Source organism: Caenorhabditis remanei, chromosome X (assembly GCF_010183535.1).
Source record: "Caenorhabditis remanei strain PX506 chromosome X, whole genome shotgun sequence".
NCBI lineage: Eukaryota > Metazoa > Nematoda > Chromadorea > Rhabditida > Rhabditidae > Caenorhabditis > Caenorhabditis remanei.
This window is the reverse complement of record NC_071333.1, coordinates 14,210,958-14,336,495: the sequence shown is the minus strand read 5'-3', so window position 1 is coordinate 14,336,495 and position 125,538 is coordinate 14,210,958. Positions and strand designations below refer to the sequence as shown.

Genomic DNA, 125,538 nt, shown 5'->3' with positions numbered 1-125,538 from the left:
TACATGCTTTTTAACCCACTTCAAAGTTTCACCTTTTATTGTGAAATTTCTCACTCTAAAACAAACTTATTCAATCAATCTTTCCCAGTTTATTGCTGATACTCAATTTTTTGTATAACAAACAATTAGTATAATGAAACGGGATAAAACGACCTGAAACGGTCCGTTTTTTTTAAATTCGAATTACAGTTATCTGGAACCGCTCGACAAGAAGTGTTAAAGCTGTGGATTACAGCATCTTCCACGTCTAACCAATTTGGATTCCGAGTAAACTTGAATCGTACTTCATAAGAAGCCTTGGGATAATCCCTAGCTCAATCCCAGAAGAGTCAACGACACAGTTGAAAGTAGAAGTCAACTCGCAACTTCCTGTCTACTCATCAATTGTTCCATTCGAAAGGACAAATAGCATGAGCAGGCTTACCAACACAATACGGAAAGTCTGCAAATGGATTTGTCACATCATGGAAAAACGGAACCGTCGCCATCCAGAGAAGACAATAAACTTCACAGGATCAATGTTGAGAAAGTTCAATGAAGCTTTCAAGCAGTAACTCCGTCGAAGAGACGTCGTTAGCGAGAAAGTTCATTATTCAAGATCATTACATTGACGCTAAAGAAAGATTGAACGAAAATCGTTCTTTCTTAAACCCACTGAACCTCTTCTTGTCTTCACCGTCGTTCCTTCACCACCGATGACTATTTATCTCTGCTCTACCCGAAGAGGGGAGTCGGCGGGCATAAAATAGCCCGACTCCACAAAATGGCGTCGCCACAACATTAAACTTATCAAAATCAAACTTCATGCAATCATAATGATATCTTTCAGAATTCAATTCAACGTATATTTGTATCTTCCATTATCAAATTTAACAGCATTAAAGAACAGTGAGCGTCCCCCTCTTTTTGGGTTTCTAGGACTCCTGCAATCGGCATGAAAAAATGGCTGATGTCATTCGATTCAGTGTCTCTGAGCAGCTTTTCTGAAATTTTCAAATCATGTCCCCTAATCTGTCAGAGGTTTTCTGAAAATCAGCCGCGTCAAAAGTATGGCGTGTTTTTTGATTTTGTGGCTGGGAATGCTGGAAGAAGGATAAAAATATGGAATTTGATTATAATTAGTTGTTGCTGACATATTTCTGTTGTTTCCTATTAAAATTTATCCAAGAAACTAATTTTCTCCGGCTGAAACTGCTCAATTTAGCAAACTAACCTATTTGAGACATGTCCATGATTGTCATCGATTGGTAATCTTGTAGAATTTGAAATCGTATATTGAACATTTGTCAAAAATACACTTCTGGACTTTTTGGTTCATACTAGTGATCAATCAACTTTTTTGATCGCCATTCTCCATTTTCCCAGCTCGATCCGTGTGTTTCCTTGAGATCCGTTTAAGGCATCAGACGTGAACTTTGGCGTGGATACTGTCGCAATTTTTTTGTTATATCGACAATTTTCTCACAACTAGTTATTAGGTTGGTAAATAATTTTCTGCAATTTTCGAGTTTGCCGGTTGTCGTTTTGTTTTCTCGGCACAGGAGTAGTTTTTCGATGTGGTTGTTTTTGTGTTTGGTAGACCTACTCAAGTACTTGTTACAGTGTCAAAGTTTTACTCCTCGCTTTTTTTCTCGCCGAGAACGGAGCTTTGATTTACACGCAACTTTTTGCGTTTTTGAAACGTCTTTTTGTTTTCAATCGTTTCTGGTCTAAAAATTATTTCATTCAAAAGAAAGTTGCTGGTGTATGTTAACAGAGGTCTCTTTGTTTCAACGCAAATACATTTTAATTCCAAAGATTCGACAAAAGAAACTTGGTACTGACTGAAAAAATTCGTCTCTTTCAGCAGTCAGTGCTAGATTTGGAGTTATTGCAGGGAATCGTTGAAGCGGATCTGTATCAAACCACCCTTAGGTTGTCAACTTCTTTTAGGGTCACTCATGTAACTGTAGTTCATGGATGGAAACAAATTATCGGAATGAGAAAATTCGTCGTTACATACCACACGTTTTGAAACAACATGAGATGGCACATCACATGGACCTAAGTTGGTTCTTAGTACTTTTACACCCAACACAGGTATGGTCAAGCTGTTTATCTATTAGAAATAAGTAGTTGAGTTGTTACTCTAACGATGTGAGGAAAGTACAGTGTGTGGACTAAGATTTGCGCGTTCTGGATGTTCTCAAACCGAAAAAAGTGGTTTTTCAAATCTGGTACTCAGTACTCTGGGTGGAGTAGTGGGAACTCCTGAACGAAGACAGGGAAGTAGCATCAGATGTTTACGTTTCTTATTTTAATAAATTTAAAATCATGTGACTTCAGGACGGGGAGATATAACAAAACGGTGTTTTCAGTATGGCAAACCTTTTTCATGTGTTGGGAAAGTAACCCACAACAAATTTTTGCCATCTGGCTGGACAATAATTTTTTATTCATCGTATTAATCCAACCTTCTTCTCTTTAATTACAAACATTTTGCCTAACTTCAACGACATTTTAATGGGGAAGAATCCAAATAAAAAGGGGATATCAAAAAGAAGCAAGTTTCCTTTTCCAGTGATCTCGAATAGATGGTCTACGCAGAGAGAATCAGTAAGCTACCAAAATCTTGTCAGAAGACTACCAATTCTGATAAACAGGTTTTTGAATTTTAGAAATCTTTCTGGATTTGAAAAAATAAAATCAAAGTTTTATCGAAAAATTGCAGAAAATTATTTACCAACCTAATATTAATTTATTGTTTTCTTTGAAGTATGGGTTTAAGGAGTGTTGAGCCTAAAAGATGTGTCTCCATATCTATGCCAGTCGTATATCTCCTCAAAGATAAATAGAAGAATCAATCTCACGCCCCGCAAGTTGCATTGTAGCGTTCTTATGTCCTTGAACTTATACGATAATACACAATTGGTCTGTTGGAGAGTGTGAATGATATTCTCCTTCTATTCTTGACGTTTTTGAAAAATAAACTTACAACAACTTTTTGTTATGATGCATCACTGTTTCAGAAATACAAAACGTCTTTTCCAACGTTTACACACCCCAAAGAACATATATTCGTTCCTTGAATACAGAAAAAAACGCCGGGAAGTGGTGATAACCTTTAAACAAAAGAAAAATCCTTGACGCTTGATCTATAATTGTTCTTAAACTCAGCACCCTGGAAGTAGCGGATTCCTTGAAGCATAGACAAACAGAAGCTTGTTTGCATTTTTTCTAAAATTTTGAGCAAACTCCTGGACGTCTTTATTTTGAGATATGCACTATTTCTTAGATGCTGAGTCTGAGAAGAATGCCAAAGCAAGCTCTGTGGTCTTTTTGCTTTTGGGTAATCACTAGGTATCAAAGCCAGATCCTGATTTTTCAGTGTTCAAGAGACGTTTAAATGTTTTTGGGACGTCTAAATATTCAAAACCACATTTTAGAATTTGGAAAATATCTTGATATCTTATGAAACGTCTAAACGTTTTTTGGGACGTCTAAGCATTTCTTTACCCTTTTTCATATGTTTAGAGGGACGTCGCTGATACTTTCAACTTAAAAGTAATTTTTGATTAATCAGAGTTTCAGACTATCGAATTAATGATCAGGAAGTATGCGGTTCTTCATTATATCAATCATCACAATTGTGGTATCATTGAATTTCAAGAAGGTTTTAAATTGTTTTCCTACGCGTGTGAGTTGCCGGCTCTATTCCAGTTTAAATGTCCTTTAAAAAGATAAACGTCCCAAAAAACACTTATATGGGAATGACCCGGAGTGTCCCACCTGGAATTTTCCCATATTTTGTACACAAGTAGTGTCTGGCGTAACTAAGAAAAATCCAAAATTATAGAGGCGCTCTCTGAGGTTTCGGGGAGTTACACAACTTTTTTGGAAATTTTTGAAAATTTCGGTGCCTCCACTTTGAGGTCTCGTAACTTATTGAGTTTTCAAGCTACCGTAATGGTTTTAGGCTCATTCGATAGGTAATAACACCGACTTTAAAAACTTCTCTTTGAGTTAATGACAAAACACATAACCTGCTGAGCTGTAGTTGAAAGTATGAAAAAGTTGTCAGTGTGAGGTTTCGAAAAATGCCAAATTTCGACAATCGGGGAACTGGGGACTACCACCTCTGTACTCCTTACTCTGAGTTATGTCTGTATAAGTGTTCAAATATAGGTCGAGCCTTTGAGTTACGGGAGTTATTTCAGATTTTCAGAAAAATTTCAGCTTTTCCACGTATCCCTATACGTTCTGTTGTCAAAAACTGAGTCCCGTTTATATTGAAGTTACAGCACCAAAAACAACATTCATGGCTAGTTAATGCAAAACTTCATGCTATAGCCTCTTTTTCGTTACTTGGCCATTTTTTCAATTATTTGATAAAAATTGAACGTATAGGGATACGTGGAAAAGCTAAAATTTTTCTAAAAACTGAAATGACTCCCGTAACTCAAAGGCTCGACCTATATTTGAACACGTATACAGACATAACTCGGAGTAAGAAGTACACAGGTGGTAGTCCCCAGTTCCCCGATTGTCGAAATTTGGCATTTTTCGAAACCTCACACTGACAACTTTTTCATACTTTCAACTACAGCTCAGCAGGTTATGTGTTTTGTCAATAGCTCAAATAAAATTTTTTAAAGTCAGTGTTATTGCCTATCGAATGAGCCTAAAACCATTACGGTAGCTTAAAAACTCAATAAGTTACGAAACCTCAAAGTGGAGACACCGAAATTTTCAAAAATTTCCAAAAAAATTGTGTAACTCTCCGAAACCTCAGAGAGCGCCGCGATAATTTTCTATTTCTTTTAGTTACGCCAGACACTACTTGTGTACAAAATATGGGAAGATTCCAGGTGGGACACTCCGGGTCATTCCCATGTTAGACGTCCCTTAAAAACTTAGACGTCCTTTCAAGCCCTGATTTTTTTGCCAAAGATTAAAACGTCCATTCGAATGTTTAAACGTCCGAAAACACTTAGACGTTCCAAAAAATATTTAGACGTCCCATAAAATGTTTAGACGTCCCATAAAATGCCATAACGTCCTTTGAATACTGCACTTTTTTCCTAAATTTCCGGCAAGTTCCTTGATGTCTCTGTTTAAAGGTATCAGCTACTTCCATGATACTGAGCCTAAGAAAAATGCCAGTGCAATCTTAAAGGTCTCTTGGTTTGTAAGTAATCACTACTTCCAGGTGTCAGAGGAAGCTCTTGGTTTTTTTAAGTATTCAAAGGAAGTCTTATTGTTTTTTGGGGCGTCTAAACGTTTCTTAGCGTTTTTGGGACCCCAAAAGACGTTTAAATGTTTCAAGGGACGTCTTAGTGTTTTTTGAGACGTCTTAGTGTTTTTTTGGCGTTCGAGATTTCAAAGGACATCTAAACTGGAATAAAGCCGAGTTGCCTATGATTCAGATTGTTTAAATTTTTTTTGTTTAAGTTCTGCTTCAAAATGTCAGAGAATGTTGAGTGAACAAATTGTGTTGTTGAAAAATAATCAGAAAAAAAATCTGCACACAAACAGCTCAAAGTTTCAGTTTTGGTACAATCCACAACTTGAAATTTGAGTTTCTTGTCGGAATGCTTTTTTCAAACCATATTATATTTTTTTTAAGGGTGTTAACTAAAAAAAACAAAAAACACTGTGAACATTTATTGCCAAAAGCTATTTCAGAAAAAAAAAACGAACAACGTTTTTTGAATGAATAAATCGAATTTTTAGAAATTTCATCCTCCTTTTTTGTTTTTTTACGTTCTAAAGTTGATAATGATTTTTATGTAAAGTGACGCCATCTGGATAAAAAATGTCTAGTACAGATACTCTAAATACTGGGTAAAACAAGGTACAACTACTTTGCATAAAATGTTAATTATTTTTCAGAGATTCTTAGATTTTTAGGGATGTTTTCAGTATGAGAAAAGTTATTTTGAAATATTACAAGAACGTATTCACAAATTTCAGAACACTGATTCATCAACAGCTCCCATTGATAGATTTCCAGTCACTTGTTTGGAGAACGCACGGGTCTTCAATGTGTCGAAAATAATATACAATATAGGGGTGAGTGACAAAAGTGTACTTTTAGATACACAATTAACTTTGAGCACTAGTGTGACGGTAAAATTCATCCGCTCTGTGACAATTTTCAATGTGACAGTAACAAAAAACGTTAGAGAATTTCAAAAGTTTTCCTAATTGGTTTTTTGCTGTGCACCACAATGTTTAGTGATGTTGCGCATCAGAACCTAAAATGTCAAAAGTAAGTCGCCGCGTTTGTCTAAAAAAAGTCCCGATCAACTTTGAAGATATCATCATAAACTGGTTACATTCCTCATTAAACGCCTTCAATTCTTTGTTTTTTTTTTTGAACAAAAAGTTCGGTTTTTTGGTTCAACTCTTTTTGTGGGTTTTGATAAGAAATCAATATATAAAAAGTCTAGGTTCTGAGATACTGTGTTTTGAAAATTGTTATTCTATTGAACTTCAGGAAAATGACATGATGCTTCACGTTTTTTACATGTGAATACAATAATTTTGTAGATTAATTCTACGGCTCTATTACAGTTTAGATGTCCTTTAAAAACTCAAACGTCCCTTAAAACACTTAAACGTCCCTTAAAACTCTTAGACGTCCCTTGAAACACTTAAACGTCCTTTCAAACTCTAATTTTTTTTAAACGTCCTTTCAAAAGTTTAGACGTCCCAAAAAACGTTTAAACGTCCCAGAAAATGTTTAGACGTTCCTTGAAATCCCAGAATACAGCTTTGAAGATTTGAACGTCCCAAAAAACATTTAGACGTCCCAAAAAACATTTAGACGTCCCAAAAAATGTTTAGACGTCCCTTGAACACTTTCAGTGGCTTTTAGTGTTGAAGGGACGTCTAAACATTTTTTGGGACGTTTAAATGTTTTTTGGGACGTCTAAATGTTTTTTGGGACGTCTAATTACTTAAAACCAATTTTTCAGACTTCAAGGTACGTCTTAATATTTAATGGGACGTCTAAACATTTTTTGGGACGTCTAAATGTTTTTTGGGACGTTTAAACATTTTTGAACATATTTGGGATCCGAAAGGACGTTTAAATGTTTCAAAGGACGTCTAAGTGTTTCAAGGGCCTTCTAAGTGTTTTTTGGGACGTTCAAGTTTTCAAAGGACATCTAAACTGTAATAGAGCCAATTCTACTTTTAAATATATTTCTGAAGAATTTTTCCATCAAGTTCCGGTTTGCAAAATGTTGAAGACATTCATTTTGTTTCGAGATAGATTTTCGTAGCTTATAAATTTCAAATTGTAGTTTTTATTGAAAAAAACGTTTATGTTCAAAAAATTTTTAAAAAGACGAATAACAATTTTCTAAAGATTTAAAAAAACTAAAAACTTTCAAGAACAATGCTACTCAAAAAAGTAGCTTGTTGGTGAAGCATTCTACAAAAATATTCCTGTTGAAACAATTCTTTTAAAAGCCCTTCGAAGCGATTTCTCCATATCAGTTTTATGAATAATCTTGTTTTGTGTGATCACTTGTATGATAAAACTTTTACTCACGTAACAAAAAAAACGATTTTGACATCTCATTAGACAAATTTTCAGTTTAAAAAAGACTGTGAATTTTTGCTGAGCCATTGCTGCCACATTTGCTCCGACTGCTGCAAATTATGCGAAAACAACAAAACATTCAATTTAATCTATGTTCTTGATCTGGCAATATTTTGTATTGGATTTGTAACAATTTTATACATTCCCTTGTTTGGTATATTTTATTTTGTATCGATTTTGTGATATGGTTTCTAATCAGACTTCTACTGTTTTCTCAAACATAATTTTTATTGAATAAACGTATCAATTGTAACGAGTAGCAATAAGTGTACCAATTTTACATTCTAATCTCTCCAAACTTTCCTACTAATTTAACATCTTGAGAAAAATTATACATTATACATCCAGAAAAAAAGAGCTCCGAGACATTTCGCAACTGTGGCATTCCGCAACTGCGACATTTCGCAACTCACGTATGTTTTGCAACTACGACATTTTGCAACTGCGAAATTTCGCAACCAAATCGCATTTGCATATTTGGGTCAGTTAAAAATGTTGAGTGTACCGAAGGGCATGAGGACATATTTGAAAACAGTTAAATAAAAGAAAAAGTTGTCTAACCCATTTTTTGGCAAACTAGGTTAAACTATTGCTAATTTTATGGTTGCGAAACGTCGTATATGCGAAATGTCACAGTTGCGAAATAAACAGATGCGAAGTGTAGCAGTTGCAAAACGTCGCAGTTGGAAATTTGTAATTGGTCCGGTGCATACCGTAAAAACTGTAATAGAAGCGGCAGAGGATGGAAATGTTCAAACTTCTGTGACACCAGGTAAGTAGTTTTTGTACTTGGTAACTGGTCCGGTGCATAACTTGTTCTGTTATTGCATCCTGAGTAGAATGAAAAATCACAAGCTAGATTTCTACGAGATTGACAGTCATGCATTCAATGCTTCTTGGAAAAGCCAAATTTATGAAACGCTTTAAATGCATCATGATCCTTTAAAAATATTTTCACATTTTCCACATGGCTCACCCAACTCCGCAGCACCGTCGCAGGTTGCCAAGAAGCCCATATTTCTGAGCCCTGAAGAACTTCAGAATATGCCACTTGGGCCTATTCTGACGCAACCGATGAAATTTATCAAATTCAATGCTCCATTCGAGGATGAGAAGATCAACTACTTTAAAATAACGAATGCTTCCACCAATTGCATCGGTCTGAAAATAGATCTCAGTTGCACCGATCGAATTCAAACTGACGTCAAAGTTTGTTGCCTTGATGTTAACGGATCGATAAAAATCAGAATTGCTACCAAATGCTTCGATCTCGACAAAAACGCCCAGGACTGCATAGCAATCACCTGGATGAATGTCCAAAACGAAGGAGACATTGATGAGGAATTTTTTGAAGGGGATGGTCTCCGTAATAAAAAAAACTATTTTTGTTGATTACAACATATAGATGATATTAAAAAAAGCAATCATCAATTATTCTACTTTAATAGTAAGCAATTATTCTACTTTTATCTTTTTTTGTCAATTTTTTATGGTAACCGCAAAAATTTTCCTAACTTGAATTATAAAGCAACGTTTTTACGCAGATGTTCCCAATTAACGTTTTTCTGTTCACAAGTTGTTTTTCAAACTTTTTTAAATATCTTCACGTCAAATACAAATAATATATTGATGAATTCGTGATTTTCGAACTCTGCTATCCTAATTTCCGTTTTATTAATATTCTTCCATTTCCGCTGTGTTTGCAGCCCGAAGAGAGAGAAGAGGAGAATTTCTTGCAGAGAGCGGAAGAGAAAGGAGGAAATGAAATTGTTAAATATAGATGCAGAGAAACAGCCGGTGAGAGATTGGAGGGATACAACATACGCAGAGAAAACAAGGGAGAGAAAGAAACGAGGAAAAAGAAGGAAATGGAGCCGCGTTGGGTCTCGTTAGACGAAATTCCGCATAATATTAGTCGCTTTCGACATTTTTTTATTTTTGTCCACTGTGGTAACATATATTTATCTTAAACTATTTTTCTATGAAATCTTATTTGAACTCACAATTTGTATTCGTATTTGTTTTTCTTGAACATCGTTTTCCGCCGGAACCGGAACATTTTTCCGTTTTCTCCGGAATTTTTTTTACACATACAAAGATTTTCAGAATGGCCAAACGAAGCAAATATGATGCTTACTTTCAAAGAATTGAAGAATCGGCACACTGCCGATTGTGTACCGTAAAAGTTCCATGGACGAGAAACGGAGGGACCAATTGTCTTCGACTTCATTTGGCAACTCGACACCCTCAGGAAATGGAACAGGTATTTACATATTTTATTTACAGTAGTGGTCGTGGGTGAGTATACCTCTGTATTCTCGTGTATCATATCTGAAACATGTCCGTTTTGCATATCTGTTAATTTTGCTAATTATCAAATTCTCCTAACCTTGACTTGAAAGTACGGAAAAATTGTATTTTTGAATTGGACTTTATGATTTTCTGGGGCACAAACGTTGAACAACGTCTATAAAAACAAAATGTAATGTTTGAATGTTTCTGCGCATCTTGAACATCGTGCTGCAGCTCCAGAAGTCTAAAATTGTACATTTAGCAAAATTGTTATAACTCATAGTAAAATGGTCCGATTTAGCCTAATATCGCGATAAAAGATGCGTATGTTTATAAACAAAATTCTAGTTAAAAATCATAAAGTTGAGAGAAAATTTTTTGATTTTTGTTTTTTTTTTTACATTTCCATCTTTTTTGAGTATAAGAGAGTAACAACTGAAAAACAAAACTTCGGTGAGATACACATAAAAGTACAGACCGATACTCACCCATGACCGCTAATGTATTTATCCATTCTCATTTAAGACGAATATTTTTCACTTTGGATTTTTCAGTTCAATCAAATACAAACTAAACAAGCCAGAAGTTCCAATGAGAGTGGTATTTCACAAGACGATTCGGCACTATTTGGACATGAAGTTTGGGAAACTAGTGACTCTCCGGGAGGAAATCAAATTATTCAGCCACTGCCAAGAATCGAAATAAGTGAAAACGATATATCAGTTATTGCTATGATTTGTGAGGATCGGCTTCCTGTGACAATTTTGGATGGACCTGGATTCCGAAAGTTTTTGGAGAAATCGAGGCCAGACGTCCAGTGAGTTTTGATAAATAAAGATTTTGATTTTAAAATATAGTATTTCAGGCTAAAACACGTATCGTACTACACTCAAAACGTACTACCAATACTATGTGACAATTTGGAAGAGAAGGTTCGAAGGGATTTAACCTTTGCAACCAACGTGTCACTTGTCTTCGACACATACAAATCGGATTCTGATCGAGCTGAACACGTTTCTCTTTCAGGTGAGTTGGAAGATTTTCAACCTGATTAGTCCCATTTTTTTCAGTCTCATAAAAAATATTTCAAGTTTTTATTAACATTTTGAAAGTAATATTTTAATGAAAACGGAGAACTTATTTTTCGCACTTTCACTTTTTCCTGTTTTGCATTCGACTGCGAAACAAAAGTCAAGTTTGACTGACACTACTTCAACTTCGAAATATCAAGTTCGATCATTTTTCAGCATACTGGATGAACATTCAAACAATGGAACCACGACATGCACTGCTTTTCTATAAAACTATGCCGGAGTCTTCTGAAATCAGTTCACTTTTTATTCATTCGAAGCTTGCGAAATATGAAGTCCATCAGAAAACAATTGGTTACATCAGTGAAAGTCCGAGTATTTCGAATATCGATTGGCTCGAAAATATTTCGATGAAATTGCCGGACTTTGAGGCAATTTTAGACGAGGTTGGTTTGAGAATCCTAATATACATACTTTCTTCATTTTTTTTCAGATCTCCCGTTCAATCTACTCTAGCTGTCCCGACCTTCTTCGGAAAGTTGCTCATACTGTGATTGACTTCCAGAAAATGCAGAAGGATCAAGAAACGACTGCTTCAAAAATTCAGATTCTAGAAACCGCACTACCAAATGTCGTTTTGGAAAGGCCTGATTCTCTTTCACGGAGGGGACATCAAGAAATTCTGAGAATAGCCTTGAACATTTCTGCAATAAGAAATACTATAAATTCTTCTGGAAATGAAGATCAGAGGTGAGCATTTGGGTATACTGTACACACTGTTCTTACGTTCCGTTATTTTAGATATACTAAGCTAACCGAAGAAGAAATAAAAGTAACGAGTTTCATCTTCAGTATACTTGAACAAATTCAAGAGGCTCATAATCAAATCCGTCATCGTTACTATCAAACCGCTTCAGTTATCATTCCATCATTGAGAGTGTTGCTTCACAAACTGACAGATGTTGTTAAGAACGAGTAAGTCATTTAGTCACCTGACAAGTTTTTACAGTGAAATGTTTAGCCCATCATCCCCCGAACAGTCGATAGGACGTAATGTGCTGAATAAGTTGGAAACTGCTGCGAACGTCTCTCAGAAAAATATGGTTCTTAAAACTGCAACGTTTCTGGATCCTCGTTTCAAGGACGCGTTTTTCTTTGAATGTCATAAGGTTGGTGTAATGCCCATCAAGTGGAAAATGTTTAAAAAAAAATTTTTTCAGAGTTACATGATTCACAACTTCAAAGATCGATGCGGTAAAGTGATCAAGGAAGAAGTGTTGGTTGCTCCGAAAAATGAAGAAAAGAACCGGCAAATGTCAGTTTTCGATAGTTTCATTCAAGAGAAGAGCAACGGATCGTCTTCCGAACCAAAAACTGAACTAGAAACAGTAAGTTTCCAATAAGATCTGAAAATATGGCTATTTTGTTATCACTTTCAGGAAATCGAAAATTATCTCAAAGAAGAAACCACCTCACAAACAGATCCAACTGATTTCTGGCTGCAGAATCAATGCAAATTTCCAATCCTGAAGTCTCTAGCAACACAATACTTGGCGATTCCAGCATCTGCTTCTGGGGCTAAAAAGTTATATGAAGACGGAGAGAAAATGATCCCGACGGGTTTTAGTGACAATTCACGGGATAGTTTTGTTTTTTGTTCAGCCAACATTGATGTATATGGATATTGATATCATTTCATGTGCTTTATTGAAATGTTTTCCATATTTCTAACTTTTTGTATCAAGACACATCGTCCTTGATTCGTTCTACATGTTTTCTAACTCCACAATTTTTTTTGTTATTTTTCACTTTTAAATGTTTCATTCGTTGTCTATCATAAACAAATTTGATCAAAATTTCCCGTTTCAGTGATAATGTATAACCTCCGTATAACACGCGGTTCGTATATTGAAAAAAGATAAGACGCACGCTAACTGCCATTTGTCCCTCGATAATTCTGTGAAAAATCGATATGTCAACAGGAACAATTTACGATTTTCAAGTAAAAGATGCCGCTGGCGATTTGGTTTCACTCGACAAATACAGGTAAATTGATTTGAGCTGCTAAAAAACCGGATCCCATTTTCAGCGGCTTGGTGGTTATCATCGTCAATGTTGCGTCATATTGCGGGCTGACCAATTCGAACTACAATCAACTGAAAACACTCAACGACAAGTACTATAATCGTGGACTCCGTGTTGCAGCCTTTCCATGTAACCAGTTTGGATTCCAGGTGAGATTGGTTGCAAAGCACAAGATTTTTCATTAAAAAGTTTAGGTATCTATTAAATTTTTATTTCAGGAGCCCTATTGCGAAGCAGATGTGAGCAACTTTGTCAAGGAAAAATTCGAATTTGAACCGGATCTCTATGGAAAGGTTTTGGTGAATGGAGGGCCCATCATTGGCAAAGAAGATCCATTGTGGGAGTTTTTGAAGAAAGAACAAGGAGGGACGCTTTTCGATGCTATCAAATGGAATTTCACAAAGTTTCTTGTTAATCGAAAAGGAAAAGTAGTGGCGAGGTATAAAATTTTTCTTGAATTACTCTTGTTGAACCTTGGATGCATTTCAGATACGGCCCATCGACAAATCCAAAGAGTTTCGAAGATGAAATCGAGAAGCTTTTAGATGAAAAACCCTGAAAGACGAGTATTTCACGCTTTCAAACATATTGAGCCCTTTTTTTTCTCTAATCTGGTATTATTGGTTGGAAATAGTGCTGATAAGCATCACTTCTCACTGTTTTCTATTTGTCTGTCAATTTTCTGATTATAACATGTAGCTAACAACAGAAAACATCATTGATCTATGTCCTCATTGTGTAGCTAGATGAATTATCAATAAATTATACTTTCCGTTGCATATGTATGATTTATTGTTCAAAAAAATCACCAATTAACAGAAGAAGTCTATACATTAATTTTTTCCGCAGCAGGTTCGGCTATTTTTGTTTCACGGCAAGATTCATAACATCTATAACGGTAAGTCATTGCTTCACAAATTTCTGTTCATAGTTTTCCCCTCAAAAACGTGAAAATACAATTTTTTCAACGGTCATCCAACTTCTGACGGTGATTTCTTGCTCCAGAACTGCGAAATCTGAAAATTTTTGGATCCGAATAAGAAGCAAAATTTATTTTTTATTTTTTTAAGCGTTATTTTTCCATAAATTCTTCCTCTAAACACTGTAAAATCATTTATAATCGGTGTTAACACATCGAGAAATAAAATAAATGACTTGTCCACGAGGACTACACGGCCGCGTGGACGAGAGGGACGCCTCTTTTTTTTCTCGTCCATCTCATTTTTCGCCTGTTGAAAATTGTTTTGGTACTCATTTCTTAGTGAGTAATCACATTTGTTGAATTTTTATTGTTACTAAAAAGAGAAAAATAATACTTGTTCAATTTTTCGTAAAATTTTTCTATTTTTCTCCTTTTAATATCGATTTTCGCGTCTTCCCGTTTATGATTCATTATTTTCATTTCAGGTAACACCATATGAAGATACATTACACATATATACTCACTTTTCTAGCAATAGGATTTTCGCAGAGCGGTTTGTTCATTTTCCGCTATGATTTTCTTTGAAAAATAAAGTTACAGATGCCTTCAATACACGAGTAAAACGACATGCACCGGTGACATTCCAAAAGAGTATGCGGCAATCGATTATTTATTTTGACTTTCTCGGTGAGGAAACACTATCGATTCCTGCTCCTGAACACAGTTAACAAAACTAATTGCAGGACAGGAATATGTGGTGGATTTGGAACCGAATCACGCCGCTTTCCATCAGAATTTCAAGGTTTTCACACAAGATGGTCCTCAATTGATTCCACGTGAAGAGTATATTGGGACAGTCAGAGGTAAAAAATGCACCATGCCGTGCACCATGTGTTGCACCATATGATGCACCATTTTGATGCACCACTAAAACTAAAAATTACAGAACCTCGAGTCGGGAAAGGAGTGTTGACGCATTTGGAGGATAACTTATACATCGGGATAATTTATTTCAACAACGACACTCTACATTTGGAACCATCGTATCCACATGGTCTGCCAGAAGATGTGGGGTCTATTGTTGGATATTTTGGATCGGATGTCGACTCCAACCTGGATCTCTCAGCTCTCCCAGTCCGCAATCAGGTATGAATAGGAAATAGTCTAGATGACTTATTAAGAAAGCAGACTGAGGCTGTTTTGCGAGAACTTGCGCAGTCCTTGATACAGCGCCTTGGTGCAGTGATAACATGGAACAAAAAACAATGAAAAATGACTCTAATCCAACTCAAATATTGTTCGGATATTGTGGGCTAAACTCTTTTGGCGCTCTAACTAAACAAGTTTTCAAAAAAGAACCAAAATACTGCATAGTGGGAGCAAAATGCACAAATTATTTGCAAACTAATGAAAAAACTTAAAAAACAAGAACCTAACCGACTCCATTTTTCAGGTTTCCTTCCGTCCGCTCAATCCACTCCTGAAACGAAAGCGAGCAGTCACTATTCCAGTCCAAACACGAACCAACATTCCAAACGAGAAAAGAAACCGATGTTCCTTGAAATTAGTCGCCGATTATTCATTTTACTCGATTTTCGGAAAAAACAATACTGGAATCGTCACCAAATTTTTGGTTAACATGATCGCCAGAGTAAACGAAATCTATACACCAATCAACTGGGACGGTGGTAGAGAAGAAGGCATTTACGGCAGGGGAAAGTGAGTACTATACTATGGTTGATTAGTTGTTTGTACTCAATAAACTTTCAGATTTCAAAACATGGGATTCTCCATTAAGGAAATCAAAGTGCTCGACCGAGCGAATGTCTCAGATTCTCACTATAACTCGTATACGCGCATATGGGAGTCCGAAAAGCTGTTGAAGGTACTGAACACCAAGTTTTCAAAAGAAACGTTCATCATTTTCAGGAATTTGCGTTTGCTGAGGGATCCAAAGAGTTCTGTCTTGTGCATCTTGTCACCGCCAGGACTTTCAAAGAGACTTCAACACTTGGACTCGCCTACTTGAGCTACAAAACATGGGATGACACCGCCGGAGGGATTTGTTCGAAAAAAGAGACATTCAATGGAAGAGTTGCCTATATCAATGTGCTCCTGTCGACTTGTTTTGCCAACTCGGAAGCCTCAACTTATCCGCTGATCACAAAAGAGATTGATATTGTAGTTGCTCATGGTAAGTTAACAGAAATAGACGGAAAACCAAGAATTGTTGCAGAATATGGACACGCGTGGGGTGCAAACCATGATTCAACCATTGACAGTTCTGACCCAGACGTTGAGGATTGCAATCCCAATAATCAAAACGGAGGGAGTTACATAATGAGTCAGTTCGCTCAAACTGGATACGAACCGAACAATGTGGTTAGTCGATTCTTTTTAAAATGATGTACAATATTACAGTCAAACTCATTTTCAGCTGTTCTCACCATGCTCCATGAAAGCGATTCGTGAAGTACTCACAAACAAATGGCACGGTTGCTTCCAAGAAGAGATGACGTCATTCTGTGGAAACGGAATTGTGGAAGATGGCGAGGAGTGTGATAATGGTGTGGAAACAGATGAACAAGGTATGCCATAGATTAGACTACTTGAAAACTGAAATATTTTTTAGATGTGAGCTGCTGTGACAAGTTCTGTCGTCTAGCTGTCGGTGCGAAATGCTCTCCACTCAACCATATCTGCTGTACTACAACCTGTCACTTCCATAACTCATCTCACGTCTGTTTACCTGGAGACCCGTTGCTCTGTAAAGCTGATGCCGTTTGCAAGTAAATATTTGCTAAGCAGAAATAAATAAATAACATATGTATTTTCAGTGGCGCCACTGGAGAATGTCCGCCAGCACCACCAGTGGAAGATGAGCAAGAATGTATTGAAGGCGGAGAGTGTTCAAACGGAATATGCCTTCCATATTGTGAGAAGAAGAGTATTGGAAAGAAGAGTTGCATTTGTGAAGATTGTGAGTTCCCAATTGAAATTATCCTGTCCCAACTATGTTTTCAGTGGATCTATCTTGTCGCCGATGCTGTCGTGATCAGAACGGTACTTGCTCTCCAGTATCCGATCATGTCTACCTTCGAGATGGTCTCAAATGTGCGAAAGGAACTTGTCGAAATGTATGAAATCATTAGAGTCTGCAAAATCATTAGAGAATACAAAAATTAGAGAATACAAAATAAATGTTTTCAGAAGAAATGCGTTAACGAAGTGGTCGACAACGTGCGGAACTACTTCTTGTCACCATTTCAAAGCACCAGTGGCCTGTGTAAGTTCCTAACCTGTCAAATTCAATAAATTTATTTATTATTTTAGTTGTATTCCTCAAAACCCACATCGTCGGCATTGCCATCATCTTCATCTCAATATTGTTTGGTGCAATATATTGGATAGTTTGGTGTAATGTAAGTTTCAAAATGCTCAAATTCCCACAAATGTAAACTATTTCAGGAAAACGGCTTGTTGGAGCAACAAAAAAAAGAAGACCGTGCCCTTCCACTCCGTCAAATCCACGTCAGCGCAGATGGTGCAAACCAAGTTTTCAGTCAATAGTTCATATTATTGTTTTGTTTTGTTATCTTCCCATTTTCTCTAATTTATCACGTTCTCTTCTCTGTGTTGTTTTAATTTCATATCGCTTTAATTTACGTTTCGATTTTTTTCATTCGCGGGTAATTCTTTCTAGTTATTTTTTATTTTCAACTTATTTTTTAAATCACTTACAAACTGCTCAATATGTCTTATAGGTCATTCTTCACTCTCAATCTGTGTTTTACCTCAATTTACCGGTTATTATGGTTTTAATTCTTTGTGCCTATAAAACTTTCACTTTCAATTCCGAGTTGCCGCAGATTGCTTTTTTATTTCAAAAAATGTGTTCTTTATTTCTTCTCCGTGAAGATTTAACAAATTTTTCACTCTTCTGCCAAGCAAAGATGATAGATTCAACCTTCAATATCCGTTCCATTGGAAAACTTATTGAAAAAGCGGAAAACATGACAATTTGCACTAAGTTGTTGTTCCTCGTAATCTCTGGTCCTTCTTTGTTGTCTGGTCATTGAACCCTTACTTTCTGTGTTTTCACTACCCATGGGCATGACAGAGTAGGGAAATACGCCATCCTCTCTACACAGTTCTGAAGTTTCTAGAATCGCTCCAAGTTTGAAGAATGAATTTTATTACGTTTCGTTGTTTCATAACTTTTTTCTTTTTTCGAATCAATTTTCCTTTTTCAAACATTACATGGTTTTTTTTGGTTCTAGCAACATTTTCTTGAAAAAGTAAATAACAACTACTCACTTGGAAACTTTCATTTCAATTTTCCTGTTCTAAATTGAATCAACTACTGTTGGCAAATCAATAAGAGGACACATGCTGTCGAAGTGCCTTCTCGAAGTGTCTGCGTCTCTTTTAACGTTTTGTATCTCTTTGGCATTTTTCACTTTTCGCTTCCCGACCGATTTCAATCCATTTTATTTTCGCTCATGGTCATTCCTGATGGTTTTTGATTCACCGCTTTTTACTTTAAAGTTATGCAACATTTTTAATTTTCTGTATGGTGAACTTTCTAGTAATGGAATAAACTTGTAAAAGCCAAATGGAACGATTAAAAGATCACGCCACTCTTAATCAAATAAAATCCGTGAATTTATCTCAAGAAATTCCAATGAACAAGTCAATTCCATCAATATTATTCTCGAGTTTCAGTGTCTGACTCAACGATTTCGCAAGAAGGCGCAGAGAGAGCACACGGCTCATAGGCTCTCTCTCCTCAACACAACAAATACTCCGTTCAACTGGTATTGAAACAGACTCATGGTTTCAAATTTGTTGATTCTCGCCCTTATAGGTAAGCGATCATTTTATCAATTCTAGAAGTACCGATAATCACATAAATGAATTTTCAGGGTTTGTTCCAGCAGCTTCTGCAGCATCAGATTCTTTAGCATCAGCTTCTACATCATTGGCCGAATTCAACAATGAAGCTGGGAAATCATCCATTTCAGGTTAGACTTTGCTTCTAAATACTATCTGGAGATTTTCCGATTCTGTGAATTTTAACTAGTTAATTAGCTAACAGAACCTCCCCAAATGCTCAAATTCATTTTATTACTTCGCTTACTTTCAGGAATGTGGGTCACTTGCCATACTTCTCTCGAAAACTGCCTGGAAGCTTGCTACATGAGTTGCTATATCACCGATTTGTGCAATGATGAACCTGATATGGCTGCATGCGCTCCCGGACTCACTCAGTAAGTTAAATTGGTTAATTATTTCAGAATAGCTTTATTTCGAAATAACCCGATTGTTTCGAAAAAGACGACTTTTATTCGTGGATAGTTCCAGAAAACAAAAATAATTGAAATGACAATCCGCACTTACTGTAAATAAATACACACAAAAAACCAAAAGTAAATAGTGATGACTAACGGAGCCGACACTAAGTTCGTGTCTCTTCATTCTTTATTCCAACACCTCTCGTTGGTAGCTACTATTCGTCAATCATGGATGATCCAACTATAGATAAAGTAACTGATAAATTATTCCTATCTGGTATTGACTGTTTACTCCAACGTATGGGAACAGCTCGAAAAATCTATGAATGGTCAACCGATCACCAGGATTTGTGTACGGATGTAGATTGGACGTAAGGCTGTTTTTGTTTTCCGTTTTTTGCCATTCCCCTATTCTGAGAAATAGAAAAAAAAGAGGGTGAATCTAAATATTTCGCAATAGGGAAAAGAGTGGCACGTTAACTCTGGTCGTCTGACAAAACGGCAGTGGGCTCCGAGAGCACATGGCATGACTCACCCTCTTCTTGGAATATAATGTCAGACAAAACTCCGCCCATTGTCAAAGAGGGAGATGAAGGGGAAAGAGAGCTGAATTTGGTAGTATTACTAGTTGAATTCAATCGAACTCACTATTTTTTGTTATGTCCTTGAAGTTGCCATACAACCTAACCACTTAGAAAAACTAGGGAAACATAGTGAGTGGTAGGATAAAAAAGAGACAGTTCCTGAGTCCTAGTGTGTTGAAATATTGGAAATACAAAGAGTCCACTCCAAACTTTTTATATCACTAGACTCTAGTAGTTGAGTTTTAAAATATCATTATTTTTTTATTAGAGCCATATTTTTTTTGTTTCAGTGTAGATACCTTTAGTAATTTTCATTCATTTCAACACTCTTCTTCTCGCGTATAAGCTCTAGCTTCCTCTTCCAAATCGATAGATTTCCCTGGCGCCCTGCCTCCTCAAATGGCTCCCGTCGTCGTCGTGAAAACATTGAGTGGCAGTGAGCCCTCATTTTTCTCGTTCTCTTCTTCAATTCTCTCTTTTTTTTGCACTAAACTGCTTCTTATCAGAGTCTAACATGTCTGAAGATCCGGCAATATGGGAATCCATTTTGGCATTTGATATCTGGGCAATCATAGTTTGGGTCTACGGTCATCTTCCATTCGAGATAAAATCTTACATATGGTAATAACAAACGAAATTTACAAATTGAAATTAAACATCAGACAAAATACATAACAAAAACAAGAAAACAAAGTTTTTATTATGGCACAACTTAATTAAAACAATTTCAGGATGGTAATTCTGACTCTCCTCTTCGTTGTCTTCTTGACAACATGCTGCGGCATCCTCTGTTTCTTTGCTCCATGTTGCTGCTGTGCCATCATGTACAAAGGATACCGTGCCCGCCGCGCCGGTAGGAGACGCAGACAAGAAGATGACAACATCGCTTATCCGTCGGCTCCTCCACTTCTGGCAAAAGTTTAACACGACTCTCAACTTGAATTGTAATACATATGATCATCCAATCAAAACTTTGGCTTCTTTTCTAATCTCTTCTTTAAAATGTCCTGTTCTCTGGTTTTTGTAACAGTACAATCTGTTCTCCCCCAATGCTCCTAGTTTGTTAGTCACCTCCTATACCAAATACGCACCACTCTCAGTTTTTTTTGTTGCCACTCCACGGGTAAATCCCGCCATTGTACAGATTCCAACTTTGTCACATAATAAAGCACAATTACTACATGTTGAGTTTTCGAATTTTGAAAACCTTGAATTCTAAGTTTTCAAAACAAACATATTAGGATGAAAAAAAAGTTTACTGCGTTCGGGGGGAATCGAACCCCCGTCGAATGCTTGGAAGGCATCCATGCTGACCATTACACCACGAACGCACATTAACATTTCTCGTCGAATGGATAAGAAATGAGATGAGATTTGAAGACAAGATGCGTGGAGACAAGGAGGTGATATGCATCCACACTTTCCATTGTATTGTCTTCTGTTAGAAAAGTCATCGATATCTCCACAGTCGACGTTGTCTAGCGTTCGTGGTGTAATGGTCAGCATGGATGCCTTCCAAGCATTCGACGGGGGTTCGATTCCCCCCGAACGCAGTAAACTTTTTTTGTTTTACAATTTTTATTGAAACAAGTTCATCTTGTTTTGTTTTTTGATCAGGTTTAATAAGATATTTTGAATACTTGGTAAAAGCAAATCTTGATAGCCTTGTATGTTTTCATTGAAATCTTTGCATGTTATACAACGTGTGGACACTGTCCCCCATTGCTATGAGTACGGGAAGACGTCCTACTGCGCAAATGAAGGACGGACCCTATTGATTTTGGTTGTTCTGGTGTTTCTGTTACTCAGTCTTCTCAGTCACCGCAACTGCATTTTCACTGTTATAACTGAGAAATCCTTTCGCAGATTTTGACCTTATAGTGGAGACAGGCACCGTTTCCAAGTTATTCACACTGTTTTAGTTATTTGACTGGTTGGAAGTGAAAAAAGAAAAACAACCAGTGAATCTTCCTCCCTTCCTCTAGTGTGTTGCCCCCGCTATTTCCCAACCGTCCTTCCCGGTCGTTTCTGTCTGTCTAAGTCTCTTATTTCCTCGTTATATTTCTATGTGGTCTTTTTCTGCTGTAAACATTGCCCCAACTCGCCGTTTCCCCTTTCATCGTAGAAAATAATGAGAGGACATAAACGCGCTCTGTTGAGACCCGCGAGAACAGGATCGATATTCTCTTTCCCGCCTGCTCGTATTGACATTTTTTAATGTTTATTTGATAAACTGATTTTTTCCAGATACCTAATAATGCATTTTTAGAGATAATAATGATCAATGCAACGCCAGAAAGTGTTCGGAAGTCGTTGAGAGTGAGCCAAAAAAGCACCACAGGAGAACAGTTTGGTGAACCTAGAATAACTCGTCAACGAAGGCACATCATGGGAAAATTTGTGGACAATGTAAGTACTTTTATTCTTATAAAAACAGTCTAACCGAAACATATTTTAGTATGTCTCCAAAAGTCCCGAGCCCAACGACTTGTCTGTAGAACAATCTTTAGAAACATCGCCAGAGAAAACCCAACCAGTAAGCGTTCAATATACATATTTTACAGAATTATCAAAAATCGGCCCCGCCGGTTGGCCCGGATCAAAAATGGGCGCCCATTTTTTGACAAAATTTCTAAAAAATTTTCGAAAATTTTTTTTTTTAATTTCAAAACATGTTTAAAAACGGGCGAAGCGGGCCGGGCCGAGAATTTTTTTTGATTGGCCCGTGACAAGTCTGAGATTTTTATGGTGAAATGTGTTTATTTTCAGAAAGTGGAGGAATGCCCGGAGCCTCCGGACCCATTAGAAAACGTTCCTGTATGCTCAACAACTGTACCTAATCATATTGCTGCTCAAGGGACGGATAAACTTGTAAAAAAGTCCAAAATTGTACCCAAAGAACGAAAGCTGAATGCTAAATTGGAAGCTATCAACAATAAACTCTCGGACTGTGTGACAGCACCTTTTTCAACACCTTCAAATCAAGGCCAACCCCAGACACCGCCAGACGAAACCAAACCAGTAAGCGTTTAATATACATATTTTACAGACTTGTCAAAAATCGAGCCGGCCCGGTTGGCCCGGATTCAAAAATGGGTGCTCATTTTTTAACGAAACATTTTGAAAATTTTCAAAAAATTTAGAGTAAAAATTGTATTAAATTATCATAGTTGTACACCTTTGGATTGAACTTTGAATTTTTTGTCGAAAACTATACTTTTTCCAAAAAAACCAAAGAAAATTCAAAAAAAAGTTCTCAATTTCCATTTTTTTTCAAAACATGTTTCAAAACGGGCGGAGCGGGCCGGGGCAAGAATATTTCTAATTTCGGCCCGGCCCGTGACAAGTCTGATATTTTATATGGTGAAATGTGTTTAATTTCAGAAAGTGGAGGAATGCCCTGAACCTCTGGATCCATTAGAAAATGTTCCTGTATGTTCAACAACTGTACTTAATCATATTGGTGCTCAAGTGACGGATAAACTTGTAAAAAAGTCCACAATCGTACCCAAAAGACAAAAGCTAAATGAAAAACTGGAAGCACTCAACAATAAACTCTCGGAATGTGTGGCAGCACCTTTTTCAACACCAGATGGGTTACCAATAAAACGGATGCCGGTATCTACGGACAATGAAGTCGCGCCTCCATTACTTCCTGTTTGTTCAACAACAGTACTCAATCACATTGCTGCTCAAGTAACGGATAAATTTGTAAAAAAGTCACTTGTGAACAGAGAACGAAATCTGAATGAAAAACTGGAAGCTCTCCAATATAAACTCTCGGAATGTGTGGCAACATCTTCAGCAACACCTCCAAATCAAGAGCAATCCCAGAACGGCAACGGAGAAATAAAGAAAGAATCCATAGAGACTGGGAAGCAAGGTCATATTGCTGCTCAAGTGACGGATACATTTATGAAAAAATCCAATAATGTGAACAAAGAACCAAAGCTGAGTGCAAAATTGGAAGCTCTCCAAAATAAACTTTCGAAATGTGTGGCAACATCTTTGACAGCACCTCCAAATCAAGAGCAACCCCAGAACGGCAACGAAGAAATAAAGAAAGAGACTGTGGAGAGTGGGAAGCAAAGTTCAGCAAGCAAAACAATACTTGAGAAATTTTCTGTAAGTTACTGTCATTTTATTGTAAAATTTGAACAAAAAGAAATTTCAGCCGGCACCTGGAATCGCAATTGCTGACTCTGCCGTAAGGAATAGTTTGCTATGGGTCCAAGAACAAAATACTCAGAGAGTTATTGAAGAACAAAACCGTTTGCTAGAATATATAAATAGTGAGTGTCAACACTGAGATATGTATACCCTGCATTACTAATAATTTTGATTACAGTTCCACTGGATCCAGATGCCGAACCGCCTCGGTATAAAAAGTTCAAGAAAGATAATGATGAAATAGAAGAAGAAGAGCGGAGACTAGACGAGGAAGCCGCCATGACAGTCGCTAAAATTCGAGAAGCAGCGGTTAAAAGGATCATTCAGACACGTACCTCCGGGAAAACGCCCACTTGCGTTCAAGTGGCTGCGCAAGACGCTGAAATCGCCCACTATATTACTGCGACATCCGACGTTTCAATATTGAACGAGATGCCAGAACCTACTACAAAGGCTCTACCTACAAAGGCATTAAAGAAGCGAGCTGACATTTCCAGTTCAGAAGACCCTATTTCTGATTCTATAACTGATGTAGTCCGTAAAAATATGTTACCAGTAAAACAGGCGCCGGTACATACTAACAATGTAGTCGCACCTCCATTGTTACCTCATCGACCAATCGGTCTTCCCAACCGCCAACTTCCCCGTTCATTGGGACCATGTTCTCAAAGCGGACAAACTCTTCGACTTCCTATACCACAGTTTCGTCCACGTGTACCAACGATATATCAAGGTTCTGCACATGCCCGGCCAATGCTTCCTGTTAAAGTAGTAATGAGACCTTCCGCTGCTGCTCCGACTCCATCCACCAGTGCAGTTGCACTGAAGACACCCAAAGAAGAACCAGTGGAGCCGACCACTATGCTTAAAGAAACAAAAGAGGTATTGGTGACACCGAAAAGTGAGATCAACGCACTAAGTGGTCTTAAAAAACCAAAGGAAGAGCCAGTTGAAGAGGAAGAAGTAACAGCACCGAAAACTCTTCCAAGCCACATCATCTCATCTGATAGAAAACGATTGATACCTAATCATTATAATATCCCTACTGCACCAATGGGAGCAAACCAACGTGTTGTAACTAATGGAACTCACATCCCAAGTGGAACAACTACGGAGAAAATATTTGTCACTCGTGGACCAGATGGAAAAATTGTTCCGACTCGAAGAATTCTGATAAGAAGAGTACCTCCTCAAATCCAGAAAGTGATTCTTGCACCACCTCCTGGTTTGAATCCACGTCCTCACCTGCCGGTAAATCAATTTCAAACGCGGAACGGTTTTGACGTGCATCATAGGAATCAAGGAGCTAACAACTCGCACTACACCTTGCCCCACGTGGGAAATGGGAATCGAGATTTGGCATCTGCAAATCAACCAAATTGTGAGACGACTCTGGTTAAAAAAGAGCCAATAGACGTGAAAGAAGAACCGATGGAAGACTATCAGCAATCCTACAACTTATACGATAACACTGTGAACCCTTATAGAACAGTAAGTTACAAAATCGAAAAAGTACCTAATTAACTTGACTAATCATTATTTCAGGTTCAAACCGGCTTGTTTCCAGTGTCAGTCATCCCGAGGCCTGAAACTAATACGTCAGCAATGCACCCCAGAATGCCGAAAGCATTTCCCCCAATAATCATGCCTTGTCGTCTTGATCAAGAAACAGGGAAATACAGAAGTGTGTTTGAGCCCGCTGCGCTGCAACGGGGCACCTCACCGACTAGAGTTTTTCTCGGGGCGGAAGAACCTATAAAAGATCTTCCGGATGACACAAAGAAGTTCAGTTGGTTTACGCAGAGGACTGTGAGAAATTTCAATGATGCTCAATTGATGCCATTTAGAAAGCGTCCTGCTGCAAATTATATCGAGGAGATTTGTACCAATAATAATGCTAGAGAAGCTAGTGCGGTTTTGATTGAAGAAGTGGAGCCGGAAAAGGATGAAGAAGAAAAAGACCAAGAAAAAAAAGAAGAAGAAGAAGAAGTGAACATGGAAATAGATGAAGGCGATAAAGAAGAAATTCAAAGAATGGTGGAGCTCAAAAAAGCTAGAAACCAAGAATTCATGCGACAGAAACAGGCGTTGGCTCAGAAACTGATCTTGAATGAATACGAAATTTGCGAGTACATGCAGTCAGAAACATTCAAAAATTTGATCAAGCCAGCTGAAGATTCATCCACATTTCAAAAAATCGTACAGGCGCCCGCACCGCTGGCGAAGTTTCCAGAATTCTGTGAATCTTTGTCATGTTCTTATCCAGCTTTGTTCAGAAATTTGACACGCATTCACCATATGCATAACAATGATCTGAGCAAGTTTGTAAAGGATTTTGGTGAAGTCAATGAAAGAAGGGTGAGGGAGTGAATTATTCGAGTATAATTTAAATCTTTTTTGAATTTCAGAAAAGAGTTGCGTTCGGTCCGGTGCAATTGACACATGGTGTATCAGAAATGAAGAAAAAAGATCGACTGAGAAATCTTTCAACTGGTATAATCGCAATGCTGGAAGTTGTTTGGTGTGGTGTCACCACAAAAGTGCCAGAATTCATCCAATGTACTTTGTGTGGTGACATAATGCGTTTGTGCATGAGAAAATGTTACTATCGTGGAGTGTTAAGAGAATACCCGGCATACAGGTACGTGTGAAAAAATAATTATGATTTGGGTAGTCGAAATAATCGATTATTTGCAGATGCCTACGCAAAGGTTGCCAAACATTCCATTCCATCAAGAAGCAATTCAATTTGAACATGCAAAATAAGATTTCTCACTGGTACGCGATTCCTGTTCCTCCAAATCCATCATCAAAAAAGAAAAAGAAGGGAGCCTATGCTGGTCCAACCAAATTCCTTATCAAGGCTGTCGAGTGGAAGAATGATTTGGCATCGACACCAAACCCGGAGCCTGTTGAAAATATTAAAGCAGAAACTCCTGAAGAAGATATTGAGATTCCAAAGGAAGAAAGTCCGGAAAGATTTGAAGAAAAGCCTGTGGTCGGAACCAACCTGACTTCCAGCCCACGTGAAAAACGTATTCGCAAGAACAAGTTGGACACGTTGTCAAAGGATTTCCTTTGTGGATCCTCTGCTGCTGAAATCGCACGTCTTGATAATGAAAAAGAAATGGAAGAAAAAGAAGAAGAAGATGAAGAGGACGAAGACATGGACGCAGCAGAGACCGTCGGGTTCAGGTTCATCACCGACAACTCAAATCTTTCTGGAGAATTGGAAGAGCAAAAAGATGAAGATGATGAGGATAATGAGGGTGAGGATGACGATGAAGAAGAAGACAGCGACTATAAAGATTCGAGTGACAAAGAAGACGACGACAAGGAAATAGTTGTATCACCAACAAAAGCCCTTAAAGAAAAACCTTCTCCGAGCCCTAAGAAAGTCGAAACTCCACCATCCAGACCTGTAACAAATTCTCGGTATAGTACACGGTCAAGCACTCGGTCAAGCACACGCGAGCTCCGTAAAAACTCAAAATAATCCAAAGGTGAGTGAAATTTTTCACAAGATATCTGATTTTTCATTTCGTTGTCATTTACAGATATCTGCTACTCTCAACTCCATACGCCTATCGTCTTCACATGTTTTTCGGCGATCGTCATTTATTCGTTACTCGGTGTTAATGGTATAAACCCCTTTCATGTTACCATATTTGCTGTATATATAACAATCGTGTTTTCTTTTCAATATTCATTTTGTTTACATGGTTTTGTTCTTCTAGGATTTGTTTTTCAACTTTTCAACATATAATGTTTGGCATATTTATTTGCTCACTATTCAATAAATCTGTTTTTATTCAATCACGGTTTCTGGAAATTATTAGAACCAAATCGTACAATATTGAGGGCAACAAAAAAAAAACCATCCCGGTGCTCCTACATAGCGGAAAACTTTTTCAAAACAATAATTAGAACATTCTGTACATAAAATGTATTAAAAGTTCAAATAATTGAGACTGAACAACTAACTTATCACCAAAATTTTGAAATTCTATAAATATAGACTTTCACGCTCCCAATGCCAATAATGTTTCTGCAAACTAGGCAAACTAGGTATTCCGTATTTTTGGGACAAATTCTTTTTCTACCCAATCTCTGTCATTTTTCTGAATATCACAGGTTTAAAGTGCGATAAGATATACACAATGCTCTTTGGAAAACGCATATCACGAGATGAATTACCTTTCTTCTCTTCCCCTGTCTCGTCTTCTCACCATCTGCACCCGTCGCTCAATTCTCTTTTATAACAAGTACACACTGGTTGCGGACAATGCGCACCAATTGACGACAATGTCTGCGTCTCTTGTTTAATACACACATCTCGCCGCTTTTTGTGTTGGTGCCGCTGCTTTTTTTGGGAAGAGAGAGTTCTTGTGTGCAGCCTCTCACCGTTTTCCACAATATTTATCGTTTCCATTTACGCTTCTTCTCCTCTTCTATTTTCTATGGAGTAGATACAATCTATGCGAGTTTAGATGGCAATCGTTCGGGCATTATACGTGTCAGCGATGCGTCTCCTTCAATTGATTATTTCTTTTTTCCGCAATTTGTGCAATGGAAATCGCACCAAGAAGCGAATGGAAATGGACGATTTACCATTTGAAGGTTGGTTATTTTTGAAAAATGATTTGATCCTTATCCACCGCAGATCGGATAAAAGTCACGTGTTTTCGAAAAAATCTTTGAAAACACAAAGAAATGGTTTTTGAAGTAGGAAAAACACATTTTTCAAGAATTACCTCAGAAATATAGTAAATCTTCCAAAAATAGATAGAAATAAAATAAAAAACTTTAATTTCAGTCGTCGTCGACAACATCCGAACGGAGAGAAAAGGTGAAGAACGAGCATCGCTACTCCAAAATGAAGTAAACGACTCGTGGGGAGACGAAGATTGGGATAAAAAGGAAGAAGTCAACGACAAGATTGAGCAGTGGAGGAATAATAATGCCCAGGTGAGCTGATATAAGTCAGACAAGATTTTGTCAACCGTGAAGTCAAACTTTCCACAAGACACGCCCAGTGGAGAGAGCTCGTAAAGATAAGAAACCTAGTGTTTACAATCTTTGAGTTTTTCACTTGGTGACGATAGTGGAGTCTTGAAATCTGAATAAAATATTTTGGTTACTTAAATAAAATTTAAAATCTTATTCAGAAGCCGGATACACATGCCAAGCCAGAAGACGACTTGTTCAGCACCCTCGAACCAACAATAACCAGTGCCAGAAAGGTGAGAAATATTCGTACCTAGTAAACTCTAAAAAGGGAGGTCTTTGGAGACGCGGCTTTCAAACCATTTAAAATATTGGGCATTGGTACTTTCGACTACGGGAAGTTCATTTCCGCCATCAAAACCGGCTAAATGTCTCTTTGAACCAAGTTATGAACTCTCAAACTTTTCATATGGTTTTGTTTTTTCACATTGAATGGACTCCTCGTGGTCGAAAGTACCAATTTGCAAATTTGTAGAATGTTTGAAAGCAGCGTCTCCAAAGACTTGCCTTGTAAGGATGTGATCATCAAAAGAATTTTCATATGCTTTTTCCAAATATGAATTTGATTCCATAATTTGTCACCATTCTTGAATCACTCCAGAGAATCCGTCCGATTTCTGTCACAATCATTCGTTTTTTTTCTTTTAGGTCGTCATAGCCCCACGTGGCGGATTCCGTGACACCGCCCCAAAGAAAAGCAGATTCGAGTTCAACGAAGCAAGCGTGGTAAGCAAAAACCCCAAAAATAGATTTTCATCTTTATTAGTTCATGCGAGACAGAGAGGGAAAGAAATTTATACATAATTATGAGGTACGATGTTTTGTGTTCTGAGATAACTAGTTAGTTGCGGAGCTTCTTGTTAAGGAAATCGTCCTCGTTCTTGACCTCCGTTGGCGCCGTCGTTGTGGCGATATGCGAATTAGCCTTATCAAGCTTTCCCTTGATAACATCAAACCGCTTCTTCTCAAATTCGCTCATCTCCTGAAAAGGAAAACAATATAGTTGGTATGATAGTCGTTTCTGATCTGATCTCACTTCAACTTTGCAATGATCTCTTTCGGATTGGTACTGACAAACTTCGATGGTGACGTCAACACGGGAACTTCCATCTCTCTCCATTTTCACATCACTGAAAATACATAGATTGGAAATTGGTGTTAATTAAAATCCGACTATAGTCTAGCATACCGAATGTAGTGGTTTGGTGCCAACACTGGATTAGTTCTGATGGATGGGCCAAGGACCGAAATGGATTCGGTGTCTCTCCAGATACACTTTTCACGACCGGTGCTGTCTGCAAATGCAACATTTTAGTCGCGTTAATCCAATAAGCAGCTAGTTTTTTCTTTCATCGTTCCGTTTCATCTTAGTCACTTCACTTCTCACCTGTCTCCACTCGAGTAGCCAATGAAGCGCAACACAAAACCATCAAAGATTTCGAATTGAGAAGAAGGCCAGAGACGAAAGTACGACGTCCGCGGAAAGCGGAAAATGACGTGTGTTCACTGCATTGCTTACGCCATTCGCATTGGACGGCACACGTGTATGGAATGAATTTGGCACAGATTGCCTGAATAGTTAGGAATTTGAGATTCAAGGTTTTTGATGTGGGTAGCTGGCTATGTTTTACCCAGTCCAACTCACATTTGTGGATTCGTAGGAAAACAGTTTCTGACCAACGTAGCACTGAACTGCCGAATATGCAAGGGTTGGAAGGAGACACGCTATCACCAGCTTCAACATAGTCGATTGTATTCTGCAAAATCGGAAAGATGAACAAGCCGAATTGAATACTTTTTCAAGTGAAGGACATTCTCAAAAAATGCAAACAAAGTGAAAAGAATGGGACGGGTTTGTAAATGAAATGGAGAGAAGGCGGAGAAGAAGCTGATCCATTTCAATTTACGCAAAAGATTTGAATCTGTGTATCACAAAAGGTGAATTCGCAAATTCAAGGCATGAATGATAGTGAAAAGTGATAGTTATCCCGGTTTGGGTGTCTGGCCGGACGGCTATTCTTCAAACATTCAGCGATAAGAGACTAGTTTTTAGATTCTATGTATTAGAATTGATATGGAACACTGAGATAGTACATCACTGAAGCATAGTGATACTGAATGCTGAATGCCGTGATTCATCAGAGAATAGGATATTCTAAACTTATTTATTTGGAAAGAATGGCAAAAAGTACGTGGCACCTAAGCAGACAGTTCGTTAAGAATGCCGTTGCCCATTGAGAATAAAAGTCGGAGGTGACAGATATGTGGTGGGCTTCTCGGTAATACCTTAGAACCTGTTTCCGATGGCCGCGAGTTTTCTCCGCCTTCTTTCTCCCTTTTCACGTCTGAATTTAACCTTTCTACGTCTTCCGCACCGTAAACGTAAACAAGTGCGGTAAAAGAGAGATAGCCGAAAAGAAAGTGAAGAGATTCAAAATTGAGAAATCGAATGGCAAATCGAATATCGTATAGTAAATTGTTTAACAAGGAACTAATGACCATAAAAAAGCGGTATTTTTTCTATTTTACGCTTGCTGGGGGTAAGAAACGTCACGGTTTTTATGCGCTAACATGTGAGTTGCTAGATGAGGAGATAATTTTGGGAAATGACGTCAGAACGATCTGGAACTTGAAAATCTTTAGTTTTTTTCATGGTTCCAGTTTTGACTAGAGTTTAATTTGGAACTTCACAAGCTCATTATGCAAGCATCTCTAAAAGGTTTTAGTAATTGATTGACACTATTTGAACCGAAAAAAACTTTAATGCTTTCCGTTTTCAAAGAAACCACATCCAATCAAAGAGAAAAAAGACAATGACAACCAAATGATTTAGCTTGAATGATGTGCGGCCAAACGAGTAAACAGAATAACGAAGGAAGATCAAATGACGATATACTTGTTCTGCTAATCAGTGAACACGGTATTCGATTGTTCTCCTCCCACTTACCCCGGCGAGTCCTGTTGAGAATAGATTCTCTAGCTTCAACAGCTTCTTCTTCTTCTATTTCATCGACGTCTTCTTTGCCTTGTCTTGTCGTTTTTCTATTCCTCTATCTGGTTGTCCGTCAACTTTTTATGGAAAGCCCGCCGATCGGTCGGGACGGCGGCGCAAATTGCGGGAAGACGATGCCGGGAGACGCGGCGCTTGACTCTTTTTTTTTGGCTGCGGGTTTTTGCATAGGTAGAAAGAGACAAGAAACAAAATGACAAAAGGTGTCGTCGAAAAGTGTGATGAGAAAGAATGAAGCAAACCTGATTCGGTTCTTTTTTCAGGGAGCTACGACGACACTTGGAGAGATTGACGATGATCTTCTCGGATGGGGTGATGATGACCTGGACACCACTTTGAAAGAAGTCAGTTTGATATTTATGGGATATATCTTCAAGAGTTTATTTTCAGCACCGCGAGGAGCAACACCGACAACTCCAGCAAGAACATGAACGACGTCTGCAACAGAAAAAAATGCAAAATGCCGGAACTCACCATATGCTCTAATAAATTGCCATTCCCATCAAAATTGTGACTCTCACTTGTGATATGATAAACAAGAAATCTCTTCTGCTGCTGACAGTAAATGGCAAAAGAGCTTCATAATTATTTTTTCTAACGTTCCGCACATTTCACCTTTTCATTCAGATATTACTTTGTACACTATACTTTGTCGTATTTATCAACGCTGACTTTTGAACTAATCTCTATTTAGAATTGTTCGGGTGTTTCGGAATGAAACGTTTTGTATAAAGATATTTGATATAAGAAAGGCAGCTAGTATCATCCTCAATGCATTAAGTGCACTCATTGTGATGACAAGACGCCCCACCAACCCCTCACCACCAGTTGTCCGCTCACAAATTCATGGCACAATTCAAAAATGGCTTTGTCTTGGATCTTGATCTCGTCTCTTCCTCTCGTTTCTTGGCCACTCATTATTCGAATGCCATGCATTTGTTGATGATGCGCCATACTGGACACAGCCAACAACAGATATGATGGCGGTTGTGCGTGGTGCAGAGCTCATGAATAAATTATGTGCGCACAGAAGGAAGCTCCACCCCCCTTACTCTTCTCTGTGGACCCCATCTTCAGTCGCTGCCCCCGTTGTCAGTCGAGTCTCAAGACAGCCGTTCCGCCAGTGATCGTCTGTAAAGAAAAGTGTTAGGCAACGAGGAAGACACACCGGGTCGGAACTTGGAATCATGCGTGAGATTGTTCACATTCAAGCCGGCCAATGTGGTAATCAAATTGGATCGAAGGTGAGTCACATGTCTAGACGCTTTCTTCTTGCCCAGTATATTAAAAAATTCTTATGGTTTATGTTTTCAGTTCTGGGAAGTAATATCTGACGAGCATGGCATTGACCCAACCGGACAATATGTTGGAGACTCTGATCTTCAACTCGAGAGAATCAACGTCTACTACAACGAAGCTGGAGGCAACAAATATGTTCCAAGGTATCTTATGCCAAAAATATTGTTGGTTTTATCCTTAATACGTTCAGAGCTGTCCTAGTAGATTTGGAGCCTGGAACCATGGACTCCGTGCGTTCCGGACCATTCGGTCAACTTTTCCGTCCAGATAACTTTGTTTTCGGACAAAGTGGAGCAGGAAACAACTGGGCTAAGGGACATTACACTGAAGGAGCTGAACTAGTTGACAATGTGTTGGATGTTGTGAGAAAAGAGGCTGAGAGCACTGACTGTCTTCAAGGATTCCAACTGACTCATTCACTTGGAGGAGGTACCGGATCTGGAATGGGAACCCTCCTCATCTCCAAAATCCGTGAAGAATATCCTGATAGAATCATGAACACCTTCTCTGTTGTTCCTAGTCCAAAAGTGTCAGATACGGTCGTCGAACCATATAACGCGACCCTCTCCGTCCACCAGCTTGTCGAGAACACAGACGAGACATTCTGCATTGACAACGAGGCATTGTACGACATCTGCTTCCGCACTCTGAAACTAACTACCCCAACATACGGAGACCTCAACCATCTGGTCAGTGCCACAATGAGTGGTGTCACCACTTGCCTTCGTTTCCCCGGTCAACTCAATGCGGATCTCCGTAAGTTGGCAGTCAACATGGTTCCATTCCCTCGTCTTCATTTCTTCATGCCTGGATTTGCTCCGTTGACCAGCAGAAGTAACCAACAGGTATTTTAAAATACACTTACCTGATTCAATAAAATTTAATTTTAGTACCGCGCGATCACTGTTCCGGAACTCACCCAACAATGTTTCGATGCTAAGAACATGATGGCCGCCTGTGATCCAAGACATGGACGTTATTTGACCGCCGCCGCTATCTTCCGTGGAAGAATGAGCATGAAGGAGGTTGATGAACAAATGCTCAATATCCAGAACAAGAACTCCTCCTATTTCGTTGACTGGATCCCGAACAATGTCAAGACCGCAGTCTGTGACATTCCACCAAGAGGACTCAAGATGTCTGCCACCTTCATCGGAAACTCAACTGCCATCCAAGAGTTGTTCAAGAGAATCAGCGAGCAGTTCACTGGTAGTTATTCTAATTAGTTTATTGTCACAAACATATTATCTTTTAGCCATGTTCCGCCGTAAGGCCTTCCTTCATTGGTACACTGGTGAAGGTATGGATGAGATGGAGTTCACTGAGGCTGAAAGCAACATGAACGACTTGGTATCCGAGTACCAGCAATACCAGGAGGCTGCCGCCGATGAGGATGCCGCCGAAGCTTTCGATGGAGAGTAACAAACACATTTAACCAAGTTTATCGATCGATTGTTATATCATTTTATTCTGCATTTTTTTCGCGCTTTGCTTTTTTATGGGGAATTCACATTTAATAAATTTTGGTTAGCTACACATTATTTTCATTTCAGACAGATAACATTCATTGGAGTGACTAGTTCAGATAAAAGCTCAACTATATACACAAGAGATCTGCAGAAAATAAGGGAAAGTTGAAAAGTGTAATACATTAGCACAAGACACCCTAAATAGTGGGGGAACCCAGAAAAGAAATGGAGAAAATAAAATAAGTTCGTGGTTATTCGTGTTAAATGGATACGAGAGCATCAGATTTCTGTCCAGAGCCAATAGTAATCTGTCGTTTGTCTTCCGGAATATTTTGTCTTCTGGTACTCTCTCGCCGAAGTTTCTCCTCGTGCCGACTTTTGAAGAACAACGAAACCATGTCCACCAACAAAACACACACTTCCATAACAGTGATAACGGAGAATCCTGAACACATAATAATATTCTCGTTTCTCTTTTCTATGGGTACATACCTAGCCACAATCCCAAATGTCCTCCAAAATCTGCAATAAGATTGACCAAACCGTACGCCTCTGATTCTTGCAACAATTCATAGTTCAGTTGTTCGTAGAATACCTGCAAAAACGTAAACTATAATATTTGCTTCCGCATTTTTGAGATAGCATAGTTAGTTTTCGTTTTCACTAGGTGCGGTAAACATCAGATCATCTTTTGACGATTTCGCTGAAGACTTTCATCGCCACTGACCATTCATCAGAATTGCAATTCTCGTTCATAATGATCACGATAGAAGCAGTTCGAGGTCATCTACGCCTTTTCTACTATCTTTTATTTCAATGCAAACACTCTCAATATCTCTCCTTTTTTCAATTTCCCCCCTCTTAAGTTCCGTCCGCTGCGGTCAACAACTTGACAAAGAGTGAAACAATGTTGTGCATCTGCTTCCGTGGCGCAATAGGCAGCGCGTTCGGCTGTTAACCGAAAGGTTGGTGGTTCGAGCCCACCCGGGAGCGAAATCTTTTTCTTTCTTCATGATTTAAAAAGTTTACTAATGCATGCAAAGTATATTTTTCTGAAAACGATATAGGTCCCAATCACATTGGCTAACAATAAAAAATTTCGCTCCCGGGTGGGCTCGAACCACCAACCTTTCGGTTAACAGCCGAACGCGCTGCCTATTGCGCCACGGAAGCTGCTGGCCCTAACCACTCCAACGAGAAACAAAAACTAGTCGGATGGACGGAAGAGAACGAAAAACGCTCACCTCAATCATTGCGGCATTCAAACGATAGTACTGCTCGCATTCGTTTTCTGTCATTCCTTCGCAGTCGCCAAGCTGAAAATTTCATATTTGATTTATTACAAGTGCATATTTCTTCAAAACTAAAGGTTGTGTGCTTGTGTGAAAATGAATTGCAATTGTATCTGATGTGAATAGGAAAGTGATGTGAAGTTAAAATAGGAAATAATGAATCATTGTGGAAAACACAATATCTACATAAAATTCACTCTCGTGAAATCAACAGAGGTATAGACAACACGGCTAAAGGGGAAATCTAATGAGTAATAGAACATAGGGTTAGAATAATCAGAACATGTCAATGAACCGACTCTTTTTTATATATGTGTACTCCAACTGTGCCAACTTACACGTTCCGCCTAAAAGGTATTTGATTAGTTTAATAAAAAAAAGTAAAAGGAATAAATGTTTTGATATTGTATTCAAACATACGTCGGTGGCACCAGATGGCCACTTTGAGCAGGAGAAGGTGACTTCGTGGATGATTTCTTCACAGGATTGTTTGCAAACACATTTATCCATTTTTTCGGTTATATGATGGAAATCTCCAACTGATCCAATATTTTTCTCAAGGCAGGACCCTTCAAACATAATTATTTAACGTTTTCCGCTTTCATTATACAATTATCTCACGAGCTGTTGCATTAAACGCAGAACAATGCTTGGAACCTTCTGGCACTGGGAATCTTGGATCTCCACAAGAGCAATCATCAATCAATCCTTTTTGGAAACAACTTCTATGACACCCTTCCGGATGATAATCATATCCTGTGTAGATATAATTCTTGTCAGTCACTTTCTTTGATTCTATACATTCCCCATACGGTGCAGGCAATCTTTGCATCACTTTCTGCAAAAAATTCAAAAATTGTGTTTCAATTCTACGTCATCAAATAAATTTCCACCTTTTTGATTCCAAAACTGCTCGCAAAACCAACTGGGGCAGAATAACCGAACGTATCCGGGAACGGATACTCAGTTGGTGGATGGATGGCAAGACGAACTCCGGATGACTCAGAAGTTGACATATAATCGGAAGTGTTCACAAAGAGAAGTACGCGGATTCCGTACATTGGTCCGGCACGGCTACTGGTGTAGTTGTTGTTAACATCGTAGTTAAACGTGAAGCAGTTTCCAAACTCTGGATCAACATGTAGACGGAAATCTCTGAAAATAAAATTATGTTTATTACTAAATCAGTGTTACTGTTAAACATACTCATCAATATCACATTCCTTTCCATTAAACGAACACATTTCAATAAATTCATGTTTCGATTGACTCAATGCGATTCTCTGTTTGTCGGATAACGCAGCCATTGTGAACATCAAATTCTCTTTAGCCCGAGTTAACATAGCAACACCGTCAGTCATTCCCTACAACCATTTATTTTTAGTGTCATATCAAAGTATAACAGAATTACCTGGAAACCCATGGCCTTTATAGTTTCTGGGTTGCTGACTCTAGCGCTTTGGTTCGGGCGCACTGAAAGTTAATCGTTTAGTGAGAAAATTTAAAAAGATGAGCACTACACTCTAGAACTCTATAAACCAAACTCACTGCAAATTTTCAAACCTGAAAAATGAAGGAAACTCAGAAAAAATGGTTTCAGAAGTGCAAAACTGAACGTTTCAAACAAAACCATGCAATTAACTCAAAAATCACATAAACCTCTAGTCAAAACTGAAAAATAAAACATAATAATCGAAACTGTACTTGGATACGGAGTGGAAGTAGTAGTAGGTGCCGGAGTTGTCGTGGTAGTAGTAGTCGAGGTACTAGTGGTGGTAGGTTCTGGAGTAGTAGTTGTAGTCGTTGACGTCGTGGTCGTTGGTGGTGGGGTAGTTGTTGTCGTAGTGGTAGAAGTAGTGGTAGAAGTAGAAGTGGTAGTAGTAGAAGCTGGTAAAGTTATAGAAGTAAAAAATTTTGTGCGAAAAAATTGTACGACTGTGCGGTGTTTAGCTGTATTTGTTTGGATTCTTTTGAAACTTACTCGTAGTAGGTTCTGGAGTTGTAGTGGTTGTGGTGGTTGTAGAAGTGGTTGCTGAAAGAAGTAGTAGCAAAACCTTTTTAAAACATGCGGCTTTGAGTATGAGAATGAATGAAGTTGTTAAACATGTGAACATGCAGTATCAATGTGATCAAAATTTGAAAATAATTGATGAGAAGGTCTAATAGATAATCTAATATAGAATTTAAACTAACTTGGTGGGGGAGTGGTTGTTGTAGTCGTTGTTGTGGTTGTGGTCATATTATTCTCCAACCAGAGCTTTCTGATTTCAGTTTTTCCAACTCCAACTTCTCCAGCTTTTCCGATACAGTAGGGGGTCTGAAAACGTCATATCGAAACTGTCTCATAACCAAAAACCTTTCATCTAGAATAGCGTGTTGAAACTAAAACTTCGGGAGAAGTTTAGTACAAGTTTCAAGTAACAAAATGGTGATGGAATAAATGAAATTAAAAATCTATGCTGAAAAATGAACACCAACTGAAAAATGAACAAAATGTTTTCAGAAAACCCAAACTAAATTGTTTGTGTCTATATAATGATAATTTAAATCATATTTTCAAAATCTGCAATTTTCTCTCTATACCTTCCGATATCCGTAAATAAGTTCAAGTGGCTGAAACTATATTAGTTGAAATTTGAAAATGGTACTACGACACTGAAAGAAAAAAAAACTTACGTCTTCCCGCTCTGACGTATCTCCACGATTTCTACACATACAGGGCCATTTATCAGATGAAGTGGTTCCATATGGAAGAGAGGATTCACAGTAACCGTCATCATGACAAAGTGGGCATTCATGGTCATACCAGACACTGAAACCATTTCACAATGTATTTCAGAATAATAACGGTACTGTATTCACCTGATGTTGAAACACGGCCATGCTACTTCCATGTCCCTATCGTAGGTACAAATACATTTGGATGACTGAAAATATGTACATAACAAAAATACTGCAATGTTATTCTACTTACAGGATCTCTTGGTGGTGATTCGAAACGTATACACTCCATTCCAATGTTTCCGACACATTTGCAATGTGCCTCAATTGCTTCGTATCTTCTATTCTCAACCTGAATTTCAAATTGTGTACACCAAAAACAGAGATCGTTGACTATACCGATCGTTGGGATCTTCGCCTTGCACTAATATTTCTTGCAGCCTGATTGGTCATTTGAAGGGTCAAGTTGGACTTTTTCAATTCTACCATTCCCTCCTCAATTTCTTTTGCAAACAGCTGGCGGACCATCTGCTGGCTCGCATCTGAGTGTTGTTTACGTGAAATTTTGGGTTTTTTCTTTTCTCCTTCTGTTTTGCTATGCGATTTCGCGTTATCGTAAACGTCCATCTGGAAAAAACAAATATGAGTAGGTTGTTTTATTGAAAAGTGTTCCGGGATGAGATAATGGGCTACTTCCTGCTTATTACTTTTTGTTTTAATAGTGTTTGTTAGTTAGTGAAGCGTAAAATATCCTGCAAACTTACCGTATCCCGAATTGAGGGAACCATCATAACAAGACTTTTCTTATAAGGGTTCAAATTGCAGAAAGTGATAGCTGGGAACTCCACGTCGTCGAATTTCAGCTGAAAAAAGCTGTATTACTAATTTCTGTTTCTATTTCCAGAATCTCAACCGAAATATCCGTGATTTTTTCATGTGCATTAAATTTGAGTATCAACTTGCTGGCTTGATAGGCAAACATCAGCAAAAACGAGAAAATGATCATTCCCCACATTAGTTTCGAAAAACTGTTTCTCGCTATCAGAACCCGTTTCGCTCCGTGAGCCGTTGTTTTGTCGCAGAAATCCATCATTTTGGCTTTCATGGTTTCATCGTCTTCGTTTATGTGGTCGTTGTGTTTTGAAGCACCATTGAGTTTTTCGTTTTTTTCCTTGTTCGGAATTTCATGGCTATAAATGTAATCTTCTCGTCCCGGCAGCATAGATGACTTTTTCGTTTTACTGTGGTGGTGGTTCGACATAGCCCGCCTAACTAAAGTTTTTATTTATTTAGATGAGACTATCAATTTGAAGAGCAGCAAAAAATCAGGTGGTCAATAAAAACGTATGGAAAAGAAGTTTTTACAAAAAAGTATGAGTTGGACATTCTTATCGAGTTGTCAGGTACAGTACCTATGCATATAAGTATTTCTGGTTTATGTAGATCAGATTATCACTACATGTCTTATACCACCTCAACTACCTACATACCTGCTCGCATCCTTTACTAGCCTTTGAGCAATATTCAGACAGAACAGCATATCTTAAAGAGGCTGGAAGTAGGAATGTGCGTCGGGTACTAGGAACAAGTTAGGATTGACTAGAAAAACAATTTTTTGGGTGATTGCTTCTTGCTTCACAAATAAACCCTAATTTTTGAGTGGACGGCAGAAAAGTTGGCTCGTTTAGAGAAGAAGACATTAGAAATTGATGAATACAAATGTGGAACCAGGAAGGGACACAATTTGAGAATAGAACTGGAATCAATGCATGAAAAAAACGAAAAAAAGAGAGTGTAGTTTATATTTGGATCTTTGGACCAGATTAATAGGAAGTAAAATGAAAGTAAGATGAAAAATGAAGAAAAATGAAGAAAAATAAAAACAACTTCTGAGAGTACCGAATCATCAAGAATTGATAAATGATAGCGGCTGGTTGAAAAGGCACCTGAGAGCACTTGTCCCCAGATAAAAGCATTCCTAAAGAACTCAAAAAAAACCTCCGCTTTTTGATGAGTCAGAGACAAACGACAAAATGTTTCGGTGAAGCCAAAAGGTTCAAAAACCGAGGTGAGCAAGAGAAAAGAACGGATTTCTGTGTTGTACATGCCGTGTGGGAGGAGTAAGAAAGGGACTTTCTTTTTCATTTTGTGCAAGAAACACGATGACATTTGATATGATAACGTCACGAAACGCACCAACAATCTATTCCGAATGTATGGTTTAGTGTGTTGCATTTTTAATTCAAGTCTGGAGAGAAGAAGGGCACGTGTATTTGTTTTTGGTTTGAAGAAATTCAGAGAAAAAAATTCAGCGTATCCACCAGCTTAGCAAAAAAAATCTTAAAAGATGAGAGTTCCAAAAAAAATCTTTCGAAAAAAGAGTCGAACACCATTTTTAACGTTTCAAAGTAGAAGTTTTTCTTTCTTACTGCAACTCACTGATCCTAGAATTAACATCTCAAAATTTTGAGCTACTTTTTCTTTTTTCAAAAACCAGAAATAGAAGAAAAACAGGAAAGAAAAATGAGGTTTTTGCACTTCAAGTTATGAACACTCGAAAGTAAATGGTTTGCTATTGAAGGAACTTTTAAATGTAAAACTTCAGACGCGTGAGTGTCAAATATAAAGAAATACAAGAGAGGTTTTCATCATCATTTAACACTATTTTAATAAAATTGTTGAGAAAAACATCATCACTTCACATCAGACAAGTTTTATGCGCTATATCTCAATACAATGTGTAAAACCTAAACTGACTAGTGGTTTGCACTTCTTATTACAACATAATCTATTTTCTCTAAAAGTTCATATCATCAAATAGCAGCTGATGATGTTTGTCCTCTATCCGTCAGTACCTTCAAAACTAAAAGTGACACCTTCGTTCTTTTTATCTTTTCAAAGTTAGAAAAAACCAGTGAAAAAAGTGTCAGATTCCTAACTAAAGTGCCGAGCACCCGGTCGTAAAACAGGCGCGAGCATTTATTCGCAGCCAATAAAATGTCTGACAAGGGAATGACCCTGAGTGTCCTCCGAGTTTCTCAACGATGTTTTCACCAAAGATAGGTCTCACCGAGACTAGAACAACACTATATGTTTTAGGTGCAACAAACTTGTTTCCAGCGAATGGCAAACATTTTTCATTTTTTTCAAAATTTTTTGGTCGAGTCACTTTGAGACACTGTAACTTTGTTCATTTTGAAGTTTTTCATAAAATTCAAAGTGTTATAAAAAGCTGAAGGTGTCAGCTACAAAAAAGCCAACTGGAACGTTTTACCGAAACTGAAACCTGAAAAGATACAAATCAAAACGTAAAAATTGACAGTACTTTTGAAATCAGAAAATGCCCATTTTCGAAAAAAAGGTCTCGGGGGACAATGTCTATTCGATTCCTCGTGTTGAGTGAGGTACACATACATGTACAAATATATGGCTCACCTTTCATTTTGGAGACTTATTTTCAATTTTTCAACTTTCAAGTCGATTTCTACGTATCCCTATACGTTCGAGTTTTCAACTGAAAACGCAAAAACACAGTTCATGGCGGAATGTTGTTGAAACATGCTAAAACGCGGTTTTTGAGAACCAATATCATGTTCTGATAACTCTGTGATCGCAGATAAAACGAATTCAACCATTAATTTTTACGATATTCGTGTATAGGGATACGTAGAAATCGACTTGAAAGTTGAAAAATTGAAAATAAGTCTCCAAAATGAAAGGTGAGCCATATATTTGTACATGTATGTGTACCTCACTCAACACGAGGAATCGAATAGACATGGTCCCCCGAGACCTTTTTTTCGAAAATGGGCATTTTCTGATTTCAAAAGTACTGTCAATTTTTACGTTTTGATTTGTATCTTTTCAGGTTTCAGTTTCGGTAAAACGTTCCAGTTGGCTTTTTTGTAGCTGACACCTTCAGCTTTTTATAACACTTTGAATTTTATGAAAAACTTCAAAATGAACAAAGTTACAGTGTCTCAAAGTGACTCGACCAAAAAATTTTGAAAAAAATGAAAAATGTTTGCCATTCGCTGGAAACAAGTTTGTTGCACCTAAAACATATAGTTTTGTTCTAGTCTCGGTGAGACCTATCTTTGGTGAAAACATCGTTGAGAAACTCGGAGGACACTCAGGGTCATTCCGTTGTGAGAGAAGAATCATTCACTACCACAAACACTCGTTTTTATCCTGGGTAATCGACCAATGAATTATCATTGCAAGGGTATCCTAGGTGGGCATCAGCTGCTTGTCAAAACACCCAACAATTGAATCGAGAGATAGATAAAGGAGCAGAAAGAAGATATATCACTATCAACAGCTCAAAAAACATTTAATTGAAAGATCAAAAAGTCATGTTACCTACTGTACCCAGATTTTCAAAGATGAAAGAGGAAGGAAGCAAAAGAATGTGAAGACATGCGAGAAGGAACGGAAACGAGCAAAAGTTTGCATCTCAAGTGTCGAATGGAACATTAGAACATGCATCGTGAAGCAGGTTTATTGGAATGTAATAGCAAAAAACCAATCTCTGTTTTTCAAAGAAAGAGGGTCCGCCTAAATGTCAAAAAGTGTAGAATGAGAGAAATATATAGATAAATTTCAATTATTGTTTTTATTATTATGGATGCTAAAATTATTATGGATGCTAAAAATGCAATTTGTTGAAGAAGCACGGGAAGAATTCATCTTTTCGAAAACACGATGATAGATTGTCAACAAAAAATAAATTTGGAAAATGAATTATAGAATTTTTTACAAACATGGTTTGTATTATAACCAAAAGACGTTCATTATGCGTCACCGAATTATCAGAACTAACACGTAAACTTTTAAAAACTATATTTCTGTTAGAATAACGCTTGATCATTGTGTTTCGAGAGTTCAAAAAAATAAAAAAGGCCAAATGCACTCTGTGACAAAGAGCTGGGAGGTGGTAAGTAAACGGCAAGAGGTTAAGACACGTATCAGACTCACTTCAAAAACCAAATCCATAACAAATGAGCGCGGACCCCTTCATTTCTCGGAATATGCTACATTTCGATCGAACAGGTGACCGAAATGACCCGAAGAAATATCGAATTTGTGATTTATGAGAGGTCCAATAGAACAGAGTGACGGCTAGAAAGGGTCTTATTGTTTCAGAAAACGGAGAGATGAACTTTGACTGCTGGCTGCTGGCTCTTATGTTAAAATCACTTTTTAGGTACCCAGTGTGGATTAGAAACCAACGAGAGGGATTAGTGGTTTCAAAAATTGAAGAAAAAGAAACATTTAGTGGTTCCCTTCAAAAGGTTCCCAAAAAAGTTCCTAGAAAAATGAACTGGACCCGGTGAGCCTCACTCAGTACAGCGGGTTTCTTGGGGACCAACACCTACAATTGAAAAAGAAAAATGAGAATTGGAATGGGAATTGAGAAAATGGACGGGAAAGTGGTCAAGATTTATGACTGGGACTTGAAAGTGTTGTACCATATCATTAGATGTCTTGAGTGATTGGTTTGTGAAACTTTAGCGGTGAAGAAAAGAAAAAATAGAACGGATCTTTCTCTGCAAGAAATATGACTACTGCTAGGTTTACACCATGTAATAGTTTCAAACGGAAATGAATCAATTGTACTTTTGAGCCACGAAATGAGTAGTTAATCAAATTGAAACGGAAAAAAGAAAAGAAAATGAAGAGTTGCAACATTGTCTCCAATTTTCTTACGAGTTTCTTCCAGGAAATCATCTCTGTCTTGTTTCTTCTTTTTTCTTTTACTCATTCGGGTAATGGGATACTTTGTCTGCGGGGACCGGGATAGATAAGAACAATTACCTTTTGCGTCACTCTCTTTTAGACGAAACAACAAAACTCAATTTGGGAAATGGAACCCTTTTTCTCAATCCCTTGTATCACAGATATTTCGGTCGATGACATTATTTACTTGTCTGGAACTGGAACTAACCTTGACATTTGTAGACGGGTGTTTTTGAACGAATTTTGAGTAAAGTTGAGCAGCCTGGAAAAAATAAGTAATTGTTTTGACTTGCACTCGTTTTGAACTCATATTGACCTTTAGTGAAAAGCTCATTAGGTTGCAAAAAGAGTGCTCCAGAAAAAAATGACTAAGTAATGAGTTGCTAAAATTCCCAATCAAAAATAATAATATCTCTGGTAGGTTTGATAATTTTGATAATTTTAACAAGATCCCAAAAATATCCTTGACTCAAATAGGTTTACAGTATGTGTAGGTTTTGTAGTTTTCAATATTCAATCCAATAATGCATTTCGTTCGATTTTTCAGGATTATCGTTTCTAACGCTTTCTCCTCATAAATTAGGTCTCCCTTTTTATCTACCTGATAACAAAAAACCGAGAAGAACATCAACCATACCGCTACCCAGAACCCTCTCCCCATCTGATTTCTCGCTTTCGAAATCCGTGGTAATCCGTGTGCTGTCGTGTTGTTGAGAAACCGTTGAATGGCACCCATTGTCTGAAATGAACTGCTTAATAAGAGTGGGAGGACGTGAGCACTGAACCAGAAACAATGCAGTCAAAAAGAAATAAATGTTCCTGAGGATTTATGTTTTTTTGCTCAGAGTTATGGATGAGGTTTAGTTAATGAAAACATAAATAAACTTTTACACGTTTTGATATAAAGTCACTATCTAAATAAAATGAGACTGATTATCGCATGACAGTTAGGAAAAAATCACTCACGGACTTGGGACCTTGATTGTCTTGCCCCATTTCGATGTCTTCTTCCAAATTGGTTCCTTCTTCTGCTTCTACTGAAAATTTAGTTTTTATAAGTTTTTCTTAGCTGTTCGACACTATCAAAATAATTACATTATTTCATTAAAATTCAATTCATCGGAGAACAGCTTAACTGCAATTTGAGTAAAAAAAGAAGAGTAAAAACTAAAAAGAGGAGCTACAGACAAAACAAAAACTTCAAAAGACTAAAAGTAAAATGAAGTCTGGAACAAAAATACAAATGAAAATGAGAACGAAAACCGAAGAACCTAAAACCTTCTGGGCGAAAAAAGGTTAATGAAGTTGCTCCCTAGTGGGCAGTTTGTGCCTACTATTCTATTCGACTCTCTCACTCTTGCCTCCAAGCCTATTTCCGTTTTTAGCACTCAACAATAGAGAGTTGTGAACCTAAGACAAATCTAAATACAAAAAAACTAGTCAAATTCATGGAAACCTTCTGAAAATGTAAACTGTTAGAAGGGAAAAGACAAAAAAATAATTATTCAATCGAAAAAAATGGTGTTCGGAAACCAAATAAAGAGACGTGTGTTGGAGATGTACGAATTTTAAATTTTATACATACTGAATCGCCAAAAGCTTTGATCTTTCATACACAAAAAAAGTACTCACGTATGGGTCTTCCACGGTTGCTCGGCGTGCGCGACTTCATCTCTGTGCAGGTGTTAACCGAAGACCGGACCAATTAACTCGAGGTGTGGGGGTGAGCCAAAACAAAAAGAAATCAAATTAGTGGTTAGCAATTGCGACCACACAAAACGGTTTATCTGTTTGACAGGTTTTGTTATTCCAAAGGGAGTTAAGCTTGTAAACCATAAGCTGTGCACCACATTCGAAAATGGGTATGCGCTTACTGGAAAAGGTTATGGAGTTAGTTTAAAGCTATGGAACGTGACATATATCAATTGAAAGCTGAGAAAACGCAGATTCCAAATATATAATCATCAGTTTTTGTCCACTTGGTCTGGGATTCCAGAAAAACAAGGTCAACGTTTGGAAAAATGACAAAAACAAGGTCAAAGTTTGGAAAAATCTGACACGCAAAAAACTGTGTGAAATATTTTCTGGAGTTTTTGCGTGCTAAAAAGGTAATAATTCACTTTTTTTCTGAACTGTTATCTTGTTGTTCTCGAATACAAGACTTCGAAGACAAAAACTGAATATATATTTGGAGTTAACTTTTTTTCAGCTTTCCAATAAAATTGGTAACATCTCATAGCTTCAAACTGGTTCTATGACCTTCCCTAGTTAAAGGGGGAAAAAATTAGAAAATATTCATTTCCAATCAAATCTCTTCATTTTGCTATTTATCAGCGCTGAAAAGTAAATTTGCGTTCTTGCACCGTTGAAATCCTGACAACAATTACACGGTTCCTGTTTTCAATTTTTGAAATGCGTTTGATCGATGTCTTACCCGAACTCCGTATATAATTTCCTCTATTTTCCACACTTCTCCGAAACGTCAAAAAGTGTTCTATTCAATTTCAATCTTCATGTTTTGTCCAAACCTCATGATTAATGTGACACCTCGTTCCCATGGAAGGGAGTGAAAATCGACCCGATGGAATTGTCGGACACGCGCTAAAATAATAAATCGACGGGAGAGACGCGGACTGTTTCTTACTTGAACAATGTGGGAAACTGAGTCACTTTGAAAACTTGAATGAAGTTAAAATAGAGTAATGAATAAAATATTGTTTTAGATGTGTAGTTGATGTCATGTGTTTAAAATTATAGAAAATCAACTTTTATTTTATTGAGCCACAAACAATTAAAAATATTTGTTGGTGATTACACTTTATATGGGAGACAGTAATATATAATTTTCAATTCTCTTCAGGACAATATTAGTTCAAGTTCAAGTCTATTTCCTGTTATGTGAAAACAAAGTCATTTTGATGATCTGTTTCAAATAACACATTTATTTTATGTCTACATTATAGTACACTTAGCTGAATTTTTCTGAACACCTCATCTGTACAAAGAAAAATTCAAAACCTGGTCATTTTCCAACTAGAATTGAAAACTAGAACAAGACAGTAAGCAATCATGTAGGTGGCGGTGTCTTTGAAGCGGTCGCGTGCCTCCTTTAAGATAATTAATTGAACATGTTGCGGGCGATCTTATTTTTCTTCATTCCCTCCCAAACCTTCACCTCTTTTTTTCGCCGCCCGGAAATCCGATTGAATTGACTGACACCTTGCACTTTTTATTTCAAAATTTTCAAAAATACCTACTCATCCAAGCATACATAGTAATTCTCTAATTCTTCCTGTCTATTCCTGTGTGGAAGTGTTTGCCAACAAAGTAGCATATGCAACACAGGGCTAACACGTAACAATAGTGATTTTCAATTGGTCGGCAAATATAAGGCACATCATAGAATAAACTTGTGGATGTGCACTATTGTTATGCAATTGATGACCCAGAAGTCACCTCTGTACCCATAATTAGCTTAAGAGTCACTACGATGTTAACATACAGTATGCCAAAACAAAATAATTTATTTTTCAACGAATTTGAAAGAAGTATAAACAAATTATAAGTGATATTTCAGTGAGATTGATACCACGCAATGAGATTTGAAAGGCAAATAGAAATATGTCAATTTTGAGTGTAGACCCCACAATATGGTAAAGATCACATGGAAAATTTAGATAAAAGACAACATTCCGATCCCGCAATATTTTGAATTTGAAAGTGACAAAGCATGTAGAGTAGAGAAGGGAGCAATTAGAGAAACCAACGTCGTTTTGCTTATTGAAGGTGTCAAGAAGGAATTCAACAAAAGCAGTGCCTATTGAAAAGATAATGGGCGGATGTTGAAGGAGCAAGGAAAAGGTGAACAAAATGAGAGATGTGTACCCGAAAACAGACACAATGCGTTTGGAAGAGAAGTGAAAATGGAAAGGAAAATTTAAAATTTAAAACAGAATAGATATAATAAAATCACGGGACTATTTAGAAAGGGATCTGATATACACCTACTCTGGAGCATTGCACGACACAATCATGGGTGGAACGGGAAGAAAAAAAAGTTATAAAGCTATGAAAGTGACTTAGAGGACTAAATTCTAGTACTCAAGTACTTTTGGAACAAACATTGGGTAGTGGGGATTGACAAACTGATTCTGGTACATTTGCATGAATGGATTTGGTCGATCCATGAATGCATGCATCGTGTGTTGTTGATCTCTTTTCAGATTTTCCGGTGAAAATGTTGAACTCTCATCTGTTGTCGGTGTTCCGATCGACGCGTTTCCAGAATCACTGCTCTCGTCGTGTTCCGGAGTCATTTGTCCCTTCTTTTCATTTTCATGAACCTACAAATTATTCTTTTTCAATCGTTTTTGGAAGACTAGGAAATTTGAATCAGAGTACTGTAAGACGATTTTATCTTAAGACGAGTCCACCTCTTTTTCTATTCAAAAGAGAGAGAAAAAGAAAGAAAAATGTCTCATTCGAAACGCCATAAATGCAAATCAAATTCGCGCACGGTCTGCTAAGAAGTGCTAGGCAGTGACTAAGACTGGAAGGAAGAAACTCGTTTGTTTAGTTGAAAAGTTCTATTTTGAAATTTTACAAATGATCTTGTTTTAAGTTTCATACAGAAGAGTTATTCCTTCGTGCACCTAATCTGTCACAGTTTATGCACAGATAAGATCTTTCCTTCTCCCAACCAGTAAGTGCGAACCCTTGCACACCATTGTCTCCCTTCTCCTTCTAATCCCTATAAAGACAATAAACGCATGCCTTACCTTCATATGCTTGCGTAGAGAACTCGGATGAGTGTACTGTTTTCCACAGTCGTGATGCTGCAAATTACAAATTATAACTATTAGCGAATATTCTTAACCTACCAAACAGCAATATGGCTTGTGACTCGAATGTACATGCATATGTTTCTTACGATCCGATGAATTGGCGAACAGTTTCGTGCATCCGTGGTGTGTACATTGGAATGGTTTCTCGCCTGAAATTAATTTTCCCATTATTGTAGGTGTCGAGAACACTTGCCCAGGTGTTGTCTTTTCCTCTCACACTAGATGGATAACTTTTCTGTTGGGAAAACGAGGAGGGTGTTAAGGTTGGTGCGAAGGTTCGATCGGGGGCAACCGGGGTTCTAAGTGGTAATCCTCGTAAATCAAGAACCCATGAGACAGCTGAGGTGTGCAAAGATATTTAAATAAGGCGTTTTACTGAGAATGATGAAAAATGAAAAATCTGTTGCATCTGCTTGGAATGCAAATTTTTGCTCATCACATTAAAATTTTGATTTCATTAAGATTCGAAAATGCAAATATTGTCATATGGATGTTAAGGAGTGTAACATTACGTCACGGATACCGTTCTACAAGTGGGAAATGGCGGTGAGGATGAAAAGGGCGGAAGCCAAATCTTTAGGCTAAACATTATGTAATTCGAAGCATCACTAGGGATAATCATCGGCTTGTATTCAAAGGTTTTCATCACATAATTAGATGAGATGGCGTCAGAAAGTCAAATATTTTGTAGAATACTACAAGCTTGCTTAATCTTGAAAACAAAAACATGTTTAGTTTAAAATCCATATTTTGTTTCTTGATTCAATCCCGAAAGTCCCGAAACCCACTTGTCTTCATTGTGACTGCTTTGCCCGTAAACGGATTACGGTAGATGGCGAACGTGAATAATAAACAGGCGAGACTATCACAAAAGCGAAACCCTAAGCACGAAATAGGATCGTATCGAGATTTGCTTGACAATAGGAGTAACTGACATCGTAAATCTTGCAATCCTCAAAAGTTGCGGATCAAATGCAAAGAATAACCCCCTTTTCTCTTTTCAATGGAATTCATGATGATGAATGTTTGGTTTGGTTATGAAAAGACCCCTGGTCACCTCACTGAATCATTATTGCCTTTTCGATAGTGAATCATAGCTAGCTCAAGAGCTGCTCAACGATGAGGCAAAAATATCTATCACCTGGCGTTCTGGGTACTTGACATAAGAATACCATGTATCATTTCATTAAGAGGGATACCTATACTAATCCCTTATTACACCTTCTACAAAAACAACCACCCACTCATTATCCTCCTTCTCCTAATATAGAAATATTCTACATACCTGAGTGGATTCGTTTGTGAATCTTCAAATTCTCGGATCTCGCGAACACTTTGTTACACGTTTCACAGAGAAACGGTCTTTCTCCAGTGTGCACTCGCATGTGGTTGACCAGTTTATACTTTGCCTGCAAAAAGTATAATATATTGCTAGGTGTTCAAATTACGTAAGGGTGCAAATGAGCATAATTGTAGGGAATAAGGGACAGTTTAATACCGTGTTCAGCGAAGAATAGAAATCGGAGACAATTGAAAACTTATGACGCAACATAGTTGCAGGATAGTGTTTTGTCCGAGCACGGGTCACTTGGAATAGTGGAAAACGGATGGTTCCAAAAAGTTATTACGTTTTGACTTTCGGGCTGGAGGTCTCTCTTCAGAAGACAAATAATTTATGAGTATGTGTTAACAAAGTGTGTGGCAGATTCTTGTGGAGTTTTGTGGATCTTACCTTGAACAGCTTGAACTCTCGATCACATCCCTTCCACAGACACACAAACTTGCTGTCATGAGTGATATGAGTGGAACTGATATGAGCTGATAATTCACCGGAATCTTGAAACAATTGCATACAACACTGTCCATTGGTCTCCCATAAGCATTGCACTTGTTTGTCACCAACGTAGGTTCCGAGATTTCTGAAAAACGGGCAGATGATTGACCTTGAATCAAAAAACGGGTGAATTGTGGTTTTTGTGGGAGATGAGATGAGGGAGAAAGAAACAAATTCAAACAGACCCTCCCTCAGATATACGAAGAAAGAAATGAAAATTGAAAAAAAAGCAAAAAACCTACGTTGGATACATGAAAGGGTCCACTGGGGCTGGAATGAAATGTTGGACTTGTGGAATGTTCATGAAATAACTGGGTGAGTAGGCGTGAGGGTCTGTAATTCAAACATTTTAGGGTACGGTGTGATTCAATAAAGGTGATACCTGAATAGATGGGTGCAGACGCCTGCCATTCTGGTTGTGCCTCCGTGGTAGAACTCTGTGTCGTTGTATAATACTCACTGTGCATTTCTGATATAGCTGAAATGAAAATGATGAAAAAAACGTGATGAAGAAAAGGGAAAGAGAAGGATGGACGATAATTAAGAGAACGGAAGAACAGAAAAATCTTGACTGTGCTAAATAGAGTTCCAGTCAAACTTTGGTTATACTGTGTGATAGTAAGATACTAGCTTAAGAAAATAGACCATCTGCCTGGTAAGCTAATGTATTCCCAGTTAGTAGAGCGTGTCTCAATGTAAACGACCACGCCTACGGCACGGATTGGTCTGAATCGAGGCAAGAGGAGGCGGAGCGATGCGACAACAATGAGAATGGGAAAAAGGGTGGGAAGCGAAATAGGATGTCACAAAAATACAAATATTGAAAGCTAGGTCACTATTCCTCATTGAAAATCTAGTTTGATGTGAGTTACAAGTTAAACTCAAAACGGTACATTACGGGAACTGTTTGAGTGGTGGTTCAATTTTTGAATGTTTGGAGGTTGAGACTATTTTCTTTTGAATCCGCAAAAAAGAAAAACCAACTCATTTTATTATATTCAAGCACAAAACGTGATTCAACGCCTTTTTTGACAACGTTGGAAAAAAGGAGATACGTTTTAATACAATTTCAGTTAAAGAGAGCAAAGGGTCACTGGTGGTTTAAGTTTTTGAACTTCTTCAAAAACTCATTTGAATACATTAATGAAAAGTTTTAGAAACTAATATTTACTATACAAAATATCAAATTATATTATAAAATAAAATTCATGAAAAATATGTCAAAAAAAAACCAATTTAGCAGCGCCATCAACCCAAAGTATTCAGATTATTGTCACTTCCACTAAAGTGCAAAAATACGTTTTAAATGTTTCAAATATACTAAAACTAATATAACACCTTTATGATACAGTGTCATTATATCGAGAAAGGAGTGAGGTTGCCGGGTTCGGAAGACTCATAAATCATCGCCTTCTATTCCGGGATTCCGGGGTAATAATTAGCTCGTCTTATCATTGTACATCATACTGGAAGATCCTCAGAGAACAACACAAAATAGACGTAGTGAACAAAAAATATGAAGCGAGTTGCTTTTTAGAAGCAGATGGTCAATTAAAGCAATTGAATACTGAGAAAATTCAACCCCTGGCAGATATTGTTCTTGAAAGTTCACTGACTACCAATATTGAGGATTAGTAGTACGATTCTGCTCAGGATGAGGGTAAATAAGCAAATAATACGTGTATTCTTGTCAACAAATTGATGAGAGTGGCATGTTCCCATACAGTAGTCCTCATCTGTTTTATCTGCCTCTTGGGTGAGAATCGTTGTGTGTACCTTGGCAAAGAGGGACCAAAATTTGTAACTGACAGGGCATAAGATTCTCCTCGAAATGAAACAAAAGTTAAATGAAATTTAAATATAATCAAAATATTCATTGTTCCACGAATTTATATTTGGATGTAGGATTATTACGTAGTAACATTCTACTATACACGTGTCTCTGATGTAAGACATATAGTTAGAAACGAAACCAGTAAAATGAATGGAATAGTCAAAAGTTTTGAGGCCAATCGACAAATTAATCATGATCTGTTTTCTGTTTTTCATCGTGGTAATATTCAAAAACAAAACAACACTCTTTTCCTTCTTTTCCTCAATCGCCACATTTCCCTCATTCTGGTTTTTACAGTACCCCTCCACGCTATTGAATCGCATTTTTTCCTCCGATTGATCGCTTGAGAAAATGCGCGAAAAGCAGAATGTTGTATGTTTTGATAAATGATAAAATCATCAGTCACTCTTCATTTATACAGTGCGGTTAGATATCGCGAGATAATATTGTTGCAAAGCGAAAGAGGAAAAGGGGCCGACAGAAAAGTTCATCTGCCGTCAAGGTGCGAACTTGATGGATTATTATAGTGATGACAGCCCACACGCGGCACCGATACCAGACCTTGAGAGGAGAAACTATTTGAGACGAGAAAATCTACCGTTTTCCGTTACGTAACGCTCGTCTAAATGATATTCTGAGTGTCATTGGCGCGTGTTGCGTTTGCCAATGAGGATGATGATTTGGAGACGTTTGTACCTCAAATGGTGAACCCAGATAGGAAATTCTTAGATGAAGGTTTTACCTATACTTCATCATTTCTATGTAATGATAGCCAAGAAGTGAAAAATACATTACTTTCGCTTTTTGGCACAAGTATTTTTCATATACCTATGTAACAATGGTCAGTGAGAGCATGTATCTGCCATGTTGCAAAATACATTCACACTTTGTGGGAATATAGTTCATTGGATTTTTAAACCAACAAAATCGAGTCTACATTCGTGTGGACATATGTGTAACACAACATGTGATAATGAAGAACTACCGTATGTATACTAGATGTTCAGGATAGGTGGGAAGAATGGTACTACCTATCTGATGTTGCAAGAAAATAGATATGAAGGTAAGCTGTCGTGAAACAACAAGATTTCCGGCTGATAAATAGTGTTAAGATGTGAGTTCGTCCCAAATGACATCGAGCCGAGATACAATCTACACAATCTCCCATTGTAGTCAGCTAGCGAGACATCTGTGTCCACAAAACACATTTCCAATTTTTCTCAGACAATTGGTTTGTACAATTTGTCAAGTTTTCTTGGATTTAGTGTAGCTCAGTGATGAATATTACACATTATTATTACACATTTCTCAGGCCATCACCGATCAAAAATGCCATTTGTAGTGTCAGGTGGGTTAAGTGCTAAGTAACTCAAGAGTGAAAACATCCGAGTGGAAGTATCTTTGGGAAGAAATCAGAAATGGCATACATTGGTAAGGATGAGTACAGGAGAGGAGACGTGATGGGGAAATATTCACAATTAAAAAATTTATTGAACCTTTGACTGAATCACATGACTGAACATTTTTATAAAGTAGACATCTGGATGAGCTCATCTTTGTACATTCATTTTCATAGCTTTGCTATTTCAAGGTCACGTTGTCTGAACAGACGCAGACAAGCATATTCGCGCGTGGTACGACTTGACACCGATTGCTGTAATCAAAGTTACAAAGTATGACTAGTCAGGATTAGCAAGGTTGCGGAAATCTTAACAAAATTTCTTTGAAATTTCGAACGAACAAGCAAGGAAAGAAACATTATTCGTGTTAGCAATTTTATGCCTGGTTTTTCAAACGACTTCATGGATGTTAAACCCATCACAAAAATGGACGAGGTCAATAAACTATTATATTCCAACAGCTTGCGGAAAACGTGTGTAATCATTCAAAATGTTGAAAAATTGGAAAAATTACTAAACCAATTATTTGTTCGGATTCACTGAAACAAGACTGATTATGTAATTGAGAATAGAAATGCCGTTCTGCTGGAAATTGCAAAAGTGCTATCTCCTGTATCCGGAAATACTGATGAAATTGTTTACTAACAGCACCAGAAGTCTTATTCATCTTTTAGATTCAATAAGTGTTGATGTTTTTATCATTTATGAAATGGATAATTTTGTAAATGCATATAATATATCGGATTGGTTGAAACTGATCTATGGTTCAGATTGTGCAATGGCCGTTTTCGAGAACACTATGAATCAACTATTTGGATTACTATATTTTGGAAATTATTCCGATACTTCTTCCACAAAGATGGCGGAATTCTGGTCATGTGAAAACACTGTTGAATGTGGCGTTGGTTCCAATTCATGATCCTCATTGGCAGACTCGGCTTGTTGCAGTTTTAGATTCACCATCATTAGTGAAATGAGTGATTTTTTAAATACAAATTGCTAATTTCTATTTAGCCCCAGTGACATAATGATTTTCGATTAATATTCTTGTCTTATTGGGAAAATCTGTTTCTATCAGTTTCTTCTAATGGTTTTTTTCCATATAAAGTTCCGTATGCTTTTGAAAGTGTAACAGTGAATAAGCATTAATGTCTTTCAGAATGCTATAAATTTCTTATCAAACAAGCAAAAAGCCTACTGACGCACATTGATATTATTGATAAGCTCAGAAAAACATTACTCCAATCATTTTATTCCTCTAATAGCATTTTTCAACATGCCACCGAGTTGGGAAGACCTTCCCGTCCATTTTAAACATGATGTGGTCCGAAATCTAGATTTTGAATCAAGGTTAGTTTCAGAACTGCTGAAATTTAAAACTTCAATTTGAAATACTTAAGATGCTGTTTTCGAAAATGTTGTCATGCTGAAAGACAACTGGTTGACGAAGTGCCGCTGGAATTGGATAAAGTGAACTTAGAGATTGAAGAAGACGGCATGATGTTGAGAGTAGACAATACTGCGTTTTCGTATTCACAGGATGGAAACGGTAAGTGACATTTCAAGATATTGACCCGCGTGAACTCAAACTCCTCAGAATATTTTATAGAGAATCGAATAACTGTTACCGTTGTAAAAAACTCTGATGGAGATGACGATAATGATGAACCACTAGTCAGAGAAAAATATCTTCATCACGTTCGACAAAACATGCTGGATCTGATCATGACAGATTTTCTCCTGCTTTTCATTAATGGAAAATCTGTTGTAAGAAAAATGGAGATTATTGTCCGCCAGTGCCAGGCTGAAGAAAAATATACAGTCTATGAAACTTTGAGACGCAAATTACAAGCTATGCAACCGGCTTATTGTATCAACACCAAAAAAGTGGAATACTATTTGTCTGCCTTCGAGGATACAATTCATAGCTTGCGATTGCTAAATGAGAACTATTTGGAGACAATCGCAATCAATACATTCACGAAGAAAATTATGAACTCCGCCATGGAATCAGTATTTGAAACAAGACAGTGGAAAATGGCAAAACATGTTCAAATTACAAACGTTGTTGACATTCCAATTCGATTCTTTACACACCTCCAATTATACAATGCTGATTTCGCCGAACTCTCTTTAAATGACTTGTTGCTGTCTGTTCAAGTGAGAATGAGATTTGTGAGACTTGGCTAATGATTATTCTGTTCAGAGCTTCTATGAGATTGATGCTTCAATTGATTCACATTTTCAACTTTATTATCACAATACGTTGGATACGACTTTAGTTTCAAATAATATCGCAAGTAACTTCAAAAATACGAGAATGAGGTAAGGAATACATGAAATCGTTTCCCAGATGTAATAGTGGATTTTCAGTGGAAATGTTGTTAACATACCCATGCGATCTGGAAATTCAATTCTTGCTGTCAAATTTTTGGATAATAGAATAATTGGACATGTACACTCACTGTTGAAGAAAAACTGACCTTGTCTATTTACTCTCATTTATGAAAGTTTCTTTACTCGCGAGATTTGACTAGCCCAACTATATTAATGAACATCTTTAGCTTACTGGAGCAATACACACAAAATACAAAAGATCGGTTGCATAAAAACAAACAGATGAATCGTAGCATAAGAATTACAACACGGGAAAAGAACTCTACTCAAAGCGTTTTGTTTTTACTACAGGTTTTTGAAATTCTGCACACATTTCAAGCGAAGCATTTTGATAAAATACTTGGTTACAAGGAAGCAGTTGAGAACAGATATCCAAAATTGAATGTAAAAATAAGCTACACAGATAACATATTCTTAATCAAGCAGAAACTATTATTCAAAGCGGGAGAATAGTATTAGGTGATCGAAAATTCGAAAAAAAAATTGGAAAGCGGTAAGCACTTCTTGCTCAGTTATCTAATAAAAAATTTGAGAAGCAATCATCGATTAATTGTGTAATATCGAATCATAGTGGTTAATTAATGTCTATTTTGGGCATCCCTCCAGGATTTCTTCATTAATTTGCTCATTGGCTCCTTTCGTTGTTCTGGGCGAGTTGGTTGTCCTGTGCTTCCCCCACTTGTTGATGGCCGAGAGCCTGAAAACTCATAATTATGGTTAGATAGATTTTTATTTATTTACCATTTCTTGGATTATTGTTAGTTTGATTATTCCGTCCTGGTGATGAAACTGTGCGAGGAGCTGATCCTAAAACATGTGACAGTTTGGTGTTTCTTTTAGGTTCTTACCATTGGTTTTGGGTTTTTCAGTTTGAGAAACGGGTCGGGAACGGCGAACATCCGGTATTTTAAAATCTAAATATACAACTACAAATTACAAGTTAGTTTAACGCATTGCTGACCATAATTTGCATTGTTTCTTTGTTGCAAAGCCGTGTAGGCAGTTACAGAAGTTTCTATTGCGTTATTATTTTGTTTCCCCTCGCGGTGAACTTCATCAATCGCTTTCTATAAGTATGGCTTATTTTGTTAAAATGATGTTTGAAGAGTAAAACTCACAGTGGCTCCGTTAGATGTCAACTGGATTCCTTTCTTGATAGATGAAGAAACATTATTTTCAGCAAGATCCTCTTGCATGTTTGCTCGTCTCTTCAAGGTTTGATACCATTGCAATGAGGAATACCCGTTGGGTTTGTGACGGAGTTTTTCAGGAAACTCTTCTCGAATGAATTTCACAAAAAACCTGTCCGCATCCTTCTTAAATTGCTTGTTGTTTCCGAGAAAAGTGATCAAGTCTGCGGCAGAAAGTTTGTCCGCTTCGTCTTTAATGAAGTCAAATGAAATATGACTGGGACGAGCTGAAAGTAGAATTTTGTAACCGAATGGCAACTTTGATATCACTCACTCCCAAGATAAAATTCGGTTGGATCGTACTCGTTGTCGTTCGAGTTTCTCTCAGCAGCATCAAGTGTTCCAGAATAAAGATTTGGTGCTGGATTGCTCTTTTTCTTATCCAGCTCTGGTTTCGGCTCAAACCCTTCATCTCTCAAATGATTTGTCTTTTTCGGAATCCGTCCAATTCCAGCAGGGACGCCATCACTCCAATTTCGAGGTTTGTTGATAGACTCGACTTTCTTTCCAGTTACTACAGTAGGTTTACAACCTGCAGATGAGTTTCCTATTTTATTTGAAATTGAACGTGGACGGTGATGTACGGCATTTCCTTGGATTTGTTTGTTGGTGGAGAGGAGTGATGGTGGTTCAACTTTTGACGATTGATATCCAGGCTTCTTTGTATTTGAGCCAAGAGGAGTACCCACGGTACTATTCTCTAGCTGTTCTGAGGCACTTTTCAATGCTTGATACCATTCGCGATAAGAATACAGGTAAGGTTTTTCTTTCTCTTTTCCAGGAAATTCGCGCTTGATGAATTTAGCAAATTTCTTTTCCGCTGCATTTTTAAATTGGTCATTCTTTTCGATAGTAGCCAGCAATTCACTCGGTGAGTCTTCATTCGAAGACTCATCATCCGAATCTCCAACAGCCAACACTTTCTCAGTTGATTTCCGTGTGTTTATTTGCAAAATTGATTCACGAGGTTGGAACGTGCTCTCCTTCTTTTCCAATCCATAATTTAGTTTCGAATCGGTATTTTTAGAATAATTGAAACCTGTAATATCAGTGTTTTTACCAATTTACAACAGTGGGAATACTTACGATCAACATTTTTTGAAGTATGATTATTATCCGATTCTTTAACAACCAACATTGTATTTGCAGTATCTGATTTCCGATTGTTCTGTTGTGAATATGATTTGCGTGGTTTGAACTTGCTCTCGTTTCTATCTAGTCCACTACATGTTTTCGAATTAGTAGAAAGAGTGAGACCTGTAATATCAGTGTTTTCACCAATGAACAACCGCGCGAATACTTACGACCAAAGTTTTTCGAAGGAGAATTGTTATCCGATTCTTTAGAAACTGCCTTTTTTTCAACAGTCTCTGACTTTCCAGAATTCTGCTGCAAGTGTGATATGCGCCGTTTTGGCAAAGTATCATCTTCATCCAATAATTCGAAAGGTTTCAAAGCCGGTGTCGGTGGTTTCTTGAGACCTGAGGTACTACTGTTTTTACCAATGGACGATTGAAAGAAAACTTACTGTCGTGATTTCCCGAGGAAGAATTGTTATTCAAATCTTCATCAGTGCGCTTTTTCTCCGCGGTTTTTGGTTTCCCCGCATACATTTTCGTATGTGACTTCTTTGGTTTGAAAAACATTTCATTCACGTCCAATCCACCAAGGGGTTTATAACGGGTTCGCTTTGAGCAATCAGGATTTTTCGGAATTGATCCATTTTCAGGGCTACTGTCATTTCCTTCGGCCAAGATCGCATTGAGGTTAAATGGGTCACCGAATGGCAAGGAAAACGCATCTGGCTCTTCTGAGTCTTCTTGATCATCGCTAAGAACCACATCCATATCAGCGCCTAAATTCAATTAAATTGATTATGTAATATGTGTGAAAGAGAATGTTGAAATAGCTCACGTTGAGTTTTCAATGGAGATGCGTCATAATCTTCGATTGGTGATTCTCCCTTTGGAGATTCAGATTTTTTGAAGTACTCTTGTGGGATAAAACTTTTTCGTTTTATCAGGCCCCCATCCACATCTGATTTACCAGATCGTTTTAACTCGGAAGTTGTTGAATACCTGATCTCTGGAACAGATTCCTTTTTAGCAAGGAACAACTTCAAGAAAACTCACCACCAAGATTCGAAGAAAGATTCGAAGAATTATGACTCGAGTTTTTATCAGGCAACATTTCCTTCGGTTTGGTTCCTGTTGATGGACCTGGCTTTTTTGGAACTGGGTTCAGTCCGGGATACATGATTTTTCCTGGAGTCACTTCCAAGTCGGAGAAGTCCAATGGATCTCCAACTTTGAAGGGCTTAATAAGGTTTACTGGGTTTCCTTCGTTTCCAGGTGTTTTATTAACTTCTGTTAGTTTGGCCATTTTCCGTGGAATTTCCTCATCATTATCATTGTTTTTGTCCATCTTAGCTTTCTTCTGATTCTCTCTTCGTGAATCAATAATTCTGACTATTTCGCTTGCATCGCTGCGAATGTCGGACTGAAGTGTGTCTTTCCCACATTTTGAAACAACGTCATAGGTTTTATTGAGATCCAGAAACATGAGAGGAGCGATGGCCACCAGTGGTATCAATTCTTTTAACGCAGTCTCTGTCTGAAAAAATTAATTCTTAAGGTTGATCGAATGCAACGTACCTTATATCCACAAACGACATGAGCGGTATACTCTTTCACTTTTTTGTTGATATCTGTTTCGTCCATTTCGAATATCCAAATAAGAGTTTAGATGAACATGAACTGAAAAAAGACACAAGATGATTATGAGAAAATGCTTGGTTTTTAAGACGCACATTCTGACTCGTTCGATCACCCTAGAAAAAAGAAAAGAAATTGATTTGATACTACCGGAAAAAAACTGTTTTTTGGGGAGGAGATAACAGTAGGGACAGCATGTATCCAATACCAAATTTCATGTAGATTCCAATTTTTAAATAAGAAAACCATGTCTTCTAGGGTCACTGAGATAAAAACATTTTCATGAAAAAAAAAACGAAAAATTCCATACATTTTGAAAATGTTCACATTGAAGGTGTTGAGCTGGAATTTTTTTGAACACAATAATGCTTAAAATAGTGTCTACAACAAATTCTATGTAGTTAAGTTTTCATACCTACAGTACTGGCCATAAAGAATGCGACACTTGCAGTTGTTAGTTGAAAATGGTCAACTTTGTGAGTGTGAAGTTGTCAATCGTTAAAAGTAAACAGCTCAAAAATCTGTCTTTTTAGCACTGAAAAATGGCAACAATTGCGAGAAATTTCTTTAATGATACATAACTTCTTAGGATATGCCCATACAAAAAAGTGATCAACTACAAAAATGAAGCTCTACTTGTGATCTGTATAGTCAATAAACAATCAATATTGTGAGGGAGACCGTGTCACACTCACAAAGTTGACCATTTTCAACTAAAAACTGCATGTGTCGCATTCTTTATAGCCAGTACTGTAACTACTTCAGGAAACGTTTTCGAAAAAGATCGATTTTTGATTTTCCCATGTACCGAGGTAATGGATCCGGCCAAAAAGTATCCCAATTTGCTAAAAACACTTGAAACAGTTTTTGATCAAAAGGATGGGTAAATCGGAGATGGCCAACTTTTTTCGGGTGCATATGGTCGATTCTCGATCGACTCGGAGAGTGCGTTTTAAAACGGAAAACTGGGAAGACAGGAGGTGAGAAGATGAATGAGGTGCGACCTTTCAAGAAAAGGGACACGAAAGAAAAATGAGGAAAAGGGGATTGTGCTTCGCGAGAAAATCGAGGCATTCATCATATCGAAAGATTCGGGAAAAAAGGAACCCAGTCAATTATAGTTCGCTGTGCCTTCTTCAATTTAAAAATGCGAAGAGTAAGATGTATGACTTTTACTCTTCTTCTTTTTACTGGAGCTCCTATTTTTATGTGAAAAGGGGGAAGGTTCTTTCTAAGTGTGTATACTGAACAAAATGTAGGGACGACTCGAATTTGGACATCGTTTTTGATTCGTGAATAACGGGAAGATGAGAAATTGGGTATACTGAGAAAAAAGCAAATGCACGAAACAACACCCACACTATAATCAGAACTGAAGAGGCGGGCCGGAAAATGCTCAAAAAACACTGCGATTCTTTCTGACCTGAAATGTGGTTGAAAAACGACAAAATTCCAATATCTGGAAGAAAGCAGTTGATGAATACATAATATTACAAAAGGAATATGTATTGGTTCTGATTTAGAAACAAAAAAATGAATGCGGAATATATAATATTACATTATACGATTCAAGTCACCTACAATATACCAATACCAGCAGCGTCTGCAAATGGAATCAGAAGAATCTCTTACGTTATTCACACCGTTCGTCACAAACATTATGAGCGATAAAACGTCCGATGTTGGTTTCCCACAGAAATAAATTCAAGATTTTCGGGAGGAAAAGGCAACATGGTAATTTAAAAAATTCATGAAACAACGCTTATACTGAGATTATAATCTAAAAAGGTGTTGATTGTGCTTCGCGATGAAATTGAAACATTCATCATACGAAAGATTTGGGAAAAAAAGTTACCCGGTCAATTATTGTTCAGACTGCCTCCGTTAATTTAAAAATTCGATTTTCTATCTTTCTTTTTACTGGAGCTCACATTTTTAGTGAAAAGACGGAAGGTTTTTTTAGTGTGTACAGTAGACACAAAGTAGGGACAACTCGAATTAAGGCTTTGTTTTTGATTCAGGAATGAAGGGAAGATAAGAAATTGGTTCACTCGCAAGGGAAGTTTTTGGCGACACGACTTTCAGACTATCTATAAATTTGGTTCTCGGTACGTTCGTCTACGAGAAGTTCATTTCTCTCCACAAAACCGGCTAAATGTATCTTTGAGCTGAGTTATGAGCTCCCAAACTTTTCATACGGTTAGGCTTTTTTACGTGGATTTTCAAATCGGCCGCATATATACCACTGCGCGGTTTCATTTGTGTTTCCTAGCTGTTCACCTGTGCTCCTACGTTGCAAAAATGAGAACATCTTTGACAGTATTCTATTGCCGATTTGGAATTCCATCTGAAAAGCCTAACCGTATGAAAGACTTGAGAGCCCATAACTCGGCTCAAAGAGACAGTCAGTCGATTTTGATGGCAGAAATGGACTCCCATTAGCCGAAAGTACATATGACCAAATTTGTAGATCGTGTGAAAGCCGCGCCTCCAAAGATTTCCCTTGAAAGAAAAATGTGAATGTACGAAACAACATCCCACCTAAACCAGAACTGAAAAGGCGGGCCGGGAAATGTCAAAAAAAAACCACTACGATTCTTTCTGACCTGAAATGTAGTTCAAAAACGACAACATTCCAACATCCGGAAGAAAACTCTGGGAGAATACAAAATGTTACAAAATTAATTTGTGTTGGTTCTGATTTCGAAACAGAAGAAAAAACCACCGCAGAATATATAAATTTAGATTTCACGATTTGAGTCACCTACAATATACCAATACGACCAGAGCATCTGCAGGTGGAATCAGAAGAATCTGAAACGTAGTGCACACCGTACGTCACAAACAATGTGAGCTATAAAACAACCGATGTTGGTTTCCCAGAGAAATAAATTCAAGAATTTTGGGAGGGAAAAGGGAATATGGAAATAAAAAAAGAAATTCACGAACGAGAGGGGCATATACTGAGAATATAATCGAAAAAAAGGAATTGCCAACGATGTGGAGGGCTTGTTCGGATTAATCTTTTCGTACGAAACATGCATGTTTTAAAACAATCTCCGTGATAGTAGGAATTTTTAGAATTAAGGCTTATAATAGAGATTTGGGTTGAAGAATCGAAACGTCACACAAAGAAGGCTTCGATGTTCAGAAAAATCCGAGGCGATTAGTCATCTAGAAGAAACTCTTTTGATTCCAGCTCAGATTTAGGGCAAAAAACTGAAAAAAAGGGATTTTGGGACAGATGACCTACGTCACGCATTCACGCTTCACACAATTCAGAGATTAACATAATATCTACAGAACAAGGGATGCAGAAACAAAAAGAGTTCTTTGAGCGGAAATGAGACTTTCCATGATGTGCAATGTGTTGTTGCAAAAAAGATCGGGAAGGAGCTCTGACGTAGGTGAGAATCAATTTCACTTATTGAAAACTCAAAGCAAACAAGATGTGACTCAAAATTAATGATAAAAAATTCTGAAGTTTCCTTTGTTACATAAAAGAGATACCCAAGCAGAATATGTATGAACTTTTTTGTAAACATGATGACACTAGTTGTTGTTGAAAACTTAATGAGTCAGTTTAAAAATTTTTTTTTTGAAAATTAAAAATTGTGTACTATATCCGTGACATTTGTGACAATGAAATGATTTGAGTTGATTTTACGAAAGATGAAACATTCAGCAAGCAAGATTTACATATGGTGTCCTTCAGTTAATGGCCTTGGTCGCTTGCTTGAACGTCGAAACTCTTGTCAGAAATATGATACTGCATATGAAAATAGATTTTACATAAACCAAACACGATACCGTACGACTCAAAGTCTTACGATTCAAAAAAAAAATAAATGCATAGCAATTTTCTACACTACTCCATAAATCCAGAACGAGAAACGGATATTGCTCGGTGGGTAGGAAAAGGAAGAGAGAAAAAACTGAGTCGTTCGACTTTTTTAGTGGTTAGATAATCATACCTTTTCTTTTTATACGTCGAGATGGGAAAAATGTTTGAAAAAATTCCTGATCTACAAACATGTAATTTGGAGAATTGAACACATAAAAAAGAAAAGTTATTTTCAACTTGTTGCGGGACTAAACATCTGAAAGTCTGGAAGAGTTGAAATTAATTTGAAGTACACATATCACAGGAACAATACAATTTTTTAAACTGAAAATCCAGGTGAAATTTGATTTTACAGTTACAACTCAACAAAAAATTTGTTTTTCAAATTCAAATGACCAACATCGTGTTCAATACAGTTGTTAAAAATCTCTCGTGCCCGGCAGAGTCCGGAGTTTCTGATATTATCTTCTTGTTTGATCTCGCAGTTGTAATGAAAAAAAAAGTTTTGTATTCTGAATTACTATATGGTTAGCATAAATGAAATGAAATTAACTAACTTTTCATTTTTCATTCAAAAGTATTATAAAAAACCTGTCCCGATTTCTTTTCTCATAACTCACTTTGAATAACAAAGATTTCTATTGCGTTTTTATACCAAATTGATCTTTATATGTATATTGGAAAGTCGCGATAGTGTGCAATGAATACAGTATCTTTTCTTGTGGCAGCTGGTGCGAAGTCATCTAATTGTTGCATAACCTGTGAGTTACACAGCTCACGTATGCAGATACTCTCTCCCTTCTTTTCGGACACCCAATTGTATATAAGTAGGTACCAAATTAATGTTGGAATAAAGCCCCATTTTTTTCATTGGATTTGAAAATTACAGTCCACGACAGTGAAACGAATGATTAATTTTAAAAACATTTCCAAGCTTTTTCAATTAGAATTTTTCCTCAACTAACTAAAAACCCTGATATAGTTTTCAAAATTCAAATACGAGGCATTGAAAACGTTTCTCGTTTTTTGCTAAAACGAAATAAAACAACATAGTATTTCCTATTTGTTTCTGGACCACCAATATTTCCTCCTCCTGTGGTTTTTGCTACGTCGCGACAGATCGAAAGATAGGTAGAAGGGGAGAGTGAGACGTAGAGAAAGTTAAGATAGCGAGAGGACCATCCGCAAGAACTCTCTGGTAGTTTGCTACAGGACACCAACCCTTTCGCGTAAGCATTTCTTCTTGCCCGAAAAATAATGAGAGAGATAGAAAGAGATCTAGAGAGAAGAGTGAGAAGATGTGCAAAGGGACTATAAACAATGGTGGTCTATCGTTTCGAACCTGCGAACGTTGCTTTGATTTTCCTAACCATTATTGAATTAGGTCCTACGGAGTATTATCAATGATTTTACGATTTTCATAAGTGAAAAATTCTGTTTTACTGTTTTACACCTTTGAGTAAACTTACTTACACGTTTCGAAGAACCATCGAGTCATAGGGACATTCCGTTATGATAATATTATTTTAGTTTTGCTCAGGTTATCATGTTCTTTAAATTGTTTTTCTGACTTAATTAGGAATCATCGTATATTATTCTGAATCGGCAATTCAAAACCATTCATATTGAGTATTTTCCAGGTTTTCTAATTCTCCATAGTTAAAAGTTTGCCTCTTTTAATTTACCTCTTGAACTGTTCTTATTCTTCTTTCGAATTTTGTGTTTAACCCCGTTTTTTCAGTTACTAGACTAGTCTGACTGATTTGGGCTCTGATAAACTTACGACGTCTAACGTAGGAAGTAGTATAACCAAATTCAGTTCAATTAACTGTTCAGTTAACTGGAACCACGGATTATAATTATCAAACTCCGGACAAACCTTATTTCGAATGTATTTATCTAAACACTATATGTAGCATTACAGTACCTCATTTATAAAATAGACATTTTTTTCGTATCTATGCTTTTTAGCAGACATACATTGCAAATAACCTAGCTTTCTTCTGCTTTCTTTTGGATTTGTTTGGTTAATTTTCACCCATCGTATGGCTTACAAATTCTCTTCTGCAGGCCATTCAATTTTTATATTTTAATTTCCAGAAAGAGACCTCTACACCTTCATTTCGGTTCCAATCATGAGATTCATTCCACATCCGACGAGATTGCTGATAAAGGTTAGGTTACCTATCAAAATTTTATCATGCTCACAAAATTTCAGAACAAAGAAACAAGAGCTCTCCAGAAGATAAGGATGGTGGAACACGAGTCATACTTAACCGATAGAACTGTCAAACCACTCAAAGTCACTCCGTAAGATTTTATCATTTGTCCGTGTCATGTTTATTTGATTTACAGATGCAGAACATCTGGTTGTAAATGCTCAACTACTGCTTGCAAAAACGTGAGAGCAAAACAGGAGTGCCCGGCCGATTGCAAGAAATCATGCAAAAATCAAAATTTCCGCCAAAACAGATATTGCCATTTCACCATAGTTGATGCTGGTGATATGGGAAAAGGCGTCATTGCAATCAGGGATATTCCAGAAGGAAGCTTCATCTGTGCTTACACAGGAGAAATCATCACTCAGAAGGTTCATGAGCAACGAGTGAAAGAATATGCCGAAGCGGGACAAGAACACGATTATATGTTCCAAGCCGGAGCATATTACATTGACCCCTTAAAGATCGGGAATGTCGCAAAGTATGTGAATCACAGCTGTTCTCCAAACATGGTTGCGATGCGGTGGAAAATAGACGGCATGGACAGACGATTCCGAGCTATCGGTTACTTCGCCGAGGAGTTCATTAAAGCTGGGACTCCACTAACTGTTAATTATCAATTCGACTATGACGAGTAAGCATGGTTTCTGAGAGTATCCGGTTGTCTATATTACTTTTGTTTTCAGAAATAGAAAGCCATGTCTGTGTCGTAGCAAAAACTGTTTGGGAAACATGGGAAAAGGTCCAAAGAAGGAGAAGAAAACGGTGGTCAAGATGACTCTGAATAAGAACAAAAAGGAGAGAAGGATCCGCAAGATCAACAGAAAGGGCCAATTCAAAAAATCTCCGAAAAACAGAACCAACTTCGGAAGAGCTCCTGTCAGGCAGCCAAACAATGAAGAAACGGACGAAAACAAAATCATTGTGTTGGAAAATGAACCTCACGAGTATCCGACTCAGTTTGAAGTAAGATATGAGTTTTTTAAAGTTTTCAATCACATTTATTCATTTTCAGAATGCTAAAATCCCTGTCTGTTTTGACCGCGTGCTTCCAGACAATCCAGCGGGTGTCGTCGAGTTTCAGTTCTCTTCGTTGTAAAACATTTGATAGTCTCGAATTCCTATTACCGGTTGTTCGAGTTCTCCAACATTTTCCAATTCCGGCTCGCACCTTTATTTTATGTCAAATTCTCATTTTCTTTTTCATATCACCGTTTCAGATATAGTGCTCTGTAACTAATATAGTGTACCTATCGTTTACCATGACATTTGCCGTGATCTGTAACTTTATAGGTTGTTTTAATTTTTTCTATTCCATGTAATTTCCGCTCAAAATTTGGTTTTTTTAATGTCAACTTTTGTTTTTTGAAAATGTTTGTAATTAAATACCGAAGTGTATCACCCAATAATGACTCAATTATTTCATTACTTCTAAAATCTCATCTATGTTAGTGTAGATGTATAGTCTAAGTCATAATGTTTATCAAAAGTTTTCTAATTTTCGCTTTCCGCAATTTTCAGACTTTTTCCGCCTTGAGGATATCGGTTTGAAAATTTTGTTCGAATTTACTGATATCTTTTGAGATTTGTTGCAGCAAAACTAAATTTAACACAAATAGTAACCAATTTCAAGGGCTTTCAGTAACAAAGTATACCAAAATCGTCATCTAAAAATTGAGTTTTTATTCAGCTTTCTGTTTTTTGGCATTTTTTCCGCTTTCTGTCTTTTGTCTTCCGCCAAAAACGTTTGCTTCCGCTAAAAACTTTTCAATTTCGCTTCCACTTTCCGCTTTCCGCCATTTCCAAAACCGCATTCCGCTTTACTCTGTTAATTTCTCCAGCAATTTTTCGTATTTTTTTTCTCTTAACACAGTGACCTATCTTTTAACCCAGTGACCTATCGATTTGACCTATTGGCTCTCTTCGTTGGCAATCTCCTTGTCGACGTGCACGTAAGAAGATACAATTTTTTACCATGGTCTTACTGTTCTCACTACTCTTACTGCCCTCTGACTTGGGAGTAGTCTCTCCTTCTCTAAGGGACTCTATCGCATTCTCGGGCCATTCTCGGCTGTCAGGTTGTGTGTAGGAGAAACGGTGTCGTTGCGTATGGTACATTGCGTATGTGACGTTTCATACGTTCGCCTCTTTTTTCTCATCCCCTCCGGGTATTATGTAGTCTCTCGTAGTCAATGAGCGAACTCTCCCAGACCTGGCCTGGCCCTTCGTCTACATCTACTCACAGGGTTCGATAAAACGAAAGACAATAATAATAGATACATAAGTAATAAAAAGAAAAGTGTTTTGCACAGAATACACTCCTAGAAAAATAAATGAACAGAAATTGGGAATGTTTTAGCGCCACGCTCAGAATAAATTGCTAAGTCATACAAGTTACAAAAGAAAAGAAACATTGCGAATTGTAAAAAATTGGTTATCGACACATAGTTTTTCAGAAACAAGGTTCAGGTTGGAATATGAAGTTGAATCACCCGACAAATTGGATGTCCAGTCGAGCTGCTCTATCTCTCAACAATCAGCAAAATATTGTGTTGAAATTGAATATGAAAAAGTAACAGATAATTCACTTGTTACCTACTGCATCTAAACCGAAAAAAATGATATAAAATCATAAAGAGATGGGATTTGAAATTTGGTGTACAGAATTCATATGTTTCACATTTTCATCAGGTTTCACCGGTTATGTGTTCTGTGAAGTGAATTACCAATTACCTGTGCACCAAATTACGGATTTAACCATGTTATCACGTTTTTTTCCGTCACGTTGTATTTATTTTTTAAATACAATTGCTCATATTTTGATTATGAAAGAACCTTATGTTCAGCCCCAACAGCTGCTAGAAGCGAGCGTTTGGATAGGCATTAGACTCCACCTATTATTGCGTATCCTTTATTGCGTATCAGAAGAAAACGTTTGACTGTCACTCTACCGTCTTCTTTCCAAAAAACACCTCTCATCATTTAATACTCTGTGTTTCACTTTCTACATTGATAGCCTATAGACCTTCTGAGAGCGTTCCGTTGATTGATTACACTCGACTGTTCACAAGTAAGTACCGAAACATCACAATGATAAAATCGTTGCATTGTATCTTATTAAAAATGAACTTTATAAGAGTGAAACTATTGTTTCCCTGCGCTTATCATAATTTTCTACCGCTTTCTGTTATCAGACAGCGTTGAAAAACGACTTTTCTATTTCTCTTTAGGAAAAACATATTGCTGATATAGGTTTTTACTTTAAAACAGTCGTTCACAATTTTTCATCCTTTTCTTATATATTGGTAAGATCGTTTTTTATTTCAACGAGTATTTATAATTTTAATGTTTGATACTATAGGAAAAAAACTGAATCGGAAGTTTTTATACAGTCACAAAAAACATAACATCTTAAATTAGTCATACTAGTCTATTGAACCTTTTTTGCTGTTCCTACACGCACGTGTACCACTTTCTCTTTTCCCGGACACTCTCTCCTCCACATAATGTGCTATGCAATATCCGATAAGGTCCTTAGTTTAGAACGTCAGCAAAAGGAGAGAAAAACAATACACAGAGACGATTAGCACCTCCTCCCCTCCCCAATTATTTAACGAGACTGTTTGACACCATCTAAGATTTCCTCGAACGCTGTCTACAAGTCATCGGTCCTATCGCGTTTTGTTTTTCTTGAAATATTCAACTTTGAGAGTATGCCATGGTATCACGGATTGTCCCACTGAGTAAATTTTTAATAGATCGTACAGATCAAGAGTAAAGATCCATGTTTCTAGTTGATGACGTTTTTGTACAAACACTTCATAGAGAGTTATGGTCATTTTAAGACAAAAGCTCAGACACCACCATTTTATATTGTCGATACGTAACTTACTGAGAGTTTAAGTCATGTCACAGGTCTCGTGAGCAAATTTTGAATTTCTGTGGTTACTCCAAAAGCTCTTTTCCGACTTGTTTAGTCCGTTTTTGCTGGTAGTTTCTACCACTCAAAAAAGTTTTTTGCCAAATTGTAGAAAACAACTGGAAGAGTTAATGCATGCTAGGCCGTCTATAACAGTCAACGTCGGAAAAGATGTCATATTCTGCCATTTGAGATGAGACTCTCCGACTCTGAGAGCGTTTTTTATTAAAGTCGAACGAATTGTTCCACAAAGTGAATTTTTCATGAATACATTTAGTAAATCAAAAATAAATTTACATTTTTGTAGTTGACCACTTTTTTGTGCTTGCATTTGCAAGAGACTCGCTTTCAAAGAAATTACTTGTCGATACAAATCTTGCTAGAGATTGTCCCATTCTAGAACAATCCGTGAAACCATGGCACACTCCGTGGGACACTTTCAACTGAAAAAGACAAACCATGATATCTTTTTGGCTGGTTCTGTGATTTCTTTTCCTGAACTTTCCTATTTCTTAATACTGTTAGATCTTTTTTAATTTATTTAGCAAGTTTCAACTTTCATGACAACAAACCAGATGCCTTGCTTGAAATTTTCGACATATAGATTAGTCAGATCCAATTGTTCATTTAATAACATTGAGACTTCAGTTCTGCTTCGAACGTACCTAGCGAGCAATTTTAAACTAGATATAATTCACTCAAATGAACACGACCTGAGACGGGTCCATAGGTTAGAGTGTGTGACATTGAACCCTTTCCCTATAAAATTGTTGCTGACAAAAAATCGGTTTTTTTCGTCATCTAACTGCAATTAGCCTTTACGTTTTGAACTGTATTTTCCGTAACATTCTACACTCCAAAAAGAGTTAATGATACGGTTTTTTTTATATTTCATCAATTCTCTCGATACTTCTCAGGACTATCTTTATTTATTGGTTTCTTGTCTTACTTGTTTCATATCGCAAAATTTTTATCAGTTTAAAGTCATCCGGTTTCGGATTGATAGTTCCTACAAGAAACCTAGTTTTTTAAATACATTTTTTTGGTTTTGAATTCAATCTTGTTTTTTTTGTAGTTTTGATCATGTTTCAATTGTTTTTTTCCCATTTTCTTTTTTTCTGCCCTATGGCAACACATTACTTTTCCATCATAAGCTGATACTTTTTGAAATATCCGCAATTTTTTTCGTTTCTATATCATCATACTTCGCGTTTTCAGTTTTAACAATGTTTTTTTCAGATACATATCCACTATCTATCACCAATCAAGCACAATGTCGTCTACCCGTCCAATGAGAGCCGTTAACAAGAAAGTCGTGTCATACAACGACAATCTCTATGATGAAGATGGCGATGCCAACAATGTCTTCCCAAAGCCTCTCCCAGTCCCCGACATGGTAATTTTTGCTCAGACAAATTCATTAGTGTATAATCTAAGAATATCACATCTAATTTTCAGAATGATTTAACAAAAGAAGCAAAAAAGATCAGGATGTCACTACACCCATCGTATATTATCCCCGACGAAGATAAACTTTTTGTCAAAGCGTAAGTTTGTTTCAGTTAACAGTAGTTAAATTCAATTTATTTTTGCAGGTGCGAAATAAGAGGCTGCAAGTGTTCTACAGAGGCATGCCCCAACGTGGCAAAAAAGTTGGAGTGCCCAAAACATTGCAAGCGGGGATGCCGAAATCAAAATTTTCGCCGAAACACCTGCGTGGACTTGGTGGTCGCCGACGCTGGAGACAAGGGAAGCGGTGTCTACGCTCTCGAAGAACTCAAGAAAGGCCGCTTCCTCTGCGCCTATTTTGGAGATCTTATCTCTCCTGACGAGAGAAATCGAAGAAAAGAGCTCTACAAGGATGAAGGCCTGCCACATGATTATACCTTTCAAGCCGGAAGTTTTTTTATCGACCCAACGAAAAGAGGGAATATCGCCAAATATGCCAACCACAGCTGCATACCCAATATGGTGGCCATCACCTACAAATTAGATGGCCACCATAAAAACCTGATGGTGATAGGATATTTTGCGGCTCGCAACATTGGTATTGGCGAGGAACTCACAGTTGCATACAACTTTGACTATGATCCGTAAGTGTTTTTAGTGTTTTTTTTGTTTATTTGATGTTTTTCAGAGAAAATAGCCAAATTTGTCTGTGCGGCGCCACGTCGTGCAACGGCTTCATGGGAAAAGGCCCAAAGAAAGAGGATATGGTGGCCGAAATCCCAGTTAGGGTGCCTTTTAAGAAGACTGGAGTGATTGGAAGAGTGAGGAATACTAAGAATGTCTTCAAAAGACAAGAAGTGCCGAAGCAAGCAAACCAGCCCAGAATAGAAGCACTCGAAAACGATGAAAATAATGTGGATGCTGCCAGAAACGGAGGAAACGAACAAATTGTTGTTCAGCATGTAGATCATTTGGATCAAGAAGAGGAACTGAGGGAACAAATCGCTATTCTGGGGCCGGAACGACGTACTCGCTCCTACACGAATGATGTAATGAAGGTAAAGAATTTTGTTTTGTTTTTTTTTAAAACTTTTATTCTTCAATTTCAGAAGCTGCAGTAACCGAACCTAGTTCAACACCAGCAACTCTTCTTTCCATGGTATGAATTGGAAAACATCATCCAAAAATGTCCTTTTCGAGTCTTTAAAATTTTCAGCTCTATCCTTTTGGTTTTCTGCGAATTTTGAAATATCTGGGCTTTTGCAAAAAAAGCTGCAAATTTTTTTTCTAAATTTTTGACCGAAAATTCCAAAAATTCGAAAAACAACTTTCAACACAAGATTAGAGAAATTCTCAGAAAAATACTATTTTTGCTTCTTGATATTGCTCCCTCAACATTTTTCTATTTAACATCCGAGGCTGCGCCGTATTGTCTGAAATTTCTCTTCTTATCCATTCCTTTACTCTTCTGATCACTCAATGATTGCCCTCACTGAAACTTTCCCAGACGATTCTATTCCCTCCTCTCTCTTCTCGTCCTCCGATTTATCCATTATCCGATTCGACCGTAAAACCTCAATTCACTCTGAACGTCGAAGCGATGGTGTTGACATTCTTTAAAAAACCTACTCTCTGGCCATTACCCACCTAGACAGTAACCTTGACTTCCATTATCCTTCTCAGTTATATGAAGTTGTAGCATGTCATCTTCCTCCACCCATAGATTCTCCCATATCACCCTATTCTTGGTCTATCGTCTCCCGATGCTTCTATTCTCCAAACCGACTCCCATCTCGACGCTTACCTCCCGTTCCTTATGGGTGATTTCAACCTTCCTCCCGTTCCCTGGTATACCCCTACCTCTCCCATTTACACAAATTCTCTAATGTCATTATTTTCAAAAATGTAACCCAAAATGTAACTTTCCCTACCCGCATCACTGATACCTCTTCCAATACTTTTTATCTTTTCATGTCGTTCAATGATCTTCCAATTCATAGCCTCTCTTGCCATCCCCATCTTCTAAGCTCCTCAACTAAGTTTCTTAACATTTTTATTCTTGTTTTCAAATTTAAGTCTACATGTATGTTTGTACAATTTAGTTTCATTGTTACCTGGTACAAATCTTTTTCCTTTTTTTTGTAGTATGTTTCCGCTTTTAGTCTATATTATGCTTTTGATCTCCAATTTCATTTTGTCATGTTATCTTACTTATTTGTTCCAGTTTTTTGTTTGCCGTCTGTTGACCCTCATTACTTTTGAAACGTTTGTTCATTGAGTTTTCTAGAAATTTATAATAGCATAATAAACTTTTTTTTAATTTATCAAAAGTTTAAAAACACCCATGAAACATAATAAATACACTTAAAACTGTCACGACCTCATGTTAAAGACAAGAATGTCCATTGTATCTTGTAAATTGTGACAGGCCACGTTTCCGAGGAGATATCTTATTGACAGCTGCTGGCCTTCATTTGTTGTGTCAATTACTGTTTTTGTTCAATTCGATGTTTTCTGAATGCAATACTACTAAACCCTAACAAATATTTTTGCACTAATTACGAACTTTCAGAACTTTTACAGAATGAAAAAATCTTCTTCCCAACATTTTGATACTCATTCAGTTAGACTCTTTCATAAAGATGTCTTACTGCAGAAATTAAAACTTCTATTCAATTTATTAAATGTTTTCCATTTTATTTTTTATAGCTCAATGTTAATAAACTGGTAACTTGTACATTTTTTATAAGAAAACCGGAACTTCCGGAATTTTATTACTTTGTCTTTGAATAAATATTTTCTAAATAAATCGTCTGCGTACAGATATATTAAAATTCTGAGATAGTCTGAAACGTGTGATTGAACAGCGTTATGTAGTTAACCACATCTAAACATACCGGATTAATGAAACAATTGAGGGGATAATTGACACCTTTGAAACATACTTACGGCAAATATCAAAACGTTGTATGCAAACAAGGGAGAAGGGGGTCCCTCATCGTTCTACCAGATGGTCCTTCCTGCCACATCACGTAGGAGGCCCCGCCCACTTGTAGAGGATGCAGTCTCATTCTTACCTTCGTGGTTACTAATCTTTATACTTCTTGATTCTATTTCCAATTCTGAGAAAAATGACTAATGTTTCTAAAATTTCAAAAGTTACCCTCAAAACTGCACCATTGGTAAGCTGCATCAAACGCGTTGATTATTAATTTACTAGTATCCCACAATTCAGACAACTTTTGGAAAGTTTCACTCCCATTTCAAGTGCAAATTTCATCCCACCTGTGATATCAAAAGATTAAAAACTGAAAGAGTTCCCCTGTAAGTTAATATACAGCTATTCATGTTTTAACTTCTGAGTTTTAGATGCGAAAAATTAGGATGTCGTTGTAATGACAACTCTTGTGAAAATTTCGCTGCCAAAATCGAGTGCAGAGCCAACTGCAGTGAACAGTGTGAGAATCAAAGGATTCGCCAAAATGTGTGCGCAAACATTGAAGTGAAACAATCTGTGGACACAGGAAACGGACTTTTCGCAAAGGAAGACATCAATAGAGGCGATCAAATTTGCATTTATGCTGGGCCAATAATCCCAAAGAAAGAACATGAAAAAAGAGTTTTGAAGTATGTGGAGAAAAACTATTCTGATTTCTATGCCTATAAAGTTGGAGATTTGTTCGTTGATCCAACGGAAAGCGGAAACTTGGCAAGATTTGCCAATCACTCATGTTCTCCAAACATGGTGGCAGAAAGGTGGCAAATCGATAAAAGATTCGAAGGCTATAGAACTATCGTCTTCATTGCCAAACGCCCCATTCGTGAAGGAGATGAACTTACTGTTCACTATGGCGAGAATATGTAAGAAAATCTTCAATAGTTTTCGTATTTCATTTTCAAATTTTCAGAAATATCTCACAAGAATGCCGATGCGGAGAAGACCATTGTTCTGGATGGATTGGACAAAAGAAAGAAGAGCCGGCCGCTACCAAAAAACCACAAACAAAAAGAGCACCAAAAAGGCGTGCTCCTCCGGTCATGGTAGACGTCGTGGTCAGGGAACCGACGCTTACCGCCGAGCAAGAGGCAGATTTAGAAAACTATCGCCACGAATGGAGTCTTAGTAGAACCCAGACAAAGTTTTACAAATCATCGTACAATGCATGGTAGGTTATATTTCATTTTTTATTAGTTGAGATTCAGTAGTTAGCCTATTAATGATGATTTTTAGAATCTCCACAAAATTCGGAATTTATCGTTTCTAGTGTCATCATCTCCGTTTGTTTGTCCAGTGCAATTTTTTAAAGATCTCTTTTTTCTTTTTGGTATCCTCTCTTCAAATAATTTTGTTTTCCAATATATTCTTCAAATTTGACCTGCCCTTTTCAAAATTGAAATTTTTTTGTATTTATTTGTTATGTTTTAGTATCTTTTTATAGTTTTTATAATGAGTTATGTTGTTACATGTATTCAGGTTCTCCTGTTTTGCCGTTTTACTTTTTACTTCAATAATATAAATTTTTCTGTATTAAAATTTTGTACACTGTGATTGAAAAATTGAATGAATTTTGCCAATGGTAATTCTTCGTCGGCTTTAAAGTAGATTCAATGGTATTTTGTATGAAAACAACGCTGAAATTCGTTGTCAGTGGTGACTAGAAAACAGTTTCCTCAAATTTGTCATTTTCAAAATTGACTTCCGACTTTCGCTTTCGGAATCCAACTTCAGTCTTCCGATTTTCGACTTCCGTTTTGAAAATGTTGCTTCCGATTTCCTTCATCAGACTTCCGTTTTCAAAATATTTCTTCCGATCTCCCTTTTGGAAAATTTTACTCCCGCACAGCTCTGATAGAGAGCTAGAAAATTGAACAGATGTGTACAGCCTGTAATGAACAGCCATAAAAACATCATCCAGTAAAGGGGGATTAGTGAGTCAAGGTGTCGCAAATAGATCTCACCTACAATTTCGGAATAGATCAAAATGGTGTTCAATCAATGACTGTCATCGGACTATTTGAGTGTCCTTTATTGTTAGTTTTTTGTAAAACCTTCTTGCCTCATGGGGACTCCTCCCACTTTATCTGGAAACATCTTAAACATTAATACGTGATTCATACCTGATCAACAATTTACTGTTTTCTTGCTACCTATTTCGAGCAATATGACTGACGCTATCTCAAAGCCTGTTCCAACAGTTCAAAAGAATTCAAAGGTAAGCTGCGTTAAAACGCGTTTTGATTACAATTCATTAATAATTTAGTTCTCATCATTCGGAAAGTTCAACACAAACATCAAATGCTCCTTTGACAAGAAACATTTCAAAAAAATGGTGAAAATCGATCTCAACAAGTAAGATTATATGAACCTTTTTGATGTTCTAATCTCTGAATTTTAGATGTGTAGACGTCAATTGTCTTTGTAAGGACAACAACTGTGTGAATGTCGGCACAAGACAGGAATGTCCGGCAGATTGTCGCCCTGGCTGTCAAAACCAAAAGATCCGTAAAAACGAGCATGCTCACATCGAAGTGAAAACTACGGTGGATAGAGGAAATGGACTTTATGCAAAGGAGTTTATCGAACAAGGAAAGCTTGTTACGGTGTACTGCGGACCGGTCATCCCAAAAAAGAGTATAATAGGAGAAGAGACGGCTACCTCGTTGAAAACATTTTGGATTTCTATGGGACGAGAGGGGGAGATTTTATTATTGATCCCACAAAACGTGGAAATTTGGCTCGTTTTGCCAACCACTCTTGTGCCCCGAACATGAGGCCCAAAAGTGGCAAGTTTGCGGGATGTTTAAGAACTATGAAGCAGTAGTCTTAGTTGCTCTGGATAATATCCCGGCCGGAACGGAGCTTACCTTCGATTACGGCTCCGACAGGTAAAAATTATGTTTTGTATACCAATAGTTCTAAATTTACAGAGATGAGCGACAGCCGTGTCGTTGTGGAGCAACTCTCTGCTCCGGCTGGATTGGAGAAAAGCCGCAGATCCAACCATCAGAAGACGGAACACTGCACCGAAACTTCCAAAGCTGGAGACGAAGGCAAAGCGTGTGTTGACCACAGAACAAGAAAAACTAGTAGACGATTTTCGTAAAAACGACAAGCCGTCAAGAAGCGCCCTGAAACAATTTATTGATTTATTACTTAATTTTTAAACATGAAAATGTTTGGACTTTTTTATTGTAAAATTTTTCTTCTGTAAATAAAATGGTGACATTATTATTGGGATGTTACTCTAACAACATTAGTGACAACACAGTTCCGTGAATGTGGGAAGGTTGGAAACAGTTTTCTACCATGACTACACTGTGTCAACAGTTATGTAACACATACTCTATACAATTTTTCCGGATAATTGTATAACAATCATATTCCCACAGCAAAGGGGTAATATTTTCTTCAGATGACAACAAGAAAGAAATGATGAAGTGGTAATCAACATCACAGTTTGGGAAAATCTCAACACTAATGAGTGTTTTAATTACCATATTGATCTAAAATTTGATGAACCTTGTCGTCTTGGAATGTGCTGTGGGAAGACTTATTCGAAAACAAAATAGACTTATTGTTTCATTTCCCTTCAACATGTTATGCGTTTATCATCTGAATAATGTCATTGTTTTTTATCATCGTATCGCTCTCTCCACTTTCTTTTTTGAAAACCCCAGTATACGTAACTTCTCTGATTATCTTTCTTTCTTCCTCATATTGCCTTTGCATACTGTCATTGCGACGTAGACAAGTGTAGATAGGAAACGTCTGCTCTGAACCGTTAGCAATAAAACAGCTGTCTCATCAATTGAGATAGAGAAGAATAAGACGTTTTGGGAAGGTATGGAGGAAGGAATAGGTGGAAGAAAGGATGGGTGGGTTAGATGTGGTTGCAATGTGTTTGCTCGTCTAAAGCTCAAGCATATCTAAATTTTCATTTTGTGGTTTAAGAGCTATATTTTTTTTTGTATTTTTTCAACAAGGTGCAACTTTATAAGTTCAACTTGTGTTATACTTCCCGAATCAGATTTCGTAGTTTGGAATCTAGCCCTTTTACAGGACTTCTGGAAAACTTGTGTGTTTATGACTCTATTTCGTTCTTGGAAAATTCTTGACTACACTGTCTAACCCAATCCATATGTTTTCTTCGTTCTTTCACTCAAATCTTCATAAGAGATCCATAGATTTTTCCTATTATCTCATTAACCTATCGATTTGACCCAATGACTCTGCTCATTTGTATTGGCCCTCGTTTGCCACGTTGGCTTGTTCAACGTCTTTTCTGTTTGCCTCTTACATTTGTGTAGTCTCTCAGGTTGGTCCCTCCAATCGAATATCGTGTGTGGGAAGAACGTTGAGAGGGCAGAGACATGAGAGATGGAACTGTCTGAAGACAAGTTTGGTCAAAAACAGTTTTGAATGAACATCAAAATGTGATATACTTGAGAGAAAACAAGCTAGAATAACCTGTTTCTAGCAAATTTCTAGTTTACGAATTTCTAGCAAAACGCAATACTAAGGATGCTTCGGTGGGAAAAAACTCTCAGAATGATCACGTTGATTTCTAAAACACATATAACGTAGCACAGATATTCAAAGATGTGTGCAGCTAAAAATTTCGAAAATTTTAAAAGTCGGAAATATAATTATTATTATGGGCAATTCCGGAAGTTTCGGAAACTTGATTTTTTCAAGTTTTTCCTAGTCAAGCTCAATAAATAAGCAGTAAAAACTAAAAATTCAGTTATTTTTGTCACAGGTGTGACGTTTTGACACCGTTCACAGTGGTTTTGCTAAGTTTTTCAAAGAAAATTTCTCGGAAATCGGAAATTTCAGAAAATTCCGACGCAGAGAAGACGCAATTATAGAACATTCGGCATTTCCGATTTTCATTTCGCACACCCTGCAGATAATTTAGAGTTCATCCGAATACTGAAAGTTCAAGTCGCATTTTTTGATTGAGTTCCAGAGAAGATATGTCTTTCAAAAGTTTGATTTTTTATCTAGTCTTGATGTTCATCTTTTTTTAACACTTCCAGCACAGACAAATTGTTTGATTATTTTTTTTCGAACGGATTCTACTCAAACCGTTCTTATTTCCTTGAAACTCAGTGACTTATTGATTCTGCCTCGCACACCCTTCTTTCAATATCTCTTCTTTTTCAGTTGAAAATTGCTAAATTTGAGAGTGTGTGTCGGTATCATTGATTGTCCCGCAAAGTAAAAAATGTATAATCCATACAAAACAAAGATAGAGCTTCATTTTTGTGAATCACAATTTTTCTGAACGGACACTCCCCAGAGAGTTAGGTTCATTTTTAGGGCACAGCTCAAAAATCACTTTTTTGGTACGATTGGAGGGAAAAATTAATTGTCGATATGTAAGAACAAATCAGTGATACCGTACAAAAAGGTTTCAATTTAAAAAATGGAGCTCTTCTTGTGATGTGTATGACCCATTAAAAACTTTCTTGGTGGGACAACCAGTGATACTGTAACACTCTCTCAAATGTGTTCATTTTTAATTGAACAAATCCAAATTGTGTATCTTACTGCACGGTTATGTAGTTATGTTATCAACTAGGTGTGACTTAGTAAAGGAAACTGTTGTACTTCCACAATTTGATCTTGAAATTAGGTTTCTAACCTTCAGGGGATATGCTTGATATATGTACTATACTTGGTTTTAAAGCAACCTTGTCACTATCTCCTTTACCAAACCAACCGTTTGTTTTATTTCTCTCGTTCAAAGTTGTTTTTCACTCCGTTTGAACTTACTGATGAAATCGTCCCTAACTGGATCACACATAGAAAATCTGAATGATTCTTGCTCTGAAACGAAACTATGTGTTTTTCTAATCTTGGTGGTTTCAACTCTTCTTAGTTCATCTCACTTTTCAAACTAAATATAAAACGTTGCAGAACTTCTACCTTCTGCTCTTCAAAACCATTCAAAATGGCCAACATCGCACCTATCGCATTTGACGTAAGCCTTTATTGTTACTCGTTTGGTTATCAAAATCTAATTATGTTTTCAGAACAACCCTAATGACTTCAAAGATGATTCATTGTTGAAATTCCCTATTGGTGTAAAATTAGTGCGAGTAAAAGGGTTAGTTACTTTGAAAGTTACATTCTAACAAAATAATATTTTCTTTATATCAGCTTTCTTAGAGCAAATTAGTGCTTAGTTTGAGTTCTCTACCTAAAATTTCTATAACTCTTCAGAGAGTGCTTGTAAAAAAATAGTCAACTACAAAACTAGAGCTCTATGCTTGATCTGAAAATCAGTCCGAAGCGTGTTAAGACATCTCAAAGTGCCAAAAATCGCTCATCGTCTTTTTCTTTCTCAGTATATTTCAATAGAAATTCCCTTGGTCTGCGTGAAACAAATATTTTAACAAATATTCTAGGCTTCAAAAAAATCCAAAAATTAACATTCACGATGACGACAAACATAATTTCTATTGAGATGTACTGAAAAACTGCACGACGAGGAACGATTTTTGAGTTTTTAGGTCTCATAACTAGCTTTAGACTCATTTTCGGACATGGCTCCAAGAGAATGATCTCTTTCCTCGGTTTTCTGAATCTATTCTAATAAAAAAGTATTCAATTTACGAATATTGGTGTCCCTCTTTTTATGTGTAAGTCTATAAAATCAAAAAAAATTGGTTTACAGGTGCGGATGTAAAGGGTTGAAAAAATGCACCACCGACAAGTGCTCGAATTTCTTCCAAAAAACTGAGTGCCAATCACGTTGTGCATGCGGAAATCGGAAGTTCTCAAAAACAAGGAAAGTATTTAAATATGCAGTCCAAATGGCGGGAGATAACAAAGGGTGGGGCCTTTTTGCGACCAAAAGAATAGAAGCTGGAGAGTTTATCACTTCTTACATCGGAGATGTCATCACCAAAGAGGAGAAGGATAGAAGATTTGAAGAATACAAAAACAGAGGAATCAAGCATAACTACATGATCCAAGCTGGGAAATATCACATAGATCCCACTTTCTACGGAAACAAGGCGAGATTCGCAAACCACTGTTGTGACCCAAATGTGATTGTGGAAAAGTGGACAATGGACCGTGCTCCTCAAGGGTTCAAAGCGCTGGCGTTTGTGGCCTGTAAACCCATTGAAGAAGGACAGGAAATCACTTTTGATTACAAATTTGATTATGATAAGTAAGATTTTCAAAGCACAAAAAAAATTTTGAAACTTCATTTTTCAGAGAAAATGCCCAACCGTGCCACTGTGATGCGGGAAACAAGTGTAATAAATGGATTGGGAAGGCTCCACCAAAAAATTGAAAATATATCTGATTCTCACACAGTAAGTTTATTTTTATTATTAAATTGATTTTACCTACGATCATGTTTTTCCAGAAATGATCACTTCCTCTCATCATGCCAACATTGTCCGCCAACCGTCTTGTGATTATATCAAAGTCAAAATGTAGTCAGTCATGATATTTTCACATCATAATGTATGCGTTTCGATGAGTTCATTTTCATATTTCAAGAATCGTTTAATTTGATGTACAACCCGCTAAGAACGAGCGCCAGAAGTATGGTCAGTGATAGGTTTAAAGGAAATTGGCGCGGTGGCTTAAAAATTCGACTTTGGCCGTGTTGATTTATAAAATTTTAACGAAAATTTTGATAATCTGTGTTGTATTTTTCAATAAATTCAATGGAGTTTATTGGCAATTATCAATAGAGAAGCATCAAAAACTATTGAAAACAAAAACAGAAATTGTACAGTACCGGACAAAAAGGTATCAACTTTGACTGTTTTCAGTGGAAAATGACTAACTTTGACAGTGTGTCATAGTAATTCTGAATGTCACACCAAGAAAATGATTTAATGAATCAATTAGATTGTACGTAGAGTTTCATTTTTGTAGTTGACAACTTTTTTGTACGGACACTCCCGAGTAATGGTCATTTTAAGACGACTGCTCAAAATTCGCACTATTTTACACTGAAATTGGTCGATTTGAGGGAGAAATTACTTTGCAAAGATTTAACTCTCTAGGGAGTGTCCGTACAAAAAAGTTGTCAACGACAAAAATGAAGATCTATCTTTGATTTGTATGATCCATTAAAAATCTGCTTGATGGGACAATCAGAATTACTATGGCACACTCTCAAAGTTGGGCATTTTCCACTGAAAACAGACAAAGTTGATACCTTTTTGTCCGGTACTGTAGCATACCTCAAAACCCAATTTTACCGAGAAAAAAAATTTCCAGAACCTTCTCACTGACTACACTTTCCGGCGCTTGCTTTCATTGGGTTGTGCACCGAATTATAAAAGAAACTGTTGATGTATGAAAAATAAACTTGCCAAAATGCATACATTATAATGTGAAAGTATCATAACTGACCACAATACGCCTTCCATGTTACTTAATACGTATTCTTCTTTAATTGTTACTGTTTTGTTTCATATTCTGTTGTTTTGTTGTCTCCCTTCTGTTTAAAATAATACACAAGTTGATTAATTCTGTTTATTGATATTTGGGTTCTTTTCTGGGAACATCCTGTTGACTCCAACAAACGTATTTGAATTCAACCTTTATAAAATAATACATAATACCTTAAGATGACCTTCATTTTAAAACAATGGCAGACAATCCAAATCGTTTTTGGCTGTGTACATCAATTTTTTGTCTAACGAGAACGACGTTTGATAAGATCGAACTAAATGAGAAAGAAAAAAAACTGTTGAAGGTCACCTTTCCGTTCGCGGAGAGATGAAAAGTGTAATAGAGATGTGTGAAAAATGCGATTTGTCCGATCGAATGATTACACTTAGATAAGAAAGACCACCCATTGGATTATTGGGTAGTAGTATTTGAAAAACTGTGAAATGTGGTTATTGAGTTTATTCCATTACAATTTATCAAATATCTAGAAAAAGGTTATAGTGTTCAGATTCTTCAAAAGTTATGACATGGGTAATTGGAATAGGAGAATTGGTCATTGAAGTTCCAAGTGTCCCACTGTGCTTGATCAGCCTGATAATGATACTGGAGCATATTGGGATTTGAAACCAAATCAGGATGCATGTTTGAAGTCGAAACAAAATCAGGATGCACATCTGGGCTTGAACCGAAACTGGGATGCATGTGTGGGCTTGAACCAAAAACAGAATACATGTCCGGGCTTGAAACAAGATTCGGATACATATTTGGACTTGAACCGGAACCAGAATGTATACTTGGGCTCGAACCAAAACCAGAATGCATAGTTGGGCTCAAACCGGATTCGGAATAAATGCTTGAGCTGGAACTGGTATCAGTCTTCATGTTTGAGCTCGAATTAAGATTAAGATGCATGTTTGCGCCCGAACCAAAAGCAGGATGCGTATTTGGGCCTAAACCAAAACCGGGATGCATGTTTGGGGTAGAACCAAAATCAGGATGCATAGGTGGGCTCGATCCGAAATCGGCATGCATGTTTGGATCCAAATCGAAAGTAGGATAAGTGTTGTTGTAAGCAGGGATAGCCTGTCCGTTGTTTGTTGGATAAAATTGCATATGTGACTGATCTGCTTTTTCGACGACACGGTTCGGGAGATCAACTGTAGGTGTGCTTGCTTGCTGCAGCGGTGAAACATTGCAGGTTGATGTTCCGTCATATTGATTTGCAACAACAGATTCGTCAGCATGTGTTGTTTGAGTAGCTTCCACATCCGGCTTCTGTATAACTTCGGATGTTTTCGATGCTGTACTATTCTCGCTTGCGTGACAATCTCTGAAACAACATAAAACAATTCAAACACATAATTTCTTTAATTTACGGGCAAAGCACAATGTCAAGAACGTCGGATCCAGTAAATGTGTTAGAACATTTTATGCACCTGTGGTAACAATTTTGTTCAGGTTCCTTTGCAGGGATATCCTTTCTGAAAATAACCAATTGATTGTTTAACAAATTTAGTTTTGAAAAAAACTCACTTTGGTTTTTTATTCGGGAGTTCGCCTGCCTCCTCCTTCATCCTATAGCATGGCCTGCAAACATTCCCAAAAGAAATTCGTTTATAATTGAAGGAGAACGTGCTATCGCATAGTGCGCACTTCTTGACAGCACTCTTTCTGAAAATCCAATTTAGTTGGATCTGATCTATTTTTTTCAAATTCTTACTTTTCAATCGGTGGAAAACTTCTCAAATAAACCCAATGATCGAAACATCCTCTGTAAAAAAGTGATTTAGCACCAATACTACAGGTTTGTTTCTTACTGGCAGAGGTTTGTGTGCATTTTCCTACCAGGTTTCAGACAACTTTCACATAATAATATTAGATTTGGGGAATATGAAGATTCTCTAAAGAATTTTTCCAGAGAGCTCAATCCGCTAAGGTTACTATCGTTATTATTCATGACGTTAACGTATCATGAACCGGAAACCCTGAAAATAGATAATTGAAAAGAAAGACCAAAGCTACAATAAGAAAATCTTTTGATTCCAAAAAAAGCCATATTGTTATCAAACGAGAAACACCTTTTCATGAAGTGATAGGTATTAACGAAGAAGTCTTTCAAACGGAAGAATGAGAAAGGACGAATTGAGAAGTAAAAGAAATGATTGATCGGAAAGGAATGAGTAGGAGGAGGCAGGGTTCTTTTTTTGTGAGGAATGCTGGTGAAGAACCTTCAAAACGTGACGATGTGGGGCTATCTTTTACTCGATCTTCAACTGACAGATATATTAGAATAAAAGCAAATTTACGATAAAGATAACCTTGAAGTAGTAAGGGTAAAGTTGAATTCTATTCAAGAGTAACTAGAAGGAAAAAGGGCATTTTGAAATCTCCTCTTATAAAAGGATGGGTGATGTATGAACTCTACAGCAAAGAAAACACAAATCACTATACAGTACTGTGCCTACAGTTTGGAGAGTGAAGAATTTTTATGAAATCATTTCTCTTACTTTTAAAAAAAAACAGTTTTCAATTTCAAGTTTTTATTTCTAAAGTCATTTGAGAAAGACAGCTACACATTGAACAAATTACAAAAAAGTGCCGGTCTAGCTTATTCAATAAGCGACGCAGGCGGTTGGGATCTTGACGGCTTCAACGAAGGAAGAAGTGTAGTCATCAAGTTGGAGTGGCTCTTGACGAGCTTCCTTCATCAGACGTCTAGCGTTGCTGCTGTGTCGTGGCATACAGGTGAAGTGAACCTTCTTGGTCTTCAAGTCTTCAGCCTCAAATCCACGTCTGCATTCAACGACTGGTTCCATTGAGAAGCAGATGCGGTGGGAGAATTCCTTGATTTGGGTCTTCTCGACAAGTCCTGCAATGAATTTTTGTAAACCATGTTGGTTGGGTATAACTTTGCTTACCGGATTTTTTCTGGGTCTTCTGGTTTCTTTTGGTTTGTCTTGGCTCCTCGCTTTCATAGGAGTACTCAGAGTCGTCGGATTCTTCCTCATCTCTGTCGTACTTTCTGTAGTTTTTCTTCTCGGTAAGACGTTCCTCCTCAGCCTCGCATTCCTCGTTCTTGAGAAGGTATGAGCGGTGGAACTCCTCCATGTCTTCGGTTTCGGTGTTGTCAGCGGTCATGAATTCGTTGGTTGACTGAAAATAGACATTGAATTATATTTTTTGCAGACACTGTATACCTCATCATCGTTGTTTCCGCAAAGTCCGCAAAGTTGGTTTTGACGGCTGTACGATGGGAGTTGGGTCTTGATGAGATATCCGTCGAAGCGAACCTCTCCTTCTGGGAGCTCGATGACGATGAAGGATTCTCCGAGTCTCTCGATTTGGTATTCAGCGAAGTCCTCTGATTGGATTCTCTTTCCGTCGACCTTGACGCGGATCTCTTCGTTTTGGAGTTGGGCAACGATTTCTTGTTCTCCACGGAGAACCTTGACAATCATCTCATCGGAGTTCTTCTCGGCCTTCTTGGAGAGAACGGCGAAAGTTGGCTCATCTGAGCAGTCCTTGGCGATGAGGGAGTAGCAGGTGGTGAGTGGGGTCTTGTAGAGGACATCATCGAAAGTACGGATTTGGTTCTTTTGGACCTTGCACTCGGCTCCGGAAGCCTCAGTGAGTTGGTACTTGGCGGAACGTTGAGCGATGGATGGAACATGGACACGTGGGATTTGGGTGTTCTTGAGCTCAACACGTTGCTCTGGGGTTTGAACGGTGACGTTAACGTATTGACGGGTGAGTGGCTCGACGGTGAGTTGGAAGACAACACGGCTTTCCTCGTTGTCCTCTGGGCGGCTGGAAACGGTCCAGAAGTTGTAGGCCTTGACGAGGTCGAAGTAACGGGAGACAACTTGTTCGGTTTCCTTGGTGAGCTTGTACTCAGCAACAACGTTGACCTGGTTGAGACGAGCGGCCTTGATCAAGAGCTCGTATTCTGGGAGTCCGTTGGATTGACGCTCCATGTTGCGCTCGTACTTCTTTTGTTCCTTGGATTGTTGGAGTTGGGCGTTGATGGTGATCTCGTTCTTCTTTTGGGATCCCCAGGTGGAGGTGAGGGAGAGTTGAACTTCACGGTGTGGTTGTTCACGGAGTTGACGGAGGGAAGATGGCATCTCTGGGCGGATGGCGAGAAGTTGGGAGCGGAGAGTCCATTCCTTGGTCTCCTCGAAGATTGGGGAGCGGCTAACTTCCATGTTCCATTGGCACAAACGGAGCTGCTTGTCGCAGACGGTGGTGAGCTCGGTGTTCATGTTGTAGTCGCGTGGAGCCTCAAGCTTGAGGGTGATGGTGTGCTTGTATCCTTGCTCCTTTTGGATGTTCTTGACCATCTTGGAGAAATACTCACGACGGTTCTCGGTGTTGTCTTGCTCGAGCTCGAACTCCTTCTCGAAGATCTTGTCAAACTTGATTTGGGAGAGTTCAGCTTTCTCGAGTGGGGAGACGGTAAGGCGGGCAACGAATTCAGCTGGACGATTCTTGTTCTCTACGGAGACCTCGAAGTCTTGTTCGGCGAGGAGCCAGTTCTCAACGGTTTGTTGTCTGAAGATGTTTCCACGGGTAGAAACCTCGAGTCCAAGGAAGTTGTGAACCTTCTCGATCTCTTCGGTGTATTGGCGCCATTGTGGAACGGAGACAGTTCTCTCTTCAGCCTCAACATTCTCGAATTTCGAGAATCCTGGGTGACGGAGGAAGACAACTGGGCGAGTGGTGAGGGAGATGACCGATTTTTGGTTCTCTGGGACGATAACCTTGTAGACAAGTTCGAAGTTTCTCTTCATCTCGGCAACAACGTTGATCTTGACTGGAACAAAGGCATGGAGGGATTGGACAGTCTTGACTCCTTGCTCGAAAAGTGGAGTGAACATTCTCATCTCGTAAACGTGGGTGGCAGCAACCGATGGGCGAGCCTCAACGGTCAAGCGGAGTTCAGTTCCATCGAGTTCAAGGGAGAGTTTTCCTTCAGCCGACATGACAGTTGGGATCTTTCCGGAGACAACGAGTGGGAGTCCAAGAGTGGTTGGGAATTTGCGGATAACCTCATAGAAGAAAGCGGCGTGGTGGGTCTCGAAATCAAGATCTTGGTTAAGGGCACGACGAATCTCGCTGAACTTGATCTCTCCGTTGCGGACGAATTTCTCAACAAGGCTTTCGATGAGTTGGGAGTCGATTGGGAGAACGGCATAATCCATATCCTTGTAGCGGAGGTAGATCATGGCGAAGGCGTCCTTCTCGTCACGGGTGGTTGGGCGAGCACGGATGTTCATCTTTTGGGCGAGCTCCTTGAGAAGCTTAATTCCGGTTTGGATGCGGCGTCCGCGGACAACGGTGGTGGATTCCTTCTCAAGAGACTCGAGCTTTTGGAGAGCCTTGTAGAGGTATTGGTCCATGTTCTGTTGGGAGAATCCGATTTGGGCGAAGTACTTGATCCAGTTTCCTCCAAAAACGGCGTCAAGAGAGGCGTGGAGGTCCTTTGGCAAGAATGAGTTCTTCTCGAAGATAGCGGCAAAGTCGAATTGAGCTCCGGAGAAAGCATTCTGGACGAAAAGTGGAAGTTGAGCGTAGGCGGAGGAAATCATCTGTTGTTGTGGCTCGTAGCGGGTGAAGGAGAGAACCTTAGAGCAATCCTTGGCGACACGTTCGTAACATGGGTTGGTGGATTGAGCGAAGTGGCGGATCATTTGGTGGGTAAGAGCAGCAACTTGTTGGTTGGACTCCTTCTCCATCTGAGAGACGACTTGGACGAGGAGTGCCTCTTCTGGGCGGGTGTGCATCATTCTCCAGAGAGCAAGCATACGGATTTCTGGCTCGTATTGACGGTTCTTGTAGATTGGGAGGAGAACCTTTTGGATCTTGCGTGGCATGGAATCCTTAAGGAGTCTGAGGGCATCGATTGCTTCCTTGCGGACTGGGAGTGGTTGGCGCTTGTCAACAATGATCTCGTTGAGTTGGTTGACAGAAATATCGAGTCCAGCGTTTCCGATGGTCTTGAGGGCCAAAATCTTCTCGTATGTGGTCTCAGCTTCCTCATATTGTTGCATGAAGACACGGAGGAACTTTTGCTTGATTTCACGTTTGTCTTCACGGACGAGTGGGCTGATGTTTTTGTTGTCAACGATTCCGCGGACAACAGATCCAGTGGCTAGCCAGACGGATTGACGGATAACTTGACTGTTCTTGGCGACACGGGAGTTAGCGAACTTGATGAGGGACTCAGCAATAGCCTCGGATGGGAATGGAGTCTCTTGGATAGACTTGAGGAGTTGAGCGATCTTAACTGGAGTGACCTCGCTTTGTTCGATGTGAGCGAGCAAGTGCTCAATGGTGTTCTTGGTTCCGGAGACGGCAAGGACGTGCTCGAAGAGGGATTGAATCTGAAAATTGTCATTTCACTACTGTACTCTGTGAGTTTCTTATTACCTTCTTGTCAGACTTGACGTAGAGAGTGTCATGGATCTTTTCAAGTTGAGAAATGGTGCAGGTGCGGAAAAGACGAACGAGTTGCGCGAAGAAGTGAGCGGTCTCTGGCATGTTGTGCTCTTCCTCTTGGATTCTGTCAACGATGGTCTTGATGAGCTTGATCTTCTTGTCAAGTGGGAACTTTTCGAATGGCTCGAACTCAGCCTTGTTTCCGTTCTTGAAGAAATCCTCAACAAGTTGTTCCCAGCGGGAAGAGTAGATGATATCTTCCTTCTCTCCATTGACCTGAAAATATTTATAAGTAAGAATTTTCGAAATTCTTTACTCACCTTCTTGATGTGGTTCTTGATGAAGTGGCTCTCTTCAAGCATGAGTTTGGAGCGGGTCTCAGTCTTCATGACTTCCTGTCCGTTGACATTGACGGTGTAGAGGGAGCGAACCTCGGACTCCTTGAGCTCATTGTTTTCCAAAACGTAGGTGTAGACAGTTTGTGGGCGGATGACTTCGGTCTCCTTCTCGCACTCTGGGCACTCAGAAGAGAAACGGAGTCCGTAGGCGGTTTCGGAACGCTCGGTGCACTTGTTGAAGTTGATGGATTTGGTGATGATGGTCTTCTTCTGCTCACGGACAATGGTGTAGGCGACTTGGCATTCTCCCTCGAGGGTCTTCTCAGTGGTGAAGAAAGAACGGTTTTCCTCGGTGGATTCCTTGTCTTCGTAAGACTCAAGTCTCTCCATCTCGTGTCTTGGGGCAATTGGGTTGAAGGAGATCATGTTGAGAACGGCTCTCTTCATGTTCTTTGACCATTCCTCGTCTTCCTTCTCAAATTGAATCTCGGAGATGAGTCCGTTTCTGAGTTGGGCACGGACTGGGAGCTCAAGCATTTGCTTGTACTCGTCAGAAAGCTCACGTTGCTCCAAAGAGTTCAATGATGGCATCTGCTCGGATTCTGGGAGGTGGGAAGCGGCCAAACGGATCTTGATGAGTTGAAGGGCAATAGTGCGGTCATCAACCAATTGAATACGGGCACGAGCAGAAATACGGGTTTGGGAATGTTCAGAAGAGGTGACTGGGAGTCCAGAGAGAACGAGCCCATCGAGCTTGTAATGGTAGTCGGTTTTCGGCTCAAAGGTGCGCTCAAAAACTGGGGTGGAGGCCAAGGCCAGGGCCACAAGAGAGGCGATGATGATCGACCTCATGACTGAAGAGTGAAGATTCGTTTCCAAAGGCATGCTTTTATACAAGCTGCAATTGACATGTTCTCGAATTTTCAAAATTGAAACCAACGATATGATGGGTTTAGCGCAGTGATAATGATTCCAGATGACAGATTGACATAGCTCGTGACATTTCAACACCCTAATCGACGTTTTCTTGGAACAGCCTTCTATCAAATCTGCCCTTTTTGTATTTCGACCCGGTTTCCAGCAGAAAAACTATTTTTGATTCACTCAAATTTTATTTCTCTCTATTTAATGACAGTGTCATGCAAATTGCATTGTGAAATTTAAGAAAAACAACAGTTTTAGGCAGTTTCTTTCTAATCTGTCTCACTTTCGGCTTCAGCGAGTTAACAAGATCATTTTCTCAACTGGATATGTGAAATATATTTTTTTACTTCATTCGTCTCAGTCATATGCAGTACCGGCCAAAAATATATCATATTTTGCCTTTTCCAGTTGGAAATGCCCAGCTTTGAGAGTGTGTCATAGTAAAACTAACTGTCCCACAAATGGGATTTTTATGGGATCGAACAGACCAAGAGTAGAACTTCATTTTTGTAGTTGACAACTTTATTGTACGAACACTTCCTAGAGAGTTATGATCATTGTTAGACGACAGCTCAAAAAGCGCACGCTTTGACACTGAAATAAGTCGATTTGAGTGAGAAATTACTTTGTTGATATGTAACTTGCTAGGCTACGGTACAGGGAAGTCATCAACTATAACAATGGAGTTCTACTCTTGATCTGTTTGATCTCATAAAAAGTTATTTTATGGGACAGTTAGTTTTACCAAGATGCACTCTCGAAAAGGCATTTTCAACTGGAAAAGGCAAAATATAATATATTTTTGGCCGGTACTATGTATATTTTCTCATATTCGATGTCTTAAGTATAATCAAATGTTGTTTGAACTTTATTCTGGTGTTGGAAATTATAAAAAACACCTTGTGGAATCATTTTCCATTTGTTGAAGATCCTCAATGTTTGTTATTGTGTCATCACGTGTAGGTGTATACATGTTTATGCCATATGTAAGTTACCTAAAGTTTTTCTGAGCACTTGAAGGTGTCACAAATGTGACCATCTACACAAACTAGAAAGTCATTGAGCCAATTATTTTACTTGGCATTTCAATGTCACAAGAGTCACAAAAATTATCACAAGCTGAAGCACCTAGGTGTGCCAGTTTTTCAATGTTATCAATGAAAGTCTAGGCTATCAAATTTTAAGTGTCTTGATGTTTCGCAACTTTCAGAATGATCTGGAACGAAAGATAACAGATAGTAAACTTTGAATTCAGCTATAGACTTTTTAGTATACGTATTAAAAATGTTAAATACTTTTTGATGGTTATCGGGCTGACCTTCAAAACTAAGAACCAATTAAAGTTTATTCAAAAACTCGATTAAAAATGTCAAATTAGTTGGATGGGCACTCCTTGAGCTTTCTGCAGACGTCTTCTGGGGCAGTTCCTCCCTCGAGCTCGTTGATGATGGGGTCAAGTTTGGAGTTTCCGTACTTCTCGCATTCCTTCTCAGCGAATGGAATGGCTCCGAGGTCCTTCTTGCATTCAGCGTCGAACTTCTGGAAACAAAATATAGATTCCAGGTCATTCTAGAGAAACTGATGGAAACTTACGTCTTCAACGGTGTGGGCCTCTCTGTCAGCTGGGTTTTCAGCAACACGAACTCCGACCTCGCACATGAGGCAGTTCAAAGCTCCATCTTGTTCGGTTGGAACCTTTGGGAGGACAGCAAAGGAAGCAACAACGGCTACGAGAGCAAGGAGACAGAAGAGGGTCTTCATTCTGGAATATTGTTTTGAGATTTTGAGATGAGACTGTATATAAAACTGTGAATTGACAGGAATCAAGATGGGTTTACTGATAATTCATCGAGAACCAAACTAAAGAAGTGATAAGAATGAAAAAGACAGAGCTTATCATTGCAACTTTGTCATTATGGGGATGGTTTTTATATCAACTCTCGACAAGGAAATAGTACGTGCTTACCCTGACGAAAACGTGAATCGCATGATTAGACTCCGCCTATTTTTTATGGTCTGTTGATAACCCGATAATCCGGAATCCTCGAGTTCTTTAGTCTGTCTGATAAGAGATTCCAATGTTTACAATTTCAGAGAAACGTATTCCTTAGTTAAATATTTTCCAGTTCATATATTCTTTATTGTTAATTTTGAAATGGTTTTTGAAGTATTAGAAATCAAAAATTGAGAGAACCGAGCGGTAATACGTGATTCAATAAGAAAACAGTAACATTATGACAATTAAAGAGGAAAATTGAAAAGAAAATTAGAGTACCCGATATCCAACGGGAATAAAGTACAGTAACAAGAGAAAACAATTTTTGATGATTTTTCGGTGTGGGGTGACATGAAAATACAGACGAAGCGAGAGTTTCAATTATCAGTTATACATAAAAATGCGGGAGGCATCTATTACGCACATACATACAAAGGTTGAAAATCAAACGAATTATTTGGAAGAGTAGAATTTTTTAAACGGCGAGAAAAGAAAAGTCATATCCGTTTTAAGTATGTATGAGGGCAAATTTTTTGATTGTGATCAATAGAGTTGTGTAGAAGAAGTGATGTGTTTGGAAGGGTTATGGGTTACAGTATTTGGCGAGAATTGGAGCATTGTCACGGAGTTGATTTGGTTCAATTGTTAGATGGGGGAAATTGTTTTTCATCGGGATCAGTAAGGGCCCTGAAAACAAATTGTTAGATTAAGCATATAGCATTCAAAAGTTTAAAAAACTATTTTAAAATTGAAGTAATCACGATATTTCTATATTTCTAGTCTACAATTTGTGAAGTCAATCAAAATGGTTACAAAGGTTTTGAAAAGTTTTTTATTTCAATTATAATATTTTCCTTAGAAAACCTACCAAAAACGAATAGAAGAGTAATTCACACAATGCTGGTAGCAAAGTCGTTTTGGTTAAGTGCACCAGTGGGTGGGCGAGAGAAACTCGAAACGGTGTCGTCTGTTCCGTTTACAGCACGTAATATCGTGTTTCCAGTAGTCACTGTAGTCGACTTGATCGGAGCCTTCTGTAGTGTCCTATCAGCATACTGACTCTCTTTCGTAGCCACTCCGTACAAATTCGAAGACGTCGATGATGCTCCGTTTATCCGTGAATAGATCGCATTCGACCCTTGTGGTGATCCAGGTGTTGGTGTATAATTACTTCCGTGACTTGTTAGTGTGGAAGTTGGGGTAAAGCATTGTTCATCGTTTTGCGACGAGGTTGTTGTGCTGGTTAGCGATGACTGCAAAAGAGGTTGGGTGGTTAGGTTGAACTTGTGCCGAAAAATGATGTGAGTGAGAAATGTAAAACCAGGAAATATGAAGAGCCGATCATGCAAAAGGTGTTGTCACAAAAACAAAATCAGATAGACAAGATAACCTTATTATGTCCATTTGTATTGCTTGGCGGGTTCCATAATAGTTGTCCAGGTTGTCCTGGTGCAGCTCTCTGAGTGCCACCCCATTGAACAGTGTTTCCAGAACCAATTCCACTGGATCCATATATTCCACTTTCCTTGTTCTCAGAAAACGATGTGAGTTTTATGGCTGACCTTTGATAAGGAGACTGCTCTCTGTAAAATCAAAAAAAAATTAAACATGTCAATCACGTCTAGAATACCTGCTGACAAGGGGTTGAGGTGGAGGTACATTGATTCCAGATCGATCCGATAGAAGTGGCGACTGACGGATCGAGCTTAGTGATGGTTGTTGCGAATGTTGTGGTGGAGTCATATCTCGACGTTGGAGAGTGTTTTGTTGAAGACCGCCATAGCCATTAACACGGATTTGACTTCCTTGTGGAGTTACTTGGATTCGAGACTGAAATATTATATTTAATCGAATTTTTTTCCCTCATAATTCAATTTTTTCATAACTAAAGATTTCCCGCATGATGAGTTTCAACACGAGTTGCTCATCTCCAGTCAGCTGATGAGAAAACAATTCCTATTTCACAACATTTTCCGGGTTGTCTTTCAACTCACCACATTTGGAATTCTTGCGTAACTTCCGTATGTACTATCAACTCTTCCGTATGCACCCTCGCCGCTATCTCGTCGCTGTCCCATCATATGCTGCTGCTGCTCCTCTTTCTTTTGAATCGCCGTATACTGATTCCAGACATTGTCATGTACCATGGCGCCACGCTGGAGAGTTCCGCCACTTTGTCCGCGTTGTAGAGTACCCATTTGTCCATATTGTTGTTGCTGATTTCTTTGAATTGTGCCGAATTGACTTGGTCCTGGAGGAGAACTGTTTCCACGTTGCATGATTTGAGAATTGGTCATTTGAGCTTGACTGATGTTACGACCACCATTCTGGAAAACGTAATTGTAAAATTTTCTTTTCGCAACTATTATTTTGTACTTAAAAGTGCAAATATACTTACTGAGTGATAGCTCATTGTTTGTTGAGTGTCATCAGTTCCCATTCTCAACAATCTTGACATCTCCGGACTATTCTTCACGCCATCTACTTCAGTCAGAATCTTAGCACGTGTAGCAGGGCTCTGTTGACCTTGTTTCCAATATACATCATCTGGTGGACTGATTGATTCAAACTTTCCAGTATGGCAGGCACGGAGAAGAGATTGCTTCGCAGTTTGGTCGTCGGTAACATACATCTGGAAATTGAGACTATTAATATGGAATGGGGTAATTTATGGTTACCGTATCACGATGAACAACAAGAACCGAGTTTTTCATTTGTGATGGATTCTCGTTTCCACGAATTGGTCCAATAGCCATTCCTTTCTAAAATTAAAATACAGTTTGGATGATGATATAACATATCAAAATTCTGACAAATTGTGTTTTTTGTTTTTGTCAAAAATCTAGAAATCGCACTTACATTCAAACCATAGAACTGATGAACTTTGTGTGTAACATTAAAGTTCCAATCGCGTTTAAGTGTCATTCCAAGCCACATCAAAATCCAAGAGAACATGTAGATAACATCAATGATGATGCAAGTCAGGATCAACGCTTTCTGTTCGTGTTGGTAGAGAATCAGCAATGCATAAATGGTTGGACCAATCGCTGCAGCAACGATCACAAGAAGTGCAATAGCATCCATGTGTGGCAGATATCCATCACAGCACATTTTGTTTCCGTCTGTTCTGGTGAATGATCGTCTTCGATAGTCTCCATATTCACTTTGTCCCTGTGATGTTCTAGCAGCATTCCGATGTTGTACATTTAGAACATTAGCCTGAAACAGTTTATTTGAATTTCATTTTTCAGAATTACTCACATAATACTTATTGTATCCATAAGAGTACATTGCCATTGGTGCAAGAGTAGTCATGACAAGTCGAACCACAAACGATCCCAAGATAACATATGGATGATAAATATGTAATCCCAGTGGCTTGATTGGGCTGAGATACTGTCCAAGTCCAACAGGTCTCACATTATGAATGTTGGTTTCCTGGATTCGGAATAACACGGAGAACGAGATATATCCCCATATAACTTGCGCCGAGTAAATGACCAGGTGCAGTGAGAAAATCAAGCTGAAAGGTTTGGAAACTCTCCAGAATACTGCTGGGTAGGTGATGCCAAAAGCGACAAGAGCAATGAACAAGTTGACAAATTCCAGTGGGATTCCAAACAATTTCATGTGCATAAGAACTGGAAGGAGGTTTGGGGAAACTGGAAGTCCTGCGAGTTCATCAGCAGTGATTCTGAATCCTTGTAGTCTTGTCTCTCCAATCGGCAAGTTAGTGGCTAGTTGTCGAGAGCGTTGGTACAAAAAGTCTAGTTCAGTGTTCAGGAAGTCACCTGCAAGAAATTAGTTATTATATTCAATTTTAGGATTCTGAAATTCTCTAAACATTTTCACTTTGCAATTTGATACTCATTCATATATATCAAAAGCAATGAGGCGGATATCTATAAGTATTTGTGTCATATTCCCAATAATACCGTCCTTTCACTATTCTCAATAAGTGTGACTGTTGGCAGCCACTCGACACCAACGCTTCCCCCCGCTAGTAATTAGCATTTTTCATTGTTCTTGTGCGTGTTCAACGCGTTTTGAGGTGCGGTACGCGGTAGACATTGTGTCCTTGGGACCTTGTGTCGAGAAGAGTGTAAATCAAAGTGTAATGAGGATTATGTATGCACAATCCACATCAATCCCGGTGGAATTTCTCCCCGTTTCTCCTAGAATTCAATGTTTTGTTTGTGTTCTCAGGGGTTGTGTGTGCAGAATTCAATTTGAAGCATTGGTATTTGAAGGTTTTGAAATTGAAGATTGTGGATTGAAGACATTCTCGTCGATTTAATCGCCCAAAACAGATGTTTTATCGCTTTTTTCACGGGGGATGCGCCACTCCCTCATATTCAATCCACACATTTCACCACTCGGATTATATATCCCACTATGTCAACGAACCAGAGTTAACAAAACCATGTCGGAAGAGCTGAGAGAACATCAATTGTTGAGCTATCAACTGTGAAATGGCAATTATAACATGAAGTTGTTGGGGAAGTGGTGGAAGATGTTGCCAAAGAACCTTGAGAGCATGAACGCATCCTGAAATGTTATGTACGATTTAAAAGACACAATTTACATAATGCATCGGAAGGGGTGAGAGAGAAGAAGCAGATGAAATATGGCACGTTCTATGACGCCTCTAGGGACTCGATAATTACCGATTTTAATCTGAGCATCCGTCTCGTTCTACATGATACTAATACGAAAAGCTCTATTGTTAGCACTAACCAGATTTCTCTCCGTTCCTATTCCGAGACACTTCGATCACTCGTTCCTCACGATCAGCTAGTCGTTCGTTATCACCCGCAATGTTTCCAGACTTGAAAATACCACTGGCAAAGAATAAGAATGTTGCAATAATCGAGCTGAAGTAGATGATAGCATATGCCATGAGGTAGCCATAGGGATATCCTCCGGTCGGCCATTTTATTTCGTTGTATAGTCGGTATCTGAAATTTCACTGTTCGGTTTTCAGTTTTTTTTTAGTAAATTCCCCCACCTTTCGAATCCTAGGTAGAGCAGGTAACACTGCAGAAGTGTCGTTAATATTGTATACCATATCGAAGAGAGGTTATTCAACCTCGGTCGTATTCCGCAGGTCATTGTGTGTCTGAAATGAGGAAAAAGTACTAAAATTAATATCGAAATGAGTACGAGAATGAATCATAAAAGACATTCAAGCATATTCTTATTACCTTTTTCTATGACAAAAGAGGAAGTCGCAATTTGATCGAACCCAAGTCGTTGACGATGTGTAGTGGATGTTGGTTAACTGACAACTAGTCAAGTCCTCCTCTCATGCCCCTGGAAAACAGTAGACGTGTGATTTGACAAAAAGTGGAAGTGACAGTAATTGACGAGCACTTTGCGGAAAGGGTGTACCAAAAATGGAATGAGAAAAGGAAACGAGGAAACGGGGACGAGATTCATTACCAGCACACGCCAATATAGGAGGGGTAAGATCGGAATGAGAGAGAGAGAGAGTGCGAGGATATGGGCGAGGGCGGATGCGATTTGTTGGGGTCGGGTCGGCCACGCCCCGATTCTGCGGGGAGTTTTTTTTGTCAGTGAATTCCAGTGTAGCAACATACGTCTACTTCTACACAGATTCTCATTGATGCAATTGAAAGTGCGCCATTTTGCCTTGGGCAAGCAATAAAGAGTACATATATGAAGGGTGTGAATAATATCGGAAGGTCCAATAGACCGGAAATCGGATGATGGCAAAGGAAGAAAAGAAGAGGGCGCCAGAGATAGATATCCTATGCAAATACGGACGGATAGTCTCCTGGGAATCACGACTGGGAGGGGAAAAAACTTTTTTTTTGTTTCTTTTCTCTCTGTCCGTAATTTGGTGAAATTGACAAATGAGCAGCGGCAGGCATGACCACAGAAGAGACAGAAAATGGGAGAAAAGAGTTTCTTGCGAAATGTAATGAGATGAGTAGGAAGAACATTCACAAGAAGTTTGTGGAGTGTTCTTCTGGTGGGATCTAGTAAAGCTGAAGGAGAATAGGACTGCAAAGTTGGGAAATAACGGTTCGAAAACTTCAAAATGATGTAAACACTAGTTTCGAGTGGACATCTGGCAAGCCAGTGATTCTGAATATGAATAACAGACCACCACTATGTGTTATACAACATTGTGATAAAAGGTACATGGATGTGTAAAGTAAAACTATATACGAACATTTTTATACTCTCCATCCCCTTCCCCCTTCACTCTCGACGCCATTCTCTTTTTTCTTGGTATCTGGTTGAGTGAGCACAGTCGTCAGGGAGAGAATTGAATATTTTTATGGCTAGAGTGGGCCTGCGCCCCCACCTGCACCTTCCAGCTGCATTGCATTCCAAAGCAGGTGCAGTATCTTTTTTGGGAGTTTTTTTGGTAGGAACAATAGGAGAAATAAAGAAAAAAATGTGGAAGAAAAAGAAAAGTGCAAGGTGGCAGATGGGGGAAAGTACTGAACGAAAATGAAAATCTCACGATGGGAATGAAATTCTGTTCTTCTGGGAGGGACCAGAAGACAATTGACCGTTTATAGTTCAAAAAGATGAGTAGGTCATTGCAAAAAGGGCGGGGGAGAAACAGAAAGAAGAGTGATGCTTCTTTCTTTCGAATAGCCAGCCGATTCATCATATTTTATGGCATTTTGTGAGGGCTCCCCCCAGTTTTGGGGAGGGTGCCCATAATCTCAAGGTGGCATTTCTTCTAGATAGTGAGTGGACGTTGGGAAATGAAAAAGAGTAGTAGCAATTGGCAAACATTTAGTTTAAGATGACCGCCAAGGGTGGTCAAAATTGACATATGACTGGGAAAATGTATGTGAGACATCAGAAGAAAGTCGGTGAAACGAGGACAGCGGTCAGTCGTAGTGGACTGGCACAACGTAAAACCATTGACTCACCAAGTACAAATACATACATGGAGCGAGGAGCAGAAGAAGGAGAAAAAGGAACGAAAATAGATTAGCTCAAGTTTTCTACTAATTCAGTTGTTTGAAGAAGAGTGGTTCCAAATTTTTGGACGTGCAGAGCTGGATTAGCCAATTTTTAGCACTCAGAAGATAGGACATTACGTTTTCAACAACCAATACAGTAGTACAGTATCTATCGATAAAATCAGACTTGTCACGGGCCGGTCCGGGCCAAAACCAGAAATATGCTCGGCTCGGTCCGGCCCGCTGGGCCCATTTTGAAAAATGTTCGAACAAATTTCAGAATTTTTGAGTTGTTTTGAATTTTTTTTAGAAAAAATATAGTTTTTGACAGAAAAAAAAGCAAGATTCAATCAAAAAGTGAAAATGTACGACAAATTAAGTATTTTTTCTCTAAATTTTCGAAAAAAAAAGTTATTAAAAAAGGAGTATCCGCTTTTGCATACGGGCCTGGCCGTGCCGAGCCGACGAGCCGAGCAGGATCGGCTCGATTTTTGAAAAATCTGGAAAAAAGTGTTTCTGGAAGAAAAAGCGTTCCATTCACACTCCCTGGTAGATAAAACTGACTCAAGTCCAATGTCTTTCAACTCCTCATTTTTTGGTTCCCATTTGTAAACACATATTTTCCATAAGTTTCAAGGGAATTGTGAAAAAAAAGAAAGTCAGTTGCTAATGTGAAAAAGTTACAAATGTTTAGTAGTTGGCAAGTAGTACGCACTTGCTTTCTATTTCTTGAAAGCGAAGTTTATGAATAATTCGGTAGGCTCTCACATTTCTTGTTCGCTTTTTTTTCTAGTTGCGCGTCCTTAGAAAAGCGCTGTGTGAGTGAGCGGAAAGCAATTACATACCTTTTGTTCTAAAAATGAGCACAAATTAAGTTAAAGGAGCTGAAAGGAAGTGCTTTTCACCCAGAAGCAAGAGAAAAAACGAAACTAGTAGGTCGGTTCCAAATTGAAAACTTGGACAGATGTCGAAAATAAAATGAGAAGCACTTGCAAATGAGGGGGGGGGGGTCGAGCGCGCAATAACATAACACAGTTTCTAAGCGGATTTTCCAACAAACCATTCGGGTAGGCTCACCCAAATGCAAACATTGAGATGGATGCAACTACAAAACACTACAGAACAGAGAGTGTTAAATTCCACAAACATTCTGATCCGAGAGCATATGTGTTTTTTTGACAAAATGTTGGGTTAGAGGGGGCTTTCAGCACACATTGACACCGGAAGATGAGAGTCCTAATCTTTGAATAGAATCAAATCGTTTGGGTCAGAAAGAGAGAGAAAAGAAGAAAATTGAGGAGAGCAGAATCTGACAGAATAAAAGAGGGTGAATGAGATAGAAAGTGGAAGAGAGCAGCTGACCATTGTGATGATATAGAGAAGATTTGATAGTTGAGAGATTCGAATCGAACTCAATAATATATCGACAGATTACGCAAAAACGTAGTAGGGACCCCAGTGACACATGGCGTCGATGAGCAGTAAGCTGCCAACAGATTAGACAATGAAATGATGGGCAGGAAGAGGTGAGAAATGTTGGAAATGAGAAAAAGGGAGGAGGAAAAAAAAGAAGACGGACCTCAGCGTTTATTTATTGGTTGTCAAACGTTTTTGCAGCAGGCGGGCGACTCCACTTGATTGCTAGGGGAAGAGGGAGGCGAAACGTGACAATAAAAATTAAGAAAGATTTATGTGGACCAACGGAGCGAAAAGCTATACTTCAGCTTTGTACTTTGGAAAAACTATAATTTTGAAAAAAAAAACAAAGAGAAAGGAAAGAAACACGAATATACAAAAAGTTAAACTAAAAAATCTGTATGTGATGTTTTGTCACTCGTTTTCCCACCAAGGCAAAATAGATAGAAATTCGTACAAGCAGTAGTTTTTACAAACACAGAAATCATCAGAAACAATTGGTTAGAAAACCAAAAACCTCCATCTTGACCTCTTCGGAAAACGCAACAAATGAGATGGAGAAGCATCTGGCTCGGACAGCCGACATCTTCCTCCTTCCGGCTACCGCCAAACTGTCATAAATTATCGGTCGATTGGCCCGTTTCCTCAATGTTTTTGCATATCCTCGCTTCTTCTTCTTCTAATGTGACCGCTACGTCGTTTTCTACTGGTCACTCGGTGTCTGACACCTCTAACGACAATGGATGAGTTTATTTACGGAATTTGAGACGTTTGGAAAAAAAGAGAGGGAGAGCTAGAAGAGGAATGTGTACAAAATGAGATGGCTTAATTATTTATTATAGAAAATGACATTTGGATATAACTACTAGGATTTAAATTTATATCTAGAAAAAGGATGAAATTTCGGAAGAAAAGGTTATCTAAAACTAATATCTATACATCTACTCTAGCTTTTGCAAAAAGAGGCCATCAAATGGTGATGCGTCTTTTTTGAAAACGAAATAACGCCCAAAAAACTATGTTCAAAACATCGAGGGCCCGGCCGTTGGGTTATTTAATCCACAAACGAAGAAAAATGAGGACACGAAAGAAACTGATGGTAGAGTGGAAGAAAAGAAGAAACGGACAATTTTGGGCTACGAAGAACATAGATGAGGGGAACAGATGAGAAGGGCATTGTCTCCTCTTGAAAAACACCTGCAATGACCACAGGGCCAACCGAAAGAAGAGGAGAAGAGGACAAGGACTGTTTCGGAAGAACAGAAAACGGTTGGTCACTAAGAAAAGAAGTTGCTATCATATTTGTGGAGAGATGACTAAAAAATTCAACAAAATTCAAATTCTGTGAGAAAAAGTTGAAGTTGGTCTCATTGTTCGAAAGTTTGAACTTTCTTCAATTCATTTCAACTATCAAACAAAAAACTATAAACGGAAGTGGTATTAGAAGAAGTTTGATGGATCATAACTATAACTGGAAGTGAATGACAAACTGTAAGAAAAGGTTAATAACTCGTTTCGTACTGCGTTTCTTCGTACGCATTTTGACGTGAGAATAGAAAACGCCAGAGTATCAAAAAAGGTGAAAAAAGGGGGGGGAGGAAGAAAAAAACAATTACACCACATTCTCAATCACCGGAAATCGACACGAATCCGGCTGAATGTGAGAGGAAAAAGAATAGAAAAAACGGAGGAAAAGAGAATAAAATGAAATGAGAAACAAGGTTTAGGGTTCAAGACTTCTGAATTGGTCACGCACAATTTGTATGCAGATTCTTGTGCGAAAAAGAATAGAAAATCATTAACGGGACGAAGGATTGATGAGAACGGAACTATGCTCTACGTGCTGGATTTCTCCATCTTATGTCGCCCTCCGGTTAGCGTGCGCAGGCTCACCAGCCAATTGTCAAACAGATGGTCCGTGAGTCCGCGCAGTCTTTGCACATCTGCGTATCTTCAACAATAAGTATATTATCGCTTATTCCGGAGGATATAGAGTGCAAATGAGATGTAAAATGTAGCAGTAAATGAATACGCGTGTTCTTCCCCCTCCTCCTTCTTTCTTCTGCTCATCCTATTGTGTCTCTTAATAAGAAGAAGTGACTATGTGAGAGAGCACAGTAATTAACGTAATTGCGCACCATACTCATAGATCAAGACGCAGAATCTTTTTTCATACATTTTATTCTAAGTGAGAAATAAAAGAGGAAAAGTGTGAAATGAGAAAGAGATGAAAATCGAACGATTGCGGGAGAATCTGACGGAACAGACGTTCATCTGCAAGGTGATTTCACTCGAAGCCGAAAAGACTTGTGAAGGCCACATTTTAAATAGAAACGAATGAAAAGGGTAATGGAGATGAGAAGAGATTAGATTAAAGACCAGTTAAAAAGTACACTTTGAGTTCAGAAAGTGGATTTGGAATAGAGAAAGATTTGAATAGTAATGATAGCTGACTCCAAAAAACGAGTGATGTGAATATGTACACGCGTGCATATACATATCAACCAAAAAATGTAAATGACAATGCAAGTATTTCTACTTCAATAACTTTCAAAAAATGTTCGAGAAACTAGTTTCCCTTCCACATCATGGATTTCTACCAAACATTTTCGTTAGTTATCCCAGTGTCCCTCAATCCAGCATTCGTCAAAATAATTCTCGTCTAATTGTTTTTGTCACCTAGACTTTGGCCTGAACACCACATCTTGTATAGTTTGGCTTGATGCTAATTAGACGTTGTATACAAAAATGCAAAAGTGACACTGAAAAACGTATTTCAGCTATAGTTTTTTTTAGACTTGTTACCGGCCGGGCCAAAATCAGGAAAAATCTCGGCCCGGCCCGGCCCGGCACACTAAAAAAACTTTTTTTAGTGTTAAACGACACTTCTCTAAAAACCCTTTCTTGAGAAAGATTCTCGAATAAAACAAATTAGGTTCATTATGAAGTAATACAACATAAAGAAAACTTAGCAGAAAAAAACCGGTAGTCTGTGTATTCAACCTTTTCTCGCTGCAGCGCACTGCTTTCAGATTATACTTTTACCATGGCAACGCCATAAAAGTCAGAAGCAGTGTTCCGACCGATTTAGTAGGTATCCAAAATGTTGAGTATACACTTTTTGACCAAATTTTAAGGATTGGGCTTCTTTTGCAAACGATGACAACAAAGAAACAAAATGAAATGAATGAGATCTCTCGTGACTGAGCGAGGGATATAATAAAAAGTCCCAGGAGAAAGTTTGGGCGGGAGGAGAAGTGACTGACTGGGTGGTAGAGGTATGGGGCTTGTCTCGTAAAAGTTTTACTACAAAGTCTACGCGTATGCACTTTGTGTTCATTATTGAGCAATGAGAATATTTTCATCTTCAGAGCACCCAAGCGAATGAGCGAATGCCAAGTCAAGGTCTTTTTATTGAGATTCATGAGAAAGTTATGTAAAGTTTCGTTTTGCTGATTTGGAAAACAGAAAAAGTTGCACAAAAACTAATCTCGTAGGACCTCTGTAGGTGGTCTTGTTAACCAGTAGAAGAAAAAAAACCTCTGGCATTCTTGTCTAATACAAATCCCACTGGAAGAATGAAAATTTATAGGAAACGGAAGTAGGCAAAACAAAAATGGAAAGAGGGCACACAACAAAATAATAAATTCTGAAATGAGATCCTGCACAGAAAAGAGCGAGAAGCGTCCTACGTCCTCCCCGGAATGAATATGTTTTTCTTTAGCATCCCACCAAGGCAATGTTTCATTTTTCTTGCTGGCACGCTGCCAAGTGGACGACAGAGTGGACACGACGTCGACAACACTTGATGGCCGAGAGCCAACACTACCGAAAATTGGAGGCCAGCAGTTGCATAATGCGATGGCGGCAACTCTCTCTCTCTCCAAGACCCCCTGTCTTATTCTGCTTCATTCTCGTTTAGAAGAAACAACGTTTTGGGAACACGTGCTCTAGCCTAATGTCACATAAGAGTCTTTCACTCACTTTCTTTCACACACACATACGCCACCACCCTCACACCCGGCTCACTTCAACAATAAGTGGGTGAGCACCGCCCTCCCTGGGTAAGGTTCTGCGATTTGAGAATGAAAACGAAAGAGGAGGAGAAGGAGAACACGTCAACGGGAAGGAAGACGAAAGACGAGCTCGAATTTCTTGGATTATGTGAGATTATGAACGTCGCTGCGTATAGGGAGTACACGTAGTGAATAATAGCTCAAAGGGCAAGTCACACGTTACTTCTGGAATGGAAAACTGTTTGACTTGCTTGGTCTTATTAAATAAATTAGGTAGAAACATTCAAGTACGTAAGAATGAGTCAATTATAATACGAAAACGATGACATAACGGTGAAGAGGAGATGTAATGTAGTTGTAAATAAAAGAAAGGTTGCATTGACATTCAAACAAGGCGTGGAATGAACATTGCTCGTTGTCTTGGGTAATCGGGAACATTCTCGAGATACCATCTGCAAACGCGAATTTTTACGTACCAAAATCATGAAACATACTCGTGGCGAAGATGTGCTCTAGCATAAGCGATCAGAAACTTGTAGCAAGCATATCCGAAAGAAGCATAGGATCCTGAGATCATGTGGAAAGCTATCCATTGAACTGCCTCACCGAAAAGTTGTGGGGAAGTCGCGTTCTCGAAGTCAGGTCCTGGAAACTTTCACAGTTTTTTATGAGTTATACATTGGCATACTCACTACCAGGCCAAGTCTGAGAATCATTGTATGGGAAGAATGCCACCGGTCGGTAGTTTATCAGTTTCGTCCTCAATCCGTAAAAGAACAGAGATAGTCCGACAATAGTAGTGAAAATCTGGGAATAGGTGAGTACTTTGTCATTGGCTCCATAAACACTCCAGGTTATTAAGACAAATGCGATGAAGAAGTTTTTGACAAGTCGGAGGAAAATTTCAAGGAGCGAGACGCCATGATGGCAATTAAAAATTTCAGTTGGAATCCAACAAAATCTGAAATGAACCCCATCTAGAAAAGTTGAAAGAATAAACAGTGACTCACGATAGCAAAATGTCAATGAATAAGAGCAGTGCCGTGAAACGTCCCATACATGATTGAGAATAGATAATAGCAAGGGGATAACCAATCAGAAAAACAGCGTTCTTAATCCACCACGCTTCCACAATAGTAATCGGAAATTGGTAGTGCTGACAGTCAGGGCGCCGTTTTTTAGCGGATAGCAATCCGATACGAGAGAGAAGCAGATAAATAGTTCCGGCAAGAATCAGAATAACATTTTCAACATAGAAAACGTAAGATTCCGGCTCAACATCTTCAGGGTCTAATGGAGGTGCTCGCATCCACCTGTAAAGTAATCTGTATTTTTTTAAACAAGCAGACTTGTCACGTGCTGAACCGAAATCAAAAATATTCCCCTTACCCCGGCCCGGCACGCTCAACCTGTTTTGAAACGTGTTTAAAAAAAATTTGAACTTTTTTTGATAAAAGTATGGTTTTTGATTAAAATTCAAAATTGATTCAAAAGGGTAATATGTATTAAAATTTGAGTTTTTTTACTCTAAATTTTCAGAAGTTTTCAAACAACTCAGTCAAAAAATGTGTATCCCCTTTGAAATCCGGACCGGCCCAATTTTTGACAAGTTTGACAATAATTAAAGTCAAAATAGGAAAAAATCAGGTTAAGAAAGATTCTAATATAGTAAACTTTTGTTTTTGTTCTTATGCTGTTATCCAACAACGTGATAGCAAGATACAAAATGTAAACTCAACAAGAAGGTCTGACCCTGCTTGTCAACCTAAAAACAAACTTTGCACTCATAGAAACAATACATGTGCTCCGTTATATTACGAAGACAATACGTTATTGTGTGCAAAAGCCGAAAAAAGTGATACCACAAAAAAGAGAACAATTGTTAGTTCTATGCAAAAACACAAGTCTTTCGCCACCTGCTGAATATATGGGAAAGTGGGAAACGGGAAGATTGAAATAGTACTTCACTGGAAATTCTAATTCAATGATTTCTTGTAGAGACTTACAGCAAAATCACTGCTTGAATTGTCCGCATTGACTACGGGGGATCGCTTGAACTAAATATCTAACCTCGATTTGGTTCGATAGATGTGTTTCAGCGAAAGCAAACAAACAGAATTCCTGAAATGAAAAACTTGGGAAACAATCGTGCTGCCATAAATCACACGCCGTATATCAAAATCATAAAAGCAACCGCGAAAAAAAAACATTCTGAAAATGGAAAACTGAAAATCAATATCATTGCATGGCTAGGCAAGGCTAGGCATTTTCTGATTCTGAGTATTTGGAAACAGTGGAGTGTGAGATTTCTCGCTTTCAGAAAACCAATAAGATATACCTTATGCTTGATGAATTTCTTGCTCGTTGTGTGAATGTGAGAAAAAAATGAAATGTGGAGACGTTTTGAATTAGAGTACCAATTCGAAAAGAGAAAAAAATGTCTGAATGCATTTTTTTTGACTATGAATGATGTTTTATTCCATTATATATGTGATGTTGGCAGAAACAGCGTCACGAAAATTTTAATCTCTGGAAATGTATGAAGGCGTATGTCAGAGTGAATATGTATATACAGCATATAATGATTCCCAATTGGTTTCATTGAGGTGTGATGAGCTTTTATCTTGTTATAGCTGTATTTGTTTTGAGGAACTGGAAAAAGGATTCTGAATAATTCAAAACACTCTGAAAAGAAATACAACTTTTTGTTCTGTGAAAACACTCAAAAGACCACCAAGAAAAACTTTTTTAAGTTTTCAAGTATTAGTCTTCGTGCTACCCTCTGCAATTTTTACGGGTTGCTGCTTGTTCCTTGTTAGTGTGCTCTGAAAATGATCATGAATCAGTTGTCATCACTAATAACTGATCAAGGGATAAGACAACGAACGTCTATTCTTTATTAATCGTTACAGGATCACGTTATAATTCCTGCCATGAGTAAGATTTAGAGAAAAGACGAGATTTCTGATATCAGAAACACAAGAATTGAAAATCACGTCAGTCTACCGTCTGTGTTCTCACTATTCATTGTGTGAACATTGGCATTGGAATACAGAATAATTGGGGCACTATTCCATTTGTCTCATACCATTTCTCACTAACAATGTGAATTTATATATTTTCAAAAATTGAAATCAGTTTACGTCAGCTTTTTTTTTTAATATTTCAAGGAAATGGTTGAATGAAAATTTGTTCCCAGACACATTCCACATTTGGTGTATTCCTTTGAAACATTTGCTTTAGACGGCTCATTTCAAGAATGTGAAAGATTTCCCATCAGTTTTGAGCATTTGAAATTGTTGTCAGTCAATTCCACATGACGGACAGCAAGTAAAGAACGCAACCGAAATAAACGGTTTTACGATCAATCTGCGATATCTAACAGCAGATTTGATTCATCTTGTTGTCTATCCTTCAATTCTTCCGCCTTCAAAAATAGTTTATTGTGATGAGTCCCACACGTTCTGAGAGGTTGCGGCAAGTGTTGAAAAGACGGCAAAGAGAATGAAAACAGCTAAAAGAAGCGGTGTCCTCCAAGATTTTTGAAACTTTGGTTTTGACTGGTGGACTCCACAGCCCCGCCCTCTTTTTCTTCTTTTTCGTTTTGCGCTTCACCACTTCAAGTGGCGTGTTCACTGATATAGAAGAATCGGTTGTTCGATTTTGGAAATTTTCAAGTTGATTGAATTTCAAGTGTCATCCATTCTTCAAAATTCAATCAAGTTTCTGTGTTTTTCCACATTTACCGCTTTGCTTGCAGATCATTCCTCGTCGTAACTTTCTGTGGAAGCTGTGCACAATGAGCACGGAACGACTAATGTATCTGGATTTGAATAAAGGGTGAGTCTGGTTTGGACGATTGATATAAAATTGATATAGTAAATCATTGTTTTTGTTTTTTAACCGCTCACAATTTAGAGATTTGTTGTTGTTTTGAGATTTTTTAGTTTGTAATCGTAGAAAAATCAAAACAATCGGTTTCCTAGTGATCCAACCATAGTGTCTGCTGTATTACTCTTCACCATAGCATTCAAGTCGAGTCCGAGTATTGGAAAAATGTGAGACAGAAGTTGAAATGGTCTTAAAACTTTACTCACAATAGGTTCATAAAATTATTGTTGGTGTAGTCTGCATTTCATTTTCAGTAGTTTCCTGAGTGTTCCCATTTTTATGTAAAGTTATGACGAATCAATTGTTATGTCAGTAAACATTCATTTTATAAAATGTTTTAGATAACTGTTTACTACTTTTTCGTGAAACTACTGTAACCAGACTTGAGCCCCGTCTATAAACTTCCGTGTGCTAGGATCATGAGACTTTGTCTACAGTCAGCCCTCACAAATCATGAAGTAGTCCTGTCTGGAACACTTATTTCGGAGTGCTTTTGGCAAAACAAGGATTAAAATTAGAGCCGAACGCCACGCACACCACAAAAAAGATAATTCATTCTTGTAAACAAAAACTATCTAACACCACCCAACAGCTCTGAAAATTTTTTGAGGGTTCTCGCTTTCTCTTCCTCTCTTCTTTTCATCATCGTAGCTCAGCTCCACTATTCCAATTCCCGTTACCGCCCGACGCTTAAAAAACTTGAACAAAAAGAGAACATAGCCGCAGATGGGGGTTCAATTCATCAATTAGATCTCTGCCACTTCTATCTTCTATCCTTCACTGCTTCACGGCGTTTTTGCATTTTGAAATAACCGAAAAATGATGCGACGTTGCAAAAGCTTGCGGTACGTTCCTTTCTTCATTTGTCTGTTTTTCACCAGAACGTTCTTTTTTTTAGTGGCGTTTGGAAACTAGCACACTAAATGGGGAAAAAGCGAGTCTTTGCATTCGAAGAAGAGAAAAGATGCTGTGATGGCGGGAGGAGTTCACCATGAATTCCTGATCAAGACTCTAAACGTTTTCGAGTCCATGATCTACGTTCCTCTCGCCTCCACTGTCATTTTCTTGCTTTTCCCTTCCTGTTCTGTTGAAAAACTCTACATTTTGCTGTGTTTCAATGTTTGATGCTTTTATAGAATTCAAAATGTTTCTGAGCTGCATTTTTGGAAAGAAAAAATTTTCAAGAACTAAAAATAGTGCACATCAGCTGTATGCTCACATTGGAAAAATTTATGTGCTTCGGAAGTCAATAACAGTTTCCTGTTGAGTAGAGAGGGTTGTCCAGTTGCACTTATAATGAAACACAAACAATTATTGAGTTTCTAAGATAATTAATTGGATTAGAACAAATTTGGAAATTCCAATGGCAGTGATGCAATAAAAGTTACGTTAAATGAACTAAGGAAGAACAAGAGCTTTTGAAAAAATTGGTCAATTGAACTCTTAGACAAGCCAGGTTGTAGGCAACTTTTTTTGCTATCATAGTTTCCACGTGGGAATCTGATACTTTGATACTCCGCAGAGCAAAAAAATACATGTTGTTCGGCCCTACGTCAGAAAAGACACCTTATCTTTTGGGTGATTTTCAAAAAGATTCAATATTCCAAAAATAATTGAACGTTTCTAAAATGCAAACGGATAAAACGTAAGTTTTATTTTAATTTTGAGTCTGATTTTTTGAATTAAAAAAATCAATTTGTGATATCATTCTCTTGACCAGAAGGAAAAATTAATTTTCCACTATAAATAGTTTTGATTGATGTAGATTTAATCATGCTCCTGTTTAGATTAGAAAACTTTCAACAACCCCGATATACTGATATAAAATTGAAAGATTTGTTGCAACCTTCAATATGATCATGATCAACTAATGCTGATCTTTATTTCAAACTTGAGTTTTCTTCTGTTTTGTATGTCAAATCGTTTGACAGTTTGACTACGTCAGCTCCGCAATGTGTCAATGATCATTGAAATGCAAATTTTAATTTACTTTTCCGTCAGTCTTAACCTTGTTCGATGACCCTCCTCTTGACAGAAATGAGAAATAAAAGGATAAGGGGCAGAAGAAAAAAATCAAACGGATGTGCGACTCATTCACTTTCCAAATGTTTTTTTTGCATAACCATTTTTTCGAGAGTAGTATAAAAGTACAACAATTTCAATTACTATCTAAAAAATGCGAGATAACAATCACAAACCAGAGTGCTAAAAAATCGAATAGCCTTATCGAATTCCTACGGTTATTAAATTATTCAAGCTCTGCGTGGTAATTTTGTGAATTTGATTGATCAGTTGGAAATAGAAAGTGCATATCCCATGAGTCATTTTGGCTGCATTTGCACTACGTTCTCATTCTTCTTTACATTTAGGATGAAGTTGCTATCACACAGATGGGACTCCATTTAGTGGATAAATGAACATTGGCTGGAATGACTGGTTCTGTAAAAGTTAGTCATGAGGTTCAAAGGAAAAGCTGGGGAGGTGTAATAGAAAGGTCATAAGACACAAAAACTGAGAAATCAGATACTGTTTTTTTTGTCAAAATGGAGGGGTGCCTAACCAAACAAAATAACAATTATCAAAAGCATATGGCTTCTTTCCTCTGTTTTATTTTTCTTCCTTTTTCATCCGCCGAATTCACAATTTTCCCATAAACCGAATGGTGTCAAAATCTAAGGGTTCTTCAGTATGGCAGAATTGCTTTCTTTTCATTTTTTTCCTTTTTCTGTTGTTTTCTTCACTGATTTCAGTTCCTGATAACCTAAGAATTTGTGAAAAACCACCTAATGAAACATAGAATAACCAGTTGTGCTCAAAAATCAGACGGGGGCTCCGTCGACACCGCCAAGTGTATCCCTAATTGAATTTGTGCACCTTTTTTGGTAGCGCACCTCTCCTTGATTTCTTGTTTCTTCTCCCCCCGTCTAGCACAAGAAAAGATTTTTCAAGAGTAGACCACATCCTTATTTATTCCATTTTTCCCTTGTTTCCTGTCAGCCCATCACCATCCGAATGCACTTTTTGTTTAGGTGGAAAAATCTTGTAGGGGAAGAAAAAGTAGAATTCTAATTTTATCCAAACCTTGTTTTAAGAACGGTGACATGTATAGAACCTATGACTGATCATAATCCTTCTCAAAAATTGTGTTCGTTTTGTCAAGACGATTCATGTCGACTATAACATTTTCGAATAGAAAAAATGTGGTCTGCTGTCTGCCGTATAACAAATCCACACCTCGAATTGAAAACAGAACTCTTCAGAAATCAAAATTTTCTAGTCTTCCTTCATATTGATTATGACATCTGATCTTCTAACACTGACTTAAATTCTCATGTAGATTTTTTTATTCAAATGCGCGTTGCTAACCAAATATGATATATGTTGGGCGGTCAGTACATTTTCCCTCCTGGCTTCTTTTCTTTTTTCTGAATTTCTGAATTTCCCATAGGAAACAAATTCTGCAATCTCTGATAACTCCAACATCACTTCCTCATTTGCATAAACTCTCACATGCCTCACATTTTTTTTCTGTTTATGTTCCTTCTGTTCATCTCCACTCGTGGACCTTGATACTCCCAAGTGTTCGGCGCTCGCACCCTACTGGCGTTGTTTTCGTCGCCTTTTTTGGGGTGGTCCGTACCCTGTCTGGGGGTTGATGATGAATTAAAATTCCACAAACCCCAAACATAACAGAACATGTAAGGTTAGGGTCTGAGCATCTTCTAAAAAAGAAAACAACGAAGGAAAAAGAGTCAAACCAAACATCTGCTGCAGAAACGGAGTAAAGAGATAGGGGGGAGGGGATGAAAGTGAAGAATCTTGGAGTGAAAGAATAAGGGAAAAACTGAAAACCAATTGAACATGAATGTAGAAACTTATCTAACGGAAGCCATTGGAAAGATGAGTCTAAGAAAGCAAAAGAGCAGCGCTAGTACTCTGCGGCTCTTCATGTTCCTGTTGTGTCTAGCAATAAATAAGGATAACATAACAAAACTTGAGATCTCCTACCTGGCGTATTCAGGAGTTGGAGTCATATTCACTCGATGAGATTAGGAACAATAGTTTTATATCTCTCATGTGGTTGGAGGAAAAAGCAAAAAACAAGTACTAAACCTTTTTTCGTCTTTTCCAATTTCTCCGTCACAAGTACAAAATAGATGTTATTCCAGAATATTACATTAGAATACCAGTTGTCTTGAATTTTAAGAAGTCTATGTACTGAATCAACGTTTTTTCTGAACACGCTCTTCCTTTTCCTGAACAATTCCAAAGTTCAACATTCGATGAGTCGGCTGGCCATAAAAAGCCGACGGGAGGGTTTGTTGTCACTCGATCTGCACTTCCTCTTTAATCATACTTAATTTGCTTACAACTTCTCCCTAGAGCCTCTCATCTCAATTTTTTTTTCGAAATCTTATGACTTTTTCCCTGATATTTCTATGATTTCACGTAGAGGAAGCCTGTTTTCTTACTCTCATTGTTTTTTTTGTTATTCATATTTTCTTGAACGTCTGAATGGATTTGAATCAATATACTACCGAACTGGGAAACAAATTTCGGGAAACTGGTTAACATGAAGTTTCTCACGTTTTTTCCTCCTATCTTGCTTTTTCCCAAGTTATTCTTCATCATAAGGTTTTGACAAAGTTGTTGGGTGTTGTCCGTCCAAATAGAGTTACTTGTTCTTTTTTTACTACGTTGGAAGAATATTTGAGGTCCGTTTAATTTTTTGGTCTTTTGAGCGTAGAATACTACATACAAACACATTTTTCAAAGATGGAAAACACTTGTAGGGAAAACTTAGAAAAAGGGACTTTGAGAAAAAATGAATAAATTTTAAAAGCTGGCACTGTTACAGGTAGCATTTGCTTAATAGCTTTCAATTTTTGTATGAATATTCCTATCCCAGTCGTTTTCAGAATATGTTGGTTACACTGGGCGGACCAATATACCAACTTGGTTTTCAAAACACAATTCCACTAAACGAAATAATCTCTTCTTCTCCAACCCGGTCTACTACTATATTTGAGACAGAGTAAATTAAAATGAGCATAAAATATGTCATTCGCAGGCGTGGTGGCGAAGCACGCGCTCCCGCATTTTCCATTGCTTCTCGCTTCTCACTGATCGTGTTATTTTCATGATTCGATTCCGATTAGCGAAGAGCACTATTCAGTTTCAATTGGTCTCATTTGAAACACTCACATCATTCTCATCTATTTGAGAAATCACTTCTACTGATTCCTCTATTCCTAAATAAATTCTTGTAAGAAATCTGCATTATGTATCATTACGTCAGGTAATACAATGTTTTCCTATATGTCACTGTCTGAACGATATAACAAACCAAAAATCTCTCCTAGTCAGAAAATGTTTAAATCCCAGTAACACATCAATGCACAAAGTTCGCCAAAGCTGAGTGCCAGATAGGATTTTGCAGTGGGAGAACCCGTTTATCCCTTTACATGCCCTCAATTTGACCACTTGTTGTCAAATTCAAATTATTCTCCCTACCATCTCAATAAGATTAGGTTTTTGTCACATTGAAAATCCATTTCTGATCCCTGCTCAGAGCTCAGAGCGAGAGATTTTCATTTCATCCGCATCTCATTCCTCGAAAGTTATTCTCACAAAAATACATTTCGTGTTCTGAACAAGTCATGTATCAACGTTTCCGGTAAGATTTTTATTGTTTTAAACTACGAAAAATTGAAATTGTCACATGAGTTTCCAAACTTTATTGGAAAGGTTATATCCGAACTATTCTACATAGTTTAATACATTTTTTCAAATTTAGAAACATTGACCGAGAACCAACTAATAAACAATTTCTGTCTGCACTTTTCAGTCGCGTTCGTTTGCTGCAGCACCTCCAAAAAGCCTAATTGGTCTGTCCAGTTGGAAATAGCGGTCTCATTAGTGACGCATGCTTCTCCACAGAGACGGACTAGCGTAGATATAGTCTGAACATTGTGCCTTCTTTTCCACACATTCTTCCAGCCGTTTTTTACTTTTGTCACTTCATTTTTTTTCAATAATTTTGTCTGCAGTTACTAAGAAAAAGAAGTTTTCAAAAATCTCGAAATTTTATCTCTCCTCCTGAAAAAGAATAAAAACACGACATAATATCAGAAAATTGAAAAATAAGCAGAGTGAGAGATATTTTTCCCAAAAACAGACTCGGATAAAAAGGATTGAAGTGTTCATCATACATCTTCATGATGACTAACTTAGTCAGTTTCTGTCCACAGTCACTGAAAATCATCAAATTCAATTACTATAAGGCGCGAAAGAAGTTGAGAAGTCAGGGGCAACAAAAAAACCCATCCCTTCCCCCCTTTCGCGCCCCGAGATCTTCACAATCCGTTTTTCCTCGAAAAAAGGGTTCGACGACGCTCTCATTCAATCATAAATCTTGTCGTGCTCGGTGAGCCCTAGACAAAGACCACAAGAACTTTTACGGCGACAACTTGTGAAAGTCTGTATATTCTTATATTCTTGATACTTGCACTTTAATTTACAGTCATGTTCTCCAGAAAGTAAGTCATCAATTTGAACAATTTTCAAAAGTCCAAAAATCTCACTCAGTAATTGACATTGTATCTTAATTTGTTGTCTGCGTTTTTCTGAAGATTGTACTCGTCCCACCTGACTATGAAAAAAAAACAGAGGAATAAGAAAAAGAGAAAAAGAAGAACACATTCATTGCAGCTGGAGGAGTTCTGCTTTATAGACTTTTTCTTCTTGACTGATTCCAGGTTCTGGAAAACATACTTTGAAAGTTCTTGCTAGTTGATGTGGAAACTTTTGGGTTATAGTTGATTAATCAGTTCAGAGTGCACATTCAATATAATTTTCTCTCAAAATTTGTATTCTGACCTTTCGGAACTTTCCTAGTCAGGAGTGGTTATAACTTTCAGCTGCCTCTAGAAGAAATAAAACTAGTGCAACCACCTGCATCAGAAAACTACAGAAATTAAGCTCCAACAACCAGATTTGTACTTTTAGTAGCAAAATAGTCGGATAAGATCCAATGTTTAGATTCGATTCAGAAGCATCCCATAAAATACTGAATCGCATAAAAACCGTAGGCGGCATGCGCGTGGAAGACGAAAGGCGCAAGTTTTATAGGTTTTTTGCCCTTTTCCAGAAAGCCTCCCTTCTACACCAAGTCTAAGTTTCAACTCTTTGGGGACGGTCGGTCATTAGACATCGGGAGATTTCGATGCTCTGTCAGAACTTTTTTCTCCCATTTCTTTTTTTAGGCTTTCTTTCTCTAGGAATAAGTTTTTGGACTTGACAGGAGCATGTCATTTTTATTCAATTCTCAAACCGAATACAACAGAAATTGCATCGTTTTGTCTATCGCTTCTCACCAAAATATGTGTCATTTCCCGAAAATTTGCGCTTGTCTAACACTGAGTCCATGTTTTGTCTGATAATTCATAATCAAATGAGTCACTTGAGCTGATTAATATTCAGGGCGGAGTATACAAATAAGCACTCTTTTCTCTAAGCAGCAACAGGTGATCTCATTCTCTTTTCTGCAGTTGGCATTATGCTTCCATGAATATTTCAATGAATATACATATGCCCAAAGAAATTTTTTTCTTCCACTAACTTGATTCATAGCTTGCCTACTGAATCTGGATCATTAAACGGATTACTTACAAGGTGTGAAATTCAATATCCAATATTCCGCTCTAAGTTTTTTTTGTGTTTTTGTTCTAATACACTTTGTTTCTAGTCTTCTGTCTTCTTCAGACATTCAAAATTTTTGTATTTTAAGAACAAAAATCTTCAGATTTTTGAACTATTTTAGATCGAAAATATATTCTTACGCGTGCTGTGTCAGTATTCCCACGATAGAAATATTTGAAAGAATATTCTTTTTTATAGTCTACTTTCCCTAATTTACGTAATACTCACTCGAGTTATAGAATTCTAAAAGAAAGAAAACCAAAACGAAAAGACGAAAAAGAGAACTCAGAATATAATATATTATCCAAGGTCGGAGAACATATTCAAAAGGGGGCAAAAAATGTGGAAACGTTTCATTCAAGTCAGTTATAATGAATGATTCTCCTGAGATTTTTGGTTCCTCATTCTCTCCTTTTGCCATTTTTGAGGAAGCGTCCATCTTTTTTTCTTCGAAGAGAGATATTCTGTTTTTTCTTGTGCAACTATGTTTGTAAGCGTCTTGTAACAAGACAAACATCGCCAAGTTCGATATTTCGTTCTGAAACTTCCGGACCTCCCCCTATACATTCCAAAAAAAGAAGCCAGGATTAGTGTCAAAACAACGACTCCAAGTTCTTCAGAATATCATTAGACTCGTCTACATATTCATAATTCCCTGTTCTTCTTCTCTTTTCCTGCATGATTACACGTAGAAGCCGCTATATTGCATTGAGTACTAATGACGAAGACAGGTGATTTTATAGTGCGTTGTCGTTTATGAAAAGACTCAGACGACGTGAAAACCAAAAATGACTTTTTCTCAAAGCCCAAAGTCTTTCCTTATTTTTTTCCTATCATTTTATTTATTCATTTTTCATTTCAGCAACCAGATTGCCATGGTGATTCCCAGCACCAGAAAGGGACATGCTGGATCTCGTGACAATTTTGCGAATTCCAACCATCATGGAGATGAGGTGAGCTAAATGGATCAGTGGTCGCTCCTTAGACACTTTTCTTGAGCTGAATAGAATAGTAGAGTAGAACTAAAGATGTACCTTATTTTTGAGTAGGTGGCTTGTGTGACCTCACAATAGAGAAGGCGCAGAACTCGATTAGGAAACAAAGAGCATTTGCGCCCTCGCATCGAACAAAGGTTTTTTCTCTTTTTTCAGATAGTGCACCGACTCAACAATGGTAGACGTTCAGAAGTAGACGAAGTGAAGCCGGATCTTGTTTCGGGGGCTGGCGATACGGTTATCAAATTGAATATTGGAGGCACATCGTTCAGAATCAGGGTTACCAGTATATTCTCACGGGGTGCAGATGAGAAGTTGTCTGCTTTCGCCCAATTGAATCATGAACAAAGACTTCAAGCATGTGATGCATTTCTTATGGTTAGTAGACGAAATTCTATAAAAAAATGTCTTTGGTTCCTAGAAAACTTTTTTTCCACGTAAACAGGAAGCGAATAAGAAACTTATGTGTACTAGCGTCAGAATGTTAAAATATTCTATTGTTAGTGAACATTCTGCCGGCTATCTAAAAATTTTTTACCTTCTCAGAAGCCATCAGCTATTCCATCCACCTCAGAATAAAAGTTCAAGTGAAAACGTCATTGTTTTCAGCCACAAGAAGAGTATTACTTCGAAAGGTCGGCTATCCTTTTTGATTCAATCTTCAAGTACTACATATCTGGACAGCTACACAGACCTCTTGATGTATGTCCAACAGAATTTGCGACGGAATTGAACTACTGGAAAATAAACGATGGACTCATGTCAAACTGCTGTTGGAGAGGATACAATATGTTAGTTAGATTTCTGGGATAAAATATGATATTGAGTAGTGAAATAATTGGTGATAAGAAAATGTTGAAAGATATTGAAGAATATTTTTAGCACAAACAAAAAGAAAAATGTTCCCAAAAAAGAAGAGGATGAAAAGTAAGTTTGAGTAGAGTTTCCATCTTCACCGACAATTTTTTACTATTATTTTTTGCATTCATCAATTTTGCGATTTACCACTTTACCATCAACGCTTTATGTTTTTCATTCACATGTACACCCATTAGACGTGGATTTTTTATTTTTTCTCACTGTTTTCTCCCTTTTTTCAACAAACAATTAATCATTCCAAAATTAGTTGACCAAACAGTTGTTTGAATAATAGACGTGATTTATTGTGCTCTCACATAGCGAGAAACAAGTTTTCTAAAACCCCAAGTTTCAATTTTTCAGGAGTGCCTCACTTGAAGAACTCGTGGCACCCAAAGAAAAGAAGGTGAGTGTCAATGAGAAATATGAGAACTCGTGTTTTCTTAGAATCAAATCACAAATTCATAAATTATTGATAACTTTGTACTTTTCAGATTGAACTGCACGATCGTTCAATGAGGTCTCGGATTCATCAATTTTGCGAGGGAGACGGATCTCTTTTCTCGACTTTATTCACATTCGGCAGTATCACTTTTGTGCTTATCAGTGTTATCGGATTGGTTTTGGGATCTATACATGACTTTCAGGTATGAGAAAGGGCAAATGCACTTTTCAGAAATTTTGTATTTTGACTCAAATTGTGTTACTAATCAGAACAAAAGAGTTTGAATGACATTTCACTTAAGGGAAAAATGATAAATGATACTGTTTCAGGTGCCTATCTATAAAAAAGGAGGAAAATCAGAAAGGATCAGCAACTGGACAATTGGTAAGTCAAAGCTAACACATGCTACCATAAAAACTTCTCACCTTGGTTCTACTTCCAATATATTTCGGTAGACTAAAACGCTAGAACTCATTCTTTCAGCCGATCCAAACGGAACTGACACATCAGGTGGTTTATTATTTACTATTTACCTATTTATCACTTTTTATTTTCATCCCTCTGAAATTGAAATGATTTCTTCCTAATCGAGTGCTTATCTGTTACGTCGTTGATGAGTATGCAAAACGTCTGATCAGTCTGGAACCTTTTTTATTTAAAAAACCCTTTTTTGTAATGTAACGGCAGATTATTTTTTCGAAAAAAGCGCTAATTTGAAACTCCTTCTATGTTTGCGTATGTGATCACTTTAAAACACAAGTTTCAATTATTTTCCACTTCTACGCTTGAAACTGATTACGTTGCTGTGTAATTTGTTTTACCTGATTAATAACGATTACTTCAAGTAATTGCAAGTTAATTATGGCTGTGCAATACTGTAAAAGTTACAAATGTCAAAATTCATCTGCTGCTTTTAACTTATAACGAATTGTTTCAGTGGAAAATGAGAATGTCATTTGGGAGCCACATCCAATTTTTGGATATGTTGAGACTATTTGCATTATTTGGTTCACTGTTGAGTTTATCGTTCGTCTAGCCGTCACACCCAACAGGTAGTTTGTCAGAAAAAACCCCAAAACATAATCAAATTCCAGATTCCAATTCCTGGTGGGAATAATGAACATTGTCGATATGATCGCAATCATTCCGTTCTATCTTGAACTCGGACTTGCATTATTTGGTATTGATGTTGCAAGTCTCAGTGATATTAAGGGTGCACTTTTGGTGGTTCGAGTACTTCGTGTTCTTCGTGTCGTCAGAATATTGAAACTTGGAAGGTTAGGGAGTTAGTGAAAGTATTATGAAGTCTAATCTTGGTTAAGGTACTCATCTGGAATGAGAACATTTGCATTGACGCTGAAAAGTTCTGCTCGCCAACTTGGAATGATGGGAATGGTTCTATCAACTGGCGTTGTGTTCTTCTCCACTCTTCTCTATTTTGTTGAGAAAGATGAAAAGGACACACCGTTCACTTCTATTCCAGCCGCTTTCTGGTGGGCTATTGTCACAATGACAACTGTTGGTTATGGAGATTATGTGCCAGTGACAGTCCGTGAGTTAATCAATCTGAAAATTTTCAGGTTTATTGTAAAATCGTTGATTTTTTCAGCTGGAAAACTGATTGCGAGTGGAGCAATCATTAGTGGTGTGTTGGTTCTTGCTCTTCCTATCACTATCATTGTCGATAACTTCATGAAAGTTTCTGGAAAGTGAGTTCATCGTGTTTTACTTCTTGTTCAGTAGTTTTACAAAGAAAAACTCTAACAACAGTATTTAGTTAGAATAAAACTAACACGCACAACAACTATCCGGATAAATACAACTTATTTCCCCTTTTCAGTATTGACACACAAGAGTAAAAATGTATATCCTATTAAAATTATGTTAAACTGTTTGTACATTCCCCTGATCGAAACAATCAGCGTAAGTGACAATAAATGGAATCTCTTTCTTCTTCTTTGCCTATCCGTGCACAATATAACCCTCCACACATGTTTCTTTCGCTTCGGACACTTTACTGCTCTTTTTCTATCGACTAGTTCATTATACACCCTTTCGCACGGCTTTGTTTTCATATATTTTAGCAAAGCCAAACCGTCCGACTTACACGTCACACTTTTTCCTTCTGGAAAGTAATCAGAATTCATTTTTTTTTGAATATCCTCTGATTATTTTTCAGAATTGCTTCTTTTCCAATTTCTGGGTATACTATTTATTTTTTCAAACCCAAATCTTTGGTTTAGTTTTTTTTAGTTCACCAATCAATTCATTTTCAGTGTAAATGCTAACATCTTCTCATCTGCACAACAAAGACCTATAGATGTTGCTGAATAAAACAATGCACCATTTCAATTGCGGTTCAAGTCTCCATAATAATACTATAAATATATCTATATGAAAAAATAACATGACGTCTGGCTAGAAATCTACCATAACTTGATAACTATTGTCTCCATTTCACATTTCGATTTTTTCTGACGAATTGCATTTCTGAGTTTGAAAGATATTGTTCTCCTCATAGTAACCCGTTTTTGAAATTTTCACTCTGTAATAGTAAGTGCAACCGCTCTGCGGGAACCAACGGTTACGTCTTCAATCCTTAATATAAGAACTAATTAATGTCCCTCGACAAATCCTCTTTTTTCAATATTTAAACATTCACTAATAATCTTCTCGTTTCCTTTTCTATTTTATATAAAATAAAACTAAAAATTTCAACGTTTTGATAACAACTTTAAGAGTTTGTCCAAAAATACATTTTTGATATAATTTGTCACTTTTGAAACCAGCTCTAGCAGATTTGACTTCTCGAGTGTTTACAGACTTGAACACAAAAAAAATCCGGGATATCCCTTGTTGATAGACAAAAAAGAAAGCACCAGAGATTGATACATGTGACTAGAAATTCATCCAGTTAGTCATCTCCCCCCGTAACGTCCCATAAAAAACCTTACTTACTTTTCTCCCCCCGTTTTCACCTATTTTCTCTGCCGTTAAACATTCAAAAAGCAGCGAGCAAGCAGTGCGCGACGGGAGCCCCCGCGCTGTAATGCAAACACAAAGAAAAGAGATAACGAGTTGGTTGAGTCGATGGATTTTGAGGCTTTACCTACTTGAAGTTTTCCCGGGATTACTCTCAGATACACGTTGTGTCTTGCCGCCACTGTTGAGGCTACCGAAACTTTTCTGAGAGATTTTTTGGGTTGCAAAAAAAGAGTAACAAAGGCAGAAAAGAGAAATCAATATTATGGTGGTGCTGAAAATGTGATAGGAATGTATTTCTACTAAAAAACGCATAGCGGTTAACATACAATAGAGAATTTTTGCAGCAATTAAAATGACAACATTTACGACATCAAACTGAACTGGAGTTATCAAAATCTTCCGAAAATCAATGTCTACTGATCAAAATTGTTCTACAGTAATCTTTGTCTGAATATGGATCTTCCGTGAAACTGCTAAATTTCAGAGTTAATTTCAGCCTGGATATCTAAAATTATCTTCTTTCCGCTCTCTGCGTCTCCCCGATCAAACAAAAGCGTATTACTAGTTTTCCGATCCACGCAAAAACTTCAATTGTTAAGATGAGATAATTGACAATGCATCTTTTCCTTTGCCCTCTTTTTCTTTTTCTCATCCCAGGTTTGCTCATCGTTTTCAATGGTGGGTGGTTTTGAGAGGGAAAAGAAACGAAGAGAAAATATCTGGGAAGCTCTTCAAGCGAAAGTGCGCGGCACTACTGTCTGTCGGTACGATCTCACTGATCCGCACACTATTTCCAGTGGATCGGCTCACGTACAGGTATCCGCCCACGTTGAGAAACACTATTAGACCCTCCCACTGGCGGCGCTTCATCTACCGATCAGTTTGACAGTAGTCTGACTCCATCGTCGTACCGCCGTTTTCATTTTCATTTCACAGTCAATATGGGTGAGGAAGTAAGTAATTGTTTTTTTGTTGCATGAGCAATTATAATGATAAGCATACTGTAGTTATAGAAATTGTTGGAAATTCTGCTAACGTTTAGAGCAAAATTTGTGGATTTCTGATTAGATAGTCAGTTCCGCTTGCTACACTCTGATGCTGGATTTTGTTTTATGTTTCAACATTTTCAGTTGCCAAAACCTTGGCAACTGCTATTCATCAATAAGTGACATTTTAAAATAAAATAGTGTTGTATTCTCTGTCGTCTCCTTCAATTGGAACTGCTACTATTTCCTTTTCTTTATCCTGAAACATCAAAAAATCTGACTTCTAAGATTTTCTCTACTTGACCCGAGAAATGTTAAGTCAAGAAAGTAAGAACGGAAGGATTGTGCAATGTTTGCTTGGATGCGTTTTTTGAGCCTGCGAGGCACTTCAAATCCATCTCTTGTTGTCTTTGCAAGAGAAAAAAAAGATAAAGAATAATTTGTCGCTGCCCTTAGAAAAACCGAGAAAACGATCCGAACGGGTAGCGCTAGGCGAAAGACAAACAGTTTGACAGTTCTTGAATAACATTGAAACATATTCCAGGATTGGTCCGAAACTCAACAACAGCCACGCAAGAGATGGACTCTCGAGCAGCTCAAGGGTGGAAACACCTTCCTTTCCCAACAGTCTGGAACCAACAAATTTGAGACACAAAAGGGAATGACCGCAGTCGGAATGCCACGTTGGAACATCACCAAGGATAAGAAGCAGGGATACATCGCACCAGACCAAAGATCTGAGAACGTTCTCCGTGTTCAATGCGGAACCAACCAATATGCTTCCCAGAAAGGAGAGACTCCAATGGGAGCTTCCCGTTTCCAGGTCCCAAAGGTTTCCTACAAGAAGGAATGGGAGACCATTCTTGACAAGGAAGGAGAGAAGCTCATCCCAAAACAGGCTGGAGATTACGGACTTGCTTCCCAAGCCGGAGAAGTCAGCATGGGAGGACACAGAAACCAGGTCGCCCTCATCCGCGGACGTCTTCCACATGACCGTCGTACTCATGGAGTCCTTTGCTTCCAAAACGGTAAATTTCAGAAAGTTATAGAAAACATTGCTAAGTAATGTGTATTTAGGAACCAACCTCTTCGCTTCCCAAACCGGAATGTCTGCTCCACCAGGTCTCGGAGCCGTTCGTCAAGCAACCCAAAAGATCGAGGGACTCGAGCTCGGAGAAGACATCCTTAGACGAGGAACCGAGTTCACTCCATGGTACTCTGGACAGAACAAGTTCGCCACCCAAGCTGGATCTGGAGGTTTCCTCAAGGTCCGTGACGTTCTTCCACATACCGTCGGAGGAAAGGACATCGAGGAGGACCTCAAGCAAAAGTCCGAGGGAATCGTTCCACTTCAATCTGGAACCAACAAGTTGGCTTCTCAACGTGGAATGACCGGATTCGGAACACCAAGAAACACCATGCTCAGAGCTGGATGGAAGAAGGAATGGTTGGTATCTCAGGGAGTCGTAATTTTGTCTTACTAGAAAAATTTCAGGATCGAGGATTACGAAGCCGCTCTTAAGGAGTGGGAAGAGACCAAGCCACCAGGCAGCGCTTCTTCTGTCGACCCATTCGGTCACTACAAGAAGAAGTTCGAGGAACGTGAGTCGTCCCGTCAATCGGAGATCGACACCCAGTCGGTGAAGGCCAGCGAGCCAGTTGAGCAAGAACCAGAAGAGGAAGAAGAGGAGGAGGAAGAGGAAAAGGTCGGTTTGTGTCTATAAAACTGAAACTGATGAGGTGTTACAGATCGAGGAGCCAGCCGCCAAGGAAGAGGAAGAAGAAGAGGAGGAGGAAGAAGAGGTGGAAGAGGAGGAAGAGCTTGAGGTATATCAATAATATCAATAACAATTTGAATATCAAAACTATATCATTTCAGGAGGAAGAGGAAGAAGAGGAGGAGGAAGACGAGTAGATCATCAACCTTTGATACCACCTGCCAACCAATATAATTTCACAACTGACTGCTGACGACGGAATAACGATAAATTGAATCAATTCTAACACCGCGCCCTATA

General features: G+C 38.0%; 25 protein-coding genes across 25 annotated transcripts; 16 read left to right on the top strand and 9 right to left on the bottom strand.

Moving 5' to 3' along the window:
* Positions 1-8,635: 8,635 nt before the first annotated feature.
* On the top strand, positions 8,636-8,983 carry GCK72_024850 (uncharacterized protein; the record flags this gene model as incomplete). Its single annotated transcript, XM_003118182.2, has 1 exon — positions 8,636-8,983. The coding sequence occupies one exon, from the start codon at positions 8,636-8,638 to the stop codon at positions 8,981-8,983; it is 348 nt and encodes a 115-aa protein (XP_003118230.2).
* A 715-nt stretch (positions 8,984-9,698) lies between these two features.
* On the top strand, positions 9,699-12,602 carry GCK72_024849 (uncharacterized protein; the record flags this gene model as incomplete). The annotated part of the gene is made up of 9 exons (XM_003117591.2): positions 9,699-9,854; positions 10,438-10,700; positions 10,749-10,909; positions 11,131-11,360; positions 11,408-11,664; positions 11,716-11,889; positions 11,936-12,083; positions 12,135-12,302; positions 12,354-12,602. The coding sequence occupies 9 exons, from the start codon at positions 9,699-9,701 to the stop codon at positions 12,600-12,602; spliced, it is 1,806 nt and encodes a 601-aa protein (XP_003117639.2).
* A 284-nt stretch (positions 12,603-12,886) lies between these two features.
* On the top strand, positions 12,887-13,558 carry GCK72_024848 (uncharacterized protein; the record flags this gene model as incomplete). Its single annotated transcript, XM_003118276.2, has 4 exons — positions 12,887-12,960; positions 13,004-13,148; positions 13,218-13,438; positions 13,489-13,558. 4 exons carry the CDS (start codon positions 12,887-12,889, stop codon positions 13,556-13,558), a joined length of 510 nt encoding a protein of 169 aa, XP_003118324.2.
* An 858-nt stretch (positions 13,559-14,416) lies between these two features.
* On the top strand, positions 14,417-17,491 carry GCK72_024847 (uncharacterized protein; the record flags this gene model as incomplete). Its single annotated transcript, XM_003117558.2, has 15 exons — positions 14,417-14,474; positions 14,522-14,608; positions 14,665-14,784; positions 14,868-15,067; positions 15,375-15,640; positions 15,692-15,806; positions 15,851-16,115; positions 16,158-16,303; positions 16,359-16,509; positions 16,554-16,710; positions 16,759-16,901; positions 16,946-17,058; positions 17,132-17,207; positions 17,255-17,343; positions 17,390-17,491. 15 exons carry the CDS (start codon positions 14,417-14,419, stop codon positions 17,489-17,491), a joined length of 2,088 nt encoding a protein of 695 aa, XP_003117606.2.
* A 1,263-nt stretch (positions 17,492-18,754) lies between these two features.
* Positions 18,755-20,723, top strand: GCK72_024846 (uncharacterized protein; the record flags this gene model as incomplete). Its single annotated transcript, XM_003118047.2, has 4 exons — positions 18,755-18,788; positions 18,847-18,945; positions 19,068-19,191; positions 20,531-20,723. 4 exons carry the CDS (start codon positions 18,755-18,757, stop codon positions 20,721-20,723), a joined length of 450 nt encoding a protein of 149 aa, XP_003118095.2.
* Positions 20,724-22,076: 1,353 nt separating this feature from the next.
* Positions 22,077-27,608, top strand: GCK72_024845 (uncharacterized protein; the record flags this gene model as incomplete). The annotated part of the gene is made up of 10 exons (XM_003117883.2): positions 22,077-22,208; positions 22,258-22,335; positions 22,569-22,820; positions 23,184-23,924; positions 23,974-24,091; positions 24,148-25,460; positions 25,515-26,327; positions 26,378-26,610; positions 26,667-27,404; positions 27,527-27,608. The coding sequence occupies 10 exons, from the start codon at positions 22,077-22,079 to the stop codon at positions 27,606-27,608; spliced, it is 4,500 nt and encodes a 1,499-aa protein (XP_003117931.2).
* Positions 27,609-28,459: 851 nt separating this feature from the next.
* On the top strand, positions 28,460-32,472 carry GCK72_024843 (uncharacterized protein; the record flags this gene model as incomplete). The annotated part of the gene is made up of 6 exons (XM_003117590.2): positions 28,460-28,589; positions 28,786-28,937; positions 29,138-29,212; positions 29,625-29,702; positions 32,250-32,330; positions 32,377-32,472. 6 exons carry the CDS (start codon positions 28,460-28,462, stop codon positions 32,470-32,472), a joined length of 612 nt encoding a protein of 203 aa, XP_003117638.2.
* On the bottom strand, positions 29,818-30,720 carry GCK72_024844 (uncharacterized protein; the record flags this gene model as incomplete). Its single annotated transcript, XM_003118303.2, has 5 exons — positions 29,818-29,958; positions 30,013-30,106; positions 30,166-30,271; positions 30,364-30,547; positions 30,622-30,720. 5 exons carry the CDS (start codon positions 30,718-30,720, stop codon positions 29,818-29,820), a joined length of 624 nt encoding a protein of 207 aa, XP_003118351.1.
* Positions 32,473-33,173: 701 nt separating the features above from the next.
* On the top strand, positions 33,174-34,707 carry GCK72_024842 (uncharacterized protein; the record flags this gene model as incomplete). The annotated part of the gene is made up of 5 exons (XM_003118284.2): positions 33,174-33,230; positions 33,301-33,428; positions 33,476-34,130; positions 34,176-34,494; positions 34,541-34,707. 5 exons carry the CDS (start codon positions 33,174-33,176, stop codon positions 34,705-34,707), a joined length of 1,326 nt encoding a protein of 441 aa, XP_003118332.1.
* GCK72_024841 (uncharacterized protein) lies at positions 33,939-34,716 on the bottom strand (the record flags this gene model as incomplete). The annotated part of the gene is made up of 3 exons (XM_053736080.1): positions 33,939-34,150; positions 34,205-34,393; positions 34,578-34,716. The coding sequence occupies 3 exons, from the start codon at positions 34,714-34,716 to the stop codon at positions 33,939-33,941; spliced, it is 540 nt and encodes a 179-aa protein (XP_053579646.1).
* A 13,884-nt stretch (positions 34,717-48,600) lies between these two features.
* Positions 48,601-51,651, bottom strand: GCK72_024840 (uncharacterized protein; the record flags this gene model as incomplete). The annotated part of the gene is made up of 7 exons (XM_003118420.2): positions 48,601-48,849; positions 49,285-49,341; positions 49,387-49,499; positions 50,636-50,759; positions 51,083-51,269; positions 51,427-51,517; positions 51,567-51,651. The coding sequence occupies 7 exons, from the start codon at positions 51,649-51,651 to the stop codon at positions 48,601-48,603; spliced, it is 906 nt and encodes a 301-aa protein (XP_003118468.2).
* A 4,043-nt stretch (positions 51,652-55,694) lies between these two features.
* On the top strand, positions 55,695-56,900 carry GCK72_024839 (uncharacterized protein; the record flags this gene model as incomplete). Its single annotated transcript, XM_003117965.2, has 5 exons — positions 55,695-55,768; positions 55,819-55,967; positions 56,028-56,578; positions 56,625-56,743; positions 56,792-56,900. 5 exons carry the CDS (start codon positions 55,695-55,697, stop codon positions 56,898-56,900), a joined length of 1,002 nt encoding a protein of 333 aa, XP_003118013.2.
* A 493-nt stretch (positions 56,901-57,393) lies between these two features.
* On the bottom strand, positions 57,394-60,725 carry GCK72_024838 (uncharacterized protein; the record flags this gene model as incomplete). Its single annotated transcript, XM_053736079.1, has 11 exons — positions 57,394-57,512; positions 57,557-57,622; positions 57,777-57,882; positions 57,934-58,232; positions 58,280-59,044; positions 59,092-59,262; positions 59,310-59,486; positions 59,534-59,860; positions 59,920-60,090; positions 60,138-60,618; positions 60,675-60,725. The coding sequence occupies 11 exons, from the start codon at positions 60,723-60,725 to the stop codon at positions 57,394-57,396; spliced, it is 2,733 nt and encodes a 910-aa protein (XP_053579645.1).
* A 5,973-nt stretch (positions 60,726-66,698) lies between these two features.
* GCK72_024837 (uncharacterized protein) lies at positions 66,699-67,881 on the top strand (the record flags this gene model as incomplete). Its single annotated transcript, XM_053736078.1, has 5 exons — positions 66,699-66,737; positions 66,782-66,873; positions 66,919-67,416; positions 67,469-67,748; positions 67,798-67,881. 5 exons carry the CDS (start codon positions 66,699-66,701, stop codon positions 67,879-67,881), a joined length of 993 nt encoding a protein of 330 aa, XP_053579644.1.
* Positions 67,882-71,974: 4,093 nt separating this feature from the next.
* Positions 71,975-76,320, top strand: GCK72_024836 (uncharacterized protein; the record flags this gene model as incomplete). Its single annotated transcript, XM_053736077.1, has 7 exons — positions 71,975-72,097; positions 72,160-72,248; positions 72,297-72,794; positions 72,839-73,208; positions 75,386-75,474; positions 75,520-76,011; positions 76,059-76,320. The coding sequence occupies 7 exons, from the start codon at positions 71,975-71,977 to the stop codon at positions 76,318-76,320; spliced, it is 1,923 nt and encodes a 640-aa protein (XP_053579643.1).
* A 992-nt stretch (positions 76,321-77,312) lies between these two features.
* Positions 77,313-78,254, top strand: GCK72_024835 (uncharacterized protein; the record flags this gene model as incomplete). Its single annotated transcript, XM_053736076.1, has 4 exons — positions 77,313-77,363; positions 77,412-77,500; positions 77,547-77,782; positions 78,079-78,254. 4 exons carry the CDS (start codon positions 77,313-77,315, stop codon positions 78,252-78,254), a joined length of 552 nt encoding a protein of 183 aa, XP_053579642.1.
* A 2,853-nt stretch (positions 78,255-81,107) lies between these two features.
* Positions 81,108-82,460, top strand: GCK72_024834 (uncharacterized protein; the record flags this gene model as incomplete). The annotated part of the gene is made up of 4 exons (XM_003117737.2): positions 81,108-81,137; positions 81,190-81,263; positions 81,834-82,334; positions 82,382-82,460. 4 exons carry the CDS (start codon positions 81,108-81,110, stop codon positions 82,458-82,460), a joined length of 684 nt encoding a protein of 227 aa, XP_003117785.2.
* A 1,634-nt stretch (positions 82,461-84,094) lies between these two features.
* Positions 84,095-85,155, bottom strand: GCK72_024833 (uncharacterized protein; the record flags this gene model as incomplete). The annotated part of the gene is made up of 3 exons (XM_003117622.2): positions 84,095-84,911; positions 84,958-85,062; positions 85,115-85,155. The coding sequence occupies 3 exons, from the start codon at positions 85,153-85,155 to the stop codon at positions 84,095-84,097; spliced, it is 963 nt and encodes a 320-aa protein (XP_003117670.2).
* A 1,038-nt stretch (positions 85,156-86,193) lies between these two features.
* On the bottom strand, positions 86,194-91,209 carry GCK72_024831 (uncharacterized protein; the record flags this gene model as incomplete). The annotated part of the gene is made up of 5 exons (XM_053736074.1): positions 86,194-86,450; positions 86,500-86,734; positions 86,779-89,964; positions 90,011-90,295; positions 90,340-91,209. 5 exons carry the CDS (start codon positions 91,207-91,209, stop codon positions 86,194-86,196), a joined length of 4,833 nt encoding a protein of 1,610 aa, XP_053579640.1.
* Positions 87,250-90,813, top strand: GCK72_024832 (uncharacterized protein; the record flags this gene model as incomplete). Its single annotated transcript, XM_053736075.1, has 5 exons — positions 87,250-89,058; positions 89,146-89,598; positions 89,737-89,994; positions 90,056-90,311; positions 90,365-90,813. The coding sequence occupies 5 exons, from the start codon at positions 87,250-87,252 to the stop codon at positions 90,811-90,813; spliced, it is 3,225 nt and encodes a 1,074-aa protein (XP_053579641.1).
* Positions 91,210-92,655: 1,446 nt separating the features above from the next.
* Positions 92,656-93,042, bottom strand: GCK72_024830 (uncharacterized protein; the record flags this gene model as incomplete). Its single annotated transcript, XM_003117504.2, has 2 exons — positions 92,656-92,820; positions 92,875-93,042. 2 exons carry the CDS (start codon positions 93,040-93,042, stop codon positions 92,656-92,658), a joined length of 333 nt encoding a protein of 110 aa, XP_003117552.1.
* A 1,125-nt stretch (positions 93,043-94,167) lies between these two features.
* On the bottom strand, positions 94,168-98,389 carry GCK72_024829 (uncharacterized protein; the record flags this gene model as incomplete). The annotated part of the gene is made up of 11 exons (XM_053736073.1): positions 94,168-94,530; positions 94,668-94,860; positions 94,908-95,107; positions 95,272-95,604; positions 95,676-95,909; positions 95,956-96,039; positions 96,137-96,496; positions 96,539-97,068; positions 97,685-97,825; positions 98,015-98,235; positions 98,286-98,389. 11 exons carry the CDS (start codon positions 98,387-98,389, stop codon positions 94,168-94,170), a joined length of 2,763 nt encoding a protein of 920 aa, XP_053579639.1.
* Positions 98,390-106,044: 7,655 nt separating this feature from the next.
* GCK72_024828 (uncharacterized protein) lies at positions 106,045-106,968 on the bottom strand (the record flags this gene model as incomplete). The annotated part of the gene is made up of 4 exons (XM_003117970.2): positions 106,045-106,111; positions 106,154-106,304; positions 106,352-106,620; positions 106,670-106,968. The coding sequence occupies 4 exons, from the start codon at positions 106,966-106,968 to the stop codon at positions 106,045-106,047; spliced, it is 786 nt and encodes a 261-aa protein (XP_003118018.2).
* An 11,158-nt stretch (positions 106,969-118,126) lies between these two features.
* GCK72_024827 (uncharacterized protein) lies at positions 118,127-121,262 on the top strand (the record flags this gene model as incomplete). The annotated part of the gene is made up of 10 exons (XM_003118322.2): positions 118,127-118,204; positions 118,403-118,624; positions 118,856-119,037; positions 119,468-119,510; positions 119,599-119,751; positions 119,879-119,933; positions 120,487-120,601; positions 120,644-120,826; positions 120,872-121,101; positions 121,159-121,262. The coding sequence occupies 10 exons, from the start codon at positions 118,127-118,129 to the stop codon at positions 121,260-121,262; spliced, it is 1,365 nt and encodes a 454-aa protein (XP_003118370.2).
* Positions 121,263-123,475: 2,213 nt separating this feature from the next.
* On the top strand, positions 123,476-125,435 carry GCK72_024826 (uncharacterized protein; the record flags this gene model as incomplete). Its single annotated transcript, XM_003117977.2, has 6 exons — positions 123,476-123,487; positions 124,065-124,548; positions 124,598-124,967; positions 125,016-125,226; positions 125,270-125,347; positions 125,400-125,435. 6 exons carry the CDS (start codon positions 123,476-123,478, stop codon positions 125,433-125,435), a joined length of 1,191 nt encoding a protein of 396 aa, XP_003118025.2.
* Positions 125,436-125,538: the final 103 nt, after the last annotated feature.